Genomic DNA, 144,179 nt, shown 5'->3' on the forward strand with positions numbered 1-144,179 from the left:
GGCTTGCTCTCACACACATGCAAACCCATACACACACCAGGACATGTCATCGCCAAGGAGACGACCCTTAATAATCATCCTGCTCACTGTCTGTTTTGCAAAGACTGCCCAATATCCAGGAGGAAGAGAACGAGGAAGACCCTGAGTAAGTCCCGCTCCTACTCCCTGTTACCCTTCCACGCTTCTATCCGCAGCAGAGTAGATGAATGTTGCCCTTAACCACTTCTCTCTGGTGTCAAACATTAAATCGCCACCCTAATGGTTAAGATTACAGTCAGGGGTTGTCTAATCTGATCCGAAATCTGTAGTTAGGGGCAGCCTCTATCTCAAGCATGTTAACATCTCACATCCAAACCTTTGACCCCATCCTCTTCCCTCTACAGTTTGACTCATTAACCAGATGTTTGATAGGATACGGAGCTTGAGATTTCTAAGAATGCTGCACAGTAGCCTACATACATTCTGGAGGGTTGAGGGGCTCTGTTTGTCTGCTGTTTGTCTGCTCTTCGTGATATGGATACAGCCGTTCAAATTACAGGGGTGACTGGAGTTTCAAGGCACCCTCCATAAGCGGATTAAGCCCTAAAATGATCAATATTGGTTTTGCCCACTATTTGGGGAGCACTATTGAAAACTGATGTGTAAAATCGAGCTCTGTACATGTTTAAAACTACGGTTTATGACTGTCTAACTGTCTGAGACTGTCTGAAGCTCTGTTTGTCCCCTTCTGCACACCGTCCAGGTTGCAGATGCTTCAGGCGGAGAGCGACGAGAGCATGGACATTGAGAGTCCCGAAGAGAATACGATAACAGAGGACAATAAGATATCTATTCAGATTCATTTCAATGAAGACAAAAGGGTTCCATCTGAGGAGAATATAGTAACAGAGGAGGTTACGGTATTTGAGAAAATAGTTCCAAAAACTGAAGATAATATGACTACACAGGATAGTACGATATCTGAGACTAAAATAATAGAGGTTACAATCACTGAGGAAATGAAGAACCTTGAACAGAATACGGCCCTAGTGGCGTGTAAGATATCAAAAGAGAGTCATTTCCACGAAGACACAAAAGTTGTTCCCGAAGAGAATATATTTACTGACGATAAGATATCTGAGGAGACACAAGTAACAGAGGAAAATGAAAATCCGGACAAGGCTAAAGTATCTGCGGTTACAGACACTGAGAAAGTGAAGATCATTGAACAGAATGTGACCACACAAGACAATAAGATATCTAAGGAGAAAAATGTACACGAAAACAAAAAAGTTGCTGCTGCTGATGAGAATGGAGTCACTGAAGAGAATATACCTATGGTAACAGTCAATGGGGTAATCAGGAATGTTGAACAGAATACAACCACAGTGGAGGATATAGTCAGTGGAGAGGAGATATCTGAGACAGAAGTAACAGAGGAAAATAAAAGTCCTGACAATAACAAAATACCAGAGGTTACAGATGAGGTTATTGAGGTCATTGAGGAAATAATTCAGAACGCTGGAGAAAATACAACTAAACAGGAAAATAAGATGTCAGAGGAGACAAAAGGTACAGTGGAGTATAAAAGACCCGACAAGAATAAGACAAAGGTTACTGCCGTTGAGAAAATTAAGATTGAAGAGAGCATCCTAACACCGGATATCAAGATACCTGAGGGAAAGCATGTAAATATGGACAAGACATCTTCTGATAGGAATATAGCGGTTGGAGGGATGGCCGTTGGAGAGATGATAACTGCGGAGACTAAAGTAGCAGAGGAAAATGAAAATCCTGACAAGGAGAAAGTAACAGAGGTTACCGTTGTTGAGAAAATTAACATGGTTGAAGAGAACACCATTATACAACACAAGATATTTGAGGACAAAAATATCAACGAAGACAAAAAAGCTGCTGCTGAGGAGAATAGTATAGTCTCTAAAGAGACGAAAGTAACAGAGGTTACAGTCACAGAAGATTATGATCAGAACATGACCACAGTGGAGAATATAGTCAGTGGAGAGGAGATATCTGAGACAGAAGTAACAGAGGAAAATAAAAGTCCTGACAATAACAAAATACCAGAGGTTACAGATGAGGTTATTGAGGTCATTGAGGAAATAATTCAGAACGCTGGAGAAAATACAACTAAACAGGAAAATAAGATGTCAGAGGAGACAAAAGGTACAGTGGAGTATAAAAGACCTGACAAGAATAAGACAAAGGTTACTGCCGTTGAGAAAATTAAGATTGAAGAGAGCATCCTAACACCGGATATCAAGATACCTGAGGGAAAGCATGTAAATATGGACAAGACATCTTCTGATAGGAATATAGCGGTTGGAGAGATGGCCGTTGGAGAGACGATTTCTGCGGAGACTAAAGGAGCAGAGGAAAATGAAAGTCCTGAGGAAAATAAGATTCCAGCGTTTACAGACGAGATTACCGTCGTTGAGGAAATGAAGACTGATGAAGGCATTACGACCGCGCAGGATAATAAGATGTCTAAAGACAATAAAATAACAGAAGAGGTGACAGTCATTGTGAAAATTAAAATGAATGAGCAGAACACTATGCGGGAAATATCCAATGAGAAAACAATCGATGAAGCCAGAAAAGTCGCAGAGGAGAAAATAGTAACTGTAGAGAATAAGATATCTCGGGCGAATAGATGTCCTGGGAAGAATAAGATAGCAGAAGTTTCAGTCATTATTACAATCACTGAAGACAGTCAAATATCAGAGGAGAAAACGGTCAACCAAGACATAAATGTTGCTGAGGACAATATTGTCGTTGAGGACCACATTGACGCTTTGGAGCTTACAGAGGACAATAAGATCACTGAGTAAGCTGAATCATTACCCGATAGAGGCTTATTCCCGCTTTGGAATGTGCTGAGAAGTTGTGCTTTGATGCCATAGAAACTAGGCTACGCATTCCTCATGGTACCCAATGTCACAGATGTACAGCTTTAATGCTTTGTGCCTTTTACCTAACCAGTTGAAGGTCGGGCTAAGCTGTAACTTGATTTTTCTTAAACTATGGGGACAAAGGGGTTGGTGTCAACTTTGAAACGTGCTCAATGGAGCATGATTGGGACGACAGGTACAAGACCTGTACGAAAAATTGAATTACATTTAATGGTCGAAGGACCATGAAAACAAAAACTCAACCAGCGTTATCTATACTGAAGAAAAATATAAACGCGACATGAAACAATTTCAACGATTTTCCTGAGTTACAGTTCATAGAGGGAAATCAGTCAATTGAAATAAATATATTAGGCCCTAAACTATGGATTTCACTTGAAAGGGGTGAAGCCATGAGTGGGCCTGGTCCAGGTCCAGCCAATTATAATGAGTTTTTCCAGACAAGAGGGCTTTATTACAGACATAAATACTCCTCAGCACCCCCCTCCCCCTCCTCAGACGATCCTACAGGTGAAGAAGCCTGATGTAGAGATCCTGCGCTGGCTTGGTTACACGTGGCCTGCGGTTGTGAGGCCGGTTGTATGTACTGCTAAATTATCTAAAATGACGTTGGATATGGCTTATGGTAGAGAAATTAACATTCAATTCTCTAGCAGCAGCTCTGGTAGACATTCCTTCAGTCAGCATGCCAATTGCATGCTGACTGCATGCTCTCTCAAAATTTGAGACAGCTGCGTGACAAAACTATACATTTTAGGCCTTTTATTGTCCCCAGCACAAGATGTACCTTGGTAATGATCAAGCTGTTTAATCAGCTTATTGATATGCCACACCTGTCAGGTGGATGGATTATCTTGGCAAAGGAGAAATGCTCACTAACAGGGATGTAAACAAATTTGTGCACAACATCAGCTTTTTGTGGAACATTTCTGCGATCTTTTACTTCAGCTCATGAAACATGGGACCAACACTTTACATGTTGCGTTTATATTTTTGTTCAGTATATATGGACAGTGTTTGGGCACAAACTTGTAAAGCTGAACAATGTTAAGATTTATGGTAACACATCTTGTTAACAGATTATTCATTGGTTACATCTTATTTGGCATATTAACTCGACATGGATTCAAAGCCGACATTCCATGCTGCGCTTTCTCCCCAGCTTGAGTGCTGATAGAGTTGGTAAGCTATAGCGTTTGAATGTCTAATTCCTAAACCTTCTCATGGTCAAATCGTCCAGGTTGAAACTGCTTCACGAGAGCGACGAGAGCATGGAGAATAAAAGTCCAGAGAAAAATAAAGCCATAGAGGTTACTGTCGTTGAGAATATTCTGAGCGTTGAAGACAATACTCTGATGGATATTGTAGTTGCTGAAGACAATGAGATATCTGAAGACAACAAAGCTAAAGCTGTGGAGCCTAAAGTGGAAAATAAGATCACCGAGTAAGCCAAATCATTTAGCAGGTAGAGGCTTATTCCTGCTTTGTTTTTAACACCAAGGCTACTCACGCGTCATGGCATTCCCATGCGGCTAAACGGTTTGCTGTCCCCACATACGCTCAGCTTTGTGGCTTTTACTGAAACCAAAAGGCCAAAGAGGGATTTATTTATTCTGTGGAGTTTAAGATGACTATTTTGAGTGTTCAGAAGTAACGTCCATCCCCAGTCATGCTAGGGGGTAGATTCTTCCTCGGGAATTATCTCACGCATAGTAGAATAAACACTGAGATATGAAGCTGAGGAGGCGAAGACTTGGTAATGAAAGGCTATGTTATGATATCATACAGTGCCTTCAGAAAATATTCATACCCCTTGACTTTTTCCACATTTTGTTGTGGTACAGCCTGAATTCGAAATTGATTCAATGTTTTTTTTCCCCTCTCCCATCTACAAACAATAACCTATAATAACAAAGTGAAAATGTGTTTTTAGACATTTTTGCACATTTATTGAAAATGAAGTACAGAAATATCTAATTTACTTAAGTATTCACACCCCTGAGTCAATACATGTTAGAATCACCTTTGGCAGCTGTGAGTCATTCTGAGTAAGTCTCCAAGATATTGTGCAACCTGGATTGTACAATATTTGCACATTATTATTTTTTAAATTCTTCAAGTTCAGTCAAGTTGGTTGATGGTCATTGCAAGACAGCCATTTTCAAGTCATAGATCTTCAAATCAAATGAAATTGTATTTGGTACATGCGCCGAATACAACAGGTTACAACAACGTTACAGTGAAATGCTTACAAGCCCTTAACCAATAATGCAGTTTTAAGAAAATAAAAATAAATTAAATAAATAAAAGTAACAAATAATTAAAGAGCAGCAGTAAAATAACAATAGGGAGGATATATACAGGGGGGTACCGGTACAGAGTCAATGTGCAGGAGCACCGGTTAGTTGAGGTAATTGAGGTAATATGTACATGTAGGTATTAAAGTGACTATGTTATTAAAGTGACTATGCATAGATAATAACAGGGAGTAGCAGCAGCGTAAAAGAGGGGGCGGGGGGGGGGCAATGCAAATAGTCTGTGAGTAGCCATTTGATTAGATGTTCAGGAGTCTTATGGCTTGGGGTAGAGGCTGTTTAGAAGCCTAGACTTAGACCTGGCGCCCGGGTACCTCTTGCCGTGCGGTAGCAGAGAGAACCGTCTATTACAAGGGGGGCTGGAGTGTTTGACAACTTCTAGGGCCTTCCTCTGACACCGCCTAGTATAGAGATCCTGAATGGCAGGAAGCCTGGCCCCAGTGATGTACTGGGCCATACGCACTACCTTCTGTAGTGCCTTGCGGTCGGAGGCCGAGCAGTTGCCATACCAGGCAGTGATGCAACCCGTCAGGATGCTCTCGATGTTGCAGCTGTAGAACCTTTTGAGGATCTGAGGACCCATGCCAAGTCTTTTCAGTCTCCTGAGAGGGAATAGGTTTTGTCGTGCCCTATTCACGACTGTCTTGGTGTGCTTGGACCATGTTAGATTGTTGGTGATGTGGACACCAAGGTACTTGAAGCTCTCAACCTGCTCCACTACAGCCCCGTCGATGAGAATGGGGGTGTGCTTTGTCCTCTTTTTCCTTTAGTCCACAATCATCTCCTTTGTCTTGATCACGTTGAGGGACAACGTTGTTGTCCTTGCACCACACGGTCAGGCCTCTGACCTCCTATAGGCTGTCTCATCGTTGTCGGTGATCAGGCCTACCGCTACAATGTCATCAGCAAACTTTTCAAGTCGATTTAAGGCAAAACCGTAACTAGGCCACTCAGGAACTTTCAATTTCGTCTTGGTAAGCAACTCCAGTGTATATTTGGCCTTGTGTTTTAGTTTATTGTCCTGCTGAAAGGTGAATTTGTCTCCCAATGTCTGTTGGAAAACAGACTGAACATGGTTTTCCTCTAGGATTGTGCCTGTGCTTAGCTCTGTTCTGTTTTTTTAATATATATATATAAACTCTTTAGTCCTTGCCGATGACAAGCATACACATAACATGATGCAGCCACCACCATGCTTGAAAATATTAAGGAACGCATCTGAAGTTGGTAACGCTGATGTGCCAAGCCCAAACTATTTGGGCTACAAACTAATATGACCTCACTATGGAAAGGGGGAATTCTCAACTCTCATAATGCTCTATTTTGCTCTACGAAGTGTCTGTGGACTCGTCTGAAGGTAATCTATACAAATTAATGGAAGTATGGAGATAGTTTTGTGCCAACCAAAATAAGCTGTTAAATATGTATTAAAAAAAACTAGAATATTTCCTGAGCTTTCTTATATCTCCTAGATATAGGACAGACACTTCAAAACCGTATCACTTAGGATTAAAAAAAAATGCCATATATGAATGTGTTATTCAATGTGTTTCTATGGGCTACGGTAGTAATGGCCAAATTCTATATATTATCAAATAATTTGTCAAATATATATATATTTGCCATAACAAACCCCTTTGTTATGGCAAGCCTAAATAAGTTCAGGAGTAAAACATTTGTAAAACATTTCTACTAAGCTAACACATGGACAATATTTTTAATCTTAGGTATATATATATAATGGGGTCCTAAGATTAAAAATATTTTCCAAGTGTTAGCTTAGTAGAAATGTTTTTACAAATGTTTTGCTCCTGAACTTATTTAGGCTTGCCATAACAAAGGGTTTGAATAGTTATTGTTGCAAGACATTTCCGCTTTTCATTTTTTATTAATTTGTAAACATTTCAAAAACATTTCCACATTGACATTACGGGGTATCGTGTTTAGGCCAGTGCCACCAAATCTCATTTGAATTCATTTTAAATTCAGGCTGTAACACAAGTTTTTTTTTTTTTGGGGGGGGGGGGGGGGGTCAAGGGGTGTGAATACTTTCTGAAGGCACTGTGCAACATTGATCACACTGTTACAGCTATCACTTGGAGGTTGAGCAATGAATTCAGTAAGCAGCTGTAGTGCTATCTGCTGTTCAGTCTTTGGAGACTGTAGAATGCTAAAGCAACAGTCCATAGGCCTAACAACAGTGCTTTGTGCCGAGCTTGAGAGCTGATAGTAATGGTGAGAAAAGATCTTATTCAGTTTGACATGTCTCTTGTATTGCCTTGTGCCGCCAATTCCTCATTGAATCAGAGTGGACCTGAAAAGGTAGGTTCTAAAAACCAAATTTAGACCCTTAAGATTGACTTAGTCTCCAGATACTGTATTCTCATTGGCGGGCCGGCGGCGAGGCTATGTAATGACTAGTCTGGGATATGTTTAACTTAGTCTTCTTTTTTTTTTCTTCCATTCTACACAAAACAATTGCTTCATTCATTTAAAAAAAAACAACATAGTTGAGATCTAACCCAATGTCAAACAGACAGAAGCCAATTCAAAGACAACATCTAAGTCGATCCCTCTCCCCAGTATCCATCCTCACAGTCCCGAATGACAAACGTTATCTTGATAATTCAATTCCGCTGTGGCAACATTGTCCGAAATCCTCCCATTCATACCTGTCTGATCTGTTTGTCGATGGTTGTCCTGATGATGTATGCCCTGTGATTGTCAGGGCAGTCATAGTTCACATCAAGCGCCAAAGTTTTTCCTCCAAACCAACCAATCCGGTTATCAGAAATCAGACAAAACTCCAGGATTATTTGTTGTGAGGGTGAGACCACGCACTGTATTTTACAATGCGTTTGCCACAGTTAAGAGGCAAACAGTCACAGAAGAAGGAGACCACATAGGCTTTAGAGAACAATATTCAGAGAGATTTCCCCCCCAATGGGTTCTGAGTAAGTTGTGTAATAGAGAACAATTTGTCTACATTGTTGTTGAGATATGGCTGCATCTGTTTCAGTGACGGATATAAATTATTTTCTTAGCAGTGGAGAATTCATTATCTGCAATTGTGAGACATTGCATCTTGACATCTTACTCTGTATGCCCAGAGTGCATATGCCTATGGTAACGCTGAGCTTTCTAGCATGCAGCTCTATAACGCCCTGGACCAGAGCTAGGTGGATGTGTGTTTGTCCTAATTATTTTCTCTGCTTCACATCCAGCACTAAGATTGAATTGATAGGTACTCTCAGTGTTCAACGCTACTCCTATTGGCTATCACACAGTAAAGCTGCACTGATCGGACCACACTCCCTCTCCAGGTGCCTGATGGATGTGTGTCCAGCCGAGGGGTTGTCCGAGGTTGAGGCAGAGGCGGAGTCAGTCGAACCAAGCCCCCCAGTGTCTACCCCCAGAGAGGCCTCCCCTGAACCAGAACCAGAGCCGCAAAATAAACAGTCTCCCACAGCGACAGAGGCCCCGGCAGTGACCGAACAGCCAGAACCAGCCGACCAGAAGACTCCACCCATTGCCGCAACTCAGGTAGGGAACATTTTAACAGCCAACAGATATCCTTGTTATTACACTGTAGTTTCATGGGTGTTACTAATGCTATTACTATGGAGAATGTTTTTTATGTTCACTGCTCTCATTACAGGAAGAGGAAAGTGCCGACGAAGCAGGGTGTGAAGGTGAGTCTTCCTGCTTCATGTAATAAGAGGATATTCATCAATGCTGAACAGCAGTGTATATAGTAAAGTATGTGGACACCTGCTCCTCAAACATCTCATTCCAGAATTATGGGGATTAATATGGAGTTGGTCTCCCCTTTGCTGCTATTACAGCCTCCATTGAAGACTTTCCACAAGATGTTTGAAAATTGCTGCAGGGACCACAAGAGTATTAGTGAGGTCGGGCACTGATGTTGGGCGATTAGGCATGACTCGCAGTCGGCGTTCTAATTCACCCCAAATGTGTTCGATGAGGTTGAGGTCAGGAATCTGTGCAGGTCAGTCAAGTTTTTCCACACTGAAGTCATTTCTGTATGGACCTCGCTTTGTGCACGGGGGCATTGTCATGCTGAAACAGGAAAGAGCCTTCCCCAAACTGTTGCCACAAAGTTGGAAGCACAAAATTGTCTAGAATGTCATTGTATGCTGTAGCGCTAAGATTTCCCTTCACAGGAACTAAGGGGCTTAGCCCGAACCATGAAAAACCGCCCAAAACCATTATTCCTCCCCACCAAACTTTACAGTTGGCACTATGCATTGGGGCAGGTGGCGTTCTCCTGCCAGATGGTGAAGTGTGATTCATCACTCCAGAGAACACATTTCCAATGCTACAGAGTCCAATGGCGGTAAGCTTTACACCACTCCAGCCCACACTTGGCATTGCACATGGTGATCTTAGGCTTGTGTGTACGGCTACTCGGCCATGGAAAACTATTTGATGAAGCTCCCAATGAACAGTTCTTGTGCTGACATTGCTTCCAGAGGCAGTTTGAAACTCGGTAGTGAGGGTTGCAACCGAGGACAGACAATTTTTACTCTTCAGCACTCAAATGTCCCGTTCTGTGAACTTGTGTTGCCTACCACTTCACGGCTGAGCCGTTGTTGCTCCGAGACGTTTCCACTTCACAATAGTTGACAATCTGACAAACTGACTTGTTGGAAAGGTGGCATCCTATTGTATGATGGTGCCATGTTGAAGGTCACTGAGCTCTTCAGTAAGGCCATTCTACTGCCAATGTTTGTCTATGGAGATTGCATGGCTGTGTGCTTGATTCTATTCACCTGTCAGCAACAGGTATGGCTGAAATAGTCGAATCAACTAATTTGAAGGGGTGTACACATACTTTGTATATATATATATATTGTATATGACAGCACAATTACCAGACATTAAAACTACTACTACTAACTACTACTCTAACATTTTCGATCTTAACATGACTTCCTGTTTTGCTCAATTGTATTGATCTGATTGGCTGTCTGACCATGTCGCCGCCCAGTGCCCTCCAATTGCTCTCCAATCAGGAGCCTGCTTGTGCATATCCCCCACGCCTGCCAGTGCCTCGACAATCTCACCAAGTTGCTACGCGACAACAACCTGAACCCTCCTAAACTGCCCATGCTCGCCCTGCCAGAAGAGTTAACCCTGCTAAAACATGAGATGTCCGAGCTACCCAAGCAGGTGCGACAGTACTGCCAAATGATCCTCAATCGCCTCAACAGACTTAACCCAAATGCCGTGTCCCAAATCCAACCCCAGGAAGATGTCTCCAAGGAGTAACACTCCCTTCCCCTGTCACAACTCCTGCCCCTCCCTGCAGACCTGGAGTTAGATTCGGAAAACTAGTGTCAAATTAGATCAACCGTCTCCTCAGAGCACTAAGTCAAGTTTCACCTATCCTGAGACCTCCCGACCCCATCCTGACCCCATCCTGACCCCTTGACCACCGCCCTCCAAATCTCTGCCATCATGCTCTCTACCGTGCACCCTGCTTCATCGCGAAGAGCAGCAGCCATCCACCCACTGCTCAGGTGAACCGAACCCTCTAGGGTGAAATGTCCTGTGCCGTGCTGTTCTGTGTTGTGCAATGTCGTGTCGTGTTGTGCCATGTCGTGCTGTGTTGTGTCGTTCTGTTCTTTCACATCAATGACAATAGCCTATTTATTTTTTACTTTTTTACTTTTTTCTACATTGTAGAATAATAGTGAAGACATCAAAACTATGAAATAACAAATATGGAATCATGTAGCAACCAAAAAAGTGCCAAACAAATCAAAACACGCTCCACATTTGAGACTCTTCCAAGTAGCCACCCCCTGCCTCGATGACAGCCCCGGACACACTTGGCACTCTCCCAACCAGCCTCAGGAGGAAGTCACCTGTTAATTCACATTAGCCTCTTTACTGTTGTACTGAAGTTATCCCTGGGCTAAGCAAACCCCATGGGTTCTAGTTTTCGTCGTCATACCAAAGTTCTAGAACGCTTTCAAGTGTTGTTTCTAGAATATTTATCGGATAGTTCTGGGTTGTTGGTAGGTATCAACAGAACTCTCTTGAGTGAGTTTTCTTGAGTTATAGAAAACAGTTCCTCGTGTTCTTCAGGGAGCGTTGGAAAGGACAGAGGAGGGAATGTGCTGCCAGCGGTTAAAGTCGAGGATGTGGACAGAGACGTAGTGATGAGAGGGGGTTGCAACATCCCCCAGATCATCACCTCCCAGGACCCCCTGTCCATCTCTCTGACCGTGTCTCTCGCCCCCGGGACCAAGCGCAGGTAAACTGACTATACACTCTGCTGCTTCAAAAGCCTGTCTGATGATTATAGTAGCTGTACAGACTTGCTCTATGGTGATTTGCCTAGGTTGACAGACAAACATTTAATTTACTAGCCATATTGCCTTAATATCACTCTCTCTTTTTCTCACACATTCAGCAAAGCTGTGGCTGCAGAGTAAGTTGTGGCAGCTTTGTTTGTGCAGTTTACCCTACCCTTGTCTCTTTGTCTCCTATTGCCTAACCTTGTATCACCTTTCCTTTAGTGGCTCGCTCCTCCCGGTAGAAGAGAGAAGTGCTGAAGAGGATGATGGTTTTGGTGTTGATGACTTGGAGATGCAGACCGGCCTCCTGACTGTGGAAGATGAGTGAGTGATGCCACACAGGCAAATGCACAGGACGCATGCAAAACCAGTGGAGGCTGCTGAGCGGAGGACAGCTCTTAACAATGGCTGGAACAGAGTTAATGGAATGGCATCAACCATTTGGAAACCACGTGTTTAATGTATTTGATACCGCTCAACCTATTCTGCTCCAGCCCGTCCTCCCCAATTAAGAAGCGACCAACCTGTTGTAATACAAACACGCACGCACACTCGCATGCATGTACACTTGCACACACTCACTCACTCACTGATGATGTCGTATCCTGCAGGGATCGTCCAGCATCAGCGGCAAGCTATGGCAGTGTGAATGTCCAAGAGAGAGTGACTACACTGGTCAAGCTGTTTAAGGCGAGGACGGTCCGCAAGAAGGAAAAACTGATGGACCCTGACGAATCTGAGGAAGACAGCCCTCAAACCTGTAGGTTACCACTAAGCATGACCTTTAACCTGTGACCCTGACCCTTGACCTTACAACAAGCAAAATACACAATTGCCAAATTATTTTCTAAAATGTACAAATGCAACCCTGACCCACATCCATTTTCACATAACCTATAACTTTTGACCTCTCACTCCCAGCCCCAGCCAAGGCGCCCCCTCCCCCTCCCCCAGAAGAGGACAAGGACATCTCAGCCCCGGTGGAGGAGGAAGAGGAGGAGGAGTACTGGGACTTCTATGGATACCCAATCAAAATCCTCAAACTTCCCAAAATGCCCCCACTTCCTAGTTGGCTTCAAACCATAGTGGACTATCGTTTCCCTTCCAGCATCGACCCTTATACTGGTGAGCTATATACCAAAACATATTATACTTAAGCACTAAGGCCCGAGGTGGTGTGGTACTGTATATGGCTAATATTCCACAGCTAAGAGCTGTTCTTATGCACGACGCAACGCAACGCAGAGTGCCTTGGTACACCCCTTAGCCGTGGTATACTGGCCATAAACCACAAACCCCTGAGGTGCTTTACTGCTATTATAAACTGGTTATCAACATAATTATACAATAAACAAGTCATTTTGGGTCACGCCCGTGGTATATTTAAGTGATATGGCCCTAGGGAGGTGTGGTATATTGCCAATATACCACTTTTAAGGGCTGTTCTTAGGCCTGATGCAACGCGGTATTGCCTGCATACAGCCCTTAGCCGTGGTATATTAGCCATATGCTACAAACCCCAGAACAGTAAACAAGTCATTTCTTGCCATACCCATGGTATACAATCTAATATACCACGGCTTTCAGCTAATCAGTATCCAGGACCAAAACTTTAGAATAATGGACAATATCCTTCACCAATTTTACTACCACATACCCCTGTTCCATTATACATTCCTATACAACACATAATGATACTTTACCGACATGACTTGCCTCGTTAAATAAAGGTTCAATAAAATACAAAGAAAAATGACCAACTGGCTGATGAGTAGACTCTTACAGTAGACTCTTACAGGCCCATCTCACTTCTGAATCTTGACAATAAAATATGAACTATCTTTACCAACCTGACCTTGGGCCCTGATACTAATGTAATGAAATCCTAATATACCTTTTAGCCCCCACCGAGTTTTTATATTCACGTTGTAGTTGACTCTGCTCTGCTCTGTCTGTGCCTCTCGTCTCCCTGTAGACCTGGTCTACGTGGTGTGGCTGTTCTTTGTGATGATGGCGTGGAACTGGAACGTGTGGCTGATCCCGGTGCGCTGGGCCTTCCCCTACCAGACTGCAGACAACATCTACTGGTGGCTGTTAATGGACTACACCTGTGACCTTATTTACATCACCGACATCCTGGTCTTTCAGCCCCGCCTGGAGTTTGTACGCGGAGGAGATATTGTGGTAAGGGGACCTGGATCCTCACATATACTGTAGGCAATCACATATGCACCATGCTTATACAGACAGGTACATACACACAAACATGCCCTCACACAGACAGGCCCTCACACAAACTGGCCCTCTATGGCAAGTAGTACTAGAAAATGTATGCCAACACAGACAATCATACACACAGATTCAGAAACACCTCTAAAATGCACATACATATACACATTTATAGATACAAGGAACTAAATGATGTTCTAATTTCTTCTCTTTTCTTGCAGTGTGACAAAAAGGACATGAGAGACAACTACATGACAACAGAACGATTCAAGGTGAGGCTGAAGCTCCACTGTTTCTCCTTGTTGACTGGGCTAGTAGACAAGTAACTCTATATTTCTCAGATGGATGTGAGGAGTGTTGGTTTTGTAAAGGAATGATTTGTCTTTCAGATGGATTGTGTCAGTATGTTCCCCATGGAGATATTTTACTACTTTACTGGCGTGAACTCCCTTCTCAGATTCCCCCGCCTACTGAAGGTACACACACACACACACACACACACACACACACACACACGTGCATTCATTGGAGTGCTTAGACCTTAGTGATTAGTGATTGACGCCTCTCTTTCTCTGTTTCAGTACATGGCTTTCTTTGAGTTCAACGACCGTTTGGAAGCAGTCATGAAGAAAGCCTACATCTACAGGTCCCAGAGAGGGACACATAGAACACACTCTGACCATCAACCACACATACATACTCTATACACAGGACATTCGCTCAACACAAAACACTCAGCAGAGAAAACCCTACACAAACACACTCAACGCGCAATACACATAAGTAGCCAGCAGAGGATGCTGTAGCCCTTACTGAGCTCTAGTAACTTTTTCTCATTCCCCTCCTCTCTCTCTCTCTCCCTCTCAGAGTGATCCTGACCACTTCCTACCTGTTGTATTCTCTCCACATCAACGCCTGTCTGTTCTATTGGGGTTCTGACTACGAGGGGCTGGGGTCCACTAAGTGGGTCTACAACGGCAAAGGGAACAGGTGAGGAGAACACCGCTAAACAGTCACAAAACGGCCGAAAAACCCTCACACCAACCACATTACCACAAAACATCCAGTTTTTTCCAAGCCCTCTTCTGCGGTCACCTTTAGAAATGTTCATTCATCCCAGACGTGTGTGCGTGTGTGTATTTGTCGGACACCTGTGTGTAAACAGTGCCTCTGTCTGTGTGCCCAGTTATATCCGGTGTTACTACTTTGCTGTAAAGACCCTGATCACCATCGGTGGTCTCCCGGACCCAACCACCGTGTTTGAGATCACATTCCAGCTCGTCAACTATTTTGTTGGCGTCTTTGCTTTCTCCATCATGATTGGTCAGGTAGGTGCAGCAAAGACAATCCATGTTCATTGGGGCATGCCGCAGCAAAAAAAACGTTTTCCAACAGAAAATAATGGCTCAGATTGATGGCTCAGATCGTACGTTCTTGTTTATGAGCGTTTTGTTCCGTTTCATGCCTACTGAACATAAGGCTTGTTGTTCTGCTGTTGTTCCAGATGAGAGATGTGGTGGGGGCTGCCACAGCGGGTCAGAACTACTACCGGGCCTGTATGGACAACACCATCAAGTACATGACCTCCTACCACATCCCCACAGAGGTCCAGAACCGAGTCAAGACCTGGTACGACTACACCTGGAAAATACAGGGCATGCTGGGTGAGGAACGTTGGCTAAATGTTGTGAGAGTGCTGCATGTCGAAATGTTACGAAGATATTGTTTCTGTTATTGGCCTATTTGCTCGCTCACCATCCCCCTATCTCTCTCCTTCTCTCTGCCCATCTGCCTCCCACCTTACCTTTTTCCCTCTTGCTGCCTCTTGGTCTCTCGCTCTACAGATGAGCAGGAGCTGTTGATCCAGCTGCCTGATAAGATGAGGATGGACATGGCTGTGGATGTTAACTACTCCATCGTGAGTAAAGTGGCCCTGTTCCAGGTAAGGGGAGGGAACGAGTCCAGCGCAGGAACTCAGACACTGCAGCCCTCGTCTTTGTCAAATCTTCAATAATACATACTATACTCTCTCGCTCTCTCTTTCTCTTGCGTTCTCTTTTTTTCCCTCCAATTGTACTAAACTCCCTCTTTCATGTCTCTCCATTCCCTGCCTCTATATCTGCTCCCCTCTCTCTCTCTCTCTCTCTCTCTCTCTCTCTCTCTCTCTCTCAGGGCTGTGACAGACAGATGATCTTTGACATGTTGATGAGGCTCAAGTCTGTGGTCTACCTGCCTGGGGACTTTGTCTGTAAAAAGGTAGGCCAATGGAGTAATGCCCTCACCCTCCCATCACAGCTTTACCCCAAGCTTAGCCTAAATCACTTGCACATGGTCCATTCTCCCTCTGTAAACCGTACCTCTAATGTACCTGTAATTGTCCCGTGTGGGCAGGGTGAGATCGGCAGGGAGATGTATATCATCAAGCAGGGGGAGGTTCAGGTGGTGGGAGGACCTGATTTGAAGACTGTGTTTGTGACAATCAGGGCCGGCTCTGTGTTTGGAGAAATCAGGTGAGAGCTGCCCCTTAATCCCTGGTCCAAATATTTTCCTCATATACAGTATTATGTATTGGAATATCTAAGGGCTGTACATTGTACACAATCCCAATGAACCTGTTTCAGCACTCATGCATGCGACAGTGTGCATGCTACGTCTCTAGCTTGCCTCTAGAATGTCTCTAAGCATGTGTTTGGTGTTTGTTTGGAGTGTAACCCATATGTGTCCTCCGATTGGACAGCTTGCTGGCAGGGGGCGGGGGGAACAGACGCACAGCCAATGTGATGGCTCACGGATTCGCGAACCTCTTCATCCTGGATAAGAGGGACCTCTCAGACATCCTGGTGCACTATCCCGAGTCCCAGAAACTCCTCCGCAAGAAGGCCAAGTGAGGGGGTGACCTCTCGAATCCAACGTTCCTACCTTTTCCAGTTCACCTATCCCTCTCTTCTTACCCAGGACACAGCCAAAAGGCCTGAGGGGGAAGGTCAAATGGATGAGCTGGGAAGTGGGATATGAGTCTCGGGGGAAGGGTGGATGGGGATGGTTAAGGTGCTCTCGCTTTCTCTCTCTTTACCATAGCCTCTATCTCTCCACTTCATCTCTTCCTCTATCTGTCACTATCCATCTGTCACTATCTCCCTCTGTCTGTTCGTCCACTCTGTATCTCTATCTCTTTCCCTCTCTACTGTAATTCTCTCTCACTGATCATGGTTACGATGAGTTTGAGCTCCTGATGAAGTATTATTGGTTTAAGTGAGAGGCAGGCAGAAGTTAGGAGGGAATAATGTCTGGATAAACAGACAGTCTGCTCTAACTCATCCGTGGCATCAATTTACCTCATAAGTGAGGACAGGGAGCTGCAGTGTTTGTGTGTGTGTGTGTATATATATATACACATATATATATATATATATATATATATATACATACACACACATATAGTACCAGTCAAAAGTTTGGACACACCTACTCATTCAAGGGGTTTTCTTTATTTTTTACTATTTTCTACAATTGTAGAATAATAGAGAAGAAATTAAAACGATGAAATACCACATATGGAATCATGTAGTAACCAAAAAAGTGTTAAACAAATCAAAATAGATTTTAGATTCTTCAAAGTAGCCACCCTTTTCCATGATGACAGCTTTGCACACTCTCTGTATCCTCTCAGCCAGCTTCATGAGGAATGCTTTTGGAGTTCCCACATATGCTGAGCATTTGTTGGCTGCTTTTCCTTCACTCTGCAGTCCGACTCATCCCAAAGCATCTCAATTGGGTTGAGTTCAAAGGGTTGTGGATGCCAGGTCATCTGATGCAGCACTTCATCACTCTCCTTGGTCAAATAGCCCTTACACAGCCTGTAGGTGTGTTTTGGGTCATTGTCCTGTTGAAAAACAAATTATAGTCCACTTAGTGCAAACCAGATGGAATGGCGTATCGCTGCAGAATGCTGTGGTAGCCATGGTGGTTAAGTGTGCATTGAATTCTAAATAAATCACAGACAGTGTCACCACCAAACCACCCCTACACCATCACACCTCCTCCTCCATATTTCACAGCGGGAACCACACATGCGGAGATCGTCCGTTCACCTACTTTGCGTCTCACAAAGACATGGAGGTTGGAACTAAAATTCTCAAATTTGGACTCATCAGACCAAAAGACAGATTTCCACCAGTCTAATGTCCATTGCTCGTGTTTCTTGGCCCAATAAAGTCTCGCTAAGTCTTCTTCTTGGTGTCTTTTAGTAGTGGTTTCTTTGCGGCAATTCGACCATGAAGGCCTGATTCACAGTCTCCTCTGAACAGCTGATGTTGAGATGTGTCTGTACTTGAACTCTGTGAAGCATTTATTTGGGCTGCAATGGCAGCTGAGGCTGTTAACTCTTAATGAACTTATCCTCTGCAGCAGAGGTAACTCTGGGTCTTACTTTCCTGTGGCAGTCCTCATGAGAGCCAGTTTCATCATCGCTCTTGATAGTTTTTGCGACTGCACTTGAAGAAACTTCTTGAAGTTCTTGAAATTTTCCCGAAATGACTGACCTTCAAGTCTTAAAGTAATGATGGATTGTTGTTTCTCTTTGCTTATTTGAGCTGTTCTTGCTATAATATGGACTTGGTCTTTTACCAAATAGGGCTATTTTCTGTATACCACCCCTACCTTGTCACAACACAACTGTGGCTCAAACGCATTAAGAAATGAATGCTTTCCAGACTACCTCATGAAGCTGGTTGAGAGAATGCCAAGAGTGTACAAAGCTGCCATCAAGGCAAAGGTTGGCTACTTTGAAGAATCTCAATTAAAACATTTATTTTTATTTTTAAAAAATTTAACATTTTTGTTTAACACTTTTTTGTTTACTACATTTACTAAAATGTGTTATTTTATAGTTTTGATGTCATCACTATTATTATACAATGTAGAAAATAGTAAAAATCAAGAAAAACCCTGGAATGAGTAGGTGTGTCCAAACTTTTGACTGGTACTGTATATATACAGTTGAAGTCGGAAGTTTACATACACCTTAGCCAAATACATTTAAACTCAGTTTTTCACAATTCCTGACATTTAATCAGAGTAAAAATTCCCTGTCTTTGGTCAGTTAGGATTACCACTTTATTTTAAGAATGTGAAATGTCAGAATAATAATAGAGAGAATGATTTATTTCAGATTTTAATTATTTTATCACATCCCCAGTGGGTCAGAAGTTTACATACACTCAATTAGTATTTGGTAGCATTGCTTTTAAATTGCTTAACATGGGTCAAACGGTTCGGGTAGCCTTCCACAAGCTTCCCACAATAAATTGGGTGAACTTTGACCCATTTCTTCTGACAGAGCTGGTGCAACTGAGTCAGGTTTGTAGGCCTCCTTGCTCGCACACACTTTTTCAGTTCTGCCAACACCTTGTCCTTAAGGATTGAAGTCAGGGCTTTGTGATGGCCACTTCAATACCTTGAATTTGTTGTCCTTTTTTTCCAATATCCATTTGCGACCAAGCTTTAACTTCCCGACTGATGTCTTGAGATGTTGCTTCAATATATCTACATCATTTTCATTCCTCATGATGCCATCTATTTTGTGAAGTGCACCAGTCCCTCCTGCAGCAAAGCACTCCCACAACATGATGCTGCCACCCCGTGCTTCACGGTTGGGATGGTATTCTTCAGCAAGCCGAAAAACACCATCCCAACCGTGAAGCACGGCGGTGGCAGCATCATGTTGTAGGGGTGCTTTGCTGCAGGAGGGACTGGTGCACTTCACAAAATAGATGGCATCACCAGGAATGAAAAGTATGTAGATATATTGAAGCAACATCTCAAGACATCAGTCAGGAAGTCAAAGTTTGGTCGGCAATGGGTCTTCCAAATGGACAATGACCCCAAGCATACTTCCAAAGTTGTGGCAAAATGGCTTAAGGACAAAAAAGGCAAGGTATTGGAGTGGCCATTACAAAGCCCTGACCTCATCCCATAGAACATTTGTGGGCAGAACTGAAAAAGCATGTGCGAGCAAGGAGTCCTACAAACCTGACTCAGTTACACCATCTCTGTCAGGAGGAATGGGCCAAAATTCGCCCAACTTATTGTGGGAAGCTTGTGGAAGGCTACCCAAAACATTTGACCCAAGTTAAACATTTTAAAGGCAATGCTACCAAATACTAATTGAGTGTATGTAAACTTCTGACCCACTGGGAATGTAATGAAAGAAAGAAAATCTGAAATAAATCATTCTCTCTACTATTATTCTGACATTTCACATTCTTAAAATAAAGTGGTGATCCTAACTGACCTAAGACAGGGAATTTTTACTCTGATTAAATGTCAGGAATTGTGAAAAACTGAGTTTAAATGTATTCTGCTAAGGTGTATGTAAACTTCCGACTTCAACTGTATACAGTGTATTAGTTTGCGTTTGTATGCCACATGTGTGCATGCCTAAAGGTTTCAAGCACACAAAATGCATCAATGTACACAGTGTGTATGCACAGTGTGTATGCACAGTGTGTATGCACAGTGTGTATGCACAGTGTGTATGCACAGTGTGTATGCACAGTGTGTATGCACAGTGTGTATGCACAGTGAGACCATATCTAAAAGCTTTAACTCAGTCTCACGGACCTGACCACAACTTCTCCCTGCCTTCCTCCCTTTCCAGGAAAATGCTGACGAAGGATAAGAAGCCAGAGGAAAAGGCAGAGGTGAAGGAGACTGCCGAGGTGATCCCAGACAGGCCGGAGACCCCCAAGCTGTTCAAAGCAGCCCTGGTGATTACAGAGCAGGCAGGCATTAAGGGCACCTTCGCCAAGCTGAAAGAGGGCTACAAACCTGCCGAGACTGAGGTAAACAGTACACACATGCATTTACATGCACACACCTAGTGTCATACACACAACACACCTACCTCTGTATCTGTCCCCAACTCTCCCTTCTCACACCCTCCCTCATACTCTTTCTCTTTTTTTGTGGGTGGATAGAAAATGGTCTGAAATCAATCTTTGTTCTCTCTCTCTCTCACACACCCAAAACGCCCTCTACCCCCAGTCCTCTGGACTCCCCATACCTCCTCCCTCCCCAATGGTGCACCGTCGCTCCCCCATCCCCCCCACAGATGCCCAGGTCGAGGATGACGAAGATGCGGTTTCCGAGACGACCGACAGCATGATGCTCATCCGCATGACACGCCGTCACAAAGGCGAGGAGCTCCTGTCCGTCGAGCAGAAGCCTGGAGATGAAGAGGAGGAGATGGAGAAGAAGTAGAAGGAGACCGAGAAGGAAATTGACAGAAAGAGAAGGGGAAGAAATGTTGTGATCACCCGCTACTCTTCTCTACTCTTCTGTGTGTATTTTGACTGAGATTTCAGACCGAAATGGTAAAAAAAAAAAACATTATTTCTCTATTGCCGAGTTCACTTCATGTCAGAAACTCTGGATCTCCGAGTTAATATGAACGTAAGTTATTTGCGTAGAGCTAGTGGGAAACTCGAGTATTATCTTTCTATAACGAGTAAGCAAGTCGGAAATGTCTGAGTTTCCGACATGACATGAACACGGCATATGTCCCCCTCGGGTTAAATTCACTTTACAGAGTTATCCTGTCATATTCTGTGTGCCCCTTCTGTCCCTCACTCTCTCGTGGTCTCACTGATGTTGTGTGTGTTAAATGCGTTTTAGTACCTTAAAGCGGCAATTAGCAGTTGAAACAATAACGAGTACTTCCTGTCCCTTTTTCGGTAAAAAGCTGAGGGATGGGGCTGGAGAAATGTAACCACTGTCAAATTCATAGACAGAGCTATGGATGGAAGGATTGACCATCCATGATATCAAAATGTAGTGTTATGCATGTTTTGAGGCTATATAGTGTTTGTTTACATTTGTTTTGTTTAAAACATTGAAGTAAAAAAAGCTTATTATTTTGGGTTCTGAAATGGTATGACAGTTGAACTAAACTCATGAGACAAGTTAGATAAGTTATATTCTTCAAGAATTAATGGGTACATATCATTCATTTATATGTACAAAAAAATGATGTAGCAACTGCAGATTGCCCCTTTAATCCTTATTGATGCTTCATAATCCTATATAGCCTTGTTATAAAACTCCATTACCCAGGGGGCTTAGCTCCAGGTCTCCTACTGCTTCCTGCTTCGAAGTACTGCCACTCTCCCAAAGTACCTGTGACAGAGGCAATATGGCCTTAACCAAAATCTAGACGTTGCTGGTTTCTATATTTCTTTAGCCATTCCATTTTAAAAGAGAGGCCATTTTCTTTTGTAGGCTGTGTCACAAGAGTGAACACTAGTATGTTTAGCATTTCATCTTTGGGAAAACATCTGTGTTTCTCTGATCTGAGGTATATGGGCAAACTTTTTTTTCTTTCGTATTTGAACTGTTAAGAGTGAGTGGTCCTGTGTTGGTTTTCTTTGGTGCCGTGACGCATCACACTAGTCGAAATCTGATTGGCTGATTCAGGGTCATGCCATGTGTCCTCCTGTCTGCAGGAGGAGCACAAATGGGTTTCAATGATTTCACTGAGTTTTCGAGGTCAGAGAGAGTGTGTGTGTAAAATGTGGATATGAGTGTGTATGAGCAGGAAGAGGTGCAGAAAGCCAGAGGAAGTGTTCATTGTGTCCGTCTCAACCAAACGGGGAAAGGCGGGAATTAAACAATGCTGAGCAAGCCTCAGAACTAACCTCTGTCCAATTCTGTGCTTACATCTCAGGGTGTGATGAAGTGTGTGCTTACTTGTGGTAGGAGTCACATTTGAACTGACATTACAGTTAACTTTCCAACCCCTTCCCATATCTATCAGTGACCTTAAGTCAGGCACATAGTGGGTTGTCATAGTGGGTTCTTTTTACACACCATAGCATACTTCAGCCATAAAAAGATGCCTAGGTGCTATTAGAAGATTTAGGACTAGATTCAATCCGTATCGCAGAAGTAGGATATCAAGGAAGATCAGCATTATATGTTCCCGCATTCGCCGATACTAGATTCATGGTTAAACTATGCACGTGTCGGCTCAATTCGAAAATGACCTTTACATTTTAACGTGGATCTTCCTAGATACTTCCGTGATACGTACTGAATCCAGCCCTTAAGCGCAACGCTCAGGGATTATGCCCATATTTCATGTTTTTACGAGACTGTTTTTAACGGATATATATCAGTCGACTGGACAAGCTTTTTTTGTGTCATTTTCAACTGAGAAAATATCATTTTGAACCATTTTGGAAATAAAAGCTTGTGAATCCAAAGTCAAGCATTTATAGATATTTTGTTGTTTTTGTGTTTAAATTATATCTTTGGAACCAACAGCTGAATACAACTGGCTATGTAAACTCCCTTGTTGGATTCAGATAGATTTTTGATAATGAAGAAGAATGTTTTACAGATGACTATTTGCAGAGTATTGTAACAGGTATGGTGAAAGCATATGTATGCAGCTTGTAAACAATAAAAATACTGCGCTTACTGAAGATTGTGTAAAGTGTGAGAGAGAGAGAGAGAGAGAGAGAGAGAGAGAGAGAGATTCAGAGAGAGAGAGAGAGAGAGAGAGAGAGAGAGAGCCCACCTGCATCCTATGTCTGCCAGTTGCTATAGGTCAGAACTGTGGTAAAATAAAGGCAACAAAGTGATCCCTTGATATACATCTTTTATGCATTAGGACCACTGGTTGGTAATGAAGACGTTTCAGGGCACGGTGAAAAACTGTTTTGCTTGAGTTTTGAGCTGTTGACAGGTCTTCTAAACGGGACATTCGCGTGAGTAAAGCACAGCACAGATCAGTAAAAAAAAATGCATTCATTGTGGTGTAGTTTTTTTGACCAATGAGAAAGTCAAGGATGCAAATTGTGGGTGCAAATACCCCTTGCCGAGCCCCTATCTTCTTCTTCTGAGGTTTAACGGCGGGTGGCATCCAATTTGTTGCATTACCGCCACCTACTAGACTGCAGTACAACTCCCTTATACTTTACTTGAAAAAGAAAAATGTACTAAATAAATACCCTACCATCTGACACTATATACTCACTAATTTCAAAATAACATAAAATTAACACCACCCTACTCCCCTAATTAAATGTATTTACTCCTACCTCATGCCATCATCCTGAAAGGTGGTGGGACATCACCACTTAACACACCCTGTAACTCTTCTGATGTCAAGTCTCGCACACCCAAATACCTCTCTGCAGCTGCCACCACAACCTCAATTTTCTGAGACTTCCAATCCATGCCTGTGTAACAGTATAACTTTATACCGTCCCCTCGCCCATACCCGGGCGCGAACCAGGGACCCTCTGCACACATCAACAACAGTCACCCAACGAAGCATCTGTTACCCATCGCTCCACAAAAGCCACTGCCCTTGCAGAGCAAGGGGAACAACTACTTCAAGGTCTCAGAGCAAGTGACTCACCGATTGAAACGCTATTTAGCGCGCACCACCGCTAACTAAGCTAGCCCCATTTCACATCCGTTACACCTGCAGTACGTACAATTGATAACCATTGCTATAAATCCAATCTGCCTGAAACTTATTTCACTGTTTGGCCTATCCCTCTGTACTGGTATATCTCTACTACTCTCACCACTCCTCACCCTCAACCCATCTTCCTCAACTTTCTTCACTGCCTCAGCATATGACAACTTCTGCACTACTCTAACCCTGGAAACCTCAACCTACCTCTCTCGCATATGGGACATTACAATTAACACATTCCACTACGTTCCCAAATACTACACATTCCTTTGTCGCATGCCCTTCTGCACATTTCTCAGACCTTGGACCCTCCCTCCTACACACTGCTGCCACATAGGAACACCTTGGACCCTCCCTCCTACACACTGCTGCCACATAGGAACACCTTGAACCCTCCCTCCTACACACTGCTGCCACATAGGAACACCTTGGACCCTCCCTCCTACACACTGCTGCCACATAGGAACACCTTGGAACCTCCCTCCTACACACTGCTGCCACATAGGAACACCTTGGACCCTCCCTCCTACACACTGCTGCCACATAGGAACACCTTGGACCCTCCCTCCTACACACTGCTGCCACATGCCCATAAGCTTGACACCTGTAACATCTTAATGTGTTCGGCACATAAGCTTGTACAGGATACCTTTATATATCCTTTATTCACTGTCAGGCAAAGACTCAACTTCAAAAGTCAAAAGAACAGACAATGACTCTTCTGTTTCCCCACTCTCACCACCCTGTCTGCGTCGCATCAAACGACGAGCATCACATACACCGGGAATCTTTGCCCTCAGCTGGTCAACTTTTACATCTACTGCTATCCCAGTTATCACTCCTTTCATTGGTGCCTTTTTCTTGAGAACGAAACTATTCACTTTTATTGCCCCCATTCGTTTTACTTCGAGCGCATTCTTCCTGTGCCCAACAGAAACACAAACAATTATCACTTGACCACTTCTAGTTACCCTCACCGATTCCACATGACCCAACTCTTTTTCCACCCACCGTGAAACCACAAATGGATCAGCCAAAAGGCAAGAGTCCACTTTCTCCATAAACTTCACTCCTACTGTCACAGACTCTTCTTCATCCTGACCCTCCATGCATAACCTCAGTCTCCGATAACTTTACTGCACCAACCACCTCTGATTCTTCACCCTCATTCACTTCCATTTCTCCTCCTGTCTTCAGCTCCCTCTGCTTACACTTTCTACCATTCTTCTTTGACAAACCATCTCCCTTTTTCCCACCACTTTTATCCGCCCCAAGCTCACCCTCTTCTTCCCTCACTCTCTTAGACCTCTTCTCCCTCTCTTTTTTCCCTCCATCCCTTCTCCATTTTCCAAGTAGACATCTCCTTGTGATAATACTGCCGCTCCATCCCGCACACCCATCTTGTACTTGCTTTCTCTAGGGACTCCATTTTCCCCTTCCAGAGTTCTGCTCAATTCCCCAATAATGTGCCTCTACCCGAGTCCATATCAACCGGATGTTCCGGTTTTCATGGGAAATGGAAAGAGAGCCTGTGCCATGACTTCCGCTTTTGGAAGTTAACAAGGCCATACTCCGCCTTCACATTTACTGGATTTTACGCCTGCTATGTTAGGTTATTGCGCATATACTGTAACTGCATTTCCCTTGTCAAAGTATTTTATTGGATAAACTAGTTTAACATTAAGATGTTTACTCCAAACAGTTGAGCATGTTATCGGTCAGCAGGTCAAGCAACAACACAAGGAGAGAAACATCTGTCAAAAGTCTCCCTCTTTTGGTGCTTTCAAGACAACTGGGAACTCGAAAATAACCTAGGTCAAATCATGACATCGGACATTGGGAAAGTGGAAGCTCAGACAGATGCCCAAGTTTCCGACTTGAAAGCCCCGAAAAGATAATCCCTGTTTGAGCTCGTTTTTTTCCCGAGTACATAGTTGTCGTGAACGCAATGAAGTCGGAGATGTCTGATTCCGCGTTTTTTTTAACGCGGCAATATGTCTGGTCTCTGAAGTGCAGTCAGCTGGTGAATCCACTCCAAGTCGCGAGGAGACTTGACTTTCGGTCGCGGCAAGAAAAAAAAACTTATCCACGGAAATATTTGCACCTCTGAATTCTGGATGGGCTACTAAATGATTTGCGCTGTACAACACAGTCCAACCGCGACTATTGATGTGAGTTATTTGGTCAACTCGGGAATAACAAGGGGAGGTTTCGCGTGTTGGACCGAGTGGTAAGAGTTGCACTATTTTCCTTTAGCACGTTTGCTTTCCATTTCCCCATTTGTATTACATTGTTTGACATTTGCACACGCGTTTACAAAGTAAGTTGTCAAAACTAATGTTGGTTTGTATTAACAATATTGTCAAGCCGCGAGTTGCATATTGATTTTGCAGCGTGGTTGTACGGCTCAATTAGTGATATTGACTATATGGATATTAGCCTACTTGGCAAGGCGCTCAACACTGACATTACAGCCCAAAGCAACATTATCAAATTGCTCTGTTTTTGTTTTCGGTGCTTACAGAAAATGGCAACAGAGCACATCCAATTCACTGAAAACAGCTGTGGTTCACACCATTCAGCCGTTTCCACGCATGTCAAAAAATAAATGTAACCAGCGTTTTTATTTCAATGTTGACCTGTGCGACCGTGAAAGGTGTATGTGTGCGCCGACTCATGTATGTAAATTCAGCAACAACAAAAAAACGTCCTCACTGTCAACTGTTTATTTTCAGCAAACTTAACGTAAATATTTGTATGAACATAAGATTCAACAACTGAGACACAAACTGAACAATTTCCACAGACATGTGACTAACAGAAATTAAGTAATGTGTCCCTGAATAAAGGGGGGGGGTCAAAACCAAAAGTAACAGTCAGTATCTGGTGTGGCCACCAGCTGCATTAAGTACCCCAATCTTCCACCAAGGCACCTGCAAGTTCCCGGACATTTCTGGGGGGAATGGCCCTCACCCTCCGATCCAACAGGTCTCAGACGTGCTCAATGGGATTGAGATCCGGGCTCTTCCCTGAACATGGCAGAACACTGACATTCCTGCCTTACAACAGGCCTACAAGCCCTCAGTCCAGCCTCTCTCAGCCTGTTGTGGACAGTCTGAGCACTGATGGAGGGATTGTGCATTCCTGGTGTAACTCGGGCAGTTGTTGTTGCCATCCTGTACCTGCCCTGCAGGTGTGATGTTCGGATGTACAGTGCCTTGCGAAAGTATTCGGCCCCCTTGAACTTTGCGACCTTTTGCCACATTTCAGGCTTCAAACATAAAGATATAAAACTGTATTTTTTGTGAAGAATCAACAACAAGTGGGACACAATCATGAAGTGGAATGACATTTATTGGATATTTCAAACTTTTTTAACAAATCAAAAACTGAAAAATTGGGCGTGCAAAATTATTCAGCCCCCTTAAGTTAATACTTTGTAGCGCCACCTTTTGCTGCGATTACAGCTGTAAGTCGCTTGGGGTATGTCTCTATCAGTTTTGCACATCGAGAGACTGACATTTTTTCCCATTCCTCCTTGCAAAACAGCTCGAGCTCAGTGAGGTTGGATGGAGAGCATTTGTGAACAGCAGTTTTCAGTTCTTTCCACAGATTCTCGATTGGATTCAGGTCTGGACTTTGACTTGGCCATTCTAACACCTGGATATGTTTATTTTTGAACCATTCCATTGTAGATTTTGCTTTATGTTTTGGATCATTGTCTTGTTGGAAGACAAATCTCCGTCCCAGTCTCAGGTCTTTTGCAGACTCCATCAGGTTTTCTTCCAGAATGGTCCTGTATTTGGCTCCATCCATCTTCCCATCAATTTGAACCATCTTCCCTGTCCCTGCTGAAGAAAAGCAGGCCCAAACCATGATGCTGCCACCACCATGTTTGACAGTGGGGATGGTGTGTTCAGCTGTGTTGCTTTTACGCCAAACATAACATTTTGCATTGTTGCCAAAAAGTTCAATTTTGGTTTCATCTGACCAGAGCACCTTCTTTCACATGTTTGGTGTGTCTCCCAGGTGTCTTGTGGCAAATTTTAAACAACACTTTTTATGGATATCTTTAAGAAATGGCTTTCCTCTTGCCACTCTTCCATAAAGGCCAGATTTGTGCAATATACGACTGATTGTTGTCCTATGGACAGAGTCTCCCACCTCAGCTGTAGATCTCTGCAGTTCATCCAGAGTGATCATGGGCCTCTTGGCTGCATCTCTGATCAGTCTTCTCCTTGTATGAGCTGAATGTTTAGAGGGACGGCCAGGTCTTGGTAGATTTGCAGTGGTCTGATACTCCTTCCATTTCAATATTATCGCTTGCACAGTGCTCCTTGGGATGTTTAAAGCTTGGTAAATCTTTTTGTGTCCAAATCCGGCTTTAAACTTCTTCACAACAGTATCTCGGACCTGCCTGGTGTGTTCCTTGTTCTTCATGATGCTCTCTGCGCTTTTAACGGACCTCTGAGACTATCACAGTGCAGGTGCATTTATACGGAGACTTGATTACACACAGGTGGATTGTATTTATCATCATTAGTCATTTAGGTCAACATTAGATCATTCAGAGATCCTCACTGAACTTCTGGAGAGAGTTTGCTGCACTGAAAGTAAAGGGGCTGAATAATTTTGCACGCCCAATTTTCAGTTTTTGATTTGTTAAAAAAGTTTGAAATATCCAATAAATGTCGTTCCACTTCATGATTGTGTCCCACTTGTTGTTGATTCTTCACAAAAAAATACAGTTTTATATCTTTATGTTTGAAGCCTGAAATGTGGCAAAAGGTCGCAAAGTCCAAGGGGGCCGAATACTTTCGCAAGGCACTGTATATAATTTATTTTTGCAACAAATGTGGGGCTCTGCCCCACCTGCCCTGAACGACAGGTTGCTACTGTAATACACTGCTCAAAAAAACAAAGGGAACACTAAAATAACACATCCTAGATCTGAATGAATGAAATATTCTTATTAAATACTTTTTTCTTTACATAGTTGAATGTGCTGACAACAAAATCACACAAATTATCAATGGAAATCAAATGTATCAACCCATGGAGGTCTGGATTTGGAGTCACACTCAAAATTAAAGTGGAAAACCACACTACAGGCGGATCCAACTTTGATGTAATGTCCTTAAAACAAGTCAAAATGAGGCTCAGTAGTGTGTGTGGCATCCACGTGCCTGTATGACCTCCATACAACGCCTGGGCATGCTCCTGATGAGGTGGCGGATGGTCTCCTGAGGGATCTCCTCCCAGACCTGGACTAAAGCATCCGCCAACTCCTGGACAGTCTGTGGTGCAACGAGACATGATGTCCCAGATGTGCTCAATTGGATTCAGGTCTGGGGAACGGGCGGCCCAGTCCATAGCATCAATGCCTTCCTCTTGCAGGAACTGCTGACACACTCCAGCCACATGAGGTCTAGCATTGTCTTGCATTAGGAGGAACCCAGGGCCAACTGCACCAGCATATGGTCTCACAAGGGGTCTGAGGTTCTCATCTCGGTACCTAATGGCAGTCAGGCTACCTCTGGCGAGCACATGGAGGGCTGTGCGGCCCCCCAAAGAAATGCCACCCCACACCATGACTGACCCACCGCCAAACCGGTCATGCTGGAGGATGTTGCAGGCAGCAGAATGTTCTCCAAGGTGTCTCCAGACTGTCACGTCTGTCACATGTGCTCAGTGTGAACCTGCTTTCATCTGCGAAGAGCACAGGGCGCCAGTGGCGAATTCACAGTATGATGCTGCCACGACCATGCTTCACCGTAGGGATGGTGCCAGGTTTCCTCCAGGTGTGACGCTTTGCATTCAGTCCAAAGAGTTCAATCTTGATTTCATCAAACCAGAGAATCTAGTTTCTCATGGTCTGAGAGTACCTTTTGGCAAACTCCAAGCAGGCTGTCGTGCCTTTTACTGAGGAGTGGCTTCCGCCTGGCCCCTCTACCATAAAGGCCTGATTGGTGGAATGCTGGTCAGATGGTTGTCCTTCTGGAAAGATCTCCCATCTCCACAGAGGAACTCTGGAGCTCTGTCAGATTGACCATCGGGTTCTTGGTCACCTCCCTGACCAAGGCCCTTCTCCCCCGATTACTCAGTTTAGCTGGGCGGCCAGCTCAAGGAAGAGTCTTGCTGGTTCCAAACTTCTTCCATTTAAGAATGATGGAGGCCACTGTGTTCTTGTGAACCTTCAATGCTGCAGAAATGTTTTGGTATCCTTCCCCAGATCTCTGCCTTGACACAATCCTGTCTCAGAGCTCTGCGGACAATTCCTTCGACCTCAGGGCTTGGTTTTTGCTCTGACACGCACTGTCAACTGTGGGACCTTCTATAGACAGGTGTGCCTTTCCAAATCATGTCCAATAAATTGAATTTACCACAGGTGGACTCCAATCACGTTGTAGAAACATCTCGAGGATGATCAATGGAAATAGGATGCACCTGAGTTCAATTTCGAGTCTCATAGCAAAGGGTCTGAAAACTTATGTAAATAAGGTATTTCTGTTTTTATTTTTTATAAATTAGCAAAGATTTCTAAGCCTGTTGTCATTATGGGGTATTGTGTTTAGATTGCTGAGGACTTATATTTATTTAATCCATTTTAGAATAAGGCTGTAATGTAAGAAAATGTGGAAAAAGTCAAGGGATAGAGAGGAAAAAACATGATTTCACCTTGGCTTGGGTACATTTTGAAAGCCAGCGTGTCAGTTTCAATTGCATGGTTTGGTTCCCATTTTTGTACACGAGCATCCTGAACAGAAGCCCTTGGAGAGAGGGGGAACACATGGAGGCAGTTACGAGAGGTGGTTGTTCTCAGGGTGTGTCTAGTTGGCTTTACAAACCGTGCCAATGAACGGATGTATGATCTAAAAGTAGAAGTTGATTTATGAGTTATCCTACTTTCCTGCCAAGTTAGAAAAGTTTTTTTTTTTTAATTTAAATTACAGACCTGTGTCATGGGATAGTGATCTTGATTTGACTTTGGAGCATATTTTTAACATGCTGGGTAATGGAGAGCCTGTTCATTTGTTATGAAGTCCTGCTTCAGGAATAACTGTAAGTGTGGCTAACATCCCTCTCTCTTATTCTTAGAACAGTTTGTCCCAGTCAATGTGGGGGTGACTTATTTTAACAGGACCACTGTTTTTAAAATCACTCCCAGTTGTTACTGCACCAGAGGGGGACTGTGTTTGTTAAAAACATACTGCTAGAGCACACACCCACATAGACAGTACAGGGACATTCCATTTTGTTCTGCATGTTCCCTAAAGTACCTCTCCTCACATCATCACTGGCATAGCATTCCAGAGGCAGGAGTCACGAGCAGAATGAACTGACCCTACCCCTCTCTGTTGGACCTGCGTAGCTGAGAAGAATTAGACCGCTTTAACTCAATTTCATGTTGAGGTGAGGGAAGATGAAGGTCGGGGCTGTCTGCTAGGGCTCTGTACCTGTTCGGACTGTTATTGTGGGAATTGCTTAGACAGTTCATATGTTGGACTCTCATGGAGATGGAGACAATTCTCTCTCTTCCTCCCCCCCCCCCCTTCATCATGGTCCCCCAAGCAAGGTATCGTTGGACAAGACACCAGTGTGGGGTGTAGAGACAGAGCAGAAACACACACACACACAGTGTGGTTTCCGGGGGATGGGCTGGGTGAATCACAGGCTGGAAAGAGAATAAGAGACTACTGGTGGAAAATTACATGTTATGCAGAGTGATTATGTAGCTCCAACCGTGTGTGTGTGTGTGAGCGCGCAGCTACTAGCTTACACATTAGACAATGTATTCTGTAAATATTTGCTAAAGACACTATGGGGAAATCTGTTCCTAAACATGCCATGTCTGTGTTTGCACAAATGTATATGAGTTTGCATGGGGATAGTGTTTGTTTGGATCACATACTCAGTCTCTGGTTTGGTGCTCTATTTATTGTAAGCTGTTTGTTAAATAAGTCCTGGACGGTTTGACTTGTTTGGCTGCAGTAGTGGAGATGATGAGGTCAGGGACTTGTGACTTCTCCATGCATTCAGGCATTATATAACAGCTCTGATTGGAAGCAGATTATTGTAGAATGTGAACATTACCAGAACCAGTAGGTGGTGCTGTTTGCTGTGTCTGTCACACAGATGGACTACAGTCTCTAGGCACTGATGTTGGTTAGCCTACATAGCATGCTCAGGGTAGAAGTTACCCTTTGGCACGGATCTTGGATCAGCTTATCTTAACTAAATTCGTTGCGGGGTGAATCACAACTGACCACAAGGGGGTCCAATCCGGCCCCTGGGTGGTTGGAGTAAAAATATATATTTTACTGTCTAGCTTGCTATTATTCACAGATAATAAAGCTAGACAGTCAGGGAGCATCGGAAATTCAAAAATAATGGATAAAGGACTTATTTATTTTTTTACGCACACATTTTGATGGCGAGGACATGCAACCAATTTTCAATGCGGCGATCTGGACCTCATCGAAGACAAGACTGCGGCCCCTGTCAAAATTAGTTTGACACCCATCATCTAGGGAAACAAACAACTTCATCCTACTGTCTTGCACCCACACAAAGATCATGCTCTTTCTGTAACTAATGTAAATGTTACACAGTGGACTGTTAGTCTCATGTTAATTTCAAAACAACTTTTAAATCTGATTAAATTCTGAACAAGAGAAGATGTGGAAACAACAGCAGAGCCTCAGTTCAGCTGTAGCTAATTTGGCCCAATTAAATTGTGTATGAAAGAGGGGTAGATGTTATATTAGGAAATGGTCATGCAATGTTGCCCACAGCGGATTACTGCCTAGCTTCATTTGCATATTAATGGCTAAAAGACGCATTAAGAAGATGACTAGGCTATTTTAAGTGTGAGCACAGTGGGTTAGCACATTACACCATATCGGGTGTCAAACATCCTACCATGCGGATCCAATCCAGCTCGCGGGTGGTTTGAGTAAAAAAATATATATACAGTACCAGTCAAAAGTTTGGACACACCTACTCATTCAATGTTTTTTATTTACTTTACTATTTTCTACACTGTAGTATAATTAATAGTGAAGACATCAAAACTATGCAATAACACATGGACTCATGTAGTAACCCAAAAAAGTGTTAAACAAATCAAAATATATTTGAGATTCTTCAAAGTAGCCACCCTTTGCCTTGATGACAGCTTTGCACACTCTTTGCATTCTCACGAACCAGCTTTATTAGGTACTCAGCTGGAATGCATTGTTAATTTGTGGATTTTTTTCACTTAATGCGTTTTGAGCCAATCAGTTGTGTTGTGACATGGTAGGGGTGGTATACAGAAGATAGCTCTATTTGGTAAAAGTCCCAAGGCCATATTATATCAAGAACAGCTCAAATAAGCAAAGAGAAACGACAGTCCATTACTTTAAGACATGAAGGTCAGTAATCCGAATAATTTCAAGAACTTTCAAAGTTTCTCAGTGCAGTCGCAAAAAGCATCAAGCGCTTTGATGAAACTGGCTCTTATGAGGACCACCACAGGAAAGGAAGACCCATAGTTACCTCTGCTGCAGAGGATAAGTTCATTAGTTACCAGCCTTAGAAATTGCAGCCCAAATAAATTCTTCATGGAGTTCAAGTAACAGACATATTTCAACATCAACTCTTCAGAGGAGACCACATGAATTAGACCTTCATGGTCAAATTGCTGCAATGAAATCACTACTAAAGGACACCAATAATAAGAAGAGACTTGCTTGGGCCAAGAAACACGAGCAATGGACATTAGACCGGTGGAAATCTGTCCTTTTGTTCTGATGAGTCAAAGTTATATTTGGTTCCAACCACTGTGTCTTTGTGAGATGCAGAGTAGATGAACAGATCTCCTCATGTGTGGTTCCCACCGTGAAGCTTGGAGGTAGGGGTGCTTTGGTGATTTATTTTGAATTCAAGACACACTTAACCAGCATGGCTACCACAGCATTCTGCAGCGATACGCCATCCCATCTGGTTTGGGCTTAGTAGGACTATGACCCAAAACACACCTCCAGGCTGTGTACAGGCTATTTTAACAAAGAAGGAGAGTGATGGATTGTTGCATTGGGTGACCTGGCCTCCACAATCAGCCGACTGCAACCCAATTGAGATGGTTTGGGATGAGTTGGGCTGCAGAGTCTAGGAAAAGCAGCCAACAAGTGCTCAGCAAATGTGGGAACTCCTTCAAGACTGTTGGAAAAGTATTCCAGGTGAAGCTGGTTGAGCAAATGCCAAGAGTGTGCAAAGCTGTCATCAAGGCAGGGTTTTATGTTAATTTTGTGTATAGAGCATACTTCTGACAATACAAAATTCTTCAGATCTCCAAGGGAGGGGTGACAAAAACATGATTTTGGAGGTAGGACATCACGCAGAATAGGGTTAGCCAGAATGCCCATAAATTTAACTTTTGACGTTAATTTGACAAGCTATATCCCTTCTAGCCATGACCCGCAAGTACAGCCAACCTAGCATTTATTTTTCTTTTTTTTTTACAAATCAATGCTTGGAGTCAAAGTATCGCTTTAATATCGACCAAAATAATATTGCGATATGAAACTATATACTCAGTCCGGACTCTGGCTGGGCCACTCAAGGACATTCAGAGACTTGTCCCGAAGCCACTCCTGCGTTGTATTGGCTGTGTGCTTATGGCCATTGTCCTGTTGGAAGGTGAACCTTTGCCCCAGTCTGACATCTTGAACACTCTGTCTGTACTTTGCTTCGTTCATCTTTCCCTCAATCTTGACGAGTCTCCCAGTCCCTCCTGCTGAAAAACGTCCCCACAGCATGATGCTGCCACCCATCTTTTACCGTAGGGATGGTGACAGGTTTCTCCAGACATGATGCTTGGCATTCAGGCCAAAGAGTTCAAGCTTGGTTTCATCAGACCATGTTTCTCATGGTCTGAGAGTCTTAGGTGCCTTTTGGCAATCTCCAAGCAGACGACCAGCACTAGGAAGAGTCTTGGCGGTTCCAAACTTTTTCCATTTAAGAATGCCGGAGGCCACTGTTCTTGGACCTTCAATGCTGCAGAAATGTTTTGGTACCCCAGATCTGTGCCTCGATAGAATCATGTCTTGGAGCTCTACGACAATTTCTGCAACCTCATGGCTGGGTTTTTGCTCTGACATGCACTGTCAACTGTGTGACCTTACATAGACAGGTGTGTGCCTTTCCAAATCATGTCCAGTCAATTGAATTTACCACAGGTAGACTCCAATCAAGTTGTAGGAGCATCTCAAGGATGATCAATGGAAACCGGATGCACCTGAGCTCAATTTTGAATACTCATTTACATTTTACATTTAGTTATTTCAATTTTTTGAAATTTTATATACATTTCCAAACCTGTTTTCACTTTGTCGTTACGGGGTATTGTGTGTAGATTGACGAACATTGTTTATTTAATATATTTTAGATTTAAGGCTATAAAGTAACAATGTGGAAAAAGTCGAGGGGTCTGAATACTTTCCGAATGCACTATGTCTGCTGCAGAATGACGAGAGAGCATGAAACAATTTATGATCAGTCATTGAAATAAGTACCTAACCATGTTGGCTCACTTTTTAACCATTTTAGAACCTGTAGCGGCCATCGACGGCATTTTTTTTCTTCAAATTAATATATTTTCAAACGATATCTGTCAAACTTCGCAAAATGAACTTGCTTACAACCTGTTGTCGTATTTGCGTGCCTGTCGTCAACAGCCATAAACTGGAAACAGGATATGCTGTATCTGTTTGGTGTTACTGATTTGGACACGTCTTTGAAAGCGATGATGTTTAGTGAAATAGCTAAGTAAACAGCAGATATACATTATCAGTCAAAGGTTTGGACACACCACATTCCAGGGTTTTTCTTTATTTTTACTCTTTTCTACATTGTAGAATACTAGTGAAGACATCAAAACTATGAAATAACACATATGGAATCATGTATTAACCAAAAAGTGTTAAATAAATCCAAAATATATTTAGATTCTTCAAACTAGCCACCCTTCGCCTTGATGACAGTTTAACACACTCAACCAGCTTCACCTGGAATGCTTTTCCAACAGTCTTGAAGGAGTTCCCACATGCTGAGCACTTGTTGGCTGCTTTTCCTAGACTCTGCAGTCCAACTCATCCCAAACCATCTCAAATGGGTTGAGGTTGGGTGATTGTGGAGGCCAGGTCATCTGATACAGCACTCCATCACTCTCCTTGGTCAAATAGCCCTTACACAGCCTGGATGTGTGTTAGGTCACTGTCCTGTTGAAAAATAAATGATAGTCCCACTGTAGTGCTGCTTTGATTGGCCGACAAAAATAAGCTACAGACCGGTGTGAAGGCTACCGGTCATTTTATGGGATGCATGTCGGGAAAACTACGTCCAAAAGTTTGTTTTATATTAAGAATTTGTAATGTCATGGCATATCCTTGTAAGTAACAATGTCACATGGATATTTTATTGTATTTAGAAAAGGCCTTTTCATTGTTAATTAATAAAGTAGATTTATATATATTTTTTTTGCTCAAAAATGAATACTCACAAGTAATCAAATACTAACGTCCATTCGGATATTCGAATATGCCCATCCCTAATTCAGATGGCCTCTAATACCACATTTGTGTGTTGGGTGGCTGAGGTTAAATCCTTTACCTAAAGCCCTAAAGTAAAGTGTGGCACATTTCTCCCGTAAGCTGCTTAAACGGCCACACCAGTAAAAATCCACTTTTTTTCAAGCTGAAAGACGATGTCAAAAAGTCATAATTTTAGTCAAAGTTTGATACATTTTTGATTTGAAGTGACATCTGTGTGAATGCGGTTTCTTTTCCTATGATATGACGCACAAATCATTTTCAGCCAACTTTTTATTTCAGGGCTGGGTTTTATTTGAACGTTACCACCCACCAACATGGCATTGTTTTATTAATCACAAATGGCTCCAGAGTTGTTCCTCTTTACAACTGAGATGAGCCAAACAGCCTTGTGGTCCACCTGGTCGCCTGGAGGTCCAAACGTATGCTTTTGCCCTGCAGCTATTTTGATCAGAAAATGATCAGAAACCATGGTATAATATTGAACATGTTCACCTTTGTTTTAGCTAGTCTGTACAAACAAAATGTATATACAGTGCGCTCCGAAAACATTGGGACAGTGACATCTTTTGTTTGTTTTTCGGCTCTGTACTTTGGATTTGAAATGAAACCGTGACTGTGAGGTTAAAGTGCAGACTGTCGGCTTTAATTTGAGGGTATGTTCATTCATACCGGGTGAACCGTTTAGATATTACAGCACTTTTTGTACATAGTCCCCCCCATTTTAGGGGACCAAAAGTATTGGAAATTCACTTGTGTATTAAAGTAGTCACAATTTATTATTTAGTCCCATATTCCTAGCACGCAATGATTACATCAAGCTTGTTGGATGCATTTGCATGTCTGGGGGGTATAATATATTTACGTCTAACTTTCTCACTCGTCATTATTCATGATTCATTCAGGACTATCCGTAATCATGTTAGCATCCACATTTAGAAACTGTTTAGAAACATACTCTATTCTTTTTTTTTCTTTTTTTTTTTACAATAATAGTGAATCCAAAATGACACTAGATTATTTACTATTACTTTCTATTGGGCACAAAATAGTCTGAAACACAAACAGCAAATGCATCCAACATGTATGATCATGAGCAAAGTCATTGTAGCCTATCATTTCACTTCCCCTGTGAGAATACTTGAGCACAGGCTGACTTGGCTTTTCTGTGCCCCAGCCAAAGCCTGCCGGCAGTTTACCTACCATAGTTGCACCATGTCCATTACAATGTAGAAAAACTAATGTCAGCCGTCTTTCAATGGTTATCCATATTACCGGAACGTCATCTTATTCTTTCAATGGTTATCCATATTACCGGAACGTCATCTTATTCTTTCAATGGTTATCCATATTACCGGAACGTCATCTTATTCTTTCAATGGTTATCCATATTACCGGAACTTCATCTTATTCTTTCAATGGTTATCCATATTACCGGAACTTCATCTTATTCTTTCAATGGTTATCCATATTACCGGAACTTCATCTTATTCTTTCAATGGTTATCCATATTACCGGAACTTCATCTTATTCTTTCAATGGTTATCCATATTACCGGAACTTCATCTTATTCTTTCAATGGTTATCCATATTACCGGAACGTCATCTTATTCTTTCAATGGTTATCCATATTACCGGAACTTCATCTTATTCTTTCAATGGTTATCCATATTACCGGAACTTCATCTTATTCTTTCAATGGTTATCCATATTACCGGAACGTCATCTTATTCTTTCAATGGTTATCCATATTACCGGAACGTCATCTTATTCTTTCAATGGTTATCCATATTACCGGAACTTCATCTTATTCTTTCAATGGTTATCCATATTACCGGAACCTCATCTTATTCTTTCAATGGTTATCCATATTACCGGAACGTCATCTTATTCTTTCAATGGTTATCCATATTACCGGAACTTCATCTTATTATTTCAATGGTTATCCATATTACCGGAACGTCATCTTATTCTTTCAATGGTTATCCATATTACCGGAACTTCATCTTATTCTTTCAATGGTTATCCATATTACCGGAACTTCATCTTATTCTTTCAAACTATTTTTTTATGGCGGATTCGTGGCCGCAATTTATGGAAGATGCTATAACTTTGGAGATTGGCCAGTGATTTCAATGCTTATGACATATGCAGCTCCAGAATCAGCTGGCTAATCTTTTGAAGACAGTGTAGTGGAAGCTAATGTGCATTTCTTCTCTGACAAGAAATTACGTGGAAATAGGGGTGTCAACTTCCTCTGCAGGGGGTTCTTTAAGCCAGGGAGTCTGAGCTACTTAAAATGAGACCAACTCGCACACCTGAGATCTCTCGTACGCAGACATACACACACACACACACGTTTGCACATTCTCATACTTTAGCACATACTCTCTTTCACTGTCTCTTTCACACACACGTTCTCACTCACTTCTAGGCCAAGGGTAAATGTTTGACTTCCTGGTTGACTCTTTATAACTCCACACCACGTGTCCCACTGTAATTGTTTTGACTTGTCTCTGTAATGTAGGCTGAGATTATAGTTCTTTTAATGCACTGGAAACAAATCTGATCACTGCACCATTGCCTTATCAGCTTTATGGTTTGATTCCAACTTATCAGCCACTTAACCTGCTATTGAACCTCAGACCTTGTTTACTAGTCTCTCACTCTCTCGGTGGCCTTGCCTTGCTCTTTGATGTAAGGGTTTATTGTGTGTGGAGTCGACGGGTCTATTCTATACTGCCCGATGGTACAGGTCTAAAATGGTGTGAGATTCTTTTGCAATCTTTTTTTGTTATTCAGGTGACTTCATGTGGTTGCTCAGCTGGCCTGCCCCATGCCATGTATTGTCATGGGTCCCTGAAAGTGCAATCTTGAGTCCCACGAGAGGGCTGATAATTTGGGCCAAAAGGGTGTGGGTAGATTGTGTTATCCAAAAGGAATGTGTTCCAACAGACCAATTTGGTCGAGGAGAATGGGGCGTTGTAATCTGTCTAGCGATCCAATAGTTGCGAGTTTGCGTCGGGGACAGCTGTAGCGTTTTAGCTAACCCTTAATTCTAAACTTAAGACAAATCCGCTAACCTGCTATGTAAATTTCCCTGACATTTGTCATTTTAGTTCCCCTAAACTTTTACATCAACTAACAACCTTAGTTGTTAGTTCCACCAACGTAAATCCTCCCCATAACCCTCCTTTGTTATGGCGCAACCTAGTCTCAGAGATAGATGTATAATAGGGAAAGGGGGATACCTAGTCAGTTGTCCAACTGAAATGTGTCTTCCGCATTTGAACCCAACCCCTCTGAATCAGAGAGGTGCGGGTGGATGCCTTAATCGATTAAGGCATCCACGTCTTCAGTAAACGGGGAAAACTATACATCCTCCAAGATTGTATTATAAATGACATAATCCAATTCGTATGCTATTGTACAACCAGGTAAGATTTAGGATACCATATGTCCTATAATTCGTATGATATTTATTATCAGCTATTCCATTCATAATGTTACCTAACATAATATATCATACTGCATGGAGTGTCACAGATTTACGAACAGAATAATGATTACCCTGAGACCACGTTGACTTGGTGGGTCATAAAACTGGATTGGGTCACTGCTAAACCGTTTTTGGATTCATTCAGTCATAGTGCCTTATTCATTGTGTGTACTAGCTCATCCTAGCCAGCCTCCTTTCTGGGGTCCCCTCCCCAAGTGTGTGTGTGTGTGTGTGCCCTGTCCCATCCCGTCCCCTTCATTAGGATCCTGAAAGTGATCACTCAAGCGGAAGACTTCTCCTTTGTCCCCATAGGACCATGTTAGCCTAGAGAACCACTCCATGTTTACAGTATGTCACAGAACAGGGAACCAGAACTGTGACTGTCCAGGACCGCTGGGTACAAAGTGACCGCAGTGACCTCGCTGACTGCCTTGGATTGCGCATCACGATTCAAACGCCGTGATCGACACTGTCAGTTCCCATTGTGGCTTGGTTCCATAGCTGCACGGTTGCCATGGCATTGCTGTGCAGGGCTGTCACGTACCAGGAAGACGGTGAGGCATACAGGACACCAACTAACAAGGTCGCCTCTGAGATCAGTTTGAATTGATATGGTGGAACTCCAAACGGATGCAGGTGGGAATTATATATATATTTATTTTAATTAAACTCTTTCCACTCAGTTGGTATTGCTTTGTACATACATCCATATCAATAGTGTATTATGAGTTACATCACCAGCGCATGGCCGGCTCTGTCCCATTCCAGCGCTTATCCTGCAGCGACAGATGGACAGAACACAGGGAGGGAGGGTGAGAGCGAGAGTGGATGAAGATACTTTCTCTTTCTGGAGAGTTGCAGAACAGCACATGATAGGGCAGTGAACTCGGTGCATGAGTGGAGAGGGAGAGCTGGAGAGCGACCGAACAAGGGAAGAGGTGTAGATGTCGCACCCTATCTCTGTCCAGAGACTTTTCAGGGAGGACGGGTCAGCAGGAAGAGGGAAATGGGAGAGGAATTTACTTTGGACCTGTCGATCAATTACACCATCCTGGATTGGGCCGTAAAAACCAGTAAATTAGCAGGACAGTAAACAACGACATTCCTACACTGTTTGACGTTTGCAAGGGTTTTAGGGGTGTGTGTGTGTGTTCAGTGAGTTATCTGCTTGTGATCCTGCTTTTGTGTAGATTTTAATATCGACTAGTTCTGTGTATGGTTGATGGTCAAGGTGTGTGTCTGTAGTTACCTGGAGAGACTGAGCCAGCCGTCTGCTCCTGTGGGTTTTGTGTTACCTGAGCTCCACCGGCTTGGCAGCGGGACAGCAATCACCTGTACAATGGGACAGGGTCCAAAACCTTGTCGTTGTTCTGAGGAACTGTAAAGGCGGTGTTTCAAAGATGTGTGTGGTTCTGTGGAAGTCTTGTCTCGGAGTAGGAGGGGCCAGAAGAGGCACAGGGACAGAGTTGACACAGGTGAGATATAAAAGCAGGCGTGTGTGTGACCGTGTGTATCTGAGGATCACACTCACTCACCTCTCGTCCGTCTACGTCTGTTGACCGGAGAACAGACTTGGGGATTATCGGACAGTTGATGAGCTTTAGGGCACTGCCATTGTCCAAGGGATCAACACACACAGAGGAGAACTTTTGAACTTGGCTGCAGTACAGATTGTGCAGTACAGAGATTATAGTACAGGACAGAACTTTGGAACTGTTCTCGCTGTGGATACGCTTGTTGCCATCTCTCGCACTCAGTCTTCAGCCCTCCAACTCATGACATCTGCAAGGACTCGGACCACAGAAGATACACCTGGAGCTCTGACTGCCATTCACAACTAGACCTCAACAACAATGGAACCCCTCCTTCATAACAGCTTATAAGCTATCATAACAACCTGTGGCTCTTCAACAGTTCCTGTCCCATTCAAACAAGGGAGACCTTGTTTGTGGGAGAACGGAGCGAACCAACCTGCCCACGGGGGGGGGATCATGTATGTGCTTTGCACCCTGGTGGTACTGAGTATCCACAGCCTCTTTAAGAGCCGACACAAGACCCTGGACCCCGGCGACAAAGAGGCTGGAGATGGGGCCACGTTGCCTGGGGACAAGGCCCCTCCGCTGGGGGAGGGAGGCAGGGTAAGGGACCCCGGGCCTGGAGGTCTTGGATGGGGTGTGGGGCCCAGGGAGAGGGAGAGAGGGGTGACTGTAGCCCTCTCTCAGGGGAAGAGGCAGAGGGCTGTAGACCGGAAGGCTGCAGGCTGCAACTGCGCAAACAAACGTAGAGGTGACCGGGAGCTGCGCTGCAGCCAGGGCAGGCTGGGATGCGGAGGAGGCAGCCTGGAGAATGTGCCGGACAGCAGAAAACAATTGCAGGTGAGAGGAGGGGAAGACTGGGATGGAGGGTGTTTTGAGAAAGGAATAGAGACGATTGGGGTGAGGGCATGCTAAGGAGAACAAGAGGGAGGGGGAGGGGTGTGCCTAGATGTGCAAACCAGCACGTAGGCACAGGTATGTTTGTAATGCCATGCCAGTCTCACAGACACAGATAAGGCACCAATCTAATTAATCAAGTACCAATCATAAATATTGTGGTACAGAAGTCCTGAGGTTTAAAATTTGATTCCAGATTATGTTGAAGTCCTTTATAATGAGAAGCAGCACCATGTTAGTTTAGTTTTTATGTAATTATGTGCTTGTGTGACTGAGTTGGAGAGAGAATCTAAGCGCTGCTCCAGCAGTCTTAACCTTTCTGGGCTAATGAAAGAATGTGGGTAGTAGTTTATGGGTGATTATGGGCCTTGGCAGTTCACCAACGATTACCTTGAGGTTCACATTAGTGAGGAATGTGATGACCGTAGCCCATTTTCCTGCCCTCCATCTCCTTTTCCCTCTTTCCCTCCCTTATTCTGAAAAAATTGTCACCCTCCTGATTTTCTTAATTTCACCCTCCCCTGCATCCTTCTTTCCCTTCTCTCTGACCAACCTGTTCCATAGCACCACTGTGATGTAGCTAGCTTTCATTATCCCACATTAGCATTGGAGGTAAAAGCCCAGTCAAATCCCCTCCTAACCTGCTGACTATATACCTATTGGTGGTATGAGTTATGGCAGTTTGCGTGCTGATGCTAAAGTGGGCCGTAATGTCCCTGCGTTCCGGGGGAAATGGATTCAGATCATTGTTTATGTAACCATGTTGTTAATCTGAGGACAGCAACACACTCTCTGCTCTGTGTGTTTCGGGAAAAGTGGACTTTAATCCCTCACAATGCTATAATTCTGGCTGTTGGTACAATGACACATAACCTTAACCTAGGGCTGGGCAATATGGCCAAAATATCATATCGCGGTATTTATTTATATCATATCGCAGTATTTATTTCTTTTTTAAGAAATTGGACTGTAATGACAGTATTTTATGTTTTTGCATAATAGAAGTTTATACATTTGCTTTATGAGTAGTGCGTGATTCAACTTCAACCCAAAACAAAATTCTGCATTTTCATCCATTTCTGCATTTCCTGCACTCATTTGAGATCATTTCCACACTGCCACGTAGGGCTGCACTATATGGGCAAACAATCTGATTTGACTTGCGCTTTAGAGCAAAACACTTGGTGTAATCATGGAAATAGAATGAATGCCGTGTTTGACATGACAAAGAAAAAATGCCACGGACTAGTTGTGACAGGGTAGGAACCAAAGTGTTGATAATTGTTTCCTAGGGGACCCTATAATTTTTGGCTACTTTGAATGTTTTCTCTTAGCTACCTCATGTAGCTAACATATTCATGCTTCACCTATTCCTTTTTGATTTGGAAGATACTGCTGCACAAACATGCTGATTTAGGACTATACCTGTATACCTGTATTTTTAGGCTGTATATTTATTAGCGAGCTAGCCAGCCAGGTAAAAAACGATTAGCATTAGCGGCTAACAAGATTTAGGCACAACGTCCTAAGAATAGACAAACTAGCTGTTTGCAGATGTAAGAAACACAAACTTGTGTAATTATAGAACGCCAGTGGATTTATATTAAGAAGCAAAGTGAAAGCAGTGTTGTTGTCATCAACATTGTTGCATGTGCTGCATTGACCATGCAGACTGAACACAAGTGCCTCGTTGTCGAGGAACAACAAATGTGTTCCTTGAGTGACAGGGTGGGGGATAGGTCTGTGTGGGAAGCAGAGAGGAGAGTGATGACTCAAGCAGCGAAGTAAACTATGAAAGTGACGTTACACTCGGCATATCACATTTAACAAACAAAACAATCAAATACGTTATAGAAGTTTTTTTTAAACTAACTGCTCTGCATCAATACCGGTATATTGTACAGTATACCGCCCAGCCCTACCTTCACGTCACCCAGTCTCTCTCAACCCCATTCCCCACTCTCCTGGTCATAGGGAGGGCCCTCTCTCTGAATCACCCTCATTTTGACGTTTGTTCCTGTAAATCCCCAAACAACGCTTTGGCTACACAACTAAGACTTTGAGGGAACGCTAAGGAAGTTTGATTAAGTAACATTCTCACAGAGGGAGCATGGTCACTGTGCAGGCATCTGATGTTCTCTACATTCAACATCTACAACATTATTAATAAGTAAAGGACAAACTACACCAGGAACTTGAGTGTTCTGATAACGCTAGAATAATGCCTTGCAAATGGTGTGTTCATGTTTTACCGTTGTGCTCATGAAGCGGGTTACCTGAGCCAAGGTATAGTGTGTTTCATCTTTAATTCCCTGCGGTACAGCGCCAATCCCCTCAACACCTTCTGTGTGTGTCTGCTAGTTTTTCTATATACACACACACACACCAGCCTTTACCTCAGTTTCCCTCCGTATGAGTAGTCACACAGACCTGGTCTAGAAAACTCCATTACCCAGCAGTGAGGAGTGAGGGGCTCTGGCTTGAGTGTTCGTGAATTGTCAGTGAAGCAGCTCTCGCACACGGTGTAATTTACAGTACTACTTGTTTTGATCAATATACCTTTGAGCAGTGGCAGCCATAGGAGACCATATTTTATTTGTGTGTGCATATTTCAGTGTGTACTTTTAGTTACACTGTGGCTTAGGATCAAGTGTATGGCTTAGGATCAAGTGTATGGCTTACGGACAATAACAAGAGTGTGTGTGTGCCCTTGTTACAAGAGCCATTTTCCCTTTTAAGTAATAAAGGATGTGAGGAGACGGGCAATGGTGTGTTTTGTAAACGCATACGTGCACACACACACAAACGCAGTTCTCTGTTAAATATTGCAGGCAGAGGGAAGAGAGCTGAGAGGATCCACGCTTCATTTGTGGCTGAAATATTTATTTCTCCGCAGGAGAGCGAGGGGGAGCGACAGAGAGGGAGGGCACTGGAAGATGGAGAAAGGGAGGGGGAAAGAATGAGGGTGGCTACAGGAGTGAAATGATGCTGGCTCCGATTCTGCTGTTACTAAGGAACGGAGCGAGGGTGCGGTGTTAGAGACGGGGGAGAGAAGGGGGGCTGGCTGGTGACTGAGTTCTCGCCGGGGGTGTGTGTTGATCTGCGAGTGTGTTTTTTTCCGCCGCGTAAAGATGGTCTCTACAGCGATGCAGGGATGATCAGGACACAGAGACCGCAGGGTGGGAGGTGAGTACCCTAAAGAAAAGGAATGGATAGATGGCTGGGTGAGAAATGGAGAGAGAAAAGAGGGGGACATGTTGAGCGAGGAGTGAGAGGTAGCCACTAGCGATAGACAGAGAGAAATAAAAAGGGATAGAATAACTGCAGGAGAAAGAGAGAAAGGGCTGTCATAGTGTTGTTTTTCCTCCAGTGTTCCATTTCCCTGTTGTTGACCGAGGGTCCCCGTATGGTATCTTTTTCCATCTGTCTTTGTTAAGGGTTTACCCATATCTAGTAATCCCAGTCCATATGGTGTCGTGCTGATGAATTGATCTCAACCTTATTCTGATGCATTGTTTTTTTTTTTCAACCTCCCCAGAGCTGTGTGATGTTGAGCAGACCGGTTCTGACACTTGACGCATGGTGAAAGCAGATTCCTTCTGTTAGAGTCCTGCGCTAGCTCTTGTCTGGCAGGCTATGTCTATCCTTTCTGTCTCAGGCTACGTCTATCTCCTTGTCCGCTAGCAGCATTTTAGCTACAGACTTATGTGCTAGCTGTCTAGTCTGTGTTTTTATAAATGTGCAATAAAAGTACTCATTTATTTAAGGAATTGGTGACTAGTTCTCATTCTGAGAAACAAGCATCTTCTTATCCAGGTAGGCCACTTGATTTCAACATCTGAACAAAGTGAACGGGCAATGTTGTTCAAACAGTTGGAGATGGAAAGGAGGGTGTATTCATAACAGCTCAACTGTTCTAACTTGTTATCAAGCAAATAGATTAGCTGGCTACTCACTAGCATGTGGGCTTGTGCTTGAGAGATTGTTTGAGACCTACAGTATGTTAAAGGAAATTCCACCCAAAATCGATCTATTGGTATTTGCTTCCTTAGTCCATTGTTGATGTAGTCCCAAAATGTTTTGCATATCAGCAATCCAGCTTCCAAGACTGACTCTCGAAGTACAGCCAGTACGATGCAGTTTCTTGACAACTTGATTGCTAAAACAATGGTCTAATGAAAGAAATACCAAAATGTAGTTTTGGGCTGGGGTTTTCCTTTAATTTTCTATAATGCCTACTAAGAAGTTGGTCATTATTAGCAGGTTAGTGGTTTTTTGTAATTAATCTTGTTCTGGAGGCAGCTCTGCAGAGTGGTCATTAGCTGGCACAGTCATAAAATCTGAAAACCTAACCTTAACCCTAACCACATTGCTAACCCTAATGCTTAACCTTAAACTAAAGGGACACTTTTGGATATCGGCAATGAAGCCCTTTATCTACTTCCCCAGAGTCAGATGAACCAGTGGATACCCTTTTTATACAATACTTCTTTCTCTTTGCAGTTTGAAGGAAGTTGCTAACTAGCGTTAGCGTAATTGTTAACTAGCGTTAGCGCAACGTCTGGAAGTCTATGGGTAACTGCTAGCATGCAAGTAGTTACCGTAGACTTCCAACCATTGTGCTAACTCTAGTTAGCATTGGCTTGCAATTACCTCCAACTTCCTTCATACTGGATACAGAGACCATACAAGTGGTATCCACTTCCTCAGAGTTCATCTGACTCTGAGGAAGTAGATAAAGTGCTACACTGCCAAAATCCCAAAGTATCCCTTTAAGACCGAAAGCAATTTTTTTTTGTTTATATGAATTTTTACAAAATAGCCAATTTTGACTAAGGGAAAATCACTCAGTTCTGCCTCCAGGACAATACTCATGACAATACAAGTAAATCTGCTCATTATTAGTGCATTGTGCATGGTTCAGGTTACATTTTTAACAAAAATGTCATTTTCATAGACTTGAAAGCCAGATCAGTGATTATTGCAAAAAAGCAGGTTAAACTATTTTGATAAAATAATTAAATTATTACCTATGGTTGTGGAAGGCTTATTTATTCACTAATATATATGTATGTGTGTGTGTGTGTGTGTGTGTGTGTGTATAAATATATTAAATCGAGATGATTTTCAGGCCATATCGCTAAGCTCTACTTCAAGGGGGGGCTTCAGGCCATCTGACTGTACAGTAGGAGCTAGACAGTGACATACTGCCTGACCACAGGAAGCTTGTGCTGTCAGACTCCCTATAGCCTTGTGTGTTTAAATAATGTATGTTATAGGCTGGTAAATTTTAAAGAGCTCTTTGTTAGTGATACAAAGCCCTTGTCTCTCTCTCTAGGAGCACTAAAACAGTCCTCATAATTGGGTCTGTCAAAGCCCCCTTACAGGGCAGTGAAAGCATAGTGAAATGTGTTTTGTGATTATTAAAACTCAAATCCTTAACCCCTTCGTCAGGAATGTTCCAATAAACAGGGCTTTATGGTTCCCAGGAAGAGCCTGCTCAGACAGTGGATCTGTAGCTGTGTTAGACTGAAAGCCCTCGCCCCACAACGAGACTGAGAAAAGGGGCTTGTTGGACTGTTTCTCTATTCCTATTTTCATAGCCATAAACGGTCTTTGTTCATTTGCAATATTTTTGACTGTAGTCTATTTCAAGTTTAGTGTGCCTGGTGGTTTTTCATTCTATGGTCATCTCCCTGTTGTCGTAGCAGAAGGACACATAGACAAAAGCTATGTAGCCCTGAGGGAAACACTGATTCAACACACACATACATGCTGGTTAAGTGTGCCATGAATTCTAAATAAATCACATACCGTGTCACCAGCATAGCACCATCACACCACCACCTCCATGCTTTTACAGTGGGAAATACACATGCGGAGATCATCCATTCACCCACACAGCATCTGTTCATACATACAGTTGAAGTCGGAAGTTTACATACACTTAGGTTGGAGATATTTTTCAACAAAACTATAGTTTTGACAAGTCGGGTTAGGACATCTGCTTTGTGTATGACACAAGTCATTTTTCCAACTGTTTACAGACACATTATTTCACTTATAATTCACTGTATCACAATTCCAGTGGGTCAGAAGTTTACATACACTAAGTTGACTGTGCCTTGTAAAATTCCAGAAAAGTATGTTATGGCTTTAGAAGCTTCTGAAATGCTAATTGACATCATTTGAGTCAATTGGAAGTGTACCTGTGGATGTATTTCAAGGCCTACCTTCAAACTCAGTGTCGCTATACTTGACATCATGGGAAAATCTAAATAAATCAGCCAAGAACTCAGAATTTTCTTTTGTAGACCTCCACAAGTCTGGTTCATCCTTGGGAGCAATTTCCAAACGCCTTAAGGTACCACGTTCATCTGTACAAACAATAGTATGCAAGTATAAACACCATGGGAACATGCAGCTGTCATACCGCTCAGGAAGGAGACACGTTCTGTCTCCTAGAGATGAATGGTGAGAAAAGTGCAAATTGCCCCAGAACAGCAGCAAAGGACCTTGTGAAAATGCTGGAGGAAACCGGTACAAAAGTATCTATATCCACAGTAAAACAAGTCCTATATCGACATAACCTGAAAGGCTGCTCAGCGAGGAAGAAGCCACTGCTCCAAAACCGCCATAAAAAAGCCAGACTACGGTTTGCAACTGCACATGGGGAGAAATATTGTACTTTTTGGAGAAATGTCCTCTGGTCTGATGAAACAGAAATAGAACTGTTTGGTCATAATGACCATCGTTATGTTTGGAGGAAAAAGGGGGGAGGCCTGCAAGCCAAAGAATACCATCCCCACTGTGAAGCACGGGGGTGGCAGCATCATGTTGTGGGGGTGCTTTGCTGCAGGAGGGACTGGTGCACTTCACAAAATAGATGGCATCATGACATCAACATCTCAAGACATCAGTCAGGAAGTTAAAGCTTGGTCGTAAATGGGTCTTCCAAATGGACAAGGACCCCAAGCATACTTCCAAAGTTGTGGCAAAATGGCTAAAGGACAACAAAGTCAAGGTATTGGAGTGACCATCACAAAGCCCAGACCTCAATCCTATAGAAAATTTGTGTTGGCAGAACTGAAAAGGCGTGTGCGAGCAAGGAGGCCAGCTCTGTCAGGAGGAATGGGCCAAAATTCACCCAACTTATTGTGGGAAGCTTGTGAAAGGCTACCTGAAACGTTTGACCCAAGTTAAACAATTTAAAGACAATGCTACCAAATACACTCAATTAGTATGTTAACTTCTGACCCACTGGGAATGTGATGAAAGAAATAAAAGCTGAAATAATTCTCTCTACTATTAATCTGACACTTCGCATTTTTAAAATAAAGTGGTGATCCTAACTGACCTAAGACAGAGAATTTTTAAATGTCAGGAATTGTGAAAAACTGAGTTTAAATATATTCGGCTAAGGTGTATGTTAACTTCCAACTTCAACTGTGTATCTCTATCGCTCGCTCACTCTCACTACATGACCAAAAGTATGTGGACACATGCTCGTCATTCCAAAATCATAGACCTTAATGTAGAATTGGTCCACCCTTTGCTGCTATAACAGACCACACTCTTCTGGGAAGGCTTTCCTCTAGATGTTGGAATATTGCTGAGGGGACTTGCTTCCGTTCAGCCACGAGCGTTAGTGATGTCGGGCACTGATGTTGGGCGATTAGGCCTGGCTCACAGTCGTCGTTCAATTCATCCCAAAGGTGTCTGATGGGGTTGAGTACAGGGCTCTGTGCAGGCCAGTCAAGTTCTTCCACACCGATCTCGACAAACCAATTCTGTATGGACCCCGCTTTTTGCACGGGGTCATTGTCATGCCGAAACAGGAAAGGGCCTTCCCCAAACTGTTGCTACAAAATTGGAAGCACAGAATCATCTTGAATGTCATTGCATGCTGTTGCGTTAAGGTCTCCCTTCACTTGAACTAAGGGGCCTAGCCCCATACCATTATTCCTCCTCCACCAAACTTTACAGTTGGCACTATGCATTGGGGCAGGTAGTGTTCTGCTGGCATCCGCCAAACCCAGATTTGTCTTTCGGACTGCCAGATGGTGAGCGTGATTCATCACTCCAGAGAACGCTTTTTAGCCACACATTGCATGGATGTGTGCTCACTTTTATACACCTGTCAGCAACGGGTGTGGCTAAAAATAGCCGAATCCACTAATTTGAAGGTGTGTGTCTGTGTCTCACTGTCAACTGCGTTTATTTTCAGCAAACTTAACGTGTAAATATTTGTACGAACTTAAGATTCAACAACTAAGACATAAACTGAACAAGTTCTACAGATATGCGACTAACAGAAATGGAATAATGTGTCCAAATCAAAAGTAAGAGTCAGTATCTGGTGTGGCCACCAGCTGCATTAAGTACTGCAGTGCATCTCCTCCTCGTGGACTGCACCAGATTTGCCCGTTCTTGCTGTGAGATGTTACCACGCTCTTCCACCAAGGCACCTGCAATTTCCCGGACATTTCTGGGGGGGAATGGCCCTAGCCATCGCCCTCCAATCCATCAGGTCCCAGACGTGCTCAATGGGATTGAGATCCGGGCTCTTCGCTGGCCATGGCAAAACACTGACATTCCTGTCTTGCAGGAAATCACGCACAGAACGAGCAGTATGGCTGGTGGCATTGTCATTAGAGGTCGACCGATTATGATTTTTTTTTTTCGATTATTGGAGGACCGAAAAAGCCGATACCGATTTAAAAAATAAATAAATAAATAAATAAAATAAATAAAAAATAATAATAATATATATATTTAATGACAATTAGAACAATACTGAATTAACACTTATTTTAACTTAATATAATACATCAATAAAATCAATTTAGCCTCAAATAAATAATGAAACATGTTCAATTTGGTTTAAATAATGCAAAAACAAAGTGTTGGAGAAGAAAGTAAAAGTGCAATATGTGCCATGTAAGAAAGCTAACGTTTAAGTTCCTTGCTTAGAACATGAGAACATATGAAAGCTGGTGGTTCCTTTTAACATAAGTCTTCAATATTCCCAGGTAAGAAGTTTTAGGTTGTCATTATAGGACTATTTCCCTCTATACCATTTGTATTTCATGAACCTTTGACTATTGGATGTTCTTATAGGCACTTTAGTATTGCCAGTGTAACAGTATAGCTTCTGTCCCTCTCCTCGCTCCTCCCTGGGCTCGAACCAGGAACACATTGACAACAGCCACCCTTGAAGCAGCGTTACCCATGCAGAGCAAGAGAAACAACCACTCCCAGGCTCAGAGCGAGTGACGTTTGAAACGCTATTAGTGCTCGCTAACTAGCTAGCCATTTCACTTCGTTTACACCAGCCTCATCTCGGGAGTTGATAGGCTTGAAGTCATAGACAGCGCAATGCTTGATGCACAACAAAGAGCTGCTGGCAAAACGCAAAGAAAGTGCTGTTTGAATTAATGTTTAAGCGCCTGCTTCTGCCTACCACCGCTCAGTCAGATACTTAGATACTTGTATGCTTGTATGCTCAGTCAGATGATATGCAAGGCAGGACACGCTAGATAATATCTAGTAATATCAACCATGTGTAGTTAACTAGTGAGTGATTGATTGATTGTTTTTATAAGATAAGTTTAATGCTAGCATACCTTGGCTTACTGCATTCGCGTAACAGGCAGTCTCCTTGTGGAGTGCAACGAGAGAGAGGAGAAGCAGGTCTTTATAGCGTTGGACTAGTTAACTGTAAGGTTGCAAGATTGAATCCCCCGAGCTGACAAGGTGAAAATCTGTCATTCTGCCCCTGAACGAGGCAGTTAACCCACCGTTCCTAGGCCGTAATTGAAAATAAGAATGTTCTTAACTGACTTGCCCAGTTAAATAAAGATTAAAGCTGTAAAAAAAAAATGACCAAGTTATGAAAACTTGAAATTGGCCCTAATTAATCGTCCATTCCGATTAATCGGTCGACCACTAATTGTCATGCTGGAGGGTAATTGAGATTGCCTGTAATGACAATAAGCTCAGTCCGATGATGCTGTGACACGCCACCCCAGACCATGACGGACCCTCCATCTCCAATTCGATCCCGCTCCAGAGTACAGGCCTCGGTGTAACGATCATTCCTTAGACGATAAACGCAAATCCGACCATCACCCCTGGTGAGACAAAATCGCGACTCGTCAGTGAAGAGCAATTATTGCCAGTCCTGTCTGGTCCAGCGACGGTGGGTTTGTGCCCATAGGTGACGTTGTTACCGGTAATGTCTGGTGAGGACCTGCCTTACAACAGACCTGCAAGCCCTCAGTCCAGCTTCTCAGCATTTTGTGGACAGTCTGAGCACTGATGGAGGGATTGTGCATTCCTGGTGTAACTCGGGCAGTTGTTGCCATCCTGAACCTGTCTCGCAGGTGTGATGTTCGGATGTACTGATCCTGTGCAGGTGTTGTTACATATAGTCTGCCACTGCGAGGACGATCAGCTGTCCGTCCTGTCTCCCAGTCTTAAGCGTCTCACAGTACGGACATTGCAATGTATTGCCCTGGCCACATCCACAGTCCTCATTTCTCCTTGCAGCATGCCAATGGCACGTTCACGTAGATGAGCAGGGACAATGAACATCATTCTTTTGGTGTTTTTCAGAGTCAGTAAAAAGGCCTCTCTAGTGTCCTAAGTTTTCATAACTGTGACCTTAATTGCCTACCGTCTGTAAGCTGTTAGTGTCTTAACGACCGTTCCACAGGTGCAAGCTCATTAATTGTTTATGGTTCATTGAACAAGCATGGGAACAGTGTTTAAACCCTTTACAATGAAGATCTGTGAAGTTATTTGGATTTTTACAAATTATCTTTGAAAGACAGGGTCCTGAAAAAGGCATGTTTTCTTTTTTAGCTGAGTTATATATATCCACACGCACGCACTACCGTTCAAAAGTTTGGGGTCACTTAGAAATATATTTTTCTTTGAAAGCGAAGCAAATTGTTGTTCCATTAAAATAACATAATTGATCAGAAATACAGTGTAGACATTGTTAATGTTGTAAATGACTATTGTAGCTGGAAATGGCTGATATTTATATGGAATATCTACATTTACCAGCAACGATCACTCCTGTGTTCCAATGGCACGTTGTGTTCACTAATCCAAGTTTATAATTTTAAAGGGCTAATTGATCATTAGAAATCCCTTTTGTAATTCTGTTAGCACAGCTGAAAGATGTTGTGCTGATTTAAAGAAGCAATTACACTGGCCTTCTTTAGACTATTTGAGTATCTGGAGCATCAGCATTTGTGGGTTCGATTACAGGCTCAAAATTGCCAGAAACAAAGAACTTTCTTCTGAAACTCGTCGGCCTATTCTTGTTCTGAGAAATGAAGGCTATTCCATGAGAGAAATTTGCCAAGGAACTGAAGATCTCGTACAACGCTTTGTACTACTCCCTTCACAGAACAGCTCTAACCAGAATTGAATTAGGAGTGGGAGGCCCTGTTGCACAACTGAGCAAGAGGACAAGTACTTTAGAGTGTCTAGTTTGAGAAACAGACTCCTCACAAGTCCTCAACTGGCAGCTCCATTAAATAGTACCCGCAAAACACCAGTCTCAACATCAACAGTGAAGAGGTGACTCCGTGATGCTGGCCTTCTAGGCAGAGTTGCGAAGAAAAAGCCATATCTCAGACTGGCCAATTCAAAGAAAATATTAAGATGGGCAAAAGAACAGACACTGGACATAGAAAGATTGGAAGAAAGTGTTATGCACAGATATATTTAAGTTTGTGAGATGCAGAAAAAATGAAAAGATGCTGGAGGAGTGCTTGATGCCGTCTGTCAAGCATGGTGGAGGCAATGTGATGGTCTGGGGGTGCTTTGGTGGTGGTAAACTGGGAGACTTGTACAGGCTAAAAGGCATCTTGAACAAGGAAGGATATCACCCCATTTTGCAACGCCATGCCATACCCTGTGCTTAATTGGAGCCAAATTTCCTCCTACAACAGGACAATGACCCAAAGCACAGCTCCAAACTATGCAATAACTATTTAAGGAAGAAGCAGTCAGCTGGTATTCTGTCTATAATGGAGTGGCCAGCAGTCACCGGATCTCAACCCTATTCAGATATTGTGGGAGCAGCTTCACCGTATGGTACGTAAGAAGTGCCCATCAAGCCAATCCAACTTGTGGGAGGTGCTTCAGGAAGCATGGGGTGAAAAATTTCAACAAATTGACAACTAGAATGCCAAACGTCTGCAAGGCTGTAGTTGCTGCAAATGGAGGATTCTTTGACGAAAGCAGTTTTGAAGGACACAATTATTTTTTAAATTCAAAATCATTATTTATAATCTTGTCAACGTCTTGACTATATTTCCTATTCATTTTGCAACTAATTTCTTGTATGTTTTCATGGAAAACAAGGACATTTCTAAGTGACCCCAAACTTTTGAACGGTAGTGTGTGTGTGTGTGTGTGTGTGTGTGTGTGTGTGTATACACTGCTCAAAAAAATAAAGGGAACACTTCAACAACACAATGTAACTCCAAGTCAATCATACTTCTGTGAAATCAAACTGTCCACTTAGGAAGCAACACTGATTGACAATAAATTTCACATGCTGTTGTGCAAATGGAATAGACAGCAGGTGGAAATTATAGGCTATTAGCAAGACACCCCCAATAAAAGTGTGGTTCTGCAGGTGGTGACCACAGACCACTTCTCAGTTCCTATGCTTCCTGGCTGAAGTTTTGGTCACTTTTGAATGCTGGCGGTGCTTTCACTCTAGTGGTAGCATGAGACGGAGTCTACAACCCACACAACTGGCTCAGGTAGTGCAGCTCATCCAGGATGGCACATCAATGCGAGCTGTGGCAAGAAGGTTTGCTGTGTCTGTCAGCGTAGTGTCCAGGGCATGGAGGCGCTACCAGGAGACAGGCCAGTACATCAGGAGACGTGGAGGAGGCCGTAGGAGGGCAACAACCCGGCAGCAGGACCGCTACCTCCGCCTTTGTGCAAGGAGGAGCAGGAGGAGCACTGCCAGAGCCCTGCAAAATGACCTCCAGCAGGCCACAAATGGGCATGTGTCTGCTCAAACGGTAGAAACAGACTCCATGTGGGTGGTATGAGGGCCCGACGTCCACAGGTGGGGGTTGTGCTTACAGCCCAACACCGTGCAGGACGTTTGGCATTTGCCAGAGAACACCAAGATTGGCAAATTCGCCACTGGCGCCCTGTGCTCTTCACAGATGAAAGCAGGTTCACACTGAACACATGTGACATACAGTGCCTTGCGAAAGTATTCGGCCCCCTTGAACTTTGCGACCTTTTGCCACATTTCAGGCTTCAAACATAAATATATAAAACTGTATTTTTTTGTGAAGAATCAACAACAAGTGGGACACAATCATGAAGTGGAATTACATTTATTGGATATTTCAAACTTTTTTAACAAATCAAAAACTGAAAAATTGGGCGTGCAAAATTATTCAGCCCCCTTAAGTTAATACTTTGTAGCGCCACCTTTTGCTGCGATTACAGCTGTAAGTCGCTTGGGGTATGTCTCTATCAGTTTTGCACATCGAGAGACTGAAATTTTTTCCCATTCCTCCTTGCAAAACAGCTCGAGCTCAGTGAGGTTGGATGGAGAGCATTTGTGAACAGCAGTTTTCAGTTCTTTCCACAGATTCTCGATTGGATTCAGGTCTGGACTTTGACTTGGCCATTCTAACACCTGGATATGTTTATTTTTGAACCATTCCATTGTAGATTTTGCTTTATGTTTTGGATCATTGTCTTGTTGGACGACAAATCTCCGTCCCAGTCTCAGGTCTTTTGCAGACTCCATCAGGTTTTCTTCCAGAATGGTCCTGTATTTGGCTCCATCCATCTTCCCATCAATTTTATCCATCTTCCCTGTCCCTGCTGAAGAAAAGCAGGCCCAAACCATGATGCTGCCACCACCATGTTTGACAGTGGGGATGGTGTGTTCAAGGTAATGAGCTGTGTTGCTTTTACGCCAAACATAACATTTTGCATTGTTGCCAAAAAGTTCAATTTTGGTTTCATCTGACCAGAGCACCTTCTTCCACATGTTTGGTGTGTCTCCCAGGTGGCTTGTGGCAAACTTTAAACTACACTTTTTATGGATATCTTTAAGAAATGGCTTTCTTCTTGCCACTCTTCCATAAAGGTCAGATTTGTGCAATATACGACTGATTGTTGTCCTATGGACAGAGTCTCCCACCTCAGCTGTAGATCTCTGCAGTTCATCCAGAGTGATCATGGGCCTCTTGGCTGCATCTCTGATCAGTCTTCTCCTTGTATGAGCTGAAAGTTTAGAGGGACGGCCAGGTCTTGGTAGATTTGCAGTGGTCTGATACTCCTTCCATTTCAATAGTATCGCTTGCACAGTGCTCCTTGGGATGTTTAAAGCTTGGGAAATCTTTTTGTATCCAAATCCGGCTTTAAACTTCTTCACAACAGTATCTCAGACCTGCCTGGTGTGTTCCTTGTTCTTCATGATGCTCTCTTCGCTTTTAACGGACCTCTGAGACTATCACAGTGCAGGTGCATTTATCCGGAGACTTGATTACACACAGGTGGATTGTATTTATCATCATTAGTCATTTAGGTCAACATTGGATCATTCAGAGATCCTCACTGAACTTCTGGAGAGAGTTTGCTGCACTGAAAGTAAAGGGGCTGAATAATTTTGCACGCCCAATTTTTCAGTTTTTGATTTGTTAAAAAAGTTTGAAATATCCAATATTGTTACATGTTGTTACACTTCATGATTGTGTCCCACTTGTTGTTGATTCTTCACAAAAAAATACAGTTTTATATTTTTATGTTTGAAGCCTGAAATGTGGCAAAAGGTCGCAAAGTTCAAGGGGTCCGAATACTTTCGCAAGGTATTGTATTTGACAGAGTCTGGAGACGCCGTGGAGAATGTTCTGCTGCCTGCACCATCCTCCAGCATGACCGGTTTGGCGGTGGGTCAGTCATGGTGTGGGGTGGTATTTATTTGGGGGGCCGCACAGCCCTCCATGTGCTTGTCAGAGGTAGCCTGACTGCCATTAGGTACCGAGATGAGATCCTCAGACCCCTTGTGAGACCACATGCTGGTGCGGTTGGCCCTGGGTTCCTCCTAATGCAAGACAATGCTAGACCTCATGTGGCTGGAGTGTGTCAGCAGTTCCTGCAAGAGGAAGGCATTGATTCTATGGACTGGCCCGCCCGTTCCCCAGACCTGAATCCAATTGAGCACATCTGGGACATCATCACCAAGGATCTCTCTGTACTTTGCTCCGTTCATCTTTCCCTCGATCCTGACTAGTCTCCAAGTCCCTGCCGCTGGAAAAACATCCATACAGCATGATGCTGCCACCACCATGCTTCACTGTCGGGATGGTGCCAGGTTTCCTCCTGTCATGTGCCTTTTACTGAGCAATGTCTTCCATCTGGCCACTCTACCATAAAGGCCTGATTGGTGGACTGTTGCAGCGATGGTTGTCCTTCTGGAAGTTTCTTTCATCTCCACAGAGGAACTCTGGAGCTCTGTCGGTGACCATCGAGTTCTTGGTCACCTCCCTGACCAAGGCCCTTCTTCCCCGATTACTCAGTTTGGCCGGGGGACCGTCTCTAGGAAGAGTCTTGGTGGTTCCAAACTTGGAGGCCATTGTGTTCTTGGGGACCTTCAATGCCGCAGAATGTTTTTTGGTACCCTTCCCCAGATCTGTGCCTCGACACAATCATGTCTCGGAGCTCTGTGGCCAATTCCTTTGACCTCATGGCTTGGTTTTTGCTCTGACATGCACTGTCAACTGTGGGACCTTTATATAGACAGGCTTGTGCCTTTCCAAATCGTGTCCAATTAATTGAATTATACCCCAGGTGAACTCTAATCAAGTTGTAGAAACATCTCAAGGATGATCAATGGAAACCAGATGCACCTGAGCTCAATTCCGAGTCACATAGCAAAGGGTCTGACTACTCATTTGTATTTTTTTCTTTGTGCTAGTTAGAGGATTGTGTAGAGCTTTTATTGCTTGATAGTTTATCAATTTGAACTGTTTGTTTTGTATAGGCAGTAGTGGATTGCAGGTTAGCTGGTAGAGCTGCGAGTCTTAACTCTAGCTTGGCTAGTGAGATTCACATACTGTGGAGAGGAAGAGAGTAGGGAGGGATCCTCGGAGGATACACTCAAATGGAAGGAGAGCGATAAGAGGGCCAAAAATACTTGAGGGATATACAAACAATACGAGGGAGAGAGGCGGGGGGGTGGGTTCTCATTATATCCTCTCTGCTTTATGCTAAGCCCTCCCTCTGTGCTGTCATTAAATATTAGAATGAGTGAGTAAGGCTAAACGCTAGCATAGAGTGGGGGGGGGGCATGCAACAGTAGCTCCTCACAGTATATCACAGCTAGCCAGCCCCTCCTGTCCTCCCCCTGTTCCTCAACATTGATATCAACAACTGCACTAGGGCCATGTTGTTTTTGCAGTATTCCTGGTGCATGGAGTAGACAGCTGATACTATAGAAGGCAGAGTGCCGACAGGAGTGTGTAACCATATCCTACACACCATGCCTTGTGCTCAACGAACCATGGGGAGCGTGGTCACTGTGGTAACCTAGAAACCTGACAAGCTTCAGGCGTGCGTGTATGTTTCTGTGAGGACAATACCTTGGAAGCAGTAAATATCTAGATTCGCTGAATGACTTTACTCTTTTTATTTCCAACCCCTATGGGGCTGGCAGTGAGCCGCATGAACGAAAAAGGCACCCACAACTCTATACTGTATCACAAGCTCAGTGTAAAAGTTGCCTTTAGCCACAGATCTACACAATGATATCACATTACCTTGCCTCTACAGACTCATTTTCTACAACCTAGGAAAAGCCACAGGGGGTGTCTGAGCTCACTGGAGCTTTGTAGTAATGAGATTGCTTTTCATTTTGCCGGCACTACCGTCTAAGCAAAGTGTCGGATGTTATAGTCTGTGCTGTGAATACAGAGAGTAGAAAGAGTGGAAATTAGGTGAGGGAAGGAAGCAAAGATCAAATGGCCACCCATCACCCATCCTGCAGTCATAGGGGGAGAAGGGGTGGACAAGGGGAGGCAAGTGAGGACAAAATCCCTAAAGTGACCACCCCAGTCTTCCCAATGATGGTGTTCTTGCTCCAAGGTCAGTTTTGGATTTCCCCCCTAATGCTAAAAGCTAGGATTTGAAGATCGATCCATGGTGATAGATCTGATCCTAGATCTGTGGTTAGGGACAACTTGATCCTTCTCCTCAGAGGAAGATGTGTTATAAAGGAGGCCATCTGTCGTGGGGTTTAAAGGATTATGGGTAAATGAGTGTAGGAGGTAGAGGTTGCCTCTTACCACTGGTCCAGGGTAAGGTATTATTTAATCAGCCTAATGGTTTAGGTTAGGTTGGGGTGTTAAATAACCTGATCTTAGATCAGTGGCTAATAGCAACGTCCATTCTGCGTTTCCTGTGTCTTCGTGGGTGGGGCCTAACCCTGTCCATACCGCTGGTAAACAGCTACTGCCTGTCGCTACGGATACCGATGTCTTTCTGTGGATACCGTGCGTGTGTGTGTGTGCTGTCAGATGGTAGAGTGAGGATGTTATGATGGCCACCAGGCCTGTGGAGGGGTCTGCATGTGTGTTTACGTTGTATTTAATTTGTAGTTATTTGGAATACATAGGCGTGTAAGAGTGGTCACATGGTATTGTGTGTCTGTCTTTAGGAGGGTGACTGCCACAAGGGCCAGGGGCTAAGGGGCAGGCAGGATGATTGGCTGGATGGGATCTCTGATCAACAAACACTGGCACGACCGAGATCGAGACAAAGAACACTACTACAAACAGGACCACATTCCCTTCGGAATCGCACAAAGGGTATGGTTTCATTCAGGGACACAGGGTTGGTTCTCAGGTTTTGTGAAGACTGAAGGTAAATTCTGATACACACATACTATGGGAGGGTAGATGGAGGCCCAGAGTATGGTCCAGTTCATTTGGTGCATCTCCGTAGTCTGACCTGAAGACACATGACTGGTGACAGCAACTCCGTGGATTAGGCATTTTCTTTTCGCTGTCCAGTTTCATCACATCAGTCAACATGAAGGAAATAACATGAGGAAAGGAAAGGAAGACCCATTAGACTTGAGATCCATCCATGGGCTCTGGATTCCAGATAGACCCTGTTTGGACCAAGGACAGAACTTAGTATAGTCCTGTGGCTATTTTAACACTTTTTAAAAGAACTCTGAGGGCCTTTTGTACGGTAAACCTCTGTTCTGGATATTCTGCTGTGGTAAACAGTACATTGATGAACACACACACTTGCTGAAAAATGTGTGTACAATAGAACACAAGGAACGGTGTGTACAGTACTTTGGGGAACTTCCCGCTGTGCGAGATTAGACTAGCCAATACAGCGGTCCTGGACTGGACCCGCTGACCCACCACCTCTCCGACAGAACAGTCAACTCTGGGTTATGGTCAATACAACCACACACACACGCGCACACACACGGGCTCAACCAGACTGACCACATGATCCATGACAATGACTCTTCAGTGGTCACAGATTCACCCAATCATGGGACCAAACACATGCAGGTGTGAGTTTGACGTTTCTGCAAGGTTCTTTGTGCAGGCATTGCTATATTTGCACACTGGGTGCATTCACATGTATTGTATCCCCCTCTAATGTGTAGCTTGAATGGAGTTGAATAGTGTCGAGTAATGCATTGATGTGGCTTGTGTGTGTGTGGTGGGAGTGTTACGTATACTGTAGTTGAATAGTGTTTTATTACTGTGTTTGTGTGGTGGTGTAGTACAACAAGGAGTATAAGAGACAGTTTAGTATTGGGTAACGTGTTTAACTGCTCAGTGTAGGCTATTCTGGGTGTGGGGTAATGTAGCTCCTGTCTTGAGTCTCACTCTTTCGCTGATTTGCTTTAAGGTCGGACCAGTCTGTGTGGGGCTGTGAGCTGTAAACTGGTCATCACTGTCGGTATAATCTTATTGGTCAGTATTGACCAGGTTGAGGTCAGTCCTGTATAATCTGATTGGATTGAACCTCGTGCCCCAGCTCAGACCAGGGATCAGGACAAGGGAGAGTCTGGAAGGCAGTGGGTTGGCGGAATAGGAAGATGTTCTGGTCCATTTGGGACTGGGGTGGTGATGGAGCCACCAGAATGGCCTGACAAAGGTTAAATAAAAATAAAGACAGGCATTTCGTTAAGGCCAATGTCCCGATGTCATTGCCACATGCAGTACATACTTGAATGTGCTACCTAACCTCCAACTGTCCAGTGCCCAGTTTCTCGATATCGATGGAACTTAGGTTTACGAGTGTTTAAAAAAAAAAAGAAAAAAAAAATTAAGATTCATCTTTCCTACAACTGCCGAAGATGTAACACCACACAGAGAGAACGGTCGCTAATTGCGTCGTTGGAACGGTCGCTAACTACTCGCGCACGTCTGCATGGCCAGGCGCTAAAATAGAAATTAGTTCTATTTGTGACCCTCAATGCGCTGGAAGTCCGGCCTCTCCCATCTCCTCATTGGTTTTTAGGAGCATATAAACGCGTGGGTGATTGAAAGATTAACTGAGGTCCGCACTCCTGTCAGTTGTAGTAACGCACTGTAAAGTTGGTTGCCAACTGTCATGTGAAGTAAAAAGAAGTCTGAAGGAAGGAGGAGAGATGATGAGAAATGAATTCTGTTTCCCTTTTTATCTGTGGATTAATTGTCGGAGTAGTGGACCTTGTGCATTTCAGGTAAAATAACAACCCAATGTTTATATCCCAGGACAAATTAGTTAGCAACAGTAAGCTAGCTAGCTAAATTGACATAGATGTTTAATGCTTCTTGACCTGTCCCCAAATGTATATTATTGGTTCAGAGTTTGTTTTGATATTTCAACTTGCGTGACCGGATCGCTTCTGATGTGGGTGAACAAAATCAACGTGTGTTCAATGGCACATGCGGATGCACGCTCGGTTCCGGTTTTGTCAGCATGTTAGCTGTTCTACAAGTGGCCTGATTCAGGCAGGCGTTAGATTACGAGCGGCCTGAAGTGCAACGTTAATAATGATGGTTTTGGGAAGGTTCTAACTATGAACTTAGCCAACCAGGGCCCAGTTTCCCAAAAGCGTCTTAAGGCTAAATTTCGTTACAACCTTCAAAGGAGAATCGTTAAATCTCCGAGCTATTTCCCAAAACCATTGTTTTTAAAGTTGATTTACCGACTAAAGCTAAGTGCGTTGTTGGATGCATTTTAGCCCTTCTGTGTCACTTTGGGATGCTGGCCCATGTGACGCCAATGCTTCCCACAGTTGTGTCAAGTTGGCTGGATGTCCTTTGGGTGGTGGATCATTCTTGATACACACCAGAAACTGTTGAGCGTGAAATACCTAGCAGCGTTAGCAGTTCTTGACACACTCAAACCGGTGTGCCTTGCACCTACTACCATACCCCATTTAAATCCATCTACAACTTGCCCGTTTACCCTCTGTATGGCACACATACATAATCCATGTCAAAATTCTTCTTTAACCCGTATCCTCCCTTTCATCTACACTGATTTTGAAGTGGATTTAACAAGTGGCATAAGGAATCATAGCTTTCACCTCGATTCACCTGGTCAGTCGATGTCATTGAAGGAGCACACCTGCTCCTAATGCTTTGTACACTCAGTGTATTTCATGATATGTAACGTGTGCTCAATGATGTGCAAAATCTGAGATTTGGTGCATTAGGCTAGAATAAATCCCCTCAGTATTTGCAGCCAAATACAATGCCTTCAGAAAGTATTCATACCTCTTGACCTATTCCGCATTTTGTGTTCTCACCCGTCATCCACACACAGTACCCCATAATGACAAAATGAAAATGTGTTTTTAGACATTTTTGCTGATTTATTGAAAATTAAATGCAAAAACCTAATTTACATACAGTACCAGTCAAAAGTTTGGACACCTACTCATTCAAGGGTTTTTCTTTATTTTTACTGTTTTCTACATTGTAGAATAATAGTGAAGACATTAAAAGTATGAAATAACACATGGAATCATGTAGTAACCAAAAAAGTGTAAAACAAATCAAAATATATTTTAGATTCTTGAAAGTAGCCTTCCATTGCCTTTGACAGCTTTGCACACTCTTGGCATTCTCTCAACCAGCTTCATGAGGTATTCAACTGGAATGCATTTCAATTAACAGGTGTGCCTTGTTAAAAGTTAATTTGTGGAATTTCTTTCCTTCATAATGAGTTTGAGCCAATCTGTTGTGGTCATCCCTACTGCCTCTGATCTGGTGGACTCACTAAACACAAAAGCTTTGTTTGTAAATTATGTTTGAGTGTTGTGTGTCCCTTGGTTTAGTGTCCTTTAGTTTATTAATTCGACCATTTAAAAAAAACAAGCACACACAACTTAAAAGCCATACATGCACATGAATAAAATCATCGAGCCACTGTCCCTGGCTATCCGTAAATAAATACAAATATAAAAAAAATTGGTGCGGTCTGGTTTGCTTAATATAAGGAGTTTGAAATGACTCATACTTTTGATACTTAAGTGTATTTAAAACTGAATACTTTTACTCAAGTTAGTATTTTACTGGGTGACTTTTACTTTTTTAGTAGTCATTTTCTACTAAGGGATCTTTACTTTTACTCAAGTATGACAATGTGGGTACTTTTTCCACCTCTGAATGTTGTTGACCCATCTCCAGTTTTCTCCTATCACAGCCATTAAACGCTGTAACGGTTGTAAAGTCACCATTGGCCTCATGGTGAAATCCCTGAGTGGTTTCCTTCCTCTCCGGCAACAGAATTGGGAAGGACGCCTGTATTTTTGTAGTGACTGGGTGAATTGATACACCATCGAAAGTGTAATTAATAACTTTACCATGCTCAAAGAGAGATTCAATGAGTGTGGCTACATGCACACAATAATTTGATTATTGTGAATAGTCAGATTTATATAATAGTTAGATTAAAACGTTTACATGGTTTCCAAGAAGAACGATTTCCCTAATAATCCTTTTTACACATTGTATGTGTGGGGTACAGAGATTAGGTAGTTATTAAAAATGATTGTACACACTAAAAATCCTAAAAACATTATTCCCATTAGACATTATGAGGTATTGTGTCTAGGCCAGTGTCAAAACAATCTCAATTTAATCGATTTCCACAAAATGTGGAAAAAGTCCAGGGGTGTGAATACTTTCTGAAGGGCACTGTAGGTGATCATATCTCTCTAGGAGCTGATCTGTTGTCAGTATTGTGGAATAATTCCCAATGTTAAGGTAACATTGGAATGGAGAAAGCTCATCCGAGAACAGTGCTGCATTTTTAGTATCGACACACTTTGAAAGTTCTCCCTACTTGGGAAATGCATAGGAGTTATTTGGCCATTATAGGAACGATGCATCGTTATAACACTCGTAAGCTTAAGTTCCGTCGCTATCGGGAAACCGGGCCCAGATCAGTGTCCGTGTATCCAGTGTGGCTGTATTAAACAGGGAACTGGTTACCACTAGGAACCAAGCTGAACCTATCGGAAGCAAACCGAATGAAAACAGGGCGGGAACCTACCTGATATTGGCCAATAGTTGCAAAACGTTTTCCGTTTGGAGTAAATGTTGTCCAAAAAATGAATACAACCCAGTATCGGCTGTGAATGTGACGGTCAGTCATGCAGGAATGTTGTCCATCTCTTTCTAATTTCTCCTGTGTTTCATCATGAACTCCTCTCCTATCGCTCTCATACTGTGCTGTCAGTCTTTTTCTCTCTTTCAGTGACATTTCTCTCTTTCAGTTACTTTCAATGAGCTTTATTGGCATGACAAGTCGTTACCTTATATTGCCAAAGCAAGAACCTTTTTAAAGCAATAATAGCAATGAAATTTGAACACAGGGAATGTTAACCGCAAGCAATAGCTCATGTCTTTTCTCTCTCTCTGTGTATATAATATGATGTAGCTCAGTTGATAGAGCATGGCTCTTGCAACTCCAGGGGTTGTGGGTTCGATTCCCACGGTGGCTCAGTATGTAAGTCGCTCTGTATAAGAGTGTCTGCTAAATTACAAAAAAATGTAAATGTACAGTATGTCTTTCTCTCTTTGTTTCTCTCTATCTTGCTATCTCTCTGTTTCTCTAGCCGGTCCAGAGACCCAGTGCTTTGCTCAGCCCTGTGGTCATGTTCGGAACAAGAAAGACCTGGGACCTTGGCCACGCCCCCTGTCTGCAGGAGCTCTGGAAGAAAGACATCTCATTGGATGGTGAGTGGATTCTGTAGGCCCACCCCATTGGGAAGCAAGGGAGTCCCTCTGTGACAGGGGTGGGACTAAACCATTGTGACCACATTTTTGGGATGTCAGGGAGGGTGGGAGGGGAGCGTGGGAGGGAATGGGAGAGGTGTGTGCTGCCTGTCTGACAGGACTCTTACTAAGAGTAGAGGAGTGTGACACATTCCCATGAGCTGTGCCTCTCAGTGACACTGGGAGAGACGGGAGATACTGGAAAAGAGGAGAGGAAGAGAAGGCATTCCTATATCTGACTGGAGAGGGGAAAGGAAAAGTGTATGCCAGCTGTCTGAGAAAGCGGCGAGGAGTGAGTGTGTGCCAGGCTTCTCTCTTTCTCTACCTCTCTCAGCTGAAAGAGTGCGTCTCTATCGGGTACAGAGCTTAAAGCTGATCCCCCCCCCCCACCCCAGCCACAGTCCAGGGGCCAGGAGTGCAAACACTGGACCTATTGTGTGTGTGTGTACGGTGTGTGTGTGTGTGTGTCCATCTGTCTGTGGGTGTGCACTTCTCTGTGCCAGTGCTCTTGCAGGACTGCTCAAGGTGACGACAGAGCAGCACAACTGTGATTTGTGCTTAGTGCTGAAAAGAGAGGTGAGGTGACTGTCTGAGAAAGAAAGGGACAGTGTGTAATGCTATTTGAGAGCGGAAGGTAGAGGAGGAGAGGATGGTTGTGTTTACGCGTCAGTCGTATAGTACTTCACAGTTTGTCTCCTAATGGTGTGCGAGTTTGTGTGTATGTATTGTACGTTTGTCTGTGCGTGTGTGACTCCGCTGTGTGGGACTTCATCTGCCGGGTCATCAGTTACCGAAGGCTTGCTGTTTGTTTTTTTTGTGTTCTCCCAGCGTTACAGAGCTGCGAGTCGACCCGTGTGTCTCTGTATTAAGCTGATTTGCGCAGTGTGTACACATACAGTCTGTACACATAATGTATTTGTAGACTGTGTGGGGGATACTTTAAGCACTACTTCCCTGAATAAGTGTGTTTGTCTTGGTGCGTGTTTTCCTTAGTCTGTGATCCATTGTATGCATAAGGTTCAGTTAAATTGCTATTACGCGTGTATTAGAAAATACATGTTTGTTTGAGCATGTGTGTTAATACAGGTTAATATTGTAGGGTTGATTGTGTAGAATGGACCTAGTGCAGTAGCACAGTGCACTGATTGTCCTCAGGTTGATAAGACCCTGGGTCCCCAAACAAATACACGAAGACACGCGCACACACACAGGTGAACAGGCCTGTATGGAGTTGTATATATCACCTACTTAGGCCTGGGTTATCACACTGCTTATCTAGCTGTGCTCGTTTCTATGGTACTGTCTGTGCAAACCTTGGAAGGTTGGGGAGTGAAAATAGGGGAGAGAGGTGTGTGTGTGTGTGTGTGTGTAACTGTGAGTGTATGTTTGTGTTTCCCTAACTTTGTTTGTCCCTCCCGTGTGTCCGTAGCAAGCTCAGTGGACTTCTTGATGAGTGATGGTGAGGAGGACTGCTCCTTCCTGTCTCTACCCACAGCCGCTTTCCCACAACGTACCGCTCTGACCACTACTGACCAATTAGAAACCAGCCAGCACAATCACAACCAACAGCTACTCATACAGGTGAGATGACCGTGCATACACACACACACACACAACTAATACTCAACTAACTAGGTCAATGTGGCTAGCGTATCATTCATATTGGTGGGTGTTTTCCCAACATGGCACTTGTTTGTCCTGGTTTCACTGGCTAAACTGGTGGGGGGTTTCAGGTCAGTAAGAGCCTTGGGGAGTGGGACACAGTGGATTTATCGATCCGGTTTTAATGAGCTTCTAACACACACACACACCAATACATCTCTTAGGTTGGAGTCATTAAAACTCGTTTTTCAACCACTCCACAAATTGATTGTTAACAAACTATAGTTTTGACAAATCGGTTAGGACATCTACGTTGTGCATGACAATTGTTTACAGACAGATTATTTCACTTATAATTCACTTTATCACAATTCCAGTGGGTCAGAAGTTTACATACACTAAGTTGACTGTGCCTTTAAACAGCTTGGAAAATTCCCGAAAATTATATCATGGCTTTAGAAGCTTCTGATAGGCTAATTGACATAATTTGAGTCAATTGGAGGTGCACCAGTCCCTCCTGCAACAAAGCACCCCCACAACATGATGCTGCCACCCCGTGCTTCACGGTGGGGATGGTGTTCTTCGGCTTGCAAGCCTCCCCCTTTTTCCTCCAAACATAACGATGGTCCTTATGGCCAAACAGTTATATTTTTGTTTCATCAGACCAGAGGACATATCTCCAAAACTACGATTTTTGTCCCCATGTGCAGTTGAAAACTGTAGTCTTGACTTTTTTTATGGCGGTTTTGGAGCAGTGGCTTCTTCCTTGCTGAGATGCCTTTCAGGTTATGTCGATATAGGACTCGTTTTACTGTGGATATAGATACTTTTGTACCTGTTTCCTCCAGCATCTTCACAAGGGCCTTTGCTGTTGGTCTAGGATTGATTTGCACTTTTTGCACCAAAGTGCGTTCATCTCTAGGAGACAGAACACATCTCCTTCCTGAGCGGTATGACGGCTCCGTGGTCCCATGGTGTTTATACTAGCGTACTATTGTTTGTACAGATGAACATGGTACCTTCAGCCATTTGGAAATTGCACCCAAGGATGAACCAGACGTGTGGAGGTCTACAATTTTGTGGAGGTCTTGGCTGATTTCTTTTGATTTTCCCATGATGTAAAGCAAAGAGGCACTGAGTTTGAAGGTAGGCATTGAAATGCATCCAAGGGTACACCTCCAATTGATTCAAATGATGTCAATTAGCCTCAAAGGATGTCAATTAGCCTATCAGAATCTTCTAAAGCCATGACGTAATTTTCTGGAATTTTCCAAGCTGTTTAAAAGGCACAGTCAACTCAGTGTATGTAAACTTCTGACCCAAAGGAATTGTCATATTATAAGTTAAATAATCTGTCTGTAAACAATTGCTGGAAAATGTACTTGTCATGGACAAAGCAGATGTGCTTAACCGACTTGACAAAACTAGTTGGTTAAGGAGACATTTGTGGAGTGGTTGAAAAACGTGTTTTAACAACTCCAACCTAAGTGTATGTAAACTTCCGACTTCAACTGTGCATATATACATACATACATACATACATACATACATACAGCATAGCTGTCATTATCCTGTACACTCTGTGTACTCTGCAGAACAGAAAATCCTGTGTGTCTGCGTAGTATCCCTCCTGTGGTTTTATTTCATGTGTTCAGGATTGTGTTGCTCTGTCAGCATTTGGAATAACACAGGGTAGAGCACACACTGTTACAACAACACAGATCTTCGCTCAGGAGGGTGTAACGGACTCAACGTTGTATGTAGAAATGTCACAAATATAGCAGACCTAATTTTATCACATGACTAAGAGGCATGTCGTTCGTACATTTCCATCGGAACGTTCCACATTGTTGTGCCCCACTGAGCACAGCACAGAGGGTTATACTACAAAAGCAGGATCAATGAGTTAGCCAGCTATCTTGGATAAACATAAATAAGTACTGATTTTCTGGTTCATTAGGAAAGATAATTGGTTGTTAGGCATGTCTGATTGACCCATCTTTCTACAAAAGAAAAAGTTATTTCAGAATGTTTAGGCAAGTTAGCTGGCTAAGTCATTGATCTGCGTTGTAGTATACCCCTAAGGTGTGGGTATTCTACACTGTTCTGTCCAGTGCCTCGTGACAAGCATCCTAATCTGCCCCTGTGACTTGGATTTAGACTTGCGTTGACAGCACCCAGTGCTTTCATAAAGCTCACAATCAGCACTTCATAAGATGACATTGGCGCCTCATAGCGACAGGTCTAATAGATTAAAGATGACATTGGCGCCTCATAGCGACAGGTCTGAATAGATTAAAGATGACAGTGCGGTCCGTGCCTTTTTGACGCGTGGCATTTAGGGAGACACGTGCGAACTTACACGCGTACACAAAAAGCAGTCTCTCTCTTCAACAAATCGTTGCATTTCCTCCATATTCCTCTTTCATTCATTGTTGTGCTGTTTCTCCTTTATCTCAACCGGCCATTTCTCTTTTGTCTTCCTCCAGCCCACTACACCTTTCATTGCTGTACATTCTCTCATTCCTCTCTCCTCCCCACATCCCGCTTTCCTTCACAGAAGGTGACCTGGTCCTGTTCCTGGACATCTGCCTATGTAATGTCCTCATTCGGTCTCTCTGCAGTCTCCAGCTGTGTCTCTCTCTCTGTCTCTCTCTCTGTCTCTCTCTCTCTCTGTCTCTCTCTCTGTCTCTCTCTCTCTGTCTCTCTCTCTGTCTCTCTCTCTGTCTCTCTCTCTGTCTCTCTCTCTCTCTCTGTCTCTCTCTCTGTCTCTCTCTCTGTCTCTCTCTCTGTCTCTCTCTCTGTCTCTCTCTCTGTCTCTCTCTCTGTCTCTCTCTCTGTCTCTCTCTCTGTTCTCTCTCTGTTCTCTCGCTGTCTCTCGCTGTCTCTCGCTGTCTGTCTCTCTGTAATTAGTATTTTAGTTTCTTTAGTCTGATTTGTATGGCTGTAGGTGGTTTCAGTTGGTAGAGTAAGCAGTTTCATCTCTGCATCTGAGTCTAGTTATGAAGACCAGTGGTTTTCAAACCTTTTCTCAGGGACCACATGCAGTTCAATGTATTTGATCCATTCCAACTAATCATCAAACCCTTATTTAGATGATTTTCACTCGCCGGCCAGGTTATTAGGTACACCCATCTCGTAAGGGGTCGGACCCAACTTTGCTTCCAGAACAGCCTGAATTCTTCAGGGCATTGATTCTACAAGGTGTCAGAAATGTTCTACAGGGATTGCGTCACACAGCTCCTGCAGATTGGACAGCGGTACAGCCCATTCCATCTCATCCCGAAGATGCTCTATTGGGTTTGGTCAGCAACAATGTTCAGATGTGCTGTGTGGTTCAATCGTTGCACAATTGGTATCAAGGCACCTAACGTGTGCCAGGAAAGCATTCCCCACACCAGTACACCACCGACACCAGGCAGGGTGGGGTCAATAGACTCATGCTGCTTACGCCAAATCCTGACTCTGCCATCAGCAGGACACAACAGGAACTGGGATCCTTGGACAAGGAGCTGTTTTTCCACTCCTCAATTGTCCAGTGTTGGTGATGGCGTGCCCACTGGAGCCATTTCTTGTTTTTAGCTGATAGTAGTGGAACCTGGTGTGGTCGTCTGCTGCAATAGCCCATCCGTGACAAGTTGTGTGTTTCCCGAGATGCCTGTTCTGCACACCACTGCTGTACTGCACAGTTATTTGTCTGTTTGAGGCCCGCCTGTTGGCTTGCCCGATTCTTGCCATTCTCCTCTGACCCCTAAAATCAACAAGCTGTTTTCACCCACAGAACTGCCGCTGAATGGATGTTTTTCGGCGGCCGTTTCTGAGATACTAGATCTGGCGCGCCTGGGACCGACGATCATACCACGCTCCAAGTCGCTTCTGTCACTCGTTTTGCCCATTCTAACGTTCAATCGAACAGTAACTGAATGCCTCGATGCCTGTCTTCCTGCTTTATATAGCAAGTCACATCCGCCTGACTCACTGTCTGTAGGAACGATCCGTTTTCGTAAACTGGGTGGTGTACTTAATAAACTGTCAGGTGAGTGCAGATGAGCTAGTTCGGGGCTATAACACAATTGTGAAATGTCTGGGAGGACATCTGGGATCTCCCAGAGAAGATGTTTGAAAACCACCATATAGGGAGGGGTATATCCATATGAATTCAATCGCTTTTTGACAGCACTCCTTTTGACTTGAACGAAACCTTCCACACACATTTGGCCGTTGTAGAAGTGCCCAAAGTGACTTTTTGGGCCTGAAGGCCAAAACATTCAAGAGATAAAGGGGTGCTCAAAGTTGACCCATTTTACATACCCCAGCATACCATGAGACATCCATGTCTTCATCACTGGAAAATATCATCGGTTGAGATTTATGTCATTTAAAATCTTGCAAACGAGGTTGTCAAACTTTCATCATTTCTGGAAGATAAATTTGTATTTAAAAAAAAACCGTTCATTTTATTTCCTTTCAAGTCAATTATCTAAAAATGTGTAAATCAAAGGGGATGCTGTCAAAAAGTGATTGCATTCAAATCGATTTACCTATGGACTGACTGGATAGGTCGGTTTTGATCAAACCTGTGAACATGGATGTTGTTATTAACTGACCAATCCACCTTTACGCCTCCTCGTTCCCTTGGAATTGTCCCGTTAACGACCTGTCTGGCTTCTAACCTGTGACCTTTTCCGCATGCGTGCGTGTGTCTAGACACTGCAGGAGAAAGTGTGCGAGTTCCAGGCGCGTCTGCGACGCCAGGAAGCTTCCCGGTGTCTGCAGCTGCAGAGTCAACAACAGAGTCTTCAGGAGAAGACGAGCCTCATACACACGCTACAGGAGGAGCTGCACACAGCACTGCCCAGCGGTGAGAGAGGAACGGGTAGCTGGTGGGGGGGGGGGCTGACTGATACATCAATAATTACTGTGAAATGAATGACCCCGAATGGTCTCTTCGTGGTGTATCTGTCAGGACGGTGTTCCCAGTACTGACACAAACCAGCCTGTCAGCAAGAAGAGGTCTGTGTGTCACGGCTGTGACCGACTGTCAACGCGCATTATCCACTGCTGTGGGGCTGGATGGCGTGTGTGTGTCTTGTTTTTAAATTCTGTGGCTGCGTGTATGTAATGTGTAATCACTGTGTGTGTGTGTCTGTTGCAGGTGTTCGGGCAGTGCAGAGGCTGGCTGAGCCACAGGAGCAGCAGCAGCACAGCAACTGTCTCATTCAGGAAGGAGAGCAGCTCATCGCAGCGCTGCGCACACAGGTGGGGGAGCTGGAGGAGAAGCTGCCAGACCAGACCCAGGAGGTGGAGAGACTGCGCTCGGGGGTGGTGAGTAGAAGAGAGAGAGGGGAATGGAGGAAACTCGGGAGGAGAGAGACTGGTGAGGGAGGAGGGATGGAAAAAGAGAATGAGGGCAGAGCCCAGCTGGCCTACATTCTTGGGAAAGCCTGGGAAAGACGAGCTCAAGATAATTGACATATATTTTTCTTCCCGGTGTAAGATTGCACCGTGACACACTTCTGCTTCACAGGCATTCTAAGGTGTTGCATGTGAGTGTGTGTGTGAGAGGGGGAGGTCAGGGAGAGGGGGCAGGTACAATGGTATGTAGATGTGTATGTGTTCTTTTGTTTCACTGTCTCCTGTTGTTTGTCCGGGGGGCAGATATTGAACAATAGTCAGAGAAAAAGTGCTTGTGCATTGCCCTGTGTGTGTGAATGAGTGTTAATTCCTTCCTGTGTATATTGATATCCCTCCGTGTGGTGCCTTTGTGAGTGTGATACTGACATATGGGGCGGCAGGGTAGCCTAATTGTTAGAGCGGTGGACTTGTAACCCGAAAGGTTGCAAGTTCAAATCCCTGAGCTACAAATCTGTCGTTCTGCCCTTGAACAGGCAGTTAACCCACTGTTCCTAGGCAGTCATTGAAAATAAGAAATTGTTCATAACTGACTTGACTAGTTAAATAAAAAAATGTGCTTGTTCCTCCTGTCCTGTAGGGGGCGACCGACCTGGAGAAGCACCTGGAGCTGCTGGTGGTCGAGAACGAGCGGCTGAAGCAGGAGCTGAAGGCATGCAAGACCTCACTGCTCCAGGAGGCTCCTCCACCGGCCTGCACAGCCACTGACTGCCCCCACAGCCAGGTACGGATGGGCAAAATCAAGTGAGGGCAGAGGTTGTGAAAACCCATTATAGCTCTGTCTATATCACTGTTTGTGTGTAGGGTACTGACGCCCTGTGTGGCAAGGTATCTCGTTGGCAGTACCAGGCCAGAGAGCGAGTAGAAGCAGTGTTATAAGTGTGTGTGGTGTATTATAACTGTATGTTATATAGGATGTGGAGGCCCTGCGTGAGGAGGTGTCTCTCTGGGAGAGCCAGACCAGACTGAGGCAGAGGAGGCTGGCTGAGTTGGAGCAGCAGGTCCTGGAGAAGGCCAGCCGGGTGGAGACGCTCAGCCAACAGCTGGAGGAGTCCAAGCTCCACGTGGGGGAGATGCAGAGGCAACTGGAGGAGTCCAAGTGTCAGCAGGGGGAGGTGGAGCAGCAGCTGAGCGTCCGGCTCAGAGACTGTGAGGAGGAGCTGGCCAGACAGGCTGCCCGGACCCATCAGGTCAAGGTGAGGAATCGCCAAAAACGGTCCCATTTCAAACACAACCCCTCGCTAGCTCCTATGTTACTTAATGGTCCCTCACAGATCTGAAATGATAGGATGGGTAAGCTATATGTTGGTAGCTTACCACCTATCCAATGTTTTTGAGTTATATGAGAGCATTTGCTGCTGAATTGTGTTCCCTGGTGATCTTACGATATCGATCTCTCTCTTCTGCTCCCCACCTTTCTTTCTCTCTCCTCCTACCTCATCTATCTCGCTCTCTCTATTCTCTCTCCGTCCAGTATGTGACTGAGATAGTGGAGGTGGAGTCGTCAGGGTCTCAGCAGGCGGTAACCGAGGCCCAGGCCAAGAGCGCCGCCCTGCAGGAGCAGCTATCACTGCAGAGACAGCTGCTCCGAGAGCTGGAGACACAGCTGCATGAGTCCCAGAGGACCAGCACCCAGCTCCGAGCTCAGGTACACACATAAGGAGATGCACATGTACACAGACGCACACACACAACCATCTAACAACACGCACATACTACTCTCACACACGCATAACCCTCTGTGCCCCTTCCTAATCCCATTAGCTCCTTCACCAGTTGGTCTTTGATATTTCTCAAGTTCTCCTCGTTCCTCCCCCTGGTACAACCATTGATACAATCCAACTCACCCCCTTGTAGTAGATTGTGACGGTACGGTCCTTCATAAAAACGCCCCTCCCTCCCAGTAGAGGTGACTGGTTCGACCCTTGTCCCATCCCCTCCTCTGTAGTGGCATGGGCCGTGTTAACCCCTCTCTCTTCGCTTACGTTTGGTTTCAGCTGCGTGCGGACCGCAGCCGTATCTGCGGCCTGCTCTCCAAGGCCGTCGGAAGGGGCAATGGCGAGATCATTTGCAGGTTGTCTAAGGTTGGCCCCCCTTGATAGGCCCCTCATAGTGCTTCCTGTTTTGTCACTACATCACTTCCTGTGTCTCAGGCACCCTGCTCCCCAAACTCTGCCCATCTGTGTGGTTTCAACCCCCACCAAAAACCTGTGCTGGAGTGACACACACAAACTTTACCCTAAATCTTTTCAAGGGTCCTCCACTCCTGTATTGGGGTGCAGTGTATGGTTGTTTTGGATTAGCTTTTAGCTGTAATGATAGTTGCATCACTGCCTGGTACGGCAACTGCTCGGCCTCCGACCGCAAGGCACTGCAGAGGGTAGTGCGTCCGGCCCAGTACATCACTGGGGCCAAGCTTCCCGCCATCCAGGACCTCTATACCAGGCGGTGTCAGAGGAAGGCCCTAAAAATTGTCAGACTGTTCCCTCTGTTACTGCACATCAAGCGGTACCAGAGATCCAAGTCTAGTTCCAAAAGGCTTCTTAACAGCTTCTACCCCAAAGCCATAAGACTCCTGAACAGCTGGTCAAAGGGCTATCCAGACCCCTCTTTTAAGCTGCTGCTACTCTGTTTATTATCTATGCATAGCCACTTTAACTCTACCTACATGTACATATTACCTCGACTAACCGATGCCTCCGCACATTGACTCTGTACCGGTACCCCTTGTATATAGCCTCGCTATTGTTATTTTGCTGCTGCTATTTAATTATTTGTTACTATTATTTTCAATTTTTTACTTAACACTTCTTTTTTCTTAACTTCTTAAAGCATTGTTGGTAAAGGGCTTGTAAGCATTTCCCTGAAATACCTGTTGTATTTGGCGCATGTGACAAATTTGATTTGATTAATGTGTCCTGTAGCTGAGAAGAAGCAAACCCATGGTTTTGCTGGGAGCTAACTTTTAATTAGTTATTAGTTATAGGCTTCAGATTTTAGCAAAGATGTTAAGGGGCATTTGAAGCCCTTAGTTCAAATGCCCTGGTAGCCATTAGATCTGAGTTCCCGTGCTGTTAGCTTTTATACTAGCTTTTAGCTACAGGTAGACCACCAAACACGCTCCAGTCCCCACCCAGACCAGTGTGGTGTGTTGGTACTGTCCCAAGATCTACTCTAACCTCTCTCTGTCACCTGTAGATCCTGGTGTACGAGGGGGAGATGGAGCGGGCCCAGGGCCAGTTGGAGGCTGAAATGCAGAACCTGGAGGAAGAGAAGAACAGGGTGATCGAAGAGGCCTTCATCAGGGCTGAAAGTGAGATGAAGGCCGTGCATGAGAACCTGGCAGGTGAGCCGTACGTTTAGGACTATGCATTTTTTTTTGTATTTGTGAGTATGCACATAGCAGTTCCGGACGGTATTCATTAGGGCACACCGTAGCGAAACATTCTCCATCAAAAAAAGTACACGTGTTCCTTACTGGACAACTTCAGGTTTTATTCGATTTTGTTGTCCTTCCTAATGAATATGACCCAGGAATGTGTGTGTGCTCTGTTTTATTCACTGTTGTAACAAAATGTGTGTCCCTCCCTGTCCCCAGGTGTGCGTATGAACCTTTTGACGCTTCAGCCAGCCCTGCGTACTCTCACCTGTGACTACAACTGTCTGAAGAGGCAGGTTCAGGACTTCCCCTTCATGCTGGAGAAGGCCATGACCGAGGCCAAGCAGGAGATCTGCCAGGTGATAGGCGAGGTGAGCAGTGCCAACCAAGAGCTGCTGAGGAAGTACAAGAGAGAGATGAACCTGAGGAAGAAATGCCACAACGAGCTGGTGCGCCTCAAAGGTACGACCCCTTGACCGTGCATTCTGAGAGGTGTGTGTGTGTGTGTGTGTGTGTGTGTGTGTGTGTGTGTGTGTGTGTGTGTGTGAGTGATATCAGTCGTTCGTACTAGCTAGTGTATATAGTTTGTACATACCAGATCCAATTCTGTTCAAAAGCAGTGGATCTTTGCATTTGTTGTCCCAAAACAACAGTATTGTAATTTGTCTCCTCTTGCCTTCACTTCCCAGGTAACATCAGGGTGTTCTGTCGGGTGCGGCCGGTGTGCCGGGGGGAGCATGATTCTGCCGAAAACATGGTCAGCTTTGACCCAGATGACGATGCCCTTCTCTACCTCTCCAACAAGGGCAAACTGATGACCTTTGAACTGGACAAGGTGTTCCATCCTCAGGCCACGCAGGAAGGGGTCAGTAGAACGTCATGACTTGGAGTACATCTCAATAGTCTCAAAGTGTCTTCCTTGCCTTCATCTTTGCCGATCAGAAAATGCACAACAGGTAAAGGCAACATATGATGTTTCAACTCAAACTATAACCGTCACATACGCCGAATACAAGTGTAGACCTTACCGTGAAGAAGCGTAAGAAAATATTGACCAAATAAACTGAAGTAAAAAATAATAAAAAGTAACACAATAAAATAACAATAACGAGGCTATATACAGGGGGTACCGGTACCGAGTCAATCTGCGGAGGTACAGGTTAGTTGGTACGGCAAGTAGAGGCAGTGTACAAAACAAATGGGGGGGGGCTCAATGTAAATAGTCCGGTGTCCATTTGATTAATCGTTCAGCAGTCAACGGGCTTTGGGGTAGAAGCTGTTAACCTCTCTGGTACCAGTGGGACGTTAGCGTCCCACCTCGACAACAGCAAGTGAAATTGCAGGGCGCCAAATTCAAAACAGAAATCCCATAATTTCACCTGCCATATCAGTTCTGTTATACTCACAGACATTATTTTAACCTCTCTGATCTCCCCATCCCGGATCCGGGATCGTGAATACAGACTCAAGCTCATTACCATAACGCAACGTTAACTATTCATGAAAATCGCAAATGAAATTAAATAAATATGCCATCTCTCAAGCTTAGCCTTTTGTAAACAACACTGTCATCTCAGATTTTCAAAATATGCTTCTCAACCATAGGAAAACAATAATTTGTGTAAAAGTAGCTAGCTAGCGTAGCATTTAGCGTTCGCATTAGCGTTAGCATCCAGCACGCAACATTTCAACAAAAACATAAAAGCCTTCAAATAAAATAATTTACCTTTGAAGAACTTCGGATGTTTTCAATGAGGAGACTCTCAGTTAGATAGCAAATGCTCAGTTTTTCCAAAAAGATTCTTTGTGTATTAGAAATAGCTCCGTTTTGTACATCACATTTGGCTACCAAAAAAACCTGAAAATTCAGTCCTCAAAACGCGAACTTTTTTCCAAATTAACTCCATAATATCGACTGAAAACATGGCAAACGTTGTTTAGAATCAATCCTCAGGGTGTTTTTCACATATCTCTTCGATGATATATCGTTCGTGGAAGCATGGTTTCTCCTCTCAATCAAATGGAAAAATACTTGCACCTGGCTTTGCGCACCAATTTCGACGCAGGACACCAGGCGGACACTTGGAAAATGTAGTCTCTTATGGTCAATCTTCCAATGATATGCCTACAAATACGTCACAATGCTGCCGACATCTTGGGGAAATGGCAGAAGGTCTAAGCTTATTCCTGTTGCATTCACAGCCATATAAGGAGACATTAAAAAACAGAGCTTCAGAAATTCTGCTCATTTCCTGTTTGACGTTTCATCTTGGTTTCACCTGTAGAATGAGTTCTGGGGCACTTACAGACAATATCTTTGCAGATTGTTTTCTTTCCAAAACGGTCAATAATATGCATAGTCGAGCATCTTTTCGTGACAAAATATTGCGCTTAAAACGGGAACGTTTTTTATCCAAAAATGAAATAGCGCCCCTAGAGATCCAACCGGTTTTAACAGATTTAGAAACCTCAGTGTTTTCTATCCAAATCTACTAACTATATGCATATCCTAGCTTCTGGGCCTGAGTAACAGGCAGTTTAATTTGGGCATAGAAAACAGTCAATGACTGGAGTCTCTGACAATTTTTGGGGCTTTCCTCTGACACCGCCTATATATAGGTCCTGGATGGCAGGAAGCTTTGCTCCAGTGATGTACTGGGCCGTACGCGCTACCCTCTGTAGCATGTTACGGTCAGATGCCGAGCAATTGCCATACCAGGTGGCGATGCAACCGGTCAGGATGCTCTCAACGGTGCAGCTGTAGAACATTTTGAGGATCTGATGACCCATGCCAAATCTTTTCAGTCTCCTGAGGGGGAAAAGGTGTTGTCGTGCCCTCTTCACGACTGTCTTGGTGTGTTTGTACCATGATAGTTCGTTGGTGATGTGGACACCAAGGAGCTTAACTCTCAACATGCTCCCCTACATCCCCGTCGATATCAATGGGTCATTTTCCTGTAGTCCACAATCAGCTCATTTGTCTTGCTCAAATTGAGGGAGAGGTTGTTGTCCTGGCACCACACTGCTAGGTCTCTGATCTCCTCCCTATAGGCTGTCTCATCATTGTCAGTGATCAGGCCTACCACTGTTGCGTCGTCAGCAAACTTAATGATGGTTTTGGAGTTGTTTGGCCACGCAGTCATGGGTGAGCAGGTAGTACAGGAGGGGACTAAGTACACACCCCTGAGGGGCCCCAGTGTTGAGGATCAGCGTGGCTTATGTTGACTACAGGTCCAGTTGCAGAGGGAGGTGTTTAGCCCCAGGGTCCTTAGCTTAGTGATGCCCTTCGTGGGCACTATGGTGTTGAACGCTGAGCTGTAGTCAATGAACAGCGTTCTCACATAGGTTTTCCTTTTGTCCAGGTGGGAAAGGGCAGTGTGCAAATATGAAGGTAATAACATGAGAGGAAGCCCCTTTAGATTATCGAGATACACTGCAAGGATGTTGCGATCTCTCTATATTCTAATGGTTTACTGTCACCAATCACAGCAGCTGTCATCCTAACTGTCCCTCTCTGATTGGCTAACCAGGTGTTCCAGGAGGTCCAGTCCCTGGTGACATCCTGTATTGATGGCTTTAACGTATGCATCTTCGCCTACGGACAGACAGGCTCAGGAAAGACCTACACCATGGAGGTATTTGCTGCTAATACACACACACATACACATACACACACACACACACACACGTACTTTCGCTCTCACTCCGTCTCTCTCATGGCTACAGGAGATACATTAAGGATGAAAGATAAATGAAGAGATGTGTTGTAGTGGTTGTTAATAGCAAATGTTTTGTCTGTCCTTTTTTTTTTTTAGGGTGTGGCCAAGGACCCGGGCATTAACCAGAGGGCTCTCAGACTGCTGTTCTCTGAGGTGACTGAGAAAGCGCCCGACTGGGACTTCAAGATCACTGTTAGCATGGTGGAGATCTACAACGAAACCCTACGGTGAGAGGACACACACACACAAATCGGTATAAGGTCAGACAGGGTGAGTGGGTTTGGATTTGAGCGCAGGTGCGGCCTTGCCTCAGGTCACGCAATGACAGGTGAAGCAAGCAGTGTTGCCAGCGAATTTTCAGGGGAAGTTGCTAGAGGCAGGTCGATTTGTTGCTAAATGGCGTTGTGATGTCATTGCGCAATGACGTCATTACGTAATAACGTAACACTGCGTCATTACGAATAATACACAATAACGTTACTCAAATTGACTGGCCATCTCGGCGAAAAATATGATTCGTTTAGATTTAGATTTGTTTATTAGCACATTTTTATTTGTAAAAGTAATATAACAAATTTATAACACATTTTATATGATCAGATATTTTTATTTTTAAACACAACACATTGAATTATTGAACAATTACATTTGATTTATTTTCTTTTTAACTATTAAACCTACACATTCTGAACAATTATAGTTTTAAGCAGTGTATTGGTAGTTAGTTAACATGCTACCTAACTGAGCAACAATTCTAGGTACAAGCTAATAACAAGGTATATATGCTATCTTATTGAACAAGCAACTTAACCCAAATAAGGATGTATGTGCTAGGCATCTCTCTCCAGCTCTCTCCAGGTTGTTGTGCTGCTTGGCTGGCTAGCTGCTCAATGGTTTCCTCCAGATATTGCCACTGTTCTCGCACACACTGCAGTGCACACTGCCACCATCAGCTGTGTGTCTCCGCCAGTTCCAGAAAGTCCACTCCTTGCTTACGTGTACTGTAAATATGATGAATCGTAGATTGGCAAGGAAATCCTCTTCATCTTCACTGTCCAAATGCATTGTCACGCAGCTGGAACCAGCAGAAGAGGATGGAGTGGCCTTAAAGCTGTACGCTGCTGTGGTGCCAAACTGCTGCAGAACTTCACTTGGTAGTTTATGCAGGTATAACAGGTATCACCAGCCAGCTTCAGTCCGTACCGGGAGTATGGAGTTGAGAGCATGCAGTGACATTCTATTTCTTAACTTTGACTTGACCACTCTCATTTGGCTGAACAGCTGTTCAACCTCTGCATTTGAGTGTTGCAATGAGAGGGCAGCGCGTGCAGCTTTGCACAGTTCTTCATAAGGATTTGACCCGGGAAGAGTCCGTGTAGATATTCACTTCACTCCAAAACTCGACTGTGTTTTCAGTTGAGTCCCACCTAAACAGATGGATGTTTCTCCATTGGGAAACAATTTTATCATTTGTTTGTGGCTGGTACCCCAGTAGCTCAGCTACTTTAATAATTTCAGTGGTGCCTTTATTGTGCTTTAGCGTTTCCTTAACACTGAACAAGGCCATGTTTTGCAAGGCGTCTACGTTGTCTGGGAGCTTTGCTTGCAGCTCCTTGCTGAAAGCAACAATGTAGTTGATGATGCACTGTCTCCGAATGACCTTTTCGTCTTCTGGCGCAAGACTGAGTTGGTACACCGTGCTCTCGAAAAGGTACCCAAGGTATGGTGTGAGAATGCTGTTCATCGACTACAGCTCAGCATTTAACACCATAGTACCCTCCAAACTCGGCATCAAGCTCGAGACCCTGTGTCTTGACCCCGCCCTGTGCAACTGGGTACTGGACTTCCTGACGGGCCGCCCCCAGGTGGTGAGGGTAGGTAACATCTCCACCCCACTGATCATCAACACTGGGGCCCCACAGGGGAGCGTTCTGAGCCCTCTCCTGTACTCCCTGTTCACCCACGACTGCGTGGCCATGCACGCCTCCAACTCAATCATCAAGTTTGCGGATGACACTACAGTGGTAGGCTTGATTACCAACAACGACGAGACGGCCTACAGGGAGGAGGTGAGGGCCCTCGGAGTGTGGTGTCAGGAAAATAACCTCAAACTCAACGTCAACAAAACAGAGGAGATGATTGTGGACTTCAGGAAACAGCAGAGGGAGCACCCCCCTATCCACATCGACGGGACAGTAGTGGAGAGGGTAGTATTTCAGGAGGCTGAAGAAATTTGGCTTGTCACCAAAAGTACTCACAAACTTCTACAGATGCACAATCGAGAGCATCCTGTCGGGCTGTATCACCGCCTGGTACGGCAACTGCTCCGCCCACAACCGTAAGGCTCTCCAGAGGGTAGTGAGGTCTGCACAACACATCACCGGGGGCAAACTACCTGCCCTCCAGGACACCTACACCCCCCAATGTCACAGGAAGGCCATAAAGAACATCAAGGACAACAACCACCCGAGCCACTGCCTGTTCACCCTGCTATCATCCAGAAGGCGAGGTCCGTACAGGTGCATCAAAGCAGGGACCGAGAGACTGAAAAACAGCTTCAATCTCAAGGCCATCAGACTGTTAAACAGCCACCACTAACATTGAGTGGCTGCTGCCAACACACTGACTCAAATCCAGCCACTTTAATGATGGAAATTGATGTAAAAATATACCACTAGCCACTTTAAACAATGCTACTTAATATAATGTTTACATACCCTACATTACTCATCTCATATGTACTCTATATCATCTACTGCATCATTATGTAATACATGTATCACTAGCCACTTTAAACTATGCCACTTTGTTTACATACCCTACATTACTCATCTCCTATGTATATACTGTACTCGAGACATCTTGCCTATGCCTATCTTTACCATCACTCATTCATATATCTTTATGTACCTATTCTTTATCCCTTTACACTTGTGTGTATAAGGTAGTAGTTTTGGAATTGTTAGGTTAGATTACTCGTTGCTTATTACTGCATTGTCGGAACTAGAAGCACAAGCATTTCGCTACACTCGCATTAACATCTGCTAACCATGTGTATGTGACAAATAAAATTTGATTTGATTTGGTGATGGACTGAGATGTCTATCAATGGCATCCTTCAGGACATCCATTTTTGCCATAGGGTTGACTACTCTGCTGCAAATTGATGTTAAGAGGTGTACCAGATTGTCCAAAAGCTTGACAGGATCTGTTTGCTCTCCCTCAACTGACTTCACTGCGACTTGTAAGTCGGACAGGATTGATTTCAAGAATATCAGGTACACATAGTTGGTCTTGTACATGGCGTGGAGCACATCCGCCATGTAGCAACGCTCACTGACATTGGTCAGCTCAAAGTGGAGTTTCAGTTCTTCCCACTGGCTCAATATACGAGTTACCGCAGGCTCAATCGGTGATCTGCTGGGTTTTCTGGCCACAATGAATGGTGGTATACACTGCTTTGTACGATTGTTTCCCCGTTTTGGGGAAATGGAAAACCAATTGTCCTTTTCCCTGATTTAAGTACTCAACACTCCTAGGGATGGTTTCTTTGGATGCTGCACTGACAGCCAATTGTAAAGAATGACACACACAGCGGGTGAGTACCAAATTGGGCAATGCACATTCTTCCTTTAAAATCTTGTGCACCCCCGTTGTGCACCCCAGTCATCACGGACAATACCCTGAAGATTCTCTTTTTTTTAAGGTTACACTTCTCAAGAAACTCAACTACCGCCTTTGCTATTGATCTGGCATCGCCCCCCCCCCCCCCCCTCCAATTCAACCAGCCCGAGCAATGTGGACACAACGGTTCCTTTTTTAGCACTGAAATACCGAATCACCACACCCAGGTATTTAGAGACACTGACATCAGTGGACTCATCCAAAAGGAGACTGAACTTCTCATCCCCCACATCTGATGTTACCCTTTTGAGAAAATATGGAGCCAGTACTCGCCTAATCATTTCTGTGCACTTGGTAAGGTGCATTTGGAAGTTTGTTGCTGCCACAGAATCTGAAAAGGCAGCTTTGCAAGCCACACCTAAAATGGTGGCATGCTAGCAGCGAACAATGCTCTGCAATGGCCAATGGCCATAGTAGCTTCTGCACTTTTGCAGTTATCCACTTTCTTAACCAACTGTGGTAATGTAGACTGCGTTGCAGGGTTGTACGGTTTTGATTCATTTATATGCTTTGCTGTTGCAAATGTCATACCTTTTTGCAAAGCATATCTGATTTGCAGTACGCACATTATGCCCGACAATCATCCCCAATTACTAGCTTCAGCCACCCTTTAAATTCAGGTACAGACTCCCACTCTTTTCTGTACGTCTGGCTGTACAGTTTTGATTGAGACAAGTTGATTGATGTTGTAAGTTCTGTTCCAGGTCAAACATTCGTGACCAACTACATTCGTTGGGTTTGTCTCGTCGACCGCATCCTCCTGCTGCTGCAGTCAGCCAACAATGATTTGCAATTTGCTGAAATTGCTGCTGGCCTGCAGCTGCCTGTGCACGAGCTGCCAGGCAACAAAAAAAAAACGACTTTCTCTGTCATTTTAGAGGGAAAATGCGTGCATTTTAGCGTTTGAGTCACTTTTCAAAGTTGCTAAAAGTTCCAAATACATTTTTAAAAATAGCTCAATTTGTTGCTAAGTGCTTTTTGGAAGAAGAAAAAAGTTGCCAGGGTAGTCTGAAAAGTTGCTAAATCTAGCAACAAAATTGCTCAATTGGCATCACTGGAGGCAAGGGGTCACGTAGTTACAGTACTTACCTTTATGAGAAGGCTTTTTAAGATCACGGCCGACGCGTTATGTCATTTAGACCTAAGTACTCGTTTGACACAGTTCCTGTGTGCGTGTGTGTAAGCAATTTGAGCGCATGGGCCAGCTGTAAAATAAAAGTGGATTATATTTCATGTCCTTGGTTCATCTGTTTTCCACGAGCTCTTCTCCTCCCTCCCTCCCTCTCTCTGTTGCGTCATCTCTGAACATCTGTGTGTACTTTCTGCCAAAGCGGGATGGCAGGACTCACCGCGAAAAGAGAATTTGGAGGGGTGGAATGTCATAACGCATGAAAGAAGCAATTTTGGCCCCACTTAGTTGGAGCGTCAACTACAGATTACCTTGATCGTTATTTGTTCATTTGAGCTATCTAGTCACCCGTCTATCTTTCTATCTGCCAAATGTTGGGGGATATCATAGGACAAATATCATATTATGGCACCATACACCCAAAGTAGTGCCGTATGCATATCATATTAAGATTTTTTTAAATTTGAGTGGGACAATCTATGCGACTGTGCGTTGCCGTTTCCTGTAGGAACCTTTTGGGGGACAACCAGGGTGAGAAGCTGGACATCAAGATGAATCCAGATGGTAGCGGTCAGCTCTATGTGCCGGGCCTCACGGAGTTCACTGTCCAGAGCCCTGAGGACATCAACAGGGTGAGACCACCATTCTACCACTGCCACTTATACTATGCCTGCCACAGGACATTGGGTTAGTGGGGTAGTTAGCGTGCTCTGATCTGCAATCAATTAATCACATTTTGTTCATATGGTGTTACTTACCAGTCACAAAGTGCCAAATGGTATTCCTGGCCTAAACCGCAAAGCAATACTTTTCCTTAGTAGTGTTTTCCAAATAAATTCAAAAGTGTAGAGAGAACTGTTTTTTGGGTGTTGTTTACAATCATGCGTCAGTTAATAAGATGGCTCCCACGGTTCTTTAGGCCTGAGGCTGAGTTCTCATCCTGAAATATCTGTCAGAGCTCTTGTGTTCCCTGAACCAGTAGAATGTGCCCAAGCCTGGATTTGCCACTAGTCTACAGATTAGTTTGTGTGTTAATGATTAAAATCTGCTCCTGTCTGTGTGTGTGTTCTACCATATGCGTGAATGTGCAGTTGACAGAGTAGTTAGTTACTCACTTCCTATGACCCCTGACCTGTGCTCTCTGTGTAGGTGTTTGAGCTGGGTCACATGAACAGGGCCACAGCCTGCACCAATCTGAACGAACACAGCTCCCGCTCTCACGCCCTCCTCATCATCACCGTAGCAGGCGTCAACTTCTCCACTGGGCACCGCACGCAAGGTGTACACACACACACACACAATTCCTGTACCGGACATCACACACGCACACGCACACGCACGCACGCACGCACGCACGCACGCACGCACGCACGCACGCACGCACGCACGCACGCACGCACGCACGCACGCACGCACGCAGACAGACAGACAGACAGACAGACAGACAGACAGACAGACAGACAGACAGACAGACAGACAGACAGACAGACAGACAGACAGACAGACAGACAGACAGACAGACAGACAGACAGACAGACAGACAGACAGACAGACAGACAGACAGACAGACAGACAGACAGACAGACAGACAGACAGACAGACAGACAGACAGACAGACAGACAGACAGACAGACAGACAGACAGACAGACAGACAGACAGACAGACAGACAGACAGACAGACAGACAGACAGACAGACAGACAGACAGACAGACAGACAGACAGACAGACAGACAGACAGACAGACAGACAGACAGACAGACAGACAGACAGACAGACAGACAGACAGACAGACAGACAGACAGACAGACAGACAGACAGACAGACAGACAGACAGACAGACAGACAGACAGACAGACAGACAGACAGACAGACAGACAGACAGACAGACAGACAGTCAGTCAGTCAGTCAGTCAGTCAGTCAGTCAGTCAGTCAGTCAGTCAGTCAGTCAGTCAGTCAGTCAGTCAGTCAGTCAGTCAGTCAGTCAGTCAGTCAGTCAGTCAGTCAGTCAGTCAGTCAGTCAGTCAGTCAGTCAGTCAGTCAGTCAGTCAGTCAGTCAGTCAGTCAGTCAGTCAGTCAGTCAGTCAGTCAGTCAGTCAGTCAGTCAGTCAGTCAGTCAGTCAGTCAGTCAGTCAGTCAGTCAGTCAGTCAGTCAGTCAGTCAGTCAGTCAGTCAGTCAGTCAGTCAGTCAGTCAGTCAGTCAGTCAGTCAGTCAGTCAGTCAGTCAGTCAGTCAGTCAGTCAGTCAGTCAGTCAGTCAGTCAGTCAGTCAGTCAGTCAGTCAGTCAGTCAGTCAGTCAGTCAGTCAGTCAGTCAGTCAGTCAGTCAGTCAGTCAGTCAGTCAGTCAGTCAGTCAGTCAGTCAGTCAGTCAGTCAGTCAGTCAGTCAGTCAGTCAGTCAGGATTTTATCTCTGTACACCCTCTACTAGGTAAACTGAACCTGGTTGACCTGGCTGGCTCAGAGCGGATTGCTAAGTCCGGGGCAGAGGGCAGCCGCCTGCGAGAGGCCCAGTGCATCAACAAGTCCCTGTCGGCCCTGGGTGACGTCATCAATGCGCTGCGGAGCCGACACTCCCACGTGCCCTTCAGGAACTCCCGGCTCACCTACCTGCTGTCTGACTCACTGAGCGGGGACAGCAAGACCCTGATGATGGTGCAGGTGAGAGGGGGAGGGGTACAGGAGGGTGAGAGAGGGATTGGGGAGAGAGGGGTGGGGGGGTAAGGGGTTACAAATTAAATGTGTATATTAGCCTATAATAAAACCATTAATGCTACCCTTCAGGCTAATATCAGAAGGTATTTGCTCTAGGTGTCTCCCCTGGTCTGTAACATGAGTGAGTCGGTGTGCTCTCTGAAGTTTGCCCAGCGGGTTCGGACTATCGAGCTGGGCAACGCCACCAGGAGACAGTGGGAGAACTCCTCCACCACCTCCTCGCCCACCCACGACAGCGTGGAGGTAACCTACACACACACACACACACACACACACCCTGGAGAGAGTGAGGGACGCACTCACAAATTAAATCTCACACGTGTGCTAGGTCAGCCCAGGCCTTACGTCAAACCTTCCCCAGGTCACTGAGCCTAATCTGGGGCATCAGGTTTCATTCTGTCCCTCTGCCCTTAATGATCCAAGTCGGGATGAGGTTAGGCGGAGCTGAACACAAAGCAGTTGTTTTATGAGAATCACTTTCTAGTAAAGAAGATGTAGTTGACTTAGGATGTTTGAAAAGGTTATCTCCAAAAAGCCTCTGGGTCGTTTCATTTTAGCACGACGTGACAGCACGACGTGACAGCCACCATCTCAGATTGTTCTGAAATAGTTTCTCCCCCCCCCCCGTTCAGATAAATTAGTGATTGAAGTTATGTCCCATTCTACATCTTCATATTACCCCGTTCTGACCACTAAATGGTGCATAGATTTTACACGTTCAGGAAAGGTGATGAAAATGGTCTCTATTATGGACCATTCCTGGTGACCACTTAGTTATGATTAGCTATGCACTTTGTTCACTTAGGAGATCATTTCAACAGGCGCACTGCTTTCATCAGATGAAGACTGCCGAGGTAATGCCAGATAGAGCCTGCACTCAAATGCATAATAGATGCATCCAGTCTGGGTTTGAGAAGTGTTTACACCTGGATAGAAAGTGGAACTTGCGAGCTTTGCAGCAGGGTCGTTCCATTTCATTTCAGCATGCCATGACACCCACCATCTCAGATTGTTTTGGCACCATCTAGTGGTCAGAACATGGACATGTCAGGTGTTTTTTAAAAAGTCACCAGAACGTCTACATACAAATTATCTCGGGGAGTACCCCGAACACACTAAGCAGGGGGACTGGAACCAGTCAAACTCGCATGTAAGTCATGACGTTCTTACATGAGATGGGAGATAAACTTGGCCCCAGACAATCGATCTGAGATCTATTTAAGTTTCAGTCATGGGATTTTGCTTAGATGAGCGCAAAATGGAGAAACAATCGTAATCTAGTTAGACAGGATCCTTAGCGGAATGGGGTTGAATAAGGAACTTTGATATTGATATTTCTGTCATTGAACTTTGACCTTTCTGCAGCTGGACTCTCCCCCGGTGACTCCCGCGCCCCTCCCTATCTCCCGGGCCAGCAGTGCCGGCTCCACCCTCTCCGCCTCCTCCAAAACCCCCACCACACGACGGAGGTCTCAGTCCCAGCTCTCTGCAGGTAAATGTATATACATACACACACAAACACACCCCTTAGTCCCATGTCTCAACAGGTACACATGCCTCTCTGTCACCAAGAACCCTGGCATCCATCAATATACAACAACGATAATGTGCACACACACACACACACACACACGCCACCATTATTGGGATGATGAAAAATATATACACAATATAAAAAATAAAGTGAACTCAAGTGAGGTGTGAATGGTCAGGGTGAATCCATTCACTCATGTGTCCTGATCCTCTGGTTTGATTGGTTGGTTTGCAGACAGGCTGTTAGGCAGAGCCAGCCCATTGGTGGGGGACGGTGGGCAGGTAGGTGGGGTTTATGCTGATTGGTCGCTTGGCATGGAAAGTAAATGCTCAGCATGGCATGGTGCCCTGTGCCCACCCGTGTCACCTGGTCAATGCCCACCTATCTAACACACCCCGCCTCTAACCCCAGGAAGTAGTGTGTGTGCGACTGTAAACTTTTTGTGTGGGTCTTGACCCTTGTCTCTCTGTCTGTCTGTGTGTGTGAGAGACTCCAAGCTTTGTTTGTCTATCTGCAGATCCATGTGTGTGTGGGTGAAGGTGTCCATACATGTCTGTGGCTGTCTGGCAGTCTGTGATTTTGTCTGTGACTGACGGTCTGAATGCAGTTCTTATCTGTGTGATCTGTATATTGTATGATGTGAGGGTGTTTTGTGTGTCTTGTCTATATGGATTTGTTGTGGGTGTGTGGAATCTGTGGATATATCACCTCTTCCTCTCCCCCATCTGTGCTGCTCTCTGGCTGGGTTGTAGTGAGACGTTATTAACACAGGGACACCACTCCCCACTATTCAGTTTCCTAAACCTATTACTCTTCCCTACAGGACGATTGAAACTGTCTGTCTGAAGGCTCCAATGGATCCGGACCCTGACCCAGTCAGCCATTGGGCCTTCTGAACAGGAGGGTGTTAACCAGAACCTTGACCCACCAATAGGTTGTTCCCATCTCCTTCTGCTGATCTCACTCAGCCAATGGGTGAGAGAAACTGGACTAGACAAATTATCAGATTGAGAGAATGGTGACATTTCATTTATTGAGCTGTTTGAACAGCAGAGGGATGAAGAGGGGGATACGAACTTTGACCCTCGTGGAAGGCCCATACCAAGACTCTGTCCCGATGCTCTAAAATGGCCTCCAAGTCTCCTTTTCTTCATTACCACTGAGAGCTGACAGGAATGGATAGGTGTTAATTTTAGCCAGGACTGTTGTACAGCCCCCCATATCTTAACTACGTGTCCTCATTTATACCCCTCAAGGAACACAACACCCCAGACTGCAAGTGACTACAGGACACACCTGTCTGTCTTCCACAACTGACTAGGGGCCAAAGTGGAGGAGCACCTGAGAGTAACACAGGCCCCTGTCCTAAAAACAACTCTCATAAAAAAAAAAAAAAACTATACTCCTCACAGCCCAGAACAATTCCACCACACCTTCACCTTTGACCCTTCAACTGGGCCTGTGATCTATTCTCCCATTGGCCAATGTATTGTCGGCCCCTCACAATAACGCCACACCCACACCCTTAGTGCTAACCAATCCCTTTGTCCCATCATCCACTAACAGTATAGCCCTTTCAATCACAGTATTTCTGGGTAAAAATGCACTTTAAACGAGGCTAATACCTTCTTGATGTGTTTTAGAACAATGCTCCAGTTACGGATTATGATAATATGCATATACAGTATATATCTGTGTTTGAGATTTTTTTTTTTTTATCCCTTTAGACTCCATTGTGTTTTTTGGGGAGGTGGGGGGGGGGTTACGAGGGTTCCATCCTGGTCTCCCCCTCATCCAATCAGGGTACTCTACAGATATGGAGCTGGGCTTCTTTTGCCCTGTAGGACGCAAGCAATAAGAGACGTGAGTGCAGAGAGCGTTTTAACTTCCTGTGTAGCCGTTTGTGTTTTAGATTAGATTTCTCCAGGGCAATACAGAGCCGCCTCAGCCACTGCATGGAAACGTTCATGTTGTCGTGTTTCTTGTACCGAGTGAATAAAGCTAGACGATTCAAACTCCCTGCCAGACAGGAAATGCCATTCCTGTTATTGGATGCTGCCTGTTGAAGTTGCACAGATCTAGGATTAGTTTCTTCTACCCAAATTCTAAGGTTATCCAATAGGGACACAACACAAAACTGACCCTAGATCTGCATCCAGGACAGCTTAATCCTACTCCCTATGGCTGACCACAAGCAACCAATGACAACGGATCGCCTCACGGAACAGACACTGCTGCCCCTGAGGGAGTGATCAAGCTTGTGAACTGTATTTGAAAATGCATTGTGTAAATAGGAATGCTTTGTACATTTGATCAGCTAATCGACCGTGTGTCTCCAATGTTAAGCCAATGTTTCCTCCAATACCAGGATGTCCGAGAAACATTGAGGACACGCTGCATCGTGTTGGTTGTCGATGGATATCTCTACTTGCTTTTGTCTTTGTTGTTGTGGAAACCTTCTGCGGCAGTCTTGATTTTGTACACCCTTTTTTAATAAACACTCAATACGAAATTAAACTCGGCTGTTCCTAACAGATGTTTGTTGAAATATCCTGCCTTCCAGTGGTTATATCTTTTGTCACCGTTTATTAAATGGTAGGTTGTATTACATCTACCCGGGACAATGCTGGTTCAGGATGGTTGCAGCCATTGAGTTGTATAGAGCAGGAGTTCCCACACTTTTTCTCCCATGAATTAGCCCATTTTAACTGTGGAAACCATGGTGCCTGTTGTTCAAATGCATCTGCCCTCTCATTGGCTAGAATGGTCCCGACTGCCTTCCAGTTTAAAACGTTAGATAATCTGAGGCCTTCACACTGGAGTGGTGGATGGGCTAGCGCCTTTCAAACAGTACCTTCCCAACTAGCTAGAACAGTGCTGCTCTCTGTTGGAGTGGAATTACACACATTTTAACAAGAGTTGTTCCTTAGGCATGTTTCTGGAATTGATAAAACTAGACTTTATTTGAAAAACATGTTATTTTAGCGTTAACAATACTTTCAAATAGTGCATCAAGGGTTGACATCTCAGGTACAGAATGTAGAGAGAATATTTAAGTAGAACACAGTGCACCTGAACACAGGTATTGCGGCTTTTAAAGGCGATCTCCGTGTGAACATTGCTTTTTTTAAAAGCCGCAACGCCTATAACCCACAATCGGATTGAAATCTGGCCCATAGGTGTTTTGTGCGCTCATCTGTGGTGGGCAAGTTAAGGTAACAGAGGACATCATTTCTCTCACATACAGATTAAGGAATCATAAGTGCCCAGTCCCACACAGTGAGTTCTAAACATGGGCTTCTATCCCACCCGGTCTCTGAGTCCACTGCTTCAGTCCATCCACACGCAGTGTGAATCTGGGATTGTCCCCTGATTTACCACTCAAGTGGATGACAGAATGCAGCCGTCAGTCAGACTTGAGTCCTCACAGCACAGTGGTCAGCCGTTGAAGAATCTGTGCGTGTCTCCAGTTGCATAGTCGACTGTCAGTAGTCCAGTGGAGCCATGAGCAGCTGCAGCTCTTTGAAGGTGCTGCCGTGGCGACCCACCTGGTCGGCCTTGTTCTTCACCAAGTCGCTGAGGTTCTTCAGCAGCTTGTAGCATGCCTTGCACTTCTGGTGGCTGGGCTCAAACACAAACCATTCATTCACAGTATGCAATGGAAATGGCCTGACCTCTATCCAAAATGTATCAGTTTTTCCTTCAAGCAATATTGGATGAATACGGAGCTAGAACCCTTTGAAAAAAAATGGTTCTTTAGTGATGGGTTACATGGTGTACCTCTCCAGGACCAGGATTAGTGATCATTGCTTTAACACACAGTACAGTAAGTATGGTTAAAAGCACAAGCATGTTTAGGACTTAAATGGAGCTGAAACTCACCGTTCCTCCCGTGTTATATCCACTCCAACAGAGGGGGGCGCTGTCAGCGTGTCTGAGATGAGAGGCCAGAAACGCTTCAGGATCAGCTTCAGAGACGTGCAACCCGTCTGCATGTAACTGACCACACGGGGAGAGAGAGAGAGATGGGTTAATACACATTTATTTATATATATATATATATATACACACACTTATCACTCGTCTCACCTCTCATACTTGCTTTGCAGCAGCTCTTCAATCTGGGGCAGGATAGAGGTACACAGGTCCAGTTTCCATAGCGACCTGGGGGACAGGTCAAATGACTTAATGTCACTGTTAAAGAGGGGCATTCATGGTACTCTCAGTGAGAGTATACGTGTGGCCTCCTCAGCCAAATAAGATCTGCAGTCGTTTGTATGCGCGTTTCAACAGCCACTCACGGTTTGAGGTTAACGATGTTGAGAATGTCCACGACGATCGAGAGATCCTTCATCGAGACCGCAGAGTCCAAGGAGGTCTGAAGACAGAGCGGCAACCAATCACAATACTCAAATCACAACAACAAAAAACACCTTGGAGGCAGCCAGTAACATCTCTCCATACTTCACAAACAGATTGTCCGTGTTTAACATTGAAAGTCAAGTAATTGTTTATTTCAAGTGATGTTAACACTGCATGAACATTGCTCAGTACCCCATGCTCAAGATTCAGACAGTGTTATCGGTGTGTTAGCGTTGTCTGCTAAGTGCCATACCTTGACGTCCCCGCTGCCCCACACGGCTCTGATGGTGTCCAGGTTCTTGTGTCGGCTGGTGAGCATCACACACATGGTGTCATGACCCTTTCTGATCTGGGCCAGAGCCTCGTCATCACCCAGCACACTGGGCCGGTTGTTACGAGCAGGCTAGGACCAAGATAGTTAAACGTATATAACCTGGTAAATACACACACCTGTTCAAATCATACCTAAACCTACATAAAGTTAGGTGCCAATTCCATTTCTGTGAGCATGTGTTAAAACCTATTTAAAAAGCTGACCATCTTGTTTTTGATGTGTAGCACAATTTAACTGGGTGACTGGATCATTTGAGTGAATTTAAAACTGTATTGCTACGGTAGGTTCAATGTTGAGATGCATTGAATTACTATTTGTGTTCCATTTCATTCTATACCCAGTTTGTCTTATGGGGCTTGTGGTAGAGAAGAAAGTCCAAAGTTAAAGACAGTGGTAATGTCAGAGGCTAATAATAGAACTGTACTATTCCACTCTGATCTACTGGCGCCGGCAGTACAGTTGAATTATTAATACACTTGAATTTAACCATACAAATTGTGATGTCTTTTGAGTGAAATTTCTCCATGGGAAATGAAACAAACAAGATTGTGTGTGTTATGCATGTATATACACACTCACAGGAAGGAAATCTCCCACGTTGAGTCCTATTGGTTCATTCCTGGAGGAGAGGATTACGCTGGGCTGGGGTTTGGCCTTCGCCATAGCAATGACCGGTGGGGGGGCTGGGTGGGGTGCGGGGGGGTGGTTAGTCGGCGGCCGTGCGGTTACCACTGGGATGGGACAGGGCGCCGTGGCGACCACGGTAGGCTCCACCCTCAGGATCGGAGTGGACGATGCCACTGGAAGGTTCTTCAACAGGCCGGGCTGCAGTGACGACACACACTAGAAACAAATCTAACTTATTTACATAGAAAAACTCACACAGACCGAGACATTCCCACTCAAGCATTACAAAAACATAAATCAGTCACACATACAACAGTGCAGCTAGTAGGTACAAACCTGCTGTCTGTCAGTCATAGGAGTCATGACCTCCACCAGCCCTTGGTTAGCCCTCACCACAAAACTCTCTAAGAGAGAAAAGAGAGAGAGAACTTGAATACGAGCGCCCGGAGTCCGGTGAAGCGGACGCAAAATGCCCCTTGACAAGGGGGGTTCGAGCCCCAGCTCGACCAACTGTCTGTGCCCTTCCTTTCTTTATCCATCTCCATGACATGTCTCCCATTCTGTTCTTCTATATAATAATAAAATACAACAAAAATAACTTGTAATATGAAACTCAGGACAGAAACACATCTTATACACACACACAACAGATCAATGTGATAGCTTTATCACAAACACCAATGTAATACTGTTCACACTAACGGCTTGACAGAAGGGACTCACCATCTTCTAAGGGGGCAGGGAAGGGCTCATTCTTTGGGGGGGTGCGAGCTGGAAGGGGGGGGGGGACGAGATGACATTTAGTATGAAGTTCAAGAATGATTAAGACACTGCTAGATGTTGATGTAGTAATGCATGCATTCCTCTGTTAGTGTGAACACTGAATAGAAGGCAAAAAAAAAACGTAAGGTGTAATATCAGCCTACAGATGGCGCTCTTTGGCTGGAAGATCTCTTTGTAGTCCTCGGGGTTACGGATCTCGGCGGAGGATTCCTTCTCGTCCTCGCTGCTGGGGCTCCTCATCTCCCCCTCGGGACTGCGCCGCTCTGACTCAGAACTCTGCTTTACCCTGGAAGAGCACAGCCCAAATAGCCTGCTTAGCGATGCAACGGATTCTAACGGAGGCGGTTTTGATGCCGTATTCGCTATATAACATATGCCATTTATCAGCGCGGATACATGTCATATATGGGTGGTCCCGGGAATGGAAACCGCCTGGCATTGCAAGAGGCATCCTCGACTAACTCTGCTACAGTGGACCGCATGATTTGAACCGCTACGATTTGAATCAACTCATAGGGGATTTTGTTGAAACAGATTCTGTAGCATATAGGGCCAAATACTAAATCTGAATTAAGCGCTCTCCCAGCTCACATTAGGGTTAGGATTCGCTCCATAGGAAGTAGGAATAGTGGCGTTTGGAAGTGGGCAGTACCTCTGTGTGCTGCAGGTGGTCAGGGGTCGCTCGTAGTTGCGTCGCAACGTGGATCCTTTCGGGGAGGGCTCTGTGAGCGGCTGGTCGTCCTGGATTACGCCTTGGATCACAGAGCCAGACTTCTTCACCCGCGTCAGATCCACCACGTAGGACGAAACATTAGCCAGATTGTACGACACGCCAATCTTGGAGAGAGAGAGATGAGAGGGGGGAGGAGAAACAGAAAAACACAAGGGCTTGGCTATAGGTAATATTAATAGCAACAGTAACAGGTCCAGTGGCAGTAATGAATGTAGAATTTTCATGCTGACGCCACAGAACCACATAAAGAATCCCTAATAGCCATTTAATAAGATCCCGATGGCTCTCACACACACACACAAGGTTGCAGTAACACAGCAGTTACATAGTAATAGTAACAAAAAGAGTAACCCCCAAAACAACAACAACAACAAAAACATGCACTTCCTACTAGCACTGACTTTGCTGATGACTATTTTGAGGAAAAACGTACTTCACAATGACTGAAACGTGGTTGTCTCACCTGGCCATCTTAAGACGAACGCCGCTAACTGTATAAGCCGTTCTGGATAAGTGTCTGCTAAACGACGCAAATGTAAAACATGTTAAAAAAAAGTAACGTCATGCTCACACACCAGCTGGTGGTTGCAGATAGCCAGATCTGCCACCTTGCCCCAGCCCACTGGCACCACATCAAAGCAGCGTTCGGGCTCCCAGCCATACACACGGAGAGAGTCCACAGCTCCACTGTACAGACAGCAGCCATCCAGGTTAAAGGCCAGACACCTGGAGAGAAGAGAGAGAGAAATGGGGGAAAAAAGGATGCAGGGATAGTTTAGATACACGGTAAAGAGTGTTAGTTGCATCTGAACTTCTAATATCGGTTGGTGTCCCGACCAACCAGACTTGTTAGCGGTCGAAGGAAGCCCTCACCTGACGGGTCCCATCTCTCCCCCTGAAGAGCCAATCATCTTGAACTTTTCCAGATCCCACAGTTTGATGGTCCTGTAGGGGGCAGACATACACACACAGATAAGCTGTGATGAAGCCAGTGGAAAACACAGCCATCCTTATAAGGCATTCCACTTTAGTCATGGAGTTGAAGCCATCGGAACACAAATGTTCAGTTGCCTCATACGTATTTATTTACTATTTTTCACCCCAGAGTGTGTGGATACAACACCTGTCAGAGCTGCCTGACGCTAGCAGATACTCGTTGGGGTGGAACTGGATGATGTTGATGGCTCCGGTGTGTGCTGTGAACTCTGTGATCATCTTCCCTGCAGTCAGGTCCCACAGCTAGGACACACAGGTCAAAGGGCAATATGAGTTCCTGTTGACTGGCACAGCTAGGAATATTATGAATCAAGTAAGCTGATCCCAGATCTGTGCCTATAGACGGAGAACTTCTATGCAGAGGGGTATACTACAAAGCGGGATCAATGAGTTAGCCAGCTGACTTTGATAAACAACCAGAAATAACTAGAACTTTCTTAATGAACCAGAAAATCTCAATTTAGATATGTGATTTTGGTTGTTGAGTCAATTAGGCCATGCCCATTTCAAGCTTAATTTCCAAAAAAGTTATGTCAGAATACTTAGCCAAGTTAGCTGGCTAACTCATTAATCCCGCTTTGTAGAAAACCCCTCTGAACATAAGGTTGAGAGTATACAATAGGGCTCTGCAAACCTGTTCCTGGAGAGCTACCCTCCTGTAGGCTTTCGCTCAAGACCCAGTTCTAACTAACCTGACTCAGCTTATCAACCAGCTAATTATTAGAATCAGTTGAGCTAGATTAGGGTTGGAACGAAAACCTACAGGACGGCAGCTCTCCAGGAACTGGGTTGGAGAGCCCTGGTTTACAAACTGACCACAGTCATGTGAGATGAGAAACATGTGAAAGCAAGCTTCTGACAATGTGTAGGTGGGTTCATACCTTGATGGTGCTGTCATCACTAGCAGAGGCCAACCATTTCCCATCGGGACTGAAGGCCAGGCACTTCACTGCCTGAGTGTGACCCTGCACAAGCACATTATGCCAAATTAAATTGATAGATAACCACGGGCCCCCTACTTCTGTCCAGACGGTCAGTCCCCAGCCCTTCCTCCCCAGGCCAGACAAGATCGTGTTTACCGTCTCACTGTAATCCCTGGCTTAGTCTTGGTGCCAGACAGACACACAGCAATTACTGCTGATTAGTAGACCCATTCCCAACATAATCAGCCAGCAGGCCGCTCACAGACAGTGGGTGGGGGGGGGGGGGCTTTAGCCGATAATTAACCTTGGTGCTCTTCAGTTGGGTATAAATTACACACGGGTGCAAGTCTTACCTTGTACCTGAACACACAGCCCTTTCTCCGTACATCCCACAGCTGAAAGAGAAAAACTCTGTTTAAGCACAATATCACATACCAATCCACATACAGTACCAGTCAAAAGTTTGGACACACCTATGCATTCAAGGGTTTTTCTTTATTATGATCATTTTCTACATTGGGGAATAATAGTGAAGACATCAAAACTATGAAATAACACATATGGAATCATGTAGTAACCAAAAAAAGTGTTAGACAAATCTAAATATATTTTAGATTCTTCAAAGTAGCCACCCTTTGCCTTGATGACAGCTTTTACCAGCTTCACCTGGAAAGCTTTTCGAACAGTCTTGAAGGAGTTCCTGCATATGCTGAGCACTTGTTGGCTGCTTTTCCTTCACTCTGCAGTCCAACTCATCCCAAACCATCTCAATTGGGTTGAGGTCAGGTGATTGTGGAGGCCAAGTCATCTGATGCAGCACCATCACTCTCCTTGGTCGAATAGCCCTTACACAGCCTGGAGGTGTGTTTTGGGTCATTGTCCTGTTGAAAAACAAATGATAGTCCCACTAAGCACAAACCAGATAGGATGGCGTATCGCTGCAGAATGATGTGGTAGTCATGGTGGTTAAGTGTGCCTTGAATTGTAAATAAATCACAGACAGTGTCACCACCAAAGCACCATCACACCTCCTCCTCCATGCTTCACAGTGGGAACTACATATGCAGAGATCGTGCGTTCACCTACTCTTCGTCTCACAAAGACATGGCAGTTGGAACCAAAAATCTCAAATTTGAACTCATCAGACTAAAGGACAGATTTACACCGGTCTAATTTCCATTGCTTGTGTTTCTTGCAAGTCTCTTCTTCTTACTGGTGTCCTTTGTAGTGGTTTCATTGAAGCAATTCAACCATGAAGGCCTGATTCACGCAGTCTCCTCTGAACAACTGTTGTCTCCCTTTGCTTATTTGAGCTGTTCTTGCCAAAATATGGACTTTTACAAAATAGGGTTATCTTCTGTATACCACCCCTACCTTGTCACAACACAACTGATTGGCTCCAATGTATTAAGATGGAAAGAAATTCCACAAATTAACTTTAAACAAGGCACACCTGTTAATTGAAATGCATTCCAGGTGACTACCTCATGAACGCTGGTTGAGAGAATGCCAAAAGTGTGCAAAGCTGTCATCAAGGAAAAAAAGATTTGAAAAATCTCAAATATATTTTGATGTGTTTAACACTTGTTTTGTTTACTACATAATTCCACGTGTGTTATTTCATAGTGTTGATGTCTTCACTATTATTCTACAATGTAGAAAATAGTAAAAATAAAGACAAACCCTTGGAATGAGTAGGTGTGTCCAAACTTTTGACTGGTACTGTACATAGTAGAGTACTTAACAACACTCAATCATGCAGCACACATACACACCTTGATGTTGGTGTCCATGGAACCAGATGCCAGGTATTCCCCAAACGGGTGGAAGTCCAAGCTACAGATATTGGCCTTGTGTCCCATTAGAGTTCTTAGGACTGGGATAAAATAGCAAAACATTGTTATGGCATTCTCAGAACTGGTAGCCTAGGTCTAGTTGACTCTAGTAGAAACATCTCACACACCTAACCTCCCCATACACACACAATATAGGAGAAATTCATCTCACTCTTTGCAGCCTCCAGGTCCCATACACGCAGTGATCCGGACTGTGAGCCAGCCACCACTTGCTCCTCAGAGTTATTAAACTTCACACACTCTACTGGGTTATTATGGCCTGTCAAACTCTGAGAAAGAGACAGGGAAAGAGGGAAAGAGAAAGGGAGAGGGGATGAGAAGGTGGGAGAGAGGTGTTACAGGCAGCAGAAATAAGCAGAGATCAAACTGTGCACACACACTTCTTCCCTAAAGGTCTGACTAGTCTGTACCATGATGCAGTTGGGTTTGCTGACTGCCCAGATGTTGACTCGGCAGTCCTCTCCCCCAGTGGCTAGCAGACGGCCAGAGTTCTTCCCCAGGGCCAGACACGCCACATTACTGGAGTGGGCTACAATTTCCTCTGGAACAAAAAAAAAACAATCCAGAACTCACCAGGATTAACCTCTGGGTCCATGAAACCAATAAGATTGTGGTCTGGACAGGGTGAGTGAAATGGAGACTACTCACGTAATCTCCATGATGTTTTGGTGGTGTTGGCCACAGCCATGGTGATTCTTAGGCGTCCAACACTCAAAGCAGTGTTGTTATTATTCACACAGAGCTAACTGCGTCAGGTGTGTAGACTGTATGATGAGACCTTTAGCTTCTCTCCAATGAAAGAACAAGAGGCAAAGGGAAAATATTTTGTATGACAAATTGTTGATGGTGGCAGAATAGACATAAAATGTCAACTTCTCTGCTTCATGTCCCCTGTTGGCTTCTCTTGAAGCTGAGGGAGGATGCAAACAAAATAGAAACTGTTTAAACCAGCCAATTATTACACGATAGATAGTCGAATCTACGCTATGGGCGTTAGCAAACTGGTTCGCTAGCAGGCTGTTAACTTAGCTAGCTAACGTTAGCTGGCTATGTACTGTTAACTAGCTTAAACGACACAAAGTAACGCTTTATTTCGGGCTGCAATTTAGGCACATGTCAGTCATGCAAATACTTGTTAGCTAGCTAAGGCAGCTAGTAAACGCCATTTCGATGGTTAAACAGTTTGGTTGAACTTTATTAGCTAGCTAAATTAGCATTACGTGCTAACGTTAACAGCTCAATTAGCTAGCTACTTAGATTGCTCGTCCTGGGCAGGGCAAAATATAATACAGAACATACCTGCATTTTAAGCTAATTGCCACCAGAATATCTCTAGCTATGATTGGTGAAAAGAGAATGGTTAAGACCGAAATCAGTAGCTAGCTAGTTGATGCCAACTACTAATCTGCTTTCTGTCTGGCTCCTTCAGTCCTTGTTGTTGATTTCATGTTTGTGTGGCTGCTTGCGACCCCAGTCTACACTTGCAGCTTAGCAACCGGGCTTGCGATGAGATCACTTATTTACTTCCGGATGTCCGAAGTTCAGGGGACACATGACTACTCAAAACCCGCACACAAAGCCTGAAAACTTGCCCATTTTTTTCAGCAGCAAAAAAAACTATTTTCCCATAACGTTGTAGAGGAATTTATGAATATCGACGTAACGTAGACGAAATTAGAAGAAAAAAGTTTTTCCATCAAAATTATAATTATTGGCAGCTATCGTGACTAATAAATGAATTTGAATATGTCGCAAGAGAAAAGATAATTCGCTCTTATTTTAAACTCGCCACGTCGTTTTCACCATGGACCCTGGTTCGATTCCAGGCTGTATCACAACAGGCGGTGTTTTAGGAGTCCCATAGGGCTGCGCACAATTGGCCCAGCGCCGTCCGGGTTTTAGGGTTTGTCCATGGTAGGCCGTGATTGTAAGTAAGAATTTGTCCTTAACTGACTTTCCTAGTTAAATAAAGATAATAGAATAAATAACTAGTTTAATTGTAAATAAATCCCTTATGTGCATAACTATAGATAAATCCGACAGGAGAGTTTGAGGGAAGAAAGTTGGACAAAGGATCTCAATCTCAGTACAAGAAACACTTGGCTAACCTTCAAAAGAATGTTAGGCTATTTTCTGGCAATTGTGCCATTATTATTATATACAAACCATTAGAAATGGCCAATTTGCAAGATTGACTTGTAATTTCAATAGGCATAGACTGGGCCTACTAAAATCTGGGTTTATGGATGTAATTAAACTTTGCCATGGTTTGGTGGCAAGAAAAAGTATGTGAACCCTTTGGAATTACCCAAATGTCTGTATAAATTGGTCATAACATTTTATATGATCTTTATCTAAGTCACAACAACAGACAAACATAGTGTGCTTAAACAAATAACACACAAATGATTGTATTTTTCTTGTCTATATTGAATACATCATTTAAAACATTCACAGTGTAGGTTGGAAAAAGTATGTGAACCCCTAGGCTAATAACTTCTCCACAAGCTAATTGGAGTCAGGAGTCAGCTAAAACCTGGAGTCCAATCAATGAGACGAAATTGGAGATTTGGTTAGAGCTGTCCTGTCCTATCAAAAACTCACACAATTTGAGTTTGCTATTCACAAGAAGCATTACTTGATGTGAACCATGCCTCGAACTAAAGAGATCTCAGAAGACCTAAGATTAAGAATTGTTGACTTGCATAAAGCTGAAAAGGGTTACAAAGGTATCTCTACAAGCCTTGATGTTCATCAGTCCATGGTAAGACAAATTGTCAAAAATGGAGAAAGTTCAGCACTGTTGCTACTCTCCCTAGGAGTGGCCGTCCTCCAAAGATAACTGCAAGAGCACAGCGCAGAATGCTCAATGGGGTTAAGAAGAATCCTAGAGTGTCAGCTAAAGACTTACAGAAATCTTTGGAACATGCTAACATCTCTGTTGACTAGTCTACGATATGTAAAACACTTAACAAGAATAGTGTTCACGTGAGGACACCACATAAGAAGCCACCGCTGTCCAAAAAAACCCATTGCTGCACGTCTGAAGTTTGCAAAAGAGCACCTGGATGTTCCACAGCGCTACTGGCAAAATATTCTGTGGACAGATGAAATTAAGTTGAGTTGTTTGGACGGTACTGTGTGGAGAAAAAAAGGCACAGTACACCAACATCAAAACCTCATCCCAACTGTAAAGTATGGTGGAGGGAGCATCATCGTTTGGAGCTGCTTTGCTGCCTCGCTGCCTCAGGGCCTGGACAGCTTGCTATCATTGACAGATTTCACAAGTTTATCAAAACATTTTGCAGGAGAATGTAAGGCTATCTGTCCGCCAATTGAAGCTCAACAGGACATCACTGTCACGTTCTGACCATAGTTCTTGTGTGTTTTCCTTGTTTTAGTGTTGGTCAGGACGTGAGCTGGGTGGGCATTCTATGTTGTGTGTCTGGTTTGTCTATTTCTATGTTTGGCCTGATATGGTTCCCAATCAGAGGCAGGTGTTAGTCATTGTCTCTGATTGGGAAGTTGGGTGATACAACAGGACAATGACCCAAAATACAGAAGTAAATCAACAACAGAATGGCTTCAACAGAAGAAAATACACCTTCTGGAGTGGCCCAGTCAGAGTCCTGACCTCAACCCAAATGCAGGTCTGATCCGCAACTACAGAAAACATTTGGTTGAGGTTATTGCTGCCAAAGGAGGGTCAACCAGTTATTAAATCCAAGGGTTCACAGTGTTTTCAATAAAGACATGAAAACATGTTTGTGTGTTATTCCTTTAAGCAGACTGTGTTTGTCTATTGTTATGACTTAGATGAAGTTCAGATCAAATTGTATGACCAATTTATTCAGAAATTCAGGTAATTCCAAAGGGTTCACATACTTTTTCTTGCCACTGTATATGCAGGTAGCCTATAGCCTACAGTAGCCTAGGCATGATGTAAAATGAACGATTTAGCAGCTTGCTAAATTCAAATTGACAGACTAATTTATTTAACATGAATAGCGAGGCGATTTCAAGGTAAGAAGTGCTTCTGTTGCCCAATAGCCTGCTGGAATAGTCTGAGGATGGGGTTGTAATTTAAATCACTAATAATTGAATTTAAATCATATTAATTATGGATATTGAATAGGCCTATGCTTGTCAACAACAAATGGGTTTTACAGTTTTTATTTTTTATTTTAACCTGTGGCCTAATCTGACTGACTGTTACCTTCTATATAATGCATTCTAACATCTGATGCAATTGCGATAGAACTGTGACAATATTCACAATGGATAACGTCCAATTTCATTAACCAAACATAGCCATTAATAATTGCATAATAACACAAGGCTACAACAACAAACTGCAAGTTATAGGCAATTTATTAAATCCATTTGCCAGCCCCAACATATTTATTGCATCAAATGGTAGGATATAGTAGCCTACATAGAAAATGATAGGCTACTTAATTAATGGCCAACAGATATCTAGTGGCACAACTTTAGTTTTAGAAGTGGGGAGGACACATTATCTACACTCCAAACAGCCAACCCGACCGCTCGTTGTCGTCCGCTTGGCCTTAAAGCCCACCATTCCCTCGTTTTGTGTCCTATTCCAATGATAAAACTAGAGGGGGGGGGGGGGCATCCCCAGCGAAAGTTGCGCCCCTGGATGTATCACTCTCCACATTCAATATCAGTTTCATTGAGGCCATATCAGAAGCACGCGAGGGAGTTTCATAACTTCCATTTAACATTTCCACACACACACAGCACTCCAGACCCAAGAACTGAAGATTCACACTCTAGAGCACCTAGTTGTTTTCCTGTGCATTGTCACCTTATTTCTTGATGCGCATCAGTTCTAGCACGTTAATGTTTTATGGAAAGAGGATTGGAAATACGTCTCCATAATAACAATCTAAATAGCCTACCTACAACTGGTCAAAGTTGTCATGACTGTCTCCTCTCACTCATGTGACTCAGCTGCAGCACTCAGTCTCAACATTCAACTACCCCCCCGGCCCTCCACACCACTCATGCACTCACTCACAGTTGACTCAGCAACAGGCTACTTCACTACCTGATAGTCAGCGGCAGGTCACAGTGAAATATATATTTTTAAAGAAAAATGTCATGACGGCCGTGGTGCAATTTAGAAGTAGCCCAAAAACCTGCAGCCTATGACCAATACATTTTCGTGGCAGGTTAGGAGAGCATTTTCACAAATCTTAACCCTGTTCAGTCTCCTAACCTGCTACGGAAATGCAACTTCGGTATTGAAGTGGCGCTAAGTGTTTCCCTGAAGTTCACGTTCAGACTATGAACAGGGGAGGAGGTCCATAGAAATACAGGGATTGTGCAAAAATGTTTACAATCTCTTTTTGAATTGGAAGCATTGTGAAGCAAGCTCCATTAAAGCGTCAATCTGCCATTGAAACAATAACAGAGGGCAACCCACCCGTTTTGGTAAAAAGCTGAAGGATGGGCTGGAGAAATATACAGACAAATTCACAGACGAGCTATGCATGCAAGGACTGACCATCCATGATATCAACGTTATGGTTTTAACAATGTTTTGAGGCTCTATAGTGTTTACAAACATGGGCATAAAACAAGCTTATATTTTGGGTTTGAATGTAGCACGGCAGTTGAACTAAGCTCATGAAGCATTTCTAAGTTATATGATGTGTACATATTACTTTAATTTTAAAATGGATGTAGCAACAGCCTTTAAGGTCACATGACCACACGGATAATTTTCAAAATAAAAGTCCCCCCAAATTCTTTTTACTTGAGCGTTAAAGTTTTACACTACGTTTTTCTGATTTTAAAATCGTGAAAAAGGTTACTTTTTAATATACATTTATTGAAAACACAAACAATACTGTAGACTTCTGGGCACAGATGTTTGCTCTCTACATTGAAATAACAGATCAAAAGCTAGCAAATGTACTTGTTCAATCGTTATGAAAAAACAGACAAAATGAGACCTCAGACAGGTTATTGTTTTTATACTGAAATCAATTTAATCATATGTACATTAAGACTTTGTAGCAACAATATCTAGGCTTACATAGTTGTTGGCTGATCGTAAAAAAGGCAGACATTTCTGAAGAGTTTAACCACCACGTCACCCCTGCATTGACATGCTTACAATGTATAGGCATATTGATTACACAAGTTGCTGCCAACTAACTACCAGTGCATCAATATATACTTCCATTTCATTTGTGTATTATTCAAATATGATTTTGGTAAAGCCAGAACAGCAGTCATAGGTCATAGCCCCATTCCTAGCACCTTGTCTATGCTTGTCAATGGCTCAGGCAATAAGAAGTACCTTTGGCAGCGATTACAGCTGTGAGTATTTCTGGGTAAGTCTAAGAACTTTTACACACCTGGATTGAGCAACATTTGCAGATTATTCTTCAAAAATTACTCAAGCTCTGTCAAATTGGTTGTTGATAGTCGCTATACATTCAACAACCATTTTCAGGTACTGGCATAGATTTAAGTCAAAACTAACTTGGCCACTCAGGGACATTCACAGTCTTCTTGGTAAGCAACTCCAGTGTATATTTGGCCTTGTGTTTTAGATTATTATCTTGCTGAAAGGTGAAATCACCTCCCAGTGTTTGGTGGAAAGCAGTGGAAACCAGTTTTGCCTCTAGGATTCTGCCTGTGCTTAGCAACATTCCATTTCCAAGCTTAACACATCAAATTTATTTAGGACAAAATGTTAATTGCTCTGCCACATTTTTTGCATTATTACTTTAGTGCCTTTTTGCAAACATGTTTTGGAATATTTTTATGCTGTTCAGGCGTCGTTCTTTTCACTGTCAATTTGGTTAGTATTCTGGAATAACTACAATGTTGTAAACATTTGGCCATTTTCCAATAGCCGCCCTTCTTTACGAGGCATTGGAAAACCTCCCTGGTCTTTGTGGTTGAATCTGTGTTTGAAATTCACTGCTCGACCGAGGGACCTTCCAGATTATTGTATGTGTGGGGTACAGAGATGCAAGGTACTCATTCTAAAATCATGTTAAACACTATTATTGCCTACAGAATGAGAATGAATGAGTCCATGCAACTTATGTGACTTGTTATTGAACATATCTTTACTCATAAAATTATTTAGGCTTGCCATAACAAAGGGGGGTTGAATAATTAACTCAAGACATTTCAGCTTTTAATTTTTAATTAATTTGTCCCACTTTGACATTGTGCGGTATCACGTGTGACAAAATCTCAATTTAATAAATGTCAGGCGGTATCAACAAAAACATGGAAAAAGTCCAAGGGGTCTGAATACTTCCTGAAGGCACTGTATATTTCCTCTTGCTTATTTATGCTGTGAAGAAATGCACTTGAAAATGTTAATGCATATACACAACTGTTATTGTTTGTAATCAAATCATTTGTTCAGCATTGTGAAGGATGGGAGCGACAACGATGATCAGGGACGAGATACAATCCAATCGCGGATTTAGACAATGCGCCATTAATAACTGAACAAAAATATAAATGCAACATGTAACGATTTTTATAAGGAAATCCGTCAACTGAAATAAATTCATTAGGCCCTAATCTATGGATTTCACATGACTGGGAATACAGACATGCATCGGTTGGTCACAGATACCTTTAAAAAAATAAAATAAAAATAAGGCAGGGGAGTGGATCAGAAAACCAGTCAGTATCTGGTGTGACCACAGCGCAGCGCGACATCTTCTTCTCATAAAGTTGATCAGGCTGTTGATTGTGGCCTGTGGAATGCAATGGCTGTGCGAAGATGCTGGATATTGGCAGAAACTGGAACACGGCATCGTACATATCGATCCAGAGCATCCCAAACATGCTTAATGGGTGACATGTCTGAGTATGCAGGCCATGGAAGAACTGGGCCATTTTCAGCTTCCAGAAATTGTGTAAAGTGCTGAAACATGAGGTGAAGACAGTGATTGAATGGCATGACAATGGGCCTCAAGGTCTCGTCACGGTATCTCTAAGCGTTCAAATTGCCATCGATAAAATGCAATTGTGTACGTTGTCCGTAGCTTATGCTTGCCCATACCATAACCCCACCGCCACTCCGGAGCACTCTGTTCACAATGTTGACATCATCAAACACGAAGCCATACACGTTCACTGCGGTTGTGAGTCCGGTTGGACAGACTGCCAAATTCTCTAAAATGACGTTGGAGGCGTCTTCTGGTAGAAATGAACATTCATCTCTCTAGCAGCAGCTCTGGTGGACATTTCTGCAGTCAGCATGCTAATTGCTTACTCCCTCAAAACATGAGATATCGGTTTGACAAAACTACACATTTTAGAGTCACCTATTTCATTGTCCTCAGCCCAAGGTGCACCGGGTAATGATCCTGCTGTTTAACCAGCTTCTGCGATGGCACACCTGTCAGCTGGATGGATTATATTGGCAAAAGGAGAAATGTTCACTAACAGGGGATGTCAACAAATTTGTTCACAACATTTGAGAGAAATAACCTTTTTGTGCATATGGAAAATATCTGGGCTCTTTTATTTCAGCTCATGAAACCAACACTTTACATGTTGCGTTGGTATTTTTGTTCAGTGTAAAAGTCCTTTCCGATTGAGCCGACATATGCAGCAGTAAAAGTGAATAGAGTCTCCGCATTGACTTTAAGCGGTGCACTGCGGACAATGCACAACCGGATTTCATTTCAACCTTCCCAATTCCAAATCAACACCTAGCACCGAACGCTACGCACGTCATGTAGATCTGAAATAAATAGCTGTAAAAGCAAGGTAATAGTTGGTCTAGATTAACACCTAGGTGGTTGTTGCTAGTTGTATATTTGGAATTGGGCATGATGGTGAGCTGATGAGCAGTGTCTAAAATAAAAATGTCTGCCATAGGGTAAGATCACCACATCCTTTTCACTAGTTCAGATGAAATTGATGCGATACATAGACCTAGATTATGAACAATTGAATGTAAACAAATGACAGGTCAAGGTATATGACAGCACAAGGTATATGACAGCACGTATTGGTGGTGATGATGTCATCAGCCCAACAAGGACGATTTCCTCTCCAGATGTAAAGAAAAAGGGATAGGGCTAGAGGGGAGAGGAAGAAAGGGAAGGATGAGGGATGGGGCGAAAGAGGGAAACCAGATAACCCACAGGGTCCGGTTCAGTTCTTTATCCATACCTGGATGTCTTTGGGCACACGTCAAAAGTTCCTCCTGAATAACTTAACCGTAGAGTTCCTGGCTGTCTGTGTTTAGACTCATTCTGTGTATAGAAATACCGCGGCAGTCGGCCAAGCTAGAACCTCTTCATCTGTCTGCGCTCCTGTCGTCTCTGCTTCTTCTCATTCACCTCCTCTGGGGCGGCACCAGGGGTCTCGGCCGAAAACCAGGGGCCTAGGAAGTTCACCCACAGCAGGAACATTGCACGGGCCGGGGCCTGACACACACAGATTGATTAAGAGATCATCGAGGTCCATTAGAAAGGGAAAATAAACAACCAAAGAGAGAGTACAGCAAGAATGGGGTAAACGCTCACCAGCAGCCAAAGATACCAGAACCAGGAGGAGATGGTGCTGAGCACTTGTAATATGGCAGTTAGCAGGATAACATCCTTCAGATGCCTATAAGGACAAAGAATCCATCATAATGCACCACATTGCCATCGCCTCTTTGAGAGATGTACCCTTGAATGGAGATAAGGGTACCAATGTTACATGCATGTTGAACAGGCTGTAATACTCAGCAATTCTCTGTCACACACACACTGTATGTTTGCACGCTCATGTTCACGGAAACAGACACTCCTGCAGTGTGAGCACTCACTCTGCCATCCCCTGCTCCATGTTCAGATCTATTCCTCCGTCCAGCAAACTCCCATCCTCACCAAACACTGCTTTGGCCATGGCAGTCATGGAGCGGTAACTGCCCACATACACTGCTAGTGCAAACACCAGGGCAAACTACAGGGGTGGGAGATGGAGGAAGGAAGAGAGACAGGGGGAATGAGACAGTGGGGGAGAAACCAGGAAGGGAGGAGGAAAGAATACATTTAGTAATCCGCAATCGTCCCAGTTTTACTGCTCAACAGTAGAGGAGCCATCAATGTCAATAACATACACAGAATGAACTCGCTCACCCATGTCCAAAACGTTGAAGAGCTATAGAAGACCAAGAGGTTTAACGCAGTGTATATCGCCTGGGAGAGAAACAAGTGTCAGGAGCTGTACAAGTCACAATTTCCATTCAAAAGGTAACATTGACAAGGAAGATGGTGTCTTACGTTGGCTCCCAAGATTACTCTTGTGTAGAACTTGAGTGTCGCCCCATTCTCCTCGTAGATTTGCTTTTTGCCTTTAGTGCCGACCTTACCTTTGGGCTGTGTGCATTAGAAAGGCAGGCTGTTAGTGTAGTCAACATTGCATGGACCTCGGAAGTAAGATAGCTTACTAGCATCAATATGGAGACAGGCTGTGTAGGGTATGTTAACGAACGTTGGCTCAAGCTAATTAATTGGCTTTGATACACAGTTTATCATTCTATTACATGAATTAGTCAATAAGTACTTATAACCGAGGGTGAGTTAGTTGCTATGGTGTTATAAAGCATAGTAGACTCGTTATCCTATGCTCTCTGCCCAACCTGAAACATACGCAGATCAAAGATTATCCTACCGCCATTAGTTCCTCAACCCTGTACTGCTGCTGCTCCTGTCACGTACGCGTAGTAGGTACTTTTTTGACATCGACTTGTACAGTATTCGAACAATTTAGATGGACCGTTACAACACAGGCTTGACGTTCAACTGTGACGAGCTCTCGATAAAGGTAACGCGTCAGCGTTGAAGAATGACACTTCCGGCGCAGGTAAGACGTCACTAATTCAAATGACTTTCTATTCAAAATGACTTTGTTGCCACCTGGCGTCGTGAACGTGAATGCATTCAACTGGTTGTAGTTATTGCACATTTTTTGTAATTTACAAATATAACAATAGGCCAACTCAACCAGAACCATGTTGACAGCCATGCCTGACAATAACTATATAGATGCAAAATAAAACATAAGCAAATCAACCATATATACCTGCATCAAACATGGTGCCAGGTAGATGGTGATCATGAGATCAGCTCCACTCCATACTAGCAGTGTGCAGTGGAAGAGCAGCTTCACTGGGCACCTGGCCTGCAGAGTTCAGTACTACTACACCCTGTCCTGTTGGGTTATGTCTGACTGATTCGAAAGTGTATTTCCATACATTCACCACTTGAGGTCAACAACTCATAAGACAATCTTTGAATGATCACATTTTGATGAAGCCCTGACCACTGTAGTGAAATAAATAGAATTGTGACCATGTAAAATGTGTGTATAAATGTTGACCACATCACTTACTTTTTTGCATTTTTAATCCCTGAAACCAAAGATTTCCCAAGGGCTCAGGATTTAACCAAGTCAGACCATTGCAGGGTGCAGGGATGAAGCCAGCCATATCAGGAGCAGTTGAAACATGGAAAACAATGCATAATGAGCAATAAAGTATAACCTTCACTAACATTAGGAATTTACCAACTTAATTTTCATTTTATTTCACCACCTGTATTTTATCACCACCATTACCTGCATAACTTGGACTGATAGAGGATCCGTTTTGATTGCCTGCAAACACATTAAAACCATAAATGCAGTGCGAGTAAACCATTGGTGTATCTCTTGCCAGGGTCTTCAGTAGTTTGGTCAGACTGGGTATTATCTGCTGTGGCGAAATCCTTAGATGATGGGTCACGTCTGGCTTCAATGGGCTCACGGTCATCACAACATACTATTTATTCATCACTATTTTCATAATTTTCTTCAGGATTCCCTTCCAGGTCAGTCCCAGCAGGAGTTACCAGGGTCAGGTCTGATTGCTCTGGGAGTGGTATAGCAGCACCCTCATCATGACTTCCAGGGCGGCCTTCGTCAGGGTTCATTGGTGCCCATGGTACAGGCACCCGCAGCTGGGGTAACCTCTGTCTGGGGAGAGGCTGCAGGGAGGGCAGCTAACACTCAGCCCAGTCCAAGCTCTTCTCTGTCCTGGCACCCCAATGGTGGAACTAGCTTTCCCCTGAAGCTAGGACAGCAGAGGCTAAATCAATCTAAGATACATTATTCTGAACCAACACTTGCACTTGTTGTACTCTGAGAAGTGTTACCACTGGGTGGATATGTGGTTGCCCTTGCTGTCTCTGCCTGCCCTCTTTCCACAGGGATTCTCTGCCTCTAACCCTATTACAGGGGCTGAGTCACTGGCTTACTGGGGCTCTCTCATGCCGTCCCTGGAGGGGGTGCGTCACCTGAGTGGGTTGATTCACTGATGTGGTCATCGTGTCTGGGTTGCCCCCCCCCCTTGGGTTGCGCCGTGGCGGAGGTCTTTGTGGGCTATACTCAGCCTTGTCTCAGGATGGTAAGTTGGTGGTTGAAGATATCCCTCTAGTGGTGTGGGGGCTGTGCTTTGGCAAAGTGGGTGGGGTTATATCCTTCCTGTTTGGCCCTGTCCGGGGGTGTCCTCGGATGGGGCCACAGTGTCTCCTGACCCATCCTGTCTCAGCCTCCAGTATTTATGCTGCAGTAGTTTATGTGTCGGGGGGCTGGGGTCAGTTTGTTATATCTGGAGTACTTCTCCTGTCCTATTCGGTGTCCTGTGTGAATCTAAGTGTGCGTTCTCTAATTCTTTCCTTCTCTCTTTCTTTCTCTCTCTCGGAGGACCTGAGCCCTAGGACCATGCCCCAGGACTACCTGACATGATGACTCCTTGCTGTCCCCAGTCCACCTGGCCGTGCTGCTGCTCCAGTTTCAACTGTTCTGCCTTATTATTATTCGACCATGCTGGTCATTTATGAACATTTGAACATCTTGGCCATGTTCTGTTATAATCTCCACCCGGCACAGCCAGAAGAGGACTGGCCACCCCACATAGCCTGGTTCCTCTCTAGGTTTCTTCCTAGGTTTTGGCCTTTCTAGGGAGTTTTTGCTAGCCACCGTGCTTCTACACCTGCATTGCTTGCTGTTTGGGGTTTTAGGCTGGGTTTCTGTACAGCACTTTGAGATATCAGCTGATGTACGAAGGGCTATATAAATAAATGTGATTTGATTTGATTTTGTTGGGGGATTAATGCTTCTGGACACATTGGTTGAAACCATGGTTGTAACTTTTTAACTTTTTAACTTTTTATCGTTGGACATAAAAGTGTAAAAACACCAGGAAATGAGCTCCAAGTGATTTTAATTGAAGAAATCTGTTCCTAAGTATTCCTATGCCTAATAGATAGACACGTGATAATATAAAATATAAGCAAGGTTTGAAATGATTGTTTTAGTCAAACACATCTGTTTGGGCTTCTTTGCAGTCAATTTGCAGTCTACAAATGATTTGTAATTATAAACTGGGTGGTTCGAGCCCTGAATGCTGATTGGCTGACAGCCATGGTATACCACAGGTATGACAAAACATTTATTTTTACTGCTCTAATTACATTGGTAACCAGTTTATAATAGCAATAAAGCACCTCTGGTGTTGTGGTATATGGCCAATATGCCAATATAAGGGCTGTATCCAGGCACTCCACCGTTGCATCGTGCATAAGAACGGCCCTTAGCCGTTGTATCTTGGCCATATACAGTGCATTCGGAAAGTATTCAGACCTCTTCACTTTTTGTAACATTACAGGCTTAATCTAAAATTAATTAAATACATGTTTGTCCTCTACACACAATACCCCATAATGACAAACCGAAAAACGTTTTTGAAATTTTTGCAAATTCATTCAAATAAAATCATAAATACCTTATTTACATAAGTATTCAGACCCTTTGCTATGAGACTCAAAATTGAGCTCAGGTGCATTATTTCCATTGACCATCCTTGAGATGTTTCTACAACTTGATTGGAGTCCACCTGTGGTCAATTCAATTGATTGGACATGACTTGGAAAGGCACACACCTGTCTAAATAAGGTCCCACAGTCGACAGCGCACATCAGAGCAAAAACCAAGCCATGAAGTCGAAAGAATTGTCTGTAGAGCTCCGAGACAGGATTGTGTCGAGGCACAAATTTGGGGACGGGTACCAAAACATTTCTGTAGCAGGTCCAAAAGAACATAGTGGCCTCCATCATTCTTAAATGTCAGAAGTTTTAAACCCCAAAGACTTCCTAGAGCTGGCCGACCAGCCAAACTGAGCAATCCGGGGAGAAGGTCCTAGTCAGGGAGGTGACCGAGAACCCGATGGTCACTCTGACAGAGATCCAGAGTTCCTCTGTGGGGATTGGAAAACCTTCCAGAAATTCCACCAATCAGGCCTTTATGGTAGAGTGGCCAGACGGAAGCCACTCCTCATTAAAAAGCACATGACAGCCCCCTTATTTCTTAATTATGTTCTGGCCCGCCGACCATCCGCTCAAGAAAAAAAAAATCAGTCCGCGGATGAATCTAGTAGATGATCCCTGCTCTAAGGGCTGAACCACCACTGCCAAATGATGTTTCTCTGCCTGAAAGCTTGACTTGTAGTTACAAAATGTTCCTTCATCCTGGGTGAATCCATAGCAACCAGATGTCTGGTGGCAGTTTCCCTTGAATTGAAACCACTGGAGTCACTCATCCTATGATTAAACTCCTAGGAGAGGATCTGTCTAACCCAGGCTTGAGGAGGCTAACCTGGGCATACTCTCTGGTCTCATTGCTCAAGTCAATACTAATTGGTGCTATCACTTTGGGCAAGGAGACGCATACCTGAGTATTTCTGTTGGACTGGTCTACTAGCTGCATACCTGTTGAAAGCCTGTAGTAAACTTGGAGCATTCTTACCTTGTTGAGCATCGACAATTTACACAGGTAACTAGCGCTGAAAAAAGCAACAACCTGGTCTCAGAGCATTTCGTATTATTATTTTTGTAAATCCGAGACACTCCATTTAGTATGATACGTTACGTTTCGTATGGTATGTATTCATTTGTAGATGTCCATCATCCATGTCGTATGATATGTTATGAATTAGAATTTGTATGATATATCTGGCACTGCCTTAGGTCTATTCCCCAGGCAGTATTAATGTCCGTACGCTACTCGTGTCCTGTAATGCGCGCTGTTACGGTTATTATTAAACTCACTACCTGCACTTGCTTCCCGTCTCCCAGTGTCATTGTTACAGAACACAGCCTCAACAAATGGAAGCAGCAGGAAATGAGGACCTCTCCCAGACGGTCGACGAACAGGGAAACCTACTTCGTAAGCACCACGACCAGCTGACGCAACTGGGGATGGCTATGGATGAGGTTCTTTGCCGTCGTCAACATCTTGAACATGCCTGCAAGGTGTTGCCTTCCACTGGCGGAGGATACTCTGCCACCAGTCGACCCAGCGAGCCAGCACATCAGTTTATTCAGCAGTCTGCCCAGGTCAGCGATGCCCGTTTGTCCCTTCTGGACAAATGCGATGTAACCCCATCTAAATGCCGTGGCTTCCTTCTCCAGCGCTCCCTCTATTCTGAGGATCAGATGGGAGCCTCAACCACAGAGAGGTCAAAGGTTGCCACGGTTATTTCTCTGCTGACTGGGCGGGCGTTGGAGTGGGTTACGGCCGTCTGGGAGAGGAGGTGCTGGCTTCGTAAGAGGGGTTCATGGCTCTGTTCAGAGCTATTTTTTATCATCCACTGGAGGACAGAGAGAGGGGTGAGTGCCTACTCCAACTAGGGCAGAATGACCAGACCTCTGCCGAGTATGCGCTCACCTTCCGGACTGTCACAGCATCCAGTCGATGGAATGAGGGAGCACTCCATACGCTATTCATAAGAGGACTACGCGAGGAGGTCCAAACGGAACTGGCATGTTATGACGACAACCTCTCCACTCATTGATGGCCATCCGGTTGGATAACCTACTTCGGGTGCGTTGGTACCCACATTGCTTCTCTCCCTCAGTGAACACTCTGTAGCAGAGCCTGAACCTTTGGAGGTAGGGGTCACACGCCTCCAAGCGGAGCGACGCAGAGACAACTGAGGCTCCGTCTCGATTGTGGTCAATGGAGGGCACCAGCTTCAGCAGTGCCTGGTACATCCCAACCCGGAATCCATGAGGGGGATGGTCACGTGATTTTCCACATCCTGGGGCAGGTGTGAGTATCCCATCTTCATCAGTTTCTGCTAAACCCTTTTCAGTGTCGCTCACACAAGCTGGCTGTCCCTCACGTACTGTTTCTACAGCAACAGTGGATTCCGGTGCCGTGGGAAACTTGACTAGACCCTTGCCGCCTCTCTGAACATCCCCCTCATACCCGCTCTCCTCTCCGTTTCAGGTTCAAGCCCTTGATAATTGGCCACTAGTATCCGGTTCCATCACTCACCACTCACCGTGGAGTCCATTCATCAGGAAAACATCTCCCTCATTACTAGTGCACCAGCTCACAAGATCATCCTTGGCCTCCCATGGCTCCAACGCCATAACCCCACCCTCATGGTTGAGGATGAGAATCAGACTGGTCACCCGAATGCCAAAGGACCTGTGTTCCTCTTGTCATAGTTCCTGTGCTCTGGGACGTAGATGTGGACTTTCGCCAGGCTCTGGAGAAGGAAACCTGCTCCCACTACCTGAGCGCATCTACGTTGCCACTGGGATAAGGGAGAAACTATTGACCTGGGCACACACAGCTGTGTCACTGGACATCCTGGGATCACCCGCACTAAACAATTGCTCTCCGAAAAATATTGGTGTCCCACCTTGCCGCAGGACGTTACACTCTACATCAACTCCCGTTCTGTGTGCCCAAACAAAGTCTCCCGGCACGCTCCAGCATGGAAACTCCTCCCCCTTCCTGTGCCTCAGCATCCCTGGTCTCATCTGTCCATTGACTTTTGTTACCGATCTCCCCTCTGACGGTTTCATAACCAGTCTGGTGGTTGGGGACAGAATTTTGTTTCATCCCTCTAGCCTCCCTACCACTCTCCAGGTTAATGAGGCACTGTTTCAGCAGGTCTTCCGGCATTATGGCCTTCCGGAGGACATAGTCGCCAACCGTGGCCCCCAATTCACATCTAGGGTATGGAGAGCCTTTTCGGAGAAGCTCAGGGTCACAGTCAGCCTCACTTCTGGGTATAGGCCTCAGTCAAACAGGCAGGTGGAGAGGATGAACCAGGCGCTGGGGAGGTCCAGGAGACACTGACAGGACTGGCAGGGGGAGGGGGCCCAAATCCTTCCATGGGCAGAGTATGCCCAGGATTCGTTACATCACTCCTCCACCGGGCTGACTTCCTATTAGCCGGCCCTGGCTCCGTGGACCCCAGGCCAGACCGAAAGCTTCAGCGGCAGATGAGTGGTTTATGCGTGCAGAAGTGTGGAGCGACGCTCACGTGAGACCGTCCACCATCAGAAGAAGCAGGCAGACCGACTCCCGTGTTCCATCTTGGTGATCATGTTTGGCTCTCTACCAGGAACCTACCACTCTGCCTGCCCTGCAAGAAGCTGAACCCCCGGTTTGTGGGAAAGTTTAAGATTCTCCGGAGGGTCAATGAGGTGACTTATAGGTTACAGCTCCCCAGAGACTACCGCACCTGACCTTTTATTTCTCCCTTCTCAGGCCGGTGGTTCCTGTCACGTCTCCCCTCTAGCGTCCCAGGTTTACTAACGACCGGTCCTGGCAACATCCTTACGCGCACCTGCTCCTCATGATTAGGCTCACCTGGACTCCATTTCTCTTCTCATTATATCTCATTATATCTGCCTATATCCCCTATATCTGGCACTCCCTTAAGTCTATTCCCCAGGCAGTAATAATGTTCCATCACTTGTTTTGCTTTGTTCTGTTACGTTTATTTAACTCACTACCTGTACTGGCTTCCCGTCTCCCAGCATCGTCGTTACAATAAGGCAGATTTTGAGCTTTCTCCTAAAATTTAGGATGTTGATTATTTGACAATGATTTGATAGTAATTTCTTCCTTTGCAACTCAATTTTTATATCCATTAGTGATGGCTGTAGGTTACTCTTGTAAATGGGCTTGACATATCCATGGTGCTAAACAAAGTGTAATGGCTCCTGTTAACACAAAGAATAGTTTGTTTTCCTGTGTAGTGCATCTGGTTAAGGCCAATGTAGTCATGTCACAACATGGCCTTTGAACTTTCACCATTGGTATGCTAATGTTGGTTGCTGTAAACTGAGATGCTAATACATAGAATTTTCAAATTGCTAGCCCTAAACACCTAAAATGTTATTTATATTTTCTGTTTAAAATTCCAGAGTTTTACAATTACAAAATTGCTATTTCCAAGGCAAATTAATTTTCTCAGGGAAGGAGTAGGTTTTATTTATTTTTAAATACTGTATCTTTTATATTCATTACTGATAAAACCATATCAGAAGTTGCTATTGAACAATCGGATAAACATGTTAATTATTTTACAAAAGAATGGAGCACTCCTTTCTAGCTTGCAGGAAAGGTGCTAACTACGAACATTTGCATGTCTAAAGAAGACAATGCTACCCACCAAAAGGACACTGCTGAAGTGATGCTGATAGGACCATGAACTGCTGGTCTGAATGTCTACAGTGCTGGCTGTCCAGTTTTGAACAGTTCTGATGCAGAATCAATGTGTTCAAGACGATTTGGTAGGGCAGCCCCCGAAGTGCCTTATCAACTGAATACAAGAATTTACTCTGGTGTTAGTGAGAATGCTATTCATTGACTACAGCTCAGCATTCAACACCATAGTGATGATCTTTGAGGGCACTAAGCTAAGGACGCTGAGACTAAACACCTCTCTCCGCAACTGGATCCTGGACTTCCTGACGGGCCACCCCCAGGTGGTAAGGGTAGGTAACAACACATCCGCCACACTGATCCTCAACATGGAGGCCCCTCAGGGGTGTGTGCTTAGTCCCCTCCTGTACTCTCTGTTCACTAATGACTGCACGGACAGGCACGGCTCCAACACCATCATTAAGATTGCTCATGACACAACATTGCCTGATCTCCGACAATGACGAGATAGCCTATGGAGAGGTCAGAGACCTGTCCTGGAACCACACGGCCAACAACCTCTCCCTCAAAGTGATCAAGACAAAGGAAATTATTGTGGACTACAGGAAAAGGAGGACCAAGCATGCCCTCATTCTCATTGACAGGCTCATTGACAGGGCTGCAGGTTCAAGTTCCTTGGTATCCACATCAACAAACTAACATGGTCCAAACACACAAAGACAGTCGTGAAGAGGGCACGACTATTCCCCTTCAGGAGACTGAAAAGATTTGGCATGGGTCCTCAGATCCACAAAAGGTTCTACAGCTGCACTATCGAGAGCATGGTTGCATCACTTCCTCGTATGGCAACTGCTCGGCCTCAGACCGCAAGACACTACAGAGGGTAGTGCGTACGGCCCAGTACATCACTGGGACCAAGCTTCCTGCCATCCAGGACCTGTATGTCAGAGGAAGGCCCAAAAAATTGTCAAAGACTCCAGCTACACTGTTTTCTCTGCTACCACATGGTAAGCGTTACCATAGCACCAAGTCTAGGTCCAAGAGGCTTCTAAGCAACTTCTACCCTCAAGCAAGAAGACTCCTGAACATCTAATCAAATGGCTACTCAGACTATTTGCATTCCCCCCTCCTTTTTACACTTCTGCTACACTCTATGCATAGTCACTTTAATAACTCTACATGTACATATTACCTTGACTACCTGGTGCCCCCACACATTGACTCTGTACTGGTACCCCCTGTATATAGCCTCGCTATTGTTATTTTACTGCTGCTCTTTATTTTATTTCATTGCAATTTATTTTAAACTGCATTGTTGGTTAAGGGCTTGTAAGTAAGCATTTCACTGTAAGGTGAAATACCAAATACCTGTTGTATTTGGCGCATAAAATTTGATTTAAACAGTCTCTGATCTTGCTAACCCCCAGTGTCTCACCTCTGAGAAGCAGTTCTGTTGTGATTACATCACGTAGGGCTGAATTACAGTAATACTATTGGTCAACAACTCAGATTTTGAATCCTAACAACTCAGATGCTTATAAAAGGGTCTTAGATTCATTGTCTCTTTCTCTTACGTTTCTGACCTGCGCTGGTGAGATACCTGCACTCTTTCTCTCCAATGGGCCATGGCCATTTCTTTCTCTCTGACCATGCTTAGAGTAATGCCTTGTAATGCTTTGTAACTTAAGCGTATGCCTTTTATGTTATCATTCAGTTTACAAAGTAATTAAATACACTTGTATTTAGAATTCCATTCTCAGACATTTGTTCATTGCCTATTACTGTAACTCAGCTATAGTGTTCTTGCATTTAACTATTTATCTTATGGAGTCAGTTAATGGGCTAATTACAGTCTTAAGTCGAATGTGAGCTATATACTGTATATACAAAGCATTACTGCCCACTACATCATTGTTTAATGTAACACAGAAGCATAGACCACTTAAATACATAGCATTTACATAACGCCTGTATAAAAATCCAAGTCAATATGAGTGTGAACAACATAACCCCTGATTAAATTACATGCTTAGCATTGCTCAGAAAACAAAAGTGATCAAAGACAAGTCAGACATATTGCCTTTAAAATCCCTCTCCAATGGTTGTCCTGTGGAAAATAAACTCTTGCTTCAAGTAAGTGCATCGTTTTTCACTGGTTAAGAACATGGTCTTACATAAAATAGCATGAACGCTGTAGGCTGGATGGAAGAGCTTCTACTAACTAAAGCGTTTTGAGGAGTTACCGTTTTGGACCCAGAAGAACCAGTCCAATACATTTCCCTCTCCACCTAATATATTAAACCGATTCTAGCCTCTGTGCCAGTCTGTTTCCTCTTCAGCGAAGTCCTTGTTGACCACAAAAATAGTCTGCACCCGGAAAGAGCACTTGGGATACAAAGACAACAAGGCATATTTCAGTATTCATAATTACATCCCCATTTCCCAATCATATCTTATTTGCATTACCCATGAAGAGCTTTAAAAATTGCACTTTTCATAAGGAAACATCCCCCTTTGGACTCATTCCCAGAGAAACAGAGCTCGAGCTAGCTACCGTGTTGACTATCATGGTTGAAAGGAACCTCAAGTTGAAGCCAACGAAGCTTTGAACGCTTAACCATGCGCTCTGAGAGCATCGGCATTGCTCTAGAAATTCAACTTTATACTTGTCGTCAACCCTCCTCCATGCTTTCAAAGGAAGTTGTTAGCAGAAAATATATTGTCATGAAGTAGAAGCACCATCACATGAAATGGCAGTAGCACAACACACTTCACCGTCAGTCTCTGGCTGAGCTCCCAATACTCACATTTCCTCAAGACCTTTCCTTCATTAGCACTGATGGGTGAAAGGACTGGATAGGGGCTCCCTTGACATTGCTCTCACATGTCATGTCCAGGCAGACCAGTGGCAGTATAACCACATCAGTGGTTTATGGAGGAAAGGGGATGAGGAAATGAAGCTATTGAGACACACCTTCCCTCTTCCCTGTCCCTCATTTCTCTGGGGCCTTCCCCAAGTCATAGATGGCTTTATTCTCCAGGATCTCCACTTTCTCCCCTGCAGGGATCAGTGTGTTGGCCACCATGGCCCTGGTCACTGATTGGATGGGGATGAACATCGCTGTGGGAAACATGGACGAAAAAGGGCCCAGGACCTTCCTGGCAAACCATTCAGCAGGCTGGCTCTCCTGCCTGTCGACCATCAGCACCCTGGGAGGAAAAACAAGAGAAAAATAATTCAGTTGAGTTGTTACAAGTGAAATAACTTACGGCATCAAAATATCTCAGAGTGAACACTGTGTTTACATCATGTGATCACTGGAGAAATGTGTATATTGCTAATCATGACATTGGTGTGAGATATTCACCTATGGTCACCATTTCTTTTGCCATGACTGATAAGGTGATGAACAAGTGAGTCTTTTCTGCTAAGAAACATTTTTTACACGTGACTAATGAAAATGAGACTTACGCAGGGCGATAGATGGAGTACCTCTCGAAGCCCAACGGCTCAATGTCTGCCTCCACTTGTCCCTGGAGAAGCAAACATCTGCATTAACCAAACAATATGCAGCACTTCATCAAGTAGCTTTACGAGAGAGGCTGAAAGAGTCCTTATGAAAGGCTATAAATTAGGTGTCTTTACTCAGGTGAACATTTTGTGTATTACCTTCACTTTGAGATAGAGAAAACCACTGGTTTTGTCAGCCCCTTTAGAAGACTCTAGGTTGAAGTGTGAGCAGCCCCCTGCCTTGGCGAGCTCCGCTGACTTCAGGACGTAGTCATGGTCAACACGGATGAATCCATCCTACAATGACAGAAAGATAAGAGAAACTATGTGACATTAATCTGCATTTGAACACATTATCCAAGCAGGTTGTGTATGGTGTGTCGTTCAATATCCTTTCAGCAAGCCATGACACCCACCATCTCCGATTGTTCTGGAATCGTTTCTGTAGTTAGAAACATAAGAATTTCTGCATCATTATTTTGTTGAAATATAATTTGATCGCTGAGAAATTAAGATGATTGACTGTACCCAATTGGCCCTTTTTAATTTATAGGATTCATATAATATTAAATAAATATAGCACCTAACATCCGATTTGGAACAAACTTGTTTCTAACAATGAGTAAGACATGAGCAATCTAAAATAATAGTCAAAAGACATCAACCGGACCCCGAACACCCCACGCCAATCCCAACCCAACAACGACAATATAGTATCAGTTCTCTACGTCAGAGAAGTAGTATTGATCTGTTTCTTCATTCTATGTCATGTATTCTCAGTGAATTTGGTAGTGATTTTTTTTTCTGTTCAGATAATTTAGTCTTTGAAATTGTTAGGTTTATGTCCCATCCTACATCCTGATATTACCAGGTTCTGACCACTGGATGGTGCAGTTTCTGCTATTAGGGGATAAAATAAATAAATAATACAACCCCCCTCAATGTTAATAAAGGGATAGTTCACCAAAATTACTTAACTTTTTCACCTAATAGCAAGAACAGCACCATCTCATGGTCAGAACCTGATAATATCAGGATGTAGGACGGGACTTAACATAACTTTAATTAATAACTTATCTGAACTGGTGGTGGGGGGGGGAACACCACATTCACTGGGAATACATGACAGAGTGTGAAGAAACAAACATACTGCTAGAAACACACTACTTGTCAGACACAGAAAACTGATACTATATACTTGGCGTGGGGTGTCTGTTGGTGGCTTTGATCATTGGATAAATCATTGTTAGATGATGATCCTAGAAATTAAAAATGGCCAATTTGGATGCAATCAATTAGCCGACACCACAAATGATTTTTAAATAAAATAATGTTGCCCGAATGCTAATCTTATCCGTCTCAAAAAACAAAAATTAGTTGAGAAAAATCTGAGATGGTGGGTGTCGAAATCCTCTTTCTTTTGACCCTGGTGGTACATGTTCACAGGGGTCTCTACATCATTGGCCATGAACTCACAGCCCCTGCTTTGGCTTTGGTCGTTCCCAGGCAGCAGTAGCCAACATCATGCCCTTGGAATGCTGCAGCATAGTCATTCAGTTTCTCAAAGTCCACCACCTCCTGCACCTGAAAGATGACAGAGAACAGGCCAATCTTTATAATGGATGTAGGCTTCTTGTGGGCTTTGTTGTAGTCTGCACACACATTTAAATGGTATTGAATGTTTAACTTTATTCAAAGCTCATGGTAGGGTGTTAGGTGACGCGACAAACAATGGACGCTATACGAGAATTCTACAAAAACAATTAATCATTTGAAAACATAAATGTGACAGTTGTTACCCATGTCGAAAAATCCGAAAAGCAAGTGCCGTGCAAAGAATGTTGAAATCTGTGGAAACAGCCCTTTTTGTCAAACCTGCGGAATCGGTGTGTTCTTATTTGCTCTTTGCGATGGGTATTCCTCAACCTACCAGAGAAAGATCGATGTGACACTGTATTGCCTAGAAGTATGGGTCAGTCCTGAGGGTGTGTCACGTTCATGCGATGTCTTTTGACTGAAATATAAGGTAAAAAGTTTCCTTATTGTAATTAGGTATAGCTCTTTTTAAGAATTTAAAATATATATTTTTAAATAATCTCTGTTCTGCATCAACCTTAGCCCTTGACCATGACTCAGTACCATTACATTAGATATGAGTCATTGGATGAAGGCATCTCTTTTAGGGTGTGGTTTTGTTAAGAGCCGCAACGCTCGGTCTGAACATTAACACGCATCGCTCGTTCTACAGTTTTGGAAGCACAAGGACCTTATATTTCATATCTATGAGAAATTATACAAAAATAAATAAAGGTTAAGTTGATACATGCCTTTTATAGGGTTAGGGTTCCCACATGGTCATATTTCCACGTTACAGAGCTTGTTTATGGAAAACAGCTCATACCCTAATAGAACAGTTTCTGCTCCACCAAATGACCCAGCAGACTGGCCCACAGTCTTAACAGACTTTATGAGGACTGAGTTAGTGCGCAGAGGTCCATTCCAACCAGGACTGGATTGATCTTACCCTAAAGACAAATCTAGAAGAGGTTTCCATTCAGGCTTATTACAGAGACAGCTGTCAAATTTAGAAAAGATTACCAGGAGCTGGCTTTCATGATCTAAAACAACACTGTGTATCATTTTTGCTGTAAGCTCTTTTCTACAAAAAAAAGACTACAAAATAATAAAGGAAGGCGTGAATCACTGGTCAAATATCAACACCATGAGGGTAGTCCTGAACACACAGACAATATGATTAAGTGGAGACAACTTGATCTGCTCCTAAGTCGGACTCTTGACCAGATACAAATGACAATGTTGGAGGCAGAAAGAAAGAGATGGCGGGATGTCTTTACACGTTTAGTAAGTATACCCAGTCTCTGGATGAAATAAACCTAGCATTCAGGGGTTCATCAGACAAATTCCTACAAACAGATAATGGAAACTTCCTAAAAAGAGGTTGAATTACTGGCAATATTTTACCCGGTTATGGAAAATCTCAGCAAAATTAAAGATGGAGATACAGTGCCTTGCGAAAGTATTCGGCCCCCTTGAACTTTGCGACCTTTTGCCACATTTCAGGCTTCAAACATAAAGATATAAAACTGTATTTTTTTGTGAAGAATCAACAACAAGTGGGACACAATCATGAAGTGGAACGACATTTATTGGATATTTCAAACTTTTTTAACAAATCAAAAACTGAAAAATTGGGCGTGCAAAATTATTCAGCCCCTTTACTTTCAGTGCAGAAAACTCTCTCCAGAAGTTCAGTGAGGATCTCTGAATGATCCAATGTTGACCTAAATGACTAATGATGATAAATACAATCCACCTGTGTGTAATCAAGTCTCCGTATAAATGCACCTGCACTGTGATAGTCTCAGAGGTCCGTTAAAAGCGCAGAGAGCATCATGAAGAACAAGGAACACACCAGGCAGGTCCGAGATACTGTTGTGAAGAAGTTTAAAGCCGGATTTGGATACAAAAAGATTTCCCAAGCTTTAAACATCCCAAGGATCACTGTGCAAGCGATAATATTGAAATGGAAGGAGTATCAGACCACTGCAAATCCACCAAGACCTGGCAGTCCCTCTAAACTTTCAGCTCATACAAGGAGAAGACTGATCAGAGATGCAGCCAAGAGGCCCATGATCACTCTGGATGAACTGCAGAGATCTACAGCTGAGGTGGGAGACTCTGTCCATAGGACAACAATCAGTCGCATATTGCACAAATCTGGCCTTTATGGAAGAGTGGCAAGAAGAAAGCCATTTCTTAAAGATATCCATAAAAAGTGTTGTTTAAAGTTTGCCAGAAGCCACCTGGGAGACACACCAAACATGTGGAAGAAGGTGCTCTGGTCAGATGAAACCAAAATTGAACTTTTTGGCAACAATGCAAAACGTTATGTTTGGCGTAAAAGCAACACAGCTGAACACACCATCCCCACTGTCAAACATGGTGGTGGCAGCATCATGGTTTGGGCCTGCTTTTCTTCAGCAGGGACAGGGAAGATGGTTAAAATTGTTGGGAAGATGGATGGAGCCAAATACAGGACCATTCTGGAAGAAAACCTGATGGAGTCTGCAAAAGACCTGAGACTGGGACGGAGATTTGTCTTCCAACAAGACAATGATCCAAAACATAAAGCAAAATCTACAATGGAATGGTTCAAAAATAAACATATCCAGGTGTTAGAATGGCCAAGTCAAAGTCCAGACCTGAATCCAATCGAGAATCTGTGGAAAGAACTGAAAACTGTTGTTCACAAATGCTCTCCATCCAATCTCACTGAGCTCGAGCTGTTTTGCAAGGAGGAATGGGAAAAAATTTCAGTCTCTCGATGTGCAAAACTGATAGAGACATACCCCAAGCGACTTACAGCTGTAATCGCAGCAAAAGGTGGCGCTACAAATTATTAACTTAAGGGGGCTGAATAATTTTGCACGCCCAATTTTTCAGTTTTTGATTTGTTAAAAAAGTTTGAAATATCCAATAAATGTCGTTCCACTTCATGATTGTGTCCCACTTGTTGTTGATTCTTCACAAAAAAATACAGTTTTATATCTTTATGTTTGAAGCCTGAAATGTGGCAAAAGGTCGCAAAGTTCAAGGGGGCCGAATACTTTCGCAAGGCACTGTACATGCTCATTACCTTGGGAAGCACACACAGAATGAGCTGATACAGATTGTGGGTGACAAGATTCTGGAAGCAATAGTGACTCAAGTAAGAGACTCAAAGTACTTCTCCATTATCTTGGACTGTACAGCTGACATTAGTCACCGGGAGCAAATGTCCATTCTTCTGAGACGCGTGGCTTTAAAGGGAAAGCCAGAGATCAAGGAGCACTTCCTTGGCTTTGTGAATGTTGAGGTTACAACAGGCTTGAAATCTGTCCACTGTCATCTTAGATAAGCTGAACGAGCTGAAGATTCCATTTGAAGATTGCAGAGGGCAAGCTTATGATAATGGGGCCAACATGAAGGGCAAGCACCAAGGAGTACAAGCCAGACTACAAAAAAAAAAGAAATCCTAGAGCCGTGTTCGTCCCATGTGGAGCACATACTCTGAACCTTGTCATTGCAGATGCTGCCAGATCTCCAAAAAATATGCAGTTTTTTGGGGGGGGCATGTGCAAAAGCTCTACGCCTTTTCAGCGGGCACACAAAGATCTCTCTCTCTCTCTCTCTCTCTCTCTCTCTCTCTCTCTCTCTCTCTCTCTTGACCTCTGAATGCTCGCTATGAAAAGCCAACTGACATTTACTCCTGAGGTACTGTTGCACCCTCTAAAATCACTGTGATTATTATTTGACCCTGCTGGTCATCTTTGAACCTTTGAACATCTTGAAGAACAATCAGGCCTTAATGGCCAAGTCCTGTTATAATCTCTACCCAGCACAGCCAAAAGAGGACTGGACACCCCTCAGAGCCTGGTTCCACTCTAGCTTTCTTCCGTTCTAGGGAGTTTTTCCTAGCCACCATGCTTCTACATCTTCATTGCTTGCTGTTTGAGGTTTTAGGCTGGTTTTCTGTATAGCACTTTGTGACATCAGCTGATGTAAAAAGGGCTTTATAAATACATTTGACTTGATTTGGTGCCAGAAGCTCGTTCTTGAGAACTCAATCGCTCTTTGATAGCAGATTGTAGTCGCACTTGTTGTCTTGTGGACAACATTCTACTGTAGCTGCTATACATTTACTTTCGATGTGGTCAGATTCAAATGTAATTGTATTGTGATGACTTCCATTCTGTTTCACTTCCATGGTGATTGTATGTTAGCTATTTTCAAATCAACCACATTTGTTTGTGATATCATCACATTATAATTAAATAATTCTCACCCTCTTGAATGACCATGGCAATGGCAATCATGTAAAATCAGCTGCATATTTAACCCACCAATATAGAGGCACAGTTTGAATTCACTCAGAAATGCAACAATCACCACCGATATGTTATGGTATGAAAACAATTACTCATTATAAGCTATGCTGTTATGATGTTACAAAGTGTTGCAAAATGTGAATGTGTTAGACACTGAATATTTAGATGTGGTATGTGAAAGTACTGAAAACAGGGCAATTGAGTGTGGTCACTTCCTCTGTGAGCAATATGTTCCTTTCCTCAGACCTCCAGGGGTTTTCATGAACTCAACCCCACTAAAACACAAAAAGCAAGTGAGTCACATGCTATGAATTAATCAACAACCCATGATTTCAACACCCTTACCATTTAAAACACAAGACATCGACTCCATACTGGCCAACGCCATACAAAACACAAAGCGAGAAATTATCTTTGAGAGATGCCAGCAGAAAGAGTACAGAACGTGACAGAAAGAGAAAGAGAGGGGTTGATAGAAGAGACCTTTAACTGGCACTCTGCTGAAATGAAATGAAAGTGAAAAATCTTCTCTTTGTTCTTTAGCAGTGGGTGCTAATTGGAGCTAGCGGTGGGGTGGAGGGCTGGCTCTGGGCCCATGACTATCACACCTGTTGAGACATTGTCCCCCGCATTGATCAGACAGGAAGTCGAATGGAGGAAGCAGCGGCTGACGCCACAGTGGATGTATGGCAGCAGCGGGGATCCATTTTCTTTTCAGAGACCCGCGGTTGGATATTGGAACTGGAAGTGCCATTGATGGTCAATGCCAATGGTTAGTGACTTTGACCATCGACTAGGTTACCTAAGAAGACTTTGTGGATTATTTCCATGGGGTAAGTCGTATGGCTAATGCATAGGTTGATATTTTGAATTTAAATCAAATAAAATGTTTGTGACTGTCAATCAACAGTTATGCCTGTAACATGTCTCAGGGGTCAAGTAATTGATTGGTTCTTGAATTTAACACTGAGTAGTAGGATGATGCAATAAGACAAGGTTTGAGGTTAACCACTGTACTTTTTGTCCCCGTCCTGCCCCACTGACACACACACTCACATACACTCAGCTTAGGGTTTAGGAAGAACACAGCTCCCGTGACTCCAGAGTGTGATGCTAATGATGCCAATTAATGGACCCTGACAGCACAATCTGCTGCCCATTGTCTCCCAATCAGTAGCTCTGCTGCCCACATGGGCCAGAGATGAGACTGGAGGCTTATTCTCAGGATATGTGTGTTCTCTCTCTCTCTCTGTGTGTGTGTGTGTGTGTGTGTGTGCGTGTGTGTGTGTGTGTCCATGACCCATGGGAGAGGGATTAGTTCAATTAGAGTGAGCCTGTCAAGTCGAGATGAGGGGTTTGACGGTCTAATGGTTCACTGGTCCATGTGGCAGTCAGTGTGTGTTTGTGTGTCGTGAGACGTACATCATTAGACTTGGTTGTTGCCTTTATTTGTTGCTGTCGTTCCTGATTAAACTGGTGGTAACAATAGTCCATATGATGCCCTGTGCTTTTCTATATCAGTGACCTTCTGGTGGGATATCCATTCATTGTCATAAATTTCAATTCTAATTCATCTCAATTCATCACCTTTTTCATGAATGTTTTCCTGAAAAGGAAACGGGCCAAGTAGCCACATGAATGCATGCAAGCTTAAGATCACAGAACAACACATTATTTAACTGTCAATAACCTAATAGTTTTCCTAAATCCATGTTTCTCTGTTTTACAGTTTACACATCATCTTTGATGTCACTCGGAAGCTGAATATCGGCGAGAAGCATTCTATTTCGAACCATTCAATGAAATGATGAATCATCATAGCGAGATCACTTCAAACACACAAAGCAACCAGCTGCAACACTTCTGATTGGTCGAAACAGCATCTCAATAGAAAGACTCCGAACTTTCCTCCTTTCTTACAGACTCAGACATCAGGCACAGTGACTGCATATTGTTCCCAGAGCTAAGCAGAGCATCAATGCAGCTTTCCTGCCCATAGAGCCTTAGACTAAGCAGCACCGAGAGCTGCTTTTCCTGGCCTAGGAAACAATAGGGTCATTAAATGAGCAAACAGATTAGAGCAGGTTTCAACAGGGGGATCCAGGAAGGGTCTGGAGAAGGATAGGTCTCCTACCAGCTCCCAGCAGGTAGAGATAATACTAGGGGAAACACTGGCACATCTGGCCTGCCTGCTGCTATACAGTGTATCACTATAGGAGGATGAGATGGAGGGGTTTCTTGTCATTCAGACCCGCTGATGTTAAATCCCCTCCTATTCTGTGTAGGACGAATGTCAAAGACAAGCCTCCCAGCCCATAGTGTAAGAGGATGCATATTGGCGCACTTGATTGCCTATTAAATGGAGATTGGAGATAGTGTATTGCTGTCTGGTGTTGTGTTGGACCTGTGTGGCTCAGTTGGTAAGAACATGTGGTTCAATCAAATCAAATTATATTTGTCACATGCGCTGAATACAACGGGTGTACACTTCACCCTGAAATGTCTGCTTATGAGTTCTTCCTAACAATGCAGAGTTAAACAATTATAATAAAAAGATAAATAGTAAAAAATGAAATACACAAGACTGAGATTATATATAAGGAGTACCAGTACCAGATCAATGTGCAGGTGTATGAGGTATTTGAGGTAGATATGTACAGTCCATGAAGGCAGGGTAAAGTGACAGGCATCAGGATAGATAATAATAAGAGTCAAATAAATAACAGAGTAGCAGCAGCATATGATGAGTATAAAAGTGTGTGTGTGTGTGTTTGTGTTGTGTCAGTATGTGTGTGTATGTGTGTTTGTGTTGTGTCAGTATGTGTGTGTATGTGAATGTGTGTGTTTTTTTTTGTGTGTGTGAGTGAGTGTGTATAAGCCCCCCCACCCCCTTTTGCCCTCAGAATAGCCTAAATTCATGGGGGGCATGGACTCTACAAGGTGTCAAAAGCATTTTGACACCTTGTAGAGGGGATGCTGGGCCATGTTGACTCCCATGCTTCCCACAGTTGTGTCAAATTGGCTGGATGTCCTTTGGGTGGACGGTCATTCTTGATACACACAGGAAACTGTTGAGCGCGAAAAACCCAGCAGTGTTGCAGTTCTTGACACAAACCAGAGGCACTTAAATATTTTGTCTTGCCCATTCACCCTCTGAATGGCACACACATACACAGTCTCTCAAGGCTTAAACATCCTTATTTAACCTGTCACCTCCCCTTCATCTACACTGATTGAAGTGGATTTAACAAGTGACATCAATAAAGGAGCATAGCTTTTACCTGGATTCACCTGGTCAGTCTCTCTTTCTAGATTTTAGGGGCAAGGCCGTTTGGCCTTCAAGAGATGCCCAATCTACCTGGGAACCAAGGCCATCTTCTAGGGCACCATAGCCATTAAACAATAAAGCCAATTAAATGTATTAGAAAACCGAAAAACACTAGCTATTCTGTTAAGAATGTAGATAAATAACTTGCCTGTCAAAGTGTAGGTGATATATGCGTATTGGCTACAGCCTCACATGTCCACACCAAAGCTGACATTAGAGAGGCACCAGAAAATGTAGCCAAACTTTAATTTTAAAGTTTGGCTTTAAAGAGACTTTTAATTACATACAGTTGAAGTCGGAAGTTTATATACACCTTAGCCAAGTACATTTAAACTCAGTTTTTCACAATTCCTGACATTTAATCCTAGTAAAAATTAGTTAGGATCACCACTTTATTTTAAGAATGTGAAATGTCTGAATAATAGTAGAGGGAATGATTTATTTCAGCTTTTATTTCTTTCATCACATTCCCAGTGGGTCAGAAGTTTACATACAGTGGGGCAAAAAAGTATTTAGTCAGCCACCAATTGTGCAAGTTCTCCCACTTAAAAAGATGAGAGAGGCCTGTAATTTTCATCATAGGTACACTTCAACTATGACAGACAAAATGAGAAAAAAAATCCAGAAAATCACATTTTAGGATTTTTAATGAATTTATTTGCAAATAATGGTGGAAAATAAGTATTTGGTCACCTACAAACATGCAATATTTCTGGCTATCACATACCTGTAACTTCTTCTTTAAGAGGCTCCTCTGTCCTCAACTCATTACCTGTATTAATGGCACCTGTTTGAACTTGTTATCAGTATAAAAGACACCTGTCCACAACCTCAAACAGTCACACTCCAAACTCCACTATGGCCAAGACCAAAGAGCTGTCAAAGGACACCAGAAACTAAATTGTAGACCTGCACCAGGCTGGGAAGACTGAATCTGCAATAGGTAAGCAGCTTGGTTTGAAGAAATCAACTGTTGGAGCAATTATTAGGAAATGGAAGACATACAAGACCACTGATAATCTCCCTCGATCTGGGGCTCCACGCAAGATCTCACCCCGTGGGGTCAAAATGATCACAAGAACGTTGAGCAAAAATCCCAGAACCACACGGGGGGACCTAGTGAATGACCTGCAGAGAGCTGGGACCAAAGTAACAAAGCCTACCATCAGTAACACACACTCAAATCCTGCAGTGCCAGACGTGTCCCCCTGCTTAAGCCAGTACATGTCCAGGCCCGTCTGAAGTTTGCTAGAGAGCATTTGGATGATCCAGAAGAAGATTGGGAGAATGTCATATGGTCAGATGAAACCAAAATATAACTTTTTGGTAAAAACTCAACTCGTCGTGTTTGGAGGACAAAGAATGCTGAGTTGCATCCAAAGAACACCATACCTACTGTGAAGGACGACTGATCAGGACGACTGATCCGTGTAAAGGAAAGAATGAATGGGGCCATGTATCGTGAGATTTTGAGTGAAAACCTCCTTCCATCAGCAAGGGCATTGAAGATGAAACGTTGCTGGGTCTTTCAGCATGACAATGATCCCAAACACACCGCCCGGGCAACGAAGGAGTGGCTTCGTAAGAAGCATTTCAAGGTCCTGGAGTGGCCTAGCCAGTCTCCAGATCTCAACCCCATAGAAAATCTTTGGAGGGAGTTGAACGTCCGTGTTGCCCAGCAACAGCCCCAAAACATCACTGCTCTAGAGGAGATCTGCATGGAGGAATGGGCCAAAATACCAGTAACAGTGTGTGAAAACCTTGTGAAGACTTACAGAAAACGTTTGACCTCTGTCATTGCCAACAAAGGGTATATAACAAAGTATTGAGATAAACTTTTGTTATTGACCAAATACTTTTTTTCCACCATAATTTGCAAATAAATTCATAAAAAATCCTACAACGTAATTTTCTGGATTTTTTTTCTTCTAATTTTGTCTGTCATAGTTAAGGTGTACTTATGATGAAAATTACAGGCCTCTCTCATCTTTTTAAGTGGGAGAACTTGCACAATTGGTGGCTGACTAAATACTTTTTTGCCCCACTGTACACTCAATTAGTATTTGGTAGCATTGCCTTTAAATTGTTTAACTTTGGTCAAACGTTTCACAAGCGTTCCATTCACAAGCTTCCTACAATAAGTTGGGTACATTTTGGCCTATTCCTTCTGACAGAGCCGGTGTAACTGAATCAGGTTTGTAGGCCTCCTTGCTCGCACACGCTTTTTCAGTTCTGCCCACAAATCTTCTATAGGATTGAGGTCAGGGCTTTGTGATGGCCACTCCAATACCTTGACTTTGTTGTCTTTAAGCCATTTTGCAACAACTTTGGAAGTATGCTTGGGGTCATTGTCCATTTGGAAGACCCATTTGCGACCAAGATTGTGTCTTGAGATGTTGCTTCAATATATCCACATAATTTTCCTACCTCATGACGCCATCTATTTTGTGAAGTGCACCAGTCCCTCCTGCAGCAAAGCACCCCCACAACATGATGCTGCCACCCCCGTGCTTCACAGTTGGGATGGTATTCTTCGGCTTGCAAGCCTCCCCCTTTTTGGTCATTATGGCCAAACAGTTCTATTTTTGTTTCATCAGACCAGAGGTCATATCTTCAAAAAGTACGATCTTTGTCCCCATGTGCAGTTGCAAACCGTAGTCTGGCTTTTTTATGGCGGTTTTGGAGCAATGGCTTCTTCCTTGCTGAGCGGCCTTTCAGGTCATGTCGATAGAGGACTCATTTTACTGTGGATATAGATACTTTTGTACCTTTCCTCCAGCAGTTTCCTCTGCTGCTGTTCTGGGACTGATTTGCACTTTTCGCACCAAAGTACGTTCATCTCTAGGAGACAGAAGGCGTCTCCTTCCTGACGGCTGCGTGGTCCCATGATGTTTATACTTGCGTACTACTGCTTGATTCTGTCCATATACTGGTGGCACTGTTCGCTGGGAGAGAAAGGCCAGTGTCTGATGCGCATCGCAATATCACACACCTTGCAATCTGAGTGGAGGCATTCAAACATCTTGAAACGCTTAAACCATAAACATAATTGGTTATAACCTCAATGTTTTTTGTCATTTAATGGGGCACTTAACAGTTTGTTTGATGTACAGTGGTTGTATGATTTTTGGATCTATTGTCCCACAACAATCCCGGAGTCTGTTTGGAATATTTGTTTCTGGCACAGAATGACAAGCTGACCAATTGAATAGGTAGGCTAACTAAACCTTTGTACTATGGGTGTAAGAACCGACGCTGGAGATGACAAGCAGGTACGGAGAATATTTCATTTACACAGACATGGAACTGGAAAGGAACAGCGTCAGAACCAGGTAAAACAAAGACATCGATTAATGCTGAAGCGGGGTACAGGCAGACGTCGGGAAGGAAATAACACAGGTGATTGAGTCCAGGTGAGTGCAATGAGTCCAGGTGAGTGCAATGATATGCGTGATGAGGGAAGCAGGTGTGCGTAATGATAATGGCAGGAGTGCGTAATGCAGGGTAGCCTGGTGCCCTCGAGCGCCAGGGAGGGAGAGCGGAGGCAGGCGTGACAGTACCCCCCCGCCCCTCTAGGGGCGCCACCCGGAGTCCTACCTGGACTAGCCTGACGGGCCGGCCGAAGCATGGGCCCTGGACCAGCCAGCTGGGGGCATAGAAGCCTGACGAACCGGCAGAGGCGTAGGATCCTGACCAACTGGCTGAGGCGTGGGAGCCTGACGATCCGGTCGAGGCATGACAGCCTGATGATCCTGCTGGGAGCCTGATGATCCTGCTGGGAGCCTGATGAGCCGGCTGAGGCTTAGACACCTGGCGAGCCGACTGAGGCTTAAAACCCTGATGATCCAGCGGAAGCCTGACGTGGGATGGGCAAGCCAACCAGGGCAAGGAAACTTCTCGAGCCAGATAGCAGCTAGGGCGTGAAAGCCCGACGAGCCGGCTGAGGCACCCCCGGTTCCATCGGCAGCGGCCCCGGACCCGGCGTCACCACTAACCGAAACGCCAGCACTCCCCAATACTTCGTTTGATGGCTTCAGCATTCTGTAAGAACCAACGCTGGAGATGAGAAGCAGGTACGGAGAGTGAATATTTCATTTACACAGACATGGAACAGGACAGGAACAGCGTCAGAACCGGGTAATACAAATACATACGACAATTAATGCTGAAGCGCTGGGGAACAGACCGATATAGGGGATTAAATGACACAGGTAATTGAGTCCAGGTGAGTGCAATGGATCGCTGACGCGTGTGACAAGGGAAACAGGTGTGCGTAATGATGGTCGTAGGAGTGCGTAATGCAGGGCAGCCTGGCGCCCTCGAGCGCCAGGGAAGGAGAGCGGGAGCAGGCGTGACAATTGACATAGGCTAGTGCTTTTGCTGTTAATTTCTCATCTTGTGGGCTGAGAAAGTAAATGTGCACAGTTCTCGTGATTTGATAAGAAGGACGTGCGCCATTGCATTCCGATGTGTCTGTCTTCACTTGTGCTTTGGAGCTGTGATGTCTGAGATGGTTGTGATCATGTGACGGGCATTGGCTGATAAGAATTGAAATATCGGATAGAGCTATGTGAATGAGAGGTGACTTCGGAGCATGGCGATTATTATACACAGCCCAAGGGCATAACGAACAATTTCATAGACTACAGCTCAGTGTTCAACACCATGGGGTTGAATGCTGAGTTGAAGTCTATGAATGACATTCTCACATAGTTATTGTCCCCCTTGTCCAGGTGAGAGAGGGCAGTGTGAAGTGCAGTTGAGATTGCATCATCGGTGGATCTGTTGGGGGCAGTATGCGAATTGGAGTGGGTCCAGGGTGTCTGGGATGATGGAGTTGATGTGAGCCATGACCAGCCTTTCAAAGCACTTCATAATTATAGATGTGAGAGCTACAGGGTGGTCATTTAGGCAGGTTACCTTGGAGTTCTTGGGAACAGAGACAATGGTGGTCAGTTTGAAACGGGTTGGGATTACAGACTGGGACAAGGAGAGTTTGAAAATGTCCATGAAGAAATTTGCCAGCTGGCAATAGTTCTTGTAAGGCCTTGAAATACATTTGAAATGATCGTTTTTCTGCATTCTTTGGAAGGTACTCTACAAATGTTATTTACCAATGCATATTAAGTTCCCACCAGCAGCTAGTTACAGCTGACGGCTGAGATACAAAGTTGTTTCGTGTCAACTGTAATTAAATAAATGTCTTCATTTGCTCATTATTTAGAAACTCTACAGAGTGGTAAGTGTAATTTCCAACAAAAAGTTCAGACTTTTTGCTTACTCACTACGAGACAAAAATCTGTCTCAAGGACAATACACCGAACAGAATTGGCAGAATTGGCGAAAAAGAGCGAGAGGGAGACACATTTGAATTTGTGGTTTTGTATGGGGACAGAACAGCATAATACACCAAAGCCTCTTAGTGGATATGTGTGTTTGGCTTTGAGTTTTCCAAGATCTGTTTCTGTTTGCTGTTTTAAATCTCCTCTTTGTGACGGTGCTGGAGAAGACTAATGACTTCTTTGAACCACCGACATCCCTGACAGAATCGCTTTAGGCATGTTAGGTCACCCAACTAACCTTTATTTGCTTTCCCACATTTTCTACACTTGGAAGATACACAAGTCAATTTTCTCACAACTATATATTCAATGTCACCTCGCAATTTTATGCATTTAGAATTATCTCCCACTCTGTCTCCCTCTCAACACTGTTATGAATACATTACATGGTTGTAAAATATGGAATATTCTACAAGCACCATTGTCATCATTGGTGCCAGATTTGCTCCTCTAATAACAACGCTTATAAAAGCAAAAATGGTAGTCCTCATTGAAAGGGGTAACACAGGAGAATCGAGTCTGATAAACCCAGACGTAGCAGTGAATCAGGGGTCAAAACAGACGATCTGTGTGATCCCTGCTTCTCCTCAGTCCTCTCCTGGCCTCTGGTTCTCTTTAGACCGCCTGAGCATGTCTCTGTCTCTGGGATGAGTCCTGCTGTCCAGGACACTACAGAAAGAAGAGAGTGAAAGAAAGAAGGGGGGGGGGGGTCTAGTTGGATCATGGTGGACCCACCACAGTACAGAGAGACCTCCCTGCTGACGAGCAAACAGTGCTACAAATGGCAGAGCCGGCCAGACAATCGCTCTCTGAATGGGGGCTAATTAGCTGGTGGCTAACGCCAGTTTACTAACACCTGTATTAGTGCGCTACCACAGCGGGGAGCCTGGGCCAGGGCTGGCCAACAAGCCCTAATCCTCCATAAGCCAACAGTGCTCCTCCCTCCAAACTAGCATTAGCATTTTCTCCATTGGCTAGCTATGAGTCCAACCTGGAAGAGACAGGTTTTCACAGCTGGGGGGGTCTAGCAGAGAGAGGGATGTGTTTGTGTGTGTGTGTGTAGAGGGGGGGTAGTGTGTGTGTGTGTGTGTGTGTGTGTGTGTGTGTGTGTGTGTGTGTGTGTGTGTGTGTGTGTGTGTGATTGAGTGTGTGTGTGTGTGATTGAGTGTGTGTGTGTGTGTGTGTGTGTGTGTGAGTGAGTGAGTGAGTGAGTGAGTGAGTGAGTGAGTGAGTGAGTGAGTGAGTGAGTGCGTGCGTGCGTGCATCCATGCATGTGTACATTAATTTATGTGAACATACACTACCGTTCAAAAGTTTGGGGTCACTTAGAAATGTCTTTGTTTTTGAAAGAAAAGCACATTTTTTTATCCATTAAAATAACTTTAAATTGATCAGAAATACAGTGTAGACATTGTTAATGTTGTAAATCTATTGTAGCTAGAAACAGTAGATTTTTTATGGAATATCTACATAGGTGTACAGAGTCCATTATCAGCAACATTCACTCTTGTGTTCCAATGGCACGTTGTTTAGGCTAATCCAAGTTTATTATTTTAAAAGGCTAATTAATCATTAGAAAACCATTTTGCAATTATGTTAGCACAGCTGAAAACTGTTGTTCTGATTAAAGAAGCAATAAAACTGGCCTCCTTTAGACTAGTTGAGTATCTGGAGCATCAGCATTTGTGGGTTCGATTACATTGCCAAAAAACTGAAGATCTTGACCAACGCTGTGTACTACTCCCATCACAGAACAGTGCAAACTGGCTCTAACCAGAAAAGAAGGAGGTGTGGGAGGCCCCGGTGCACAACTGAAAAAGAGGACAAGTACATTAGAGTGTCTAGTTTGAGAAACAGACGCCTCACAAGTCCTCAACTGGCAGCTTCATTAAATAGTACCCGCAAAACACCAGTCTCAACATCAACAGTGAAGAGGCGACTCCGGGATGCTGGCCTAGCTTTTCTTTCAAAAACAAGGACATTTCTAAGTGACCCCAAAGTTTTGAACGGTAGTGTACATGTGCATTGTGAGTCCCATTCCATCACTCTCACTCTCTCGCACACTCTCTTCCACTGCCTTGGTGGTGGAGTGATTGTCTGCTATCAGTGTGTGAGTCAGTGAGTATGAGGCCTGTGTGTGTAAGGGATTAGCCTGCTTAAGCATTAGTATTATGACTGGCCCGGCTACATTCCCCTGCTTTGCTGGTAATGTGAGGGGAGGAGAAGACAGCCGGTCCATTAGCTGTCTATTTGCTCAGCAGTCGGCCCGCTCTGATCCCCAATTTCACTCCCTGATTCTGGGAGAATCTGTTTCTTTTGTGGACGGAGGGATGAAGAGATAAAGAGTAGGACAGAGGGGCACGTTGATTCAGAGATCACGGGTTCTTGGGAGATTGATTGCCCTTACCAAACTAATCAGGGTGTGTAAACAGAGGGAACGGCATGAAGGTTTAGTTGGTAAAAGAAAGAGAGAGCTGGTGAGGTCTGGAGTGTTGATTGAGAGATGTTCTCATAGGACCACCATCAGTCGGACCCAAACAGACCAAAGACATCTAAGAACACCCTGAAACTCACTGTCTATGTCTGTGGTTCAACAGTGGAGAGATTTGGAGAATTCAGTGGCCTGACGGCCAGTTTGATGTAGTTTGATATAGTTATCCAGCCTAGTCACTTTGAAGAAATGTGCAGATCAACACGATTCTGTAGGAGGGGGATTCCGAGTGATATTCTTATGATTTTTCGCAACATTGCAGAGAATAAATTTGGGTTACTTCCAAATAACTTTGGGTTACTCCTAAGTCGTCATCTCCAACATTGTCTCCGTTACAGAGCTTTCCTTTGGTTTCGTTTGAGGCCTATCCGTTCATATGAGCACTTCCTCCTCTGTATTCACCTGTCCTTATTTCTATTGGGAATTGTTTTTCTACCTGGTGATGAAAGTCCACAAACCTGTCAGCATTGTGATGGTGTTGATGAATGAACTCTGCACAATGTGCTTATTTTCCATTTTCCTTTTGATCGGGAACAATGTTTGACAGTACTTGATGTGTATGAAATTGTTTGGCGAAGGGTGCGTCAAAACAAAATAGTCATTGCCCCAAATTCTGCACCTTTCAATGACTGCAAAGAAAATAACATTGAGTCAAAGGGAATTTTTAAAAGACAGATTATCTTTCTGTTTTGTCACCTTGATTCAAGCGGTATGTAAACTTGCGTGTGTTTGCAATTGTTACGGTATCATAGGAATGTGTTTGCTCTTTTGAGAAGACAAATACATTTTGAAAATGCATTTCATGTTCTGCAAAAGGACATATGGTACTGTGTCTTGTGTGCAATGTTCCCAAAAATGTTTTGTATGAGATTGAGAAAAACTGTTAACAGTTGTTTTAACTGTCCCTATCCCTGAACATAACCCTATAGCTTCATGTCCACATCCCAGTTCAACCATAACCCTCAACCACAACCCTAACCTTACCCTAGCTTCATGTCCACATCCCAGTTCAACCATAACCCTCAACCACAACCCTAACCTTACCCTAGCTTCATGTCCACATCCCAGTTCAACCATAACCCTCAACCACAACCCTAACCCTAAACCTTACCCTAGCTTCATGTCCACATTTCAGTTGAACCTTCAACCCTAACCATTACCCTAACCCTAACTTCATGTCCACATCCTGGTTCAACTCTAACCCTAGCCTTAACCACAACCCTAACCCTAGCCTCATGTTCAGGTTTCGGTTCAACCCTAGCCTCAACCACTATCCTAACCCTAACCCTAGCCTCAACCACTATCCTAACCCTAACCCTAGCCTTAACCACTATCCTAACCCTAACCCTAGCCTTAACCACTATCCTAACCCTAACCCTAGCCTCAACCACTATCCTAACCCTAACCCTAAGTCTAGCTTCATTTTCTGTGCAACAAATACATATTTTGTCACAGTCAGGTGTTCTTCCTGTAGACAACATCTTCTCCTTTCACACTTAAACTGAGATTCTGTTTCTATAATGACCTGTCAATCATCAAATTAAAACACCATGCCCCTACAGACTACCCCTTGTGATACAACAAAGTAGCAGCTCAACATTATTTTGATTTTAAGTGGACATCAGATCAGATGTCACCATCTATTCCCTGTTTCCCAGCCCTCTCTGATACCCCTTACTGCCAATTAGGGAGGAGAGGGGAGGGGGGGATCTGCAATGGGAGGGCCACTATGGCGATAGGGAGGGGTATAGAGGGGTACACATGCTACCCTGCTAGAAGCCAGAGTCAATGGGGACCAGGGCTAATGGGTAATCACTAGGGGGCTTATGTTGCAAATCAACCCTGATCTGGAGGGCCCTTCTGGGGATAGCTGTCCAGCGAGAGCTGGGTCTGGAGCTAGAATGCAGTAATGGGTGCTGGGGTGGAGATCTGGAGGGGCCCAGAGGGGAATATGGTGTCAGACTGGCACAGGCGTCACCAGGCTCAAAGTGTCTTTGATAGGCAAAGTAGTCCCATATGGGGAACCGATTGTACAATAGAGACTTTTGGTTTCACCTGAACAGATAATGTTTCTGGGGTTCAATTGCAGGGGATTTGTGGTAATGTGTTAACTGCTCAGAGAAAGGTTTGAGTTGCAATTTCTGTTGTAGTAGAGAAGGGGTACACTTTAAACCTTACAGGAGCAATTGCAGTTCAGTGCTTCACTCAAGGACATATTGACAGATTTTTCCCTTAGTCAGCTTGGGGATTCAAACCAACAACCTTTCAGTTATTGGCTCAACGCTCTTAACCGCTAGGCTACCTGTTTCTCTACTGCTTTGTCTTCAATGTGGTCAGAATTAGTTTTCCTATAGATTTCCCTGTCCGTGTTGGAGCACCCTGTAGGCAGCGTGCGAATTACAGGGGGGTCAGTGGGAAGTTCAGTTCCCCCCTAATTGCAATAAAAGTCTAACTTTGCGGGAGTCTCTAATTTAACCATTCTCCTATTTGTTTAAAATGCAATGTTCTACTCGACATTGAGAACACCTGCTCTTTCCATGACATGGACTGACTGGGTCAATCCCAGTGGGGGCTATGGTCTCTTGTTGATGTCGCCTGTTGGATCCACTTCAGTTGGTGTGGATGAAGGGGAGAAGACAGGTTGAATGGAGATTATGAAAATAAAATAGACGCTTATTCCAATCGAACACCCCCACCTCTCTGTCATGGTTTAAACTTTCCTAATAAACCAGACATTTATACTTGATAAATGGTCTGAAACATAGCAATGTAACATTTTTGAAGTTTTCCTTACAAGCCAATAACAAGCCAGTAAAATTACATTTGAGCTTACACTACCGGTTGTCTGTGCGGTTGGTCCTTCAGCAACTCGAAATCTGAGACCAAACATCCACAGGAAAGTGTTGTTTACCTGACTTTGTAGAGCGCCGGTACTGCCGTTGAAATGTATATCACCTAGTACATGCACCAAACCATGTAAACACCCACAGACTTTAGTTACATGCGAGGAGCCAAGATGGCATCGCTGTGAGAGGGAGTGTTTTCTCGCTTGTCCAAATAACTTTGAGGGTTAGGTGAAGCAAGAAATGTTTTAGCTACATATGGCAAATTTGTTTTTGTCAAGTTGAATTGGAAGAACATGACAGCAAGGCAACATAAGACGGAATATCCAAGCTTCGCAGAAGACAGCAGGCATGCTAGCTAGCTACAACGAGAGCCAGAGCAGCATGGATACACAAGATGCCGCTAGCTCAAGCAATAGGAAGAAAAAGACAGACCAGGACGAGATCCTTGCAACCTCTTTACCTCCGACCCCAATTAAAAACCCACTGTAGAAAAAAGTGAAATAGGACATTTCCATGTCTGAACTGTTCTCTGCAATCCAGACCCTGGCTCCCAAGTGGCGCAGCGGTCTAAGGCATTGCATCTCAGTGCTAGAGGTGTCACTACAGACACCCTTGTTTGAATCCAGGCCATGATTGGGAGTCCCATAGGGCGGTGCACAATTGGCCCAGCGTTGTCCTGGTTTGGTCAATGTAGGCAGTCATTGTAAATAAGAATTTGTTCTTAACTGGCTTGCCTGGTTAAATAAAGGTTAATTTAAAAAAATACTAAACAAGATGCCAAATTCTCCAAAGTGTTCATCATAGAGCGGGTTACTGAAGAAACATCAAAGAAGATTGATAATTTGTGACTTGTTTCAGGAAGCTACGTTTGAACGCTTATATTTTTATTTTTTATGAAAATGCATTTTTTGGTTAAATTACGAGACTAGTTGGTTTAGCCACAGAAAAAGACAGGAACCTTCTTGCTTGCCATGATTGGCTGAGATGATAACACTTGGTATGTAAAGCATAAGCAACAAGTTTTTATTATTTATTTTACCTCCAACATGATTGGCACTACTTTTATTGATCTCACATTATTTCTGTATTTTCCAGAGGTACATGTAGTCAGTCTGTCTTCCTTCAGGAATCTGTGGAGAAAATTGTTGCCCCACATCTCAAGCACTAAGCCCAGCACAGACCTGTGCTGGCAGTGCCAGAGGAACAACTATCAGGTCTTCAGATCTGCCAATCTGCCAGAAGCCGTTAGCTCAGCCAAGCTGAAGAAGCAAGAGCAGCATCACCTGCTTGTTCAGAGTGAGCGGTCTGTCTGCCAGAAGATGGTTGGTGACTGCAAGACCACCTGTCAAGACCTGCAGTTGTCTCTGGGGGCCCTACTGAACCAGCAAGCAAAGACATCAGGATGGATTACAGCTTGGATTTTACTCAACAAGTAAGCTACATTTCCTCCTTTATACTGATTAAGGACATAGAGTACCAGTCAAAAGTTTGGACACACCTACTCATTCAAGGGTTTTTCTTTATTTTTACTATTTTCTGCATTGTAGAATAATAGTGAATACATCAAACCTAACACATATTGGAATCATGTCGTAAGCAAGAAAGTGTTAAACAAATCAACATATATTTTATATTTGAGATTCTTCAAAGTAGCCACTTTGCCTTGATGACAGCTTTGCACACTCATCGACAACGATGAGACAGCCTATAGTGAGGAGGTCAGAGACCTGGCAGTGTGGTGCCAGGACAACAACCTCTCCCTCAATGTGAGCAAGACAAAGGAGCTGATCGTGGAGTACAGGAAAAGGTGGGCCGAACAGGCCCCCATTAACATCGACGGGGCTGTAGTGGAGCGGGTCAAGAGTTTAAAGTTCCTTGGTGTCCACATCTCCAACAAACTATCATGGTCCAAACACACCAAGACAGTTGTTAAGAGGGCACGACAACACCTTTTCCCTCCCAGGAGACTGAAAAGATTTGGCATGGGTCCCCATATCAAAAAGTTCTACAGCTGCACCATCGAGAGGATCCTGACCGGTATGGCATCTGACCGTAAGGCGCTACAGAGGCTAGTGCGTACGACCCAGTCCATCCCTGGGGCCAAGCTTCCTGCCATCCAGGACCTATATACTAGACAGTGTCAGAGGTAGGAGCGAGTACCCTGGAGTACTCATACGGATAACTTTTCCTCTCCCCTTTCTCGCACCCCGTTTCATGCCATCTTGCTGTGGGGGAACCAGTTGAAATCTCTCTGGGTACTCATCGACTCTGGGGTTGATGAGAGCTTTATGGACGCAACCCTGGCGTCCGAGCTGGGCATCCCCACTCAGCCCCTCTCCATTCCCATGGACGTTAGAGCGCTGGATGGGTG

At 44.0% G+C, this 144,179-nt stretch overlaps 5 protein-coding genes across 17 annotated transcripts; 2 read left to right on the plus strand and 3 right to left on the minus strand.

Annotated features, from left to right (window-relative positions):
* The first annotated feature begins 8,463 nt into the window (after window positions 1-8,463).
* LOC110506283 (cyclic nucleotide-gated cation channel beta-1-like) lies at window positions 8,464-23,256 on the plus strand. The gene is made up of 19 exons (XM_036964407.1): window positions 8,464-8,767; window positions 8,883-8,916; window positions 10,236-10,767; window positions 11,339-11,874; window positions 12,162-12,310; window positions 12,472-12,675; window positions 13,526-13,734; window positions 14,001-14,051; window positions 14,169-14,255; window positions 14,361-14,425; window positions 14,647-14,769; window positions 14,966-15,107; window positions 15,284-15,443; window positions 15,624-15,721; window positions 15,952-16,035; window positions 16,171-16,289; window positions 16,517-16,663; window positions 20,438-20,621; window positions 20,824-23,256. The coding sequence occupies exons 4-19, from the start codon at window positions 11,843-11,845 to the stop codon at window positions 21,037-21,039; spliced, it is 2,070 nt and encodes a 689-aa protein (XP_036820302.1). The 5' UTR covers window positions 8,464-8,767; window positions 8,883-8,916; window positions 10,236-10,767; window positions 11,339-11,842; the 3' UTR covers window positions 21,040-23,256.
* Window positions 23,257-26,240: 2,984 nt separating this feature from the next.
* On the plus strand, window positions 26,241-91,789 carry LOC110506284 (kinesin-like protein KIFC3). 8 transcript variants are annotated; one of them, XM_036964289.1, is made up of 20 exons: window positions 26,241-26,436; window positions 65,942-66,062; window positions 67,531-67,682; window positions 72,411-72,564; window positions 72,859-73,028; window positions 73,696-73,839; window positions 74,030-74,311; window positions 74,590-74,763; window positions 76,314-76,461; window positions 76,714-76,956; window positions 77,184-77,359; window positions 80,025-80,129; window positions 80,310-80,440; window positions 85,535-85,658; window positions 86,176-86,305; window positions 87,455-87,684; window positions 87,835-87,981; window positions 89,104-89,230; window positions 89,507-89,553; window positions 90,096-91,789. In XM_036964289.1, exons 1-20 carry the CDS (start codon window positions 26,395-26,397, stop codon window positions 90,102-90,104), a joined length of 2,856 nt encoding a protein of 951 aa, XP_036820184.1. In that variant the 5' UTR covers window positions 26,241-26,394; the 3' UTR covers window positions 90,105-91,789. The 8 variants fall into 8 exon arrangements, with proteins under 8 accessions (XP_036820184.1, XP_021441417.2, XP_021441414.2 ...); XM_021585742.2 differs by having other exon boundaries at window positions 26,249-26,495; XM_021585739.2 differs by lacking the exon at window positions 26,241-26,436 and adding an exon at window positions 41,201-42,732.
* A 418-nt stretch (window positions 91,790-92,207) lies between these two features.
* LOC110506286 (katanin p80 WD40 repeat-containing subunit B1) lies at window positions 92,208-101,450 on the minus strand. Of its 6 annotated transcripts, XR_005039850.1 has the most exons (21): window positions 101,186-101,442; window positions 100,535-100,796; window positions 100,297-100,427; window positions 100,038-100,155; window positions 99,806-99,906; window positions 98,384-98,425; window positions 97,989-98,072; window positions 97,235-97,350; window positions 96,985-97,056; window positions 96,687-96,837; window positions 96,031-96,215; window positions 95,522-95,664; window positions 95,319-95,366; window positions 94,932-94,999; window positions 94,548-94,811; window positions 93,888-94,037; window positions 93,574-93,650; window positions 93,362-93,436; window positions 93,155-93,271; window positions 92,605-92,893; window positions 92,208-92,573 (listed from the first exon to the last, which is right to left on the minus strand). XR_005039850.1 is itself a non-coding variant. In XM_036964292.1 (20 exons), the coding sequence occupies exons 2-20, from the start codon at window positions 100,572-100,574 to the stop codon at window positions 92,758-92,760; spliced, it is 2,109 nt and encodes a 702-aa protein (XP_036820187.1). In that variant the 5' UTR covers window positions 100,575-100,796; window positions 101,186-101,448; the 3' UTR covers window positions 92,208-92,757. The 6 variants fall into 6 exon arrangements, 5 of the variants coding, with proteins under 5 accessions (XP_036820187.1, XP_036820188.1, XP_036820185.1 ...); XM_036964292.1 differs by having other exon boundaries at window positions 92,208-92,893; window positions 93,371-93,436; window positions 101,186-101,448; XM_036964293.1 differs by having other exon boundaries at window positions 92,208-92,893; window positions 94,548-94,793; window positions 101,186-101,446.
* A 7,110-nt stretch (window positions 101,451-108,560) lies between these two features.
* Window positions 108,561-110,746, minus strand: LOC110506287 (transmembrane protein 208). The gene is made up of 6 exons (XM_021585749.2): window positions 110,567-110,746; window positions 110,176-110,271; window positions 110,032-110,091; window positions 109,719-109,855; window positions 109,432-109,516; window positions 108,561-109,332 (listed from the first exon to the last, which is right to left on the minus strand). The coding sequence occupies exons 1-6, from the start codon at window positions 110,570-110,572 to the stop codon at window positions 109,192-109,194; spliced, it is 525 nt and encodes a 174-aa protein (XP_021441424.1). The 5' UTR covers window positions 110,573-110,746; the 3' UTR covers window positions 108,561-109,191.
* A 9,560-nt stretch (window positions 110,747-120,306) lies between these two features.
* On the minus strand, window positions 120,307-123,883 carry LOC110506224 (oxidoreductase HTATIP2-like; the record flags this gene model as incomplete). The annotated part of the gene is made up of 5 exons (XM_021585631.2): window positions 120,307-121,612; window positions 121,875-121,936; window positions 122,073-122,210; window positions 123,390-123,497; window positions 123,713-123,883. Coding segments are annotated over 5 exons (696 nt in total), but the record flags the coding sequence as incomplete, so codon positions are not given.
* Between the last annotated feature and the right edge of the window lie 20,296 nt (window positions 123,884-144,179).

The sequence above is a fragment of the Oncorhynchus mykiss genome, chromosome 26 (assembly GCF_013265735.2).
Source record: "Oncorhynchus mykiss isolate Arlee chromosome 26, USDA_OmykA_1.1, whole genome shotgun sequence".
In the NCBI taxonomy this organism is placed as follows: Eukaryota; Metazoa; Chordata; class Actinopteri; order Salmoniformes; family Salmonidae; genus Oncorhynchus; species Oncorhynchus mykiss.

Excerpts from the sequence above, each read along its gene's own strand:
- LOC110506287 (XM_021585749.2), bottom strand. Across the intron at positions 110,092-110,175 it reads GAGTAATCTTGGGAGCCAAC|GCGATATACACTGCGTTAAA; the intron begins GTAAGACACCAT and ends TTTCTCTCCCAG. Across the intron at positions 109,856-110,031 it reads CTTCAACGTTTTGGACATGG|TTTGCCCTGGTGTTTGCACT; the intron begins GTGAGCGAGTTC and ends CCACCCCTGTAG.
- LOC110506283 (XM_036964407.1), top strand. The coding sequence starts at position 11,843 with ATGCAGACCGGCCTCCTGACTGTGGAAGATGA. Across the intron at positions 16,036-16,170 it reads GGGACTTTGTCTGTAAAAAG|GGTGAGATCGGCAGGGAGAT; the intron begins GTAGGCCAATGG and ends CCGTGTGGGCAG. Across the intron at positions 16,290-16,516 it reads TCTGTGTTTGGAGAAATCAG|CTTGCTGGCAGGGGGCGGGG; the intron begins GTGAGAGCTGCC and ends CCGATTGGACAG.
- LOC110506286 (XM_036964290.1), bottom strand. The coding sequence starts at position 100,574 with ATGGCTGTGGCCAACACCACCAAAACATCATGGAGATTAC. Across the intron at positions 97,057-97,234 it reads GCGTCAGGCAGCTCTGACAG|GACCATCAAACTGTGGGATC; the intron begins GTGTTGTATCCA and ends TGCCCCCTACAG. Across the intron at positions 92,894-93,154 it reads GATATAACACGGGAGGAACG|CCACCAGAAGTGCAAGGCAT; the intron begins GTGAGTTTCAGC and ends GTTTGAGCCCAG.
- LOC110506284 (XM_021585739.2), top strand. The coding sequence starts at position 42,349 with ATGTATGTGCTTTGCACCCTGGTGGTACTGAGTATCCACAGCCTCTTT. Across the intron at positions 67,683-72,410 it reads ACCAACAGCTACTCATACAG|ACACTGCAGGAGAAAGTGTG; the intron begins GTGAGATGACCG and ends GCGTGTGTCTAG. Across the intron at positions 87,685-87,834 it reads AGACCCTGATGATGGTGCAG|GTGTCTCCCCTGGTCTGTAA; the intron begins GTGAGAGGGGGA and ends TATTTGCTCTAG.